The sequence below is a fragment of the Lepidochelys kempii genome, chromosome 5 (genome assembly GCF_965140265.1).
Source record: "Lepidochelys kempii isolate rLepKem1 chromosome 5, rLepKem1.hap2, whole genome shotgun sequence".
Classification (NCBI taxonomy): Eukaryota; Metazoa; Chordata; order Testudines; family Cheloniidae; genus Lepidochelys; species Lepidochelys kempii.
Window position 1 is genome coordinate 95,290,474 of NC_133260.1, and position 144,179 is coordinate 95,434,652.

At 40.9% G+C, this 144,179-nt stretch overlaps 2 protein-coding genes across 6 annotated transcripts; both read right to left on the reverse strand.

Annotated features, from left to right (window-relative positions):
• Positions 1 to 3,851: 3,851 nt before the first annotated feature.
• Positions 3,852 to 26,268, reverse strand: PSAT1 (phosphoserine aminotransferase 1). Of its 4 annotated transcripts, none has more exons than XM_073345096.1 (9): positions 26,108 to 26,263; positions 21,994 to 22,054; positions 20,438 to 20,507; positions 19,366 to 19,571; positions 17,881 to 18,053; positions 16,022 to 16,191; positions 11,578 to 11,706; positions 6,457 to 6,594; positions 3,852 to 5,738 (listed from the first exon to the last, which is right to left on the reverse strand). In XM_073345096.1, exons 1-9 carry the CDS (start codon positions 26,165 to 26,167, stop codon positions 5,633 to 5,635), a joined length of 1,113 nt encoding a protein of 370 aa, XP_073201197.1. In that variant the 5' UTR covers positions 26,168 to 26,263; the 3' UTR covers positions 3,852 to 5,632. The 4 variants fall into 4 exon arrangements, with proteins under 4 accessions (XP_073201197.1, XP_073201198.1, XP_073201196.1 ...); XM_073345095.1 differs by lacking the exon at positions 3,852 to 5,738 and adding an exon at positions 5,772 to 6,243 and having other exon boundaries at positions 26,108 to 26,268; XM_073345098.1 differs by lacking the exon at positions 3,852 to 5,738 and adding an exon at positions 6,277 to 6,367 and having other exon boundaries at positions 26,108 to 26,266.
• Positions 26,269 to 44,884: 18,616 nt separating this feature from the next.
• CEP78 (centrosomal protein 78) lies at positions 44,885 to 97,746 on the reverse strand. 2 transcript variants are annotated; one of them, XM_073345092.1, is made up of 17 exons: positions 97,584 to 97,746; positions 88,118 to 88,400; positions 87,345 to 87,520; positions 86,738 to 86,810; positions 85,984 to 86,087; positions 78,594 to 78,768; positions 76,435 to 76,548; positions 74,804 to 74,868; positions 71,938 to 72,043; positions 69,923 to 69,940; positions 69,075 to 69,207; positions 66,153 to 66,198; positions 61,641 to 61,790; positions 53,724 to 53,801; positions 51,174 to 51,340; positions 48,753 to 48,906; positions 44,885 to 47,336 (listed from the first exon to the last, which is right to left on the reverse strand). In XM_073345092.1, the coding sequence occupies exons 2-17, from the start codon at positions 88,368 to 88,370 to the stop codon at positions 46,815 to 46,817; spliced, it is 2,334 nt and encodes a 777-aa protein (XP_073201193.1). In that variant the 5' UTR covers positions 88,371 to 88,400; positions 97,584 to 97,746; the 3' UTR covers positions 44,885 to 46,814. The 2 variants fall into 2 exon arrangements, with proteins under 2 accessions (XP_073201193.1, XP_073201194.1); XM_073345093.1 differs by lacking the exon at positions 69,923 to 69,940.
• Between the last annotated feature and the right edge of the window lie 46,433 nt (positions 97,747 to 144,179).

Here is a 144,179-nt window from a genome sequence, read left to right on the forward strand (position 1 = left end):
AATTTGTTTCCCATGGACATTGTATGGCTTTAGTCCAGGTAGGTTGTAGCCCTCTCTATGAAACCCATATCCCACTACAGCTGAAACAGGAAGCAAGAACTGGGTGATTCTCAGGCAGATCTACATTTGAGTAAAAATAAAGCCATGCACTGGCCAAGCCAGTAACAGTTGTGCTAAACTTTGCTCAACTGGAAGCCATTCTTCCGATACATGGTATAATGCAAAGGTTATTAACAAAGGAATATTTCCTTCTGATGCCGTTGGCACAATATTCTAACAATAGTGCAGGATAAGTACCTTGAACAATATCAGAATTCCCCCCACACACACACAAAAAAAAAATCTTTATACACTGGAAGTCCTTGAAGGCTGTGCTTTGTCTGACATCCCATTCATTGGGAACTCACAGAGTTGTTGAAGGAAAAGCATTTAATTTGTAAGCATAACTGTATCAGCAGTAACTTTCATTGCATTCCATCCCATCAGTCATTAATACTGGGGAGTGGAATATACCAAATAGTTATTTCTCATGTACTTTCTCCAGCAGCCAGGCCACACATCTCTTTGCCCCCACATAGTGACTCCCTTGTGTAAGTGGCACAGAGGGGTTGTAGTGGCTACCCTTTAGGATTAGAAGTTCTGCATAGCCCCTTTGCTGTCCACAATTATTTCCTTGCTTCCCCAGGCTTCTGGGTCATGGGCAATGGGACTATTAGCAGATTTTGCTGTCTACGTAACAGTGGCTATACAGTAAATCTGAAGGGAGGACTAGGTTTAGTTTAGTGAGGTTTTTATAGAGATATCACTTCTCTGTACAGTATACAAAGTAGTCAACCAGGAAGCAAAATATCAAGCCAGAATAGGCTCCTAAATAACCCCTATATGGATTTTTTTAAACTCTTTTTGCTGCATCACAACTGTGGAAAATAGTTAATATATAACAGGTACTCTACAAGTGAGATATTGAGCTAGTCTGAAATGTATATTATAGAAGGACCCCAAGATGCAAAGATTGAGGGTAGACCTGAATTTTCTAAAAGTTCAGGATTGTTCTGAATTTGAATTTTGGTTTGTCCAAGTACAGAAGTAGCATCTGGCCTCAAAATTCACGAGTTTAAAATATTTTATTTTCAATACAAAAACAGTTCTCTCTCTTTCTCTCTCTCTCACACACACACAATGAACATTTATAAACTGACGTAAGCACTTCTAAAAAGCCCCTCAGTTTTAGTTATCTATTAATGACTTTCAGATTCAAAGGAAAAAGAAGAATCACATGCCAAAATATTTGTGACCAGATTTCTTAATTATATTTATAAATTACAATTTCTAATCATCCTAATGGCAATTTCTCCTACAATTTCAATCCATCTCACATAATTCTCTCCACTCCATTTTTTGTATGCAGTTAGTTCATTTACTGAAATGCCCAATTTTCTCTTTCCATGCACTGTGCACTCCTAGAAGATCCATTTTATTTTGTGGGATTTCAAATACTGTGCAGCTTTTGTTCTGTCAGATCAAATACACTTTTATTCCTTAGCTGCTTAAAAAAAAAAACCCACACACACACAAATGTTCACATGCTACCAGCTTTTCTATATATCTCCCTGCGTCTCTTTGATCAAACCCTTCCAACCATTCAGGAGTAATCCATGGGTAATTATAACTTCTTAGTTTCCTTAGCCTAAAAAGAGCCTATTTATTACAAACTGTCATGAATTCTGATTTAAAATTATCAAGAGCCCAATTACCAACAGAAATAAAAGATACCTCCTTCCAATTAAAGTGATTGATTTCATATAAAACCTAGTAACATTTCACTTTGTAATTATGCACATTCTTATCAAATGTGAAGAGGTTCACTCTGATTTTATTTTCCATTCAGAGAATGTACTACAACAAACATTAATCATATGCTGATATAATGCCAGACCTAATAACACTTTCACCATAATTTGACAATATCTAATCTCTCAAAGTACTCTGTCCATTTTTTATGGTTATTCCTGCTTTCCTCTGCTAACATTTACTCCAGGATAGGGGTGGAGGTATAAAATGGATTATTTGCTACATTCAGTTTAAGAATTGATCCCCATTACTTTTTTAAAAATCTTTTAAGAGTACCATCTGAAGAAGGAAAAATTAGGAGCAAATCTATCTTTAAGCCAGAAAAACAAGAACATTCAGTTTCAGCTGAAACACAGAACATGATCCTTCAAATCATTCACTAGGTGAATTGCCCCATTGACTGCCCCATTGACTCCAGTAGGGCTACTTGTGTGAGTATGGGTGTCATCATAACTACTACTTAATCCTTGTGTGTCTAGACTCAGAAAGACCACCATAACTATGCCCTGGAAAGGCCAAATGCCAAAGAGAGGGACAGCCCTCACAATACAGGCTGGCCCCAAGTTAATGACCTCAGATTTCATATGAGACAGACTGTGTAAGTAGAAAAGTGCTTTTCTTCGATGTTGCATTTTTAAAACTGTGGATTTAGTTATACACCCAACTTGTAAGGCATGGGAGGAGGCACAAAACCACCACAGCATGGCCCCTTTCTAGTCTAGACCTTTCTGAGACTGGCCAACATGCTCTCCATGTGATCTGTGGGTGGTCACCTGGTGTACAGCCTCCTCAGCTGGCTGCCTGTCCATGGCAAAAACAGTGACCTGTGATTTTTTCACTGAGGGAAAAAGAAGTCTAAAAGTAAATGTTTTTTAATCACAGCCTTTTCAAGTTCCAGCACAGCATAACTCACAAAAGATCACCAAAGATAATCACACAGGGGAAGGAGAACCTCAGACATAAGGAAGAGGCGGGGCAGGGGCAAAGAGTTCAGAAAAATTCCTAGACCTCCCTGGCCAGACTCAGACCCCATGGATCCCTTGCTTCTCTTCTCAACAGCTGAGAACACCCCACATCACTCTCTCACACACCACCTCAGAGAGCTGCAACTTACTGAAATGACATTTTAGTGTTGAAAATGCTGGTTTGTGGCAAGCGATAGGTGGAAGGGGAATTGTCAGGGCTTCCAGAAGCCCCTTCTTAAAATTCTGTCCCTCTGTCCCCCCAACTTAAAAGCAGGATTGAGATAATTTCCCTACCTCTGACCCTCACAACTCTCTACTACTGTTAAATTATCCCTGCCACTGATGATATCTAGGAGTATCATTTCAAAACAAAACCATCTTTTAGGAAAAGCAAATTTTTATCTTCCAGACTGCAACAAATGATAGCTAATAGTCTCTAATCCATCTATCCCTTCACAGGTGTTCTATCCCTAATAACTGCCACTTGGCCCCAGTCCCATCACCTATTATCAAAAAATCCTTCATCTGGCTGCCTTTTCAACTGACCTCCCCGATCTCCATGACTCCCTCCCGCTTGTATTGTCCTTGCTAAATTCTCTCCCATGAGTCAAGAGTCCTAGATAGCACTATGTGCTGAATGAATCTGGAGGGGAGCTAGAGGGACCTAATGGTGGGCAAATCCATCGGCAACAGCTCACCAAGGTGGGCTGCCTGCAGCAATATTAGTGTATTTTATGGCACAGGAGGAGGGTCTAGGATAGGAGAGAAGGGCTGCTGAGGTGGGGAGGGATGGAAAGTACATACTTATTGAAGTTCGTTCGTACGAGAGTGAAGATGATGCTGGGACTTTTGGAAAAGGAAGTCTGAAATAGAACTTGGTGAGTGGCATGGGCAAATGCTCCAGAATGGAAAGGTTCAAACTGTTCAATAAGCAGGATAGGAACTGAAATACTATCAAAGTCTATTTACTTCTTATTCCCTCACTAAGAAGAGGAAAAAAAAAAGTCTGAAAGCCCTCAAAAGAAAACAGATACATTGTTCGCTCTGTGTTCTAAGACTTTATTTTCTCCACAAATTAAACAAATAAGTTGGCAATGAGTTCTTAAAACAGCAGTCAAAAAACTACTACCTATCGATCAGAATTTAATTCATCGGTGATGTAACTCCATTGATTTCAGTGACATTACACAGGGATGAAGTGGTCCATCATTAAGATTATTAAAGCTTCAATACTGTTCTTGGCACTATATAAGAAGCAAAAGACATATTCTGGCCCCAAAGAGCTTACAGTCTGAACAAGACAGAAAAACCAAAACACAATTACATCAGGAGTCCCAGATAACAGCATTAACAGAATCATTTGTTCCTTTGTTGTTTCACCAAAAGGCAGCTGGCAGCATTTTTACTGGCATTGATTAGGACTGTGGGCTATGCAGAAGAAATGAGTTTCAAGGAAAAGTTGCATGTGCAAAGAAGGTCCCTGAAGCCTGGGCTAGGGAGGGAGTTTTAGCTGTCCAGGAAAGCATGGAATAAGGCATGTAGGTGAGTGGGGGAGGGGTACAAAGAGCACAGTGGGGTGGAGTTCTCTCTGGCAGAGTGAAGGAAGCAAGACAGGAGCCAAGACATACACCAGCTGGATTTGTTCAGAGCCTCACGTGTAAGATGAGAAGGCTGATGCGATGCAGAAGATGAAGGAAGCTAGTGAAGTGAAGCAACTAAGAGAAGGAGGAGATATGGTCCAAACAGCAAGCAAGGGAAACTATTTTAGCTGCTGTGATCTGGACTGCTAGGAAGCAAGATGGGATTGTGGTCAGTCAGTAAGGAGGAGGATGTATTAAACAGGTGTTCCATCGAGTAAAACTCGGGAATCCAGTTTAACAGAGGGTTAAATTAAAATGAGGGCAGTTTTTGTGGGGAGGGGAAAATACCCTACACTGGTTTAATATAAAATGCACACAGAAACAAACATCTTACACATTGATTTTACTACATACGAATATATGTCTTGTTACATCTATAAATGACAACACAAATAAAAGGCCTAACCACACAAACACTTACTACACTAACGCTTACTACTACATTGAAGTCAGTGGGACTCCTCAGGGTAATGAACCTCATGCTGGTGAGCAACTGTCTAAAGGCTAGGTCTGAAGTCAGGAAATGCCTACATCAGTTTCCCCAAGGACTATATAGAGGTGCATTTTTGGAATGTATTTGACATACCAACCAAGTATTCTCAATTACCATCAGTTCTAGCCTCATGTGCGTGTTCATAGTATTCATGAAATTCTGTTTACAGAACCAAGCACTACTGAAGTTTAATGAGAACAAGGCATTAGTTTGAAAAAAAAAAAAAATGATTTCTACAGTTACACATAAAAGAGTAAAAAAACATGAGTCCCCTCCCCCCCACAACTGAGACAGCTTATGATCACAATTATACCTGTGTAAATCCATAGTAACACATTGATTTCCATGGATTTGCAGCAGCGTAACTAAGATCAGAATCTGAGCTACAGTAGATTACAATACTATCCACTGTTAGATTGCCAATAAAGTTATCTGTTTTGCAAATTTAGGGACCAATTCTTTCAAGTAATGAGTGTCCTCAACTTAAATGGAAGCTGAGGGCACTCAAGATATTGTAGGACTGGGCCCTTCATCCTTATTTAGTTACCTACAATAGGTATATGAACTAAAACAAAATTCTTGTTTACTAAAGTTGTTGTGCATTTTATGCAGCATAACAATAACTGTCAACCCCTTTATGTTTTATTTCATAGATGTGCAGCATTGCACTAATTCATGCACATTCATGACTGATGCATCTGCATGAAGCTTCTCATGAACGTTGCAAGCTTCTGAACATCTTCTACTGTCACAGCATTATATAAAGAAGCACGGATTCCTCCCACAGATCTGAATTGAGAGCAAAAAATAGTTATTTTTGTACATATCAGTAAAAGTATCCTTACCATTAACTACACACAGCTATCTTCCCCTCAATATATGGGGATAATTCACATTCATGGTAATGAGAGGTAACATTCCACCTTTTGATATGTCCATGCAGCTTCCCTTGATGTCAACAGGAGCCAAGCATCTATTTTAGCTACTTATATGGCCTCCATTATCCTAATGTATTTAATCTCACAACACTCCTATGTTAATACAGAAGTGCTATTAACCCCATTTTACAGGTAGGGAATTAAGACACAGAAAGATTACATGAATTGCTCAAAGTCACACAGAAAAGTCTCTGGTGGTGCTGGAAATTGAATGCTGGCCACTCAAGTCCCAGGCTAACACCTTAATCTTCCTCTCCTGAGCATGTACCTCCAACACAGTAGTAGAATGCGTCCTCAAGAGCCAACTCCTTTGCCCAGCACACTGCCTGAATAACTGAGAAGAATTGCCACAGGACCTGGATGGTGAGAACAGGGAGGATGTTTTCCCTACCTTCCAAGCCCAAAGAAGCAGCAGCTCCTATTACAACTCAGGACTGCCAGTCCCAATACTCCCACTCAGATGATAGTACTGCTATAGTGCTGGGGGAGAATGGCAACCATTTTGTCTCGTTTTGCATAGGGACCTAAAAAAGTTATAACAAATGAATTCATCCCAGGCTCGTACTTACCGATGTCCTTTCAAAGAGATCATATTCAATTCCACAGCTTTATCAAGGAATTCCTTTTCCAGAGCTTCGTCACCCTTAATATTGCCAATACGGAATGGAACATTCATTCTGCTTCGGCTCTTTTTCTCCACAGGACATCTGAAAAATATTATTATTACAACATTTTGTCCTTAATCTAGGTTCTTTTTTAATCCATCTATGGAAGTTATAATGGATGTATTTGCCTGAGTAATCACGTTTGGTTAGCCACACAAGTCACTCACCCCTGTCATTTCAGCCAGAGGTCACTTGAATAATGATTTTATAATACATGATTCTTTTTTAAATAGTATGCTGCTGTGATAACAAATGAAGATTTGATCTTGCATTTCCTTGCACACACAAACTTTCACTGAGAAGTGCAAGCTGTGCCCATACAGGTTTTCAGTGCCAAAACATTGAACAAATCCTTTTTAAAGTAGAAATTCTGTTGTATTCTCCACTTCTTCTTATTGAATTCGGAGCTTGCCTTGCAGCTGCAGCCTTGTCAGCAAAGTGCAGAGCCCTCAGACAACCACCAGATCTAGTCAGAGGGCAGCTGTCAGTGATGTGTGACATTGCCCGTTTTTGGCCACAGCCGCATGTGGGATTCTTTCGTTGGCCCCTGGTGTGTAGACTGGCTGCACATTGACCCTACCCATTCAAAATCTGTTCAGAAGGGCCCACGAGTGGCAAGGAAAATCAAAACCAGGTCAGTTGAAATATAAGCGTTTGACATCAGCTGCAGACCATCCTCTATACCACATCAACATCACAGAGAAATCTAGGCAGGACAAGTAGGCCCATAACGGGTGCCTTGACAACAAGCACACACTTGGGTGGTCAAAGAAGTGTTAGGCTCGGGCTTCCCCTGAACTTTCTCAGCCATTCTGACTGTAGCATTCTCACAATGGTCATGTGGAGGAATGATGTTGCTTAACACAGGGAGCCACAGGACTGGTGAAGATCAAATCATCCCAATTATGATGCACGTGGTTGAGTGTAGTTGTGAGGCGAATGGAGCCAGACTCTAAGTGGGTGTCTAGACTACAAAACATGGTTATGGCTAGGTCAAGGTTAGCTAACACACTTGTTGTTAACCTTGGTCTAACTTCAAACTTCTTCCTCATCTACACACAGAGTGGCATCTTTTACCTTTATTTAGTTCACAGTTCACCCTAGGTTTGGTCTTGATCAGTTAAATCAAGATAAAAGGTGCTACCCTGCATCTAGACTAGAAGAAAAAGTTAATCGAGGTTAGCTATAATGTGTTAGCGAACCTCAACCTAATCTAAGCGCACCTCAACCTAAGCCACATTTCCTAACCCAGACACACCCTTGGTCTGGGATTTTCAAAAAAATAGGAGAGTTAGGTCATGTCTACACTTACCAGTAGATCGGCACTGCTGCGACCAATGCAGTGGTGTCAATTTAGCGTGTCTGGTGAAGACCCACTAAGTCGATGGCAGAGCACTTTCTCATCAACTACAGTCTCCAGCTCTCCAAGAAGATTAAGATAAGTCAGCAGGAGAGTGTCTCCCATTAACACAGCATGGTGTAGACACCGTGGTAAATCAACCTAAGCTACATCAACTTCAGTTACGTTATTCACATAACGGAAGTAGCATAACTTTGTTCAATTTACCACAGTAGTGTAGACAAGGCTTTAGCGAGAGACTTTCAAAAGAAGCCAAGTGATGTAGGAGCTTAAGTCCCATTGACTTTCAATGCTCCTATGTCATGTAAGTGATTTTGAAAATTCCATTTCCAGTTCTCACTGAAAGTCAATGGGATGTGTATATCTCCTTCCCTTAATCTCCTTTGAAAATCTTAGCCTAAGAACAGAACCACTTAGGTATTAGAAGGATAGATGTTTTGTAAGAAGGATAGATGACTTCGTCAAAAGTAAAGAGCAACCTTTCAACCTTAGGGCTTCCAGCAGCATAGTTCTTCCTGGTATGGAAGGAAGACATGGAGCTGCAAGTTTCCCTTCTACACAGCCACTATATGGATTCTGTCAGGTGTCACTTAGGAATGAAATAAAAATTACTTTCAAAATTAAACTGCTTTCAATATTGTTATCACTTTGTTTGGGTCAGAAAGGGAATCTTCTACGTTCTTCATGAAAGTGTGCACTGACTTGCTAGTTACTTTGCATTTGTCTTCATGCTGAAGGAATGATTGGTCACATGCCTCTGTATATGAATGTTGCTCATATGCTTCAGATATAAAATGGAAAATATGCATCATTTAAGATCTGAATCTGAAAACACTCTCACACTTGAGTAACTTGTTGCACCACTGGAACTTTTCCAAGATTGCATCCTTATCAAACAATGCAGGTTACTAGTATATATGTTAAAATAATAAAATCATTTGATTTAGTGGTTTCATAACATCATGTATGGAAGTACACATGCCTCAAGTGGCTTGCAGTATTGTGTTAAATATGGTAGGTTTGTCAAAGCATTGAAAGACTTGTCATACTCTGGTTTGTCAGTGAGGCATTCCAGGGCCTAGGAGGCATATCACAGCTGGACAGACAGCTTCTGGTAACCCTTTACTTTCAATCAAAGGCACAGTTCAAAATGTTGCTGCCTTAGCTGCAAATGTTGCAATACATAATAAGTTGCATACAACTCGGAAATGAGTGTAATTTGTGACTTCAGCTTTCAAACACAGCCTATTTACCCCCATTTCTGTGTTTTATTCCTTGCTCACAACTATAGCTAGGTCTACACTTCAAACTAGGAATGTAATTCCCAGCTCAAGGGTACATACCCGTATTAGCTCTGATCAAGCTAGCGCACTAAAAATAGAAGCGTAGCTTCAGCAACACAACCGGTGGGAGGGGCTAGCCATCATGAATATTTAGCCATCTGAGATCCTTGGTAGGTATTCAGACCAGCCAGCCTCTTCCGCACCACGGCTCCAATATCAAGCATGCTAGCTTGATCAGACAGCTAGCACAGGTTTGTCTCTCTGAGCTGGAAATTACTTCCCCAGCTCCAAATTTAGACATACCCTTTGTAGGCCAGCCTGCCATACATTTTGTGTGTCACAAAATGTTTCTCAGGGATTGAGCCTGTACTCACTGAAGACAAAGCGGGGGGAGGGAGACTCCGTTTTACTTCAGTGGAGCAGACTTAAACCTCAGTTACCATACTGCCAAAGGCTAAGGATTATGTCCACTAATGAAATGGATAGGCTGAAAGCATCAGATATTACAGAGAGGCTATATCCTTTCCATATGAAGGCTGCAACCAATTTTCATTGAAAATCCCACTCTGACTTTCTCCTATCAAAACTAACTTGGAAAACTGGTTAAATCTGAGAATCTCTAGTTTTATCCTGAAGGCAAAATATTTCTACAGAGTTTGAATAATATTCACCAGCCAGTTTGTTACTTATTAAACACCTACCCTGGTTTAAAATATCAGCTTTTGTCTAACATTGCTTTGGGTCCCTTCAGCTCATAAACAACTAGTAACCCTCCAAATCGGCCATATTGTTAAATTTCTTTGAAAACACTTGCAGGTGTATTTGATGAATGTAAGCAAGTTATTAATGATTTTTACACTGGTTTCTTTTAGGCCTGATCTTCATCCCATTAATTTGAATGGGAGTTTCTAGACATAGATTTCAGTAAAGGTAGGATTCAGCATTATGGGTGAGTATGAGCACGTCATTCACTGGTCCCTGGATGAAAGGACAGGGGAGAGTTTAGCACCATTTCTAGACTGTAAAAAGAGATGGTGTGAAGAGGAGATAGGGTGGGGAGAGCACATACTGCATCTTGTTAGAATGGTAAAGCCCATTTTGGCATGTGTATTTTGAATCAGCCAAAGTACTTCCAGGGACAGCGGTTATCTACACCAAATGTTGGCTACAGCACAGGGGTGGGCAAACTACAGCCCGTGGGCCAGATCCAGCCCATCAGGGCTTTGGATCCGGCCGGCAGGATTGACCCCCATGGTGCTGCAGGCCCCACACCACTCTCAGAGGCGGCCGGCACCACATCCCTGCAACCCGGAGGGGGGCAGCAGCAGACGACTCCGTGCATTGCCCTCGCCTCCAGGCACCGTGCCCCATAGCTCCCATTGGCCAGGAACAGGAACTGCGGCCAATGGGAACTTTGGGGGAAGTACCTGGATGCGCAGCAAGGGCAGCACTTGGAGACCTGTGCCCCCTCCTCCCCCACACAAGTGCTGGCCACTTCCCAGAGCAGCGCAGCTTGGGGCCAGGGCAAGCAGGCAGGCAGACATGGAGCCTGCCCTGGCCCCAGTACGTGCCGCTGCCACCCTGGAGCCTGAACCCCTCCTGCACCCCACCCCCCCAACTCCCTGCCGAAAGTCCCATGCCTATACCTTGCACTGCTCCGAGTCCCCATCACACCCCACACCCCTCCTGCACCCTAACCTCCTGCCCTGAACCCCCATCGCACCCCTCCTGCACTCCAACTCCCTGTCCTGAGCCCCCATCGCACCCCACACTCCTCCTGTACCCCAACCCCCTGCCCTGAGCCCCGTTGCAGTCCACACCCATCCTGCATCCCTGCCCTGAGCCATCTCCTGCACCCTGCACCCCTCCTCTACCCCAATCCCTTGCCTTGAGCCCATTCCTGCACACCTTCCCACACCCCGCACTCCCTCCTGTACCCCAGCCCCCTGCCACGGCCCTCCATACAATTTCAGGGCCCTCGGCCCAAAAAGTTTGCCCACCCCTGCTATAGCGTAACAGCTTCTGCCCATGCTTCCCTTAAGGTGCAGAGAGATGGACCGCTTTTTCCTAGGTACTGAATGTTATATTTAGAAGAGAGCTCTTAATAAACTTCCACAATTAAGCTGTACAGGCTAAGATTTAAATAACTTCCCATCCCAATGCAACAGATTCAGATTCATCGTTGGACACTGACCAGAGAAAAGGAGTTAATTAGCACAAGCATTACCTTTAATTCCCCTCCCACTGCCCATGATTTTAGCATTTGAAAAAAGTTTTTAGCAGCACTCAATGTTTTAGTTTCACCATTTTTTTTAAAATTTGTAAATATGAACACAATGTAACAAATATTAAAAAACAAGACAACAAGTTATTGCAACTTACACATAGACTCCACTGGATTGGTCAATAATGTCATAAATCATTTGTGATTTGACTGAACTCAGTTTATCCATAGCTGCAGCCCCACCATTGTTCTTTATCCATTCCAGGACCAAACTCATGATATAGATACTGAGCAAACAAAAGAAAACATTATGAAGTCATATTATTGAAAAAATGGGGGAAAAAAAAACTATAGTCAGGTTTCATTCTGAAAATCTCAACAATTAAGTGGAGATATATTATTGTTTTTAATAATTTACACATTTAGCATCTGGACCACATTCCCAATAACGACAACTTTAAAGCAGGTGAAATTTCTGAGCCTAACTGGAGTAACTGTTAACTTCATAAGTGACAAGTTTGCTGGATGTAACCTAGTCCCTAGTGGAGTTTCTCCATAAAAATAATTGGACCACCTATTGACAGATGCTGCAGTCTTACCAGGGCATGACTCCCATAGACTTCATTTGGGCATTTTGCCTCTGAGTTCTGCAGTCCTTACAGACTGTAACTGGCAATTTTAGTAAAGAAATCTCAGGGAGACCCAGGGCTGGAACAGCAGATGGTGTTATGGATCCAGTGCCACTACACTGAAAGCTCTGTGGATGATCTTGCATTGTACCTGCCTGCTTTATGCCAGAAATCTAGTCTTATTTTCGTGACCATTAAACATACATTCATGACCCCATTGTCATCTAAAAAGTTATTTTTCACATTAAACAATTATCCTTGTGGTAACAATAAATATTTTATATTTATTAATTCCAATTCAAATCCTAAGCACAGAGCTGGAAGCCTGTTGATTTCACATGGCTACAGATCAACTATTTCAAAGCCAGTTACCCAGTATTATGTAAAAATCTCCAAAGACTTTTGTCTTTGTGCTTTGGCTACATTACTCTGCTTGTTGAAGTTCAGACATTTCCCATGACTACACCACTTTACATAACAAACTGTTCACAAGTTTTCATGGCATATTTCCAACAAGTTTGCTTTTATTAATCCCTCCATTACAGTTTCAAAGGAAGTGCTTAGACAGCGTTACCCGACAAATCTCTCATATACAGATCTAGCAGGAGGTTGTTTTAACATCACTACCTTTAACTTCTCCTTGGATACTAAATCTTTAAACACTTCAGAAACACATTGTGGAAGGAGTGAAGTTATGGACCCCCTGTTATAAATTAACATAGCAGCTTATGGCTTTGAGGGCTCACTCCTGCAATCTTCATGACAGCAGAGTGTCATTTATCCCTATACATCACTTGAACTCTATTTTGAAGATTTAAGTGGTGCATAGCCTTTCCACTGGCCCTCTGCAAAGGGGTAAATTTTGCAAATAGCCCATACTTACTCAAGTCTCTGGGACTACTTAGGCAAGTAAGCTTTGGAGGTCTGGGCCTTAAGTGATGCTCTTAAACCAGTCAACAAGAGAAAATCCCCTACCCTTCTGCCATGCCAGTCAAAAGTATGGATTTGGAGAAGCTTTAAATATAAAATAAATCCTTGGAACTGAGAAATGAGATTTCTCCAGCAAATTTGCTATTAATTTTAGCAGAGGAGCTTAATGTCAAAAAGTCAAGACTCTAAGTGCCAATACGTTGAGACTATCAGCATCACGTTAATTTAATTCAATGTTCTGCTAAGTGGCTCATGCAAATTTGGTTAATATTTCCTGCCTATTTGCCAGCTAGCCCTGGAACAGAGTAGAGGGAGGCAGAAGGAAAGGAAAGAAACTTCGCCATTTCCTTACAGAACAGAACAGGCATCCTAAAACCAAGCCAAACAGATCTGTCTCCTGCCAAAATTTAGGTCAGAATTAAACACTGGATTCTGAAACATCCTCCAATGTGGGTCACTGGCATGAAGTAAAAGCTGGCCAAGTGCTGGGTGGGAAGAAGGAAGAGACTTTGGAGCATAACTTTATTTCCCACTCCAATTGATGTTATTAATAGATATGCAGTTATAGCTGAAAAGGCACTTTCATTAGAAACAAATCACCACCAATGACTGAAATTTCTCAGTATTCTTTTCAGCCCAGAAATGAATTTTTGTTTGCATCTCCAATGTGGAATCAACGCTATTGGAGTTCCAAGATATGGTGAGAGTTTTGTTTTTCAAATGGAAATACTTTTGCACTTGAAAAACCGTGAATGGTTTAGATTTAAAACATGGCATGTCCAAATACAGAGTATTCAACATAGAATGTGTACTTTGGTGAGCAGGAAAATAAGTGGTTACAAAATAATGGTTTTATCAGCCAGTAAAAACAGCCTACTGAGCATGCATGGCACTTTGTTACACAGTTACGTAAACAGGGAGAGCAAATATGTAGATACATGTACAAAGCCCTTTATATTGACAAGGTCAACCCCCCTCCTCTGCTGAACAACCTGTCCAACTTCTAAGAGGACTTCAGGAGGGACCCAGCAGGAGGCACCGTCTTTGGGCCCATTACCACCAGTTTCAAATGTGCATGCTCTATAGGGTGCAGTGCACTTTGGAGTACACAGCTCCAGACCCACAGAGTCTGAAATGAATGTACGGTCTTTAGATTTAGTGCTCCAATATAAATACAATATAAAAAGTCCTATTTCATTTCAGTACAGTGATTCACATTTAATCCATGCAAAATTCAGGAAATTAAAAGTTACAGTGCCCACATCACTAGTAACTTGACCCACTGCACATATATACTAAGTTAAGGCATTAAGGTAGACCCCAAATACAAGGATTATCATGCCTTAGGATATCTACGGAATGTTCAATATGGCCCAATCACAGGTTATGCTGGAAACTTAATGCTGAAATTCCTGACTTATGTGGAAAATACCAGCAATAAAACTGTATTAACGTAAGTTTTGCCCTGAAGGATTTTGACCTTAAAAAGCACAGTGTACTCTGCCAGAAAGCAGTATTCTGGGGTAAAGGGCATACACTTTTTTTAAAGTGAGTTTTGGATTAGAACAATGGGGTTTTTTGTTGTTTGTTTTTTTTAAATCACCTTTGTATTGCACAAACTGTACAGGAAATGCTTCCAATCCCACTGAAGTCAATATAAGTTTTACTGTAGATGAGGCAGGATTCGGCCTACATGTCTTTTGAATCTTCCACTAGCAAAGTCGGTTTTCACTGCTGTCAGCAGTTTAGCGTCACTATGCAGTAGCTGTGGAAGAGAAAGCTGTATTCTGTGCCTCATCTATACCCAAAATTGCCAGATACATTCCAATTCTATGATCTTGATTGCTGGTGATGATTATGAAGCAGAAAGAAGAGTTTTATTTTTGGATGCCAGGTTGACCTTGAGGTAATCCGTGCAAATTTAATATGAAAGGCTCTGACAGAGGATAAATACAAAGTCACCAAGATGCCAGTTTTGAAACTCTTGACTATAATCTCACTTTAACAGCTATTGCAGTAAATGGTGTCACAACAATAGAAAATGTATTAGGAAAAATAATTTAAAAGAATACGTTTCTGCCATCAACATTTTCCAGCAACGAAGATACAGACGGATTCAGTTGTGCAGGATGCACTTTGAAAGGAAGGCCCAAAGTTGTGTTTGCTGAAGGGATCCTCCACGCAGCTACCCTTCTTCCTCCACCCATATGCAGATAAGGGATCAGCCACCTCCACAGTACCATTCCCCACTCTCAGTCGCTACACGGGAAGGAGGTAGTGTAGGAATGGAAGGAGGTGCAATCTAGAGGTGGGATATGCATTGTCCCCTCCACCCTACAGGGGGGTTCACTGTTTGAGGTATTCCATGGGCAGGGAAAGGGGGCCCTGGATGTGCTGTGGAGACGGAAGATCTATGTGTAGATGGCTCTGGCCTTCAGTAAGTTGCTGGGGAGCTGCCTGCTCTAGGGTCTGAAATGTTGGCTGCTTTGGCAGGTGGAGGAAAAGTGGAATAAACCCTGGCCTTTTAGGGAAGGTTTTGTGGGAAACTCCATGCAAGGAACTTTGGGGAGTTTCCAATTCCACATGTAGGTTTTTTCCCCGTGGGGATGATTTGGGCCTTAGGTTTGTCTGCTGAAGGTGGGAGTTATATGAATCTGGACCAACTGACTAAAGCTAAAGACTAAGGACCAAATTCTCTCCTTGCATCAACTGAGGCATCACCGTTGAATTCGCTGGACCTACACTTACTTCAGTTTATGGTCAGCACAGAAATTTGGCCCTAAAACTGCTACCGCATGGAATCACCACTAAAAAGTACATACTGTATAATAACCTCTTTCAACTCCCTCCTTCAACCCTGATGTAAGCCCCATTCCTGTGACTTATAATAGTAGTTCCCTCACTCAAAGTCATAATGATTTGATTTACTGTACTTTATCCTCCAGCCTATTTGTGACTTGGTAGCAAACGTACATTCAGCTTCTGAAACCTTTCCTGACAACAGCAGCTGCCAGAGTAGTAGTTTGCTGGAGGAACAAGTTACCTGTAGCATGGAGGAGTATTATATAATGAGCCATTTCCGGCTTGTACTTTGTAGTCCAATACTATAGGGCATTCTTTGAGTGCAAACCCAAGCAAATCCTCACGCACTATTACCACAGTTACTCCAGCACAGCCAATGTTCTTCTGGGCACCAGCAAAAATGACACCAAACTTTAATAAAAAGAAAAGGATTTTCTTAGAAGCAATGACTTATTCAGGCATATTATATAGTTATAAGATCTGTCTCTTTATAAATATCAAGACATACACACTGTTTTCTGAATGGCTAAGAAAACATATCCCATTTTTTGAGGGGTGGGAGAGGATCAATTTTGATTTCAGGAGTTGCTTTGTTTATTTGTACTGTCAAAATTAAATATCTTCTTTCATCTGAGACAGTTCACCTCAAGAACCATCTCACTTTGTTTACCAAGGGTCCATCCAGTAGCCACAAATTATTCTCAGAGAAGCCTGTCTCCATCCGTTTGTACCCCAAAACAGTTTGCTTGAAAACAAATAGAAGCATTTTCAACAAACCCACACTGGTCCAGAACTGGCACCCTATAATCTCTAGCTACTCAAAGGGAAGTAAAGGAAAGGAGGCTCTATGAAACCCAAATAGGAGATAAACTATTTGACCTTCCTTTCCCCAGCACAAGTTTCTATTGAAAGTCAGGTGCCTATGTTTCACTACAAGTGAATAAGTACACAAATCAATAACATTTCATACTTCCATAGCGCCTTTCATGCACAAATATCAAAGCACTTTACACATACTGGTAAGTGTTATATCCCTGTTTCACAGATAGACAAACTGATGCACAGAGATTAAAGGACTTGACTATGGTAGAGGCTAAGATTTTTGTCATGGTTATTTTTAGTAAAAGTCACGGACAGGTCACGGGCAATCAACAAGAATTCATGGAAGCCGTGACTGGTCTATGACTTTTGCTGCTGCAGCTCCATGATCTCCCCTGCCACCATAGTGGCTGGGAGCTGTGGGGTTCCTCCTCCGCCCAGGCAGCTCGGAGCTGCAGGGGAGGGGCCCTCCGCCCAGGTCGCTGGGAGCTGCAGGGTGATCATATTTCCCAAAGAGAAAATGGGACACCCCCAGCCACTCGCCCAAGGCATCTCTCTTCCCCTCCCCCGTGTGAGGCTGTTGCCCATCCCTGGAACCGTGAGGAGGGTCCCCTCCGGAGTCTGTCACCTGTCACTGGAACCCTGCAAGAAGTCCCCCTCCCGCATCGCTGCTGCCGCCCGTCACTGGAACCTTGCCAGGGTCCTGCTGGCTGCCAGCTCCAGTCCCACAGTCCCTGGGGCTGAAGCAGAGAATGTCATGGAGGTCTCTGGAAGTCACGGAATCCATGACTTCCGTGACCTCTGTGACATAAACGTAGCCTTGACTATGGTCATACAGCTTGTCCATGGCAGAGTCAGGAGTAGAATCCAGAAATCCTGACACCTTGTCCCCTGCTGTAACCACCTGAAGGAAAAGCTAATACTCAAGAGCCACTTCAGCATCACTTAAGACAACACAACTATCTATCTTAGATGATTCTTAGTGTAAGGCCATGACAGTCTCTCTTTAAGTGTGGTGTACAGTGCTGAGCACGCACGCGGCACTCAGCATAATCTGACACGTCCAAGTCTCAGTGAAAAGGTAGCACATTAGAGACACAATATTCAGACTTGAGTGCCTACTTCCTTATAAAGAGACTTAAAAAAAAGAAAGGAGGCTTGTGCTCCAACAGCTTCAGTGGGAATGGAGAATGCCCAACACAGTCCATCCACTTTTTTGTCTAATCCAAGTTTGAAGAGGTTGGACTACACTTTGTAGAGCAAGCGTGTTTGATACTGTACCTTGGAAACATCTACTGGCCTGGACAAGAAATTTGAAGACATATCACAAACCAAGACTGCTCCTCTGACATCAGGTACAAAGTCAAACTCCACTCCATGAACAGTCTCATTAGCACAGTAATAGACATAAGAGGCATCCGCATTAAGATTCCAGCTGCTTGTGTCAGGAATTTCTGAGACAGATAATAAATAAATAATAATAATAGAAACAATGGTTACCGAAGATGGCTAGAATCAGCACTCTACTTTTACTGGTGTGCAACTTTACTTTGGCATTGAACTTTAAATTGCTATTGAGAGTGGTTTTATTACACTAGGTAACATAGGTTTTTACCAGCAACAAATCAAATTCACCTGTAGGCTAGGTACAAAAGAAAGCCTACTCCCCTAAGAATAAAGAAGAATGTACTCATCCCTAAAGACTAGTCTGCACCCACTGAAGTAAAAGGAAAAACTCCAATTAACTTTAATGGGTCCAAATAGAGTTCATAACACTATAGGCAAAAATTAGGAAATAACAGGATGATGTTAAAGCCACTAAGATATACCTTTTACAGTGTAGGTGGCATTTACACAAGACTGAACTGCATCTAGATCCAGCCAATTGATATGTCCATAGCTGCTAAGGCAAGGGGAAGGAGGGCACATAAATCAGTTCAGCATTTTGTCCAAGAAGTCTTATTAGACTGTCCCAGTGCAGTTCCCTTTGCTCAAGCTTCTTTTCCCAACCAGCCCACCTCCATCCTAGGGGCCTGTTCCTTTCCCAATTTAGCAGGCTGGCTCTCAAGGCCCACTTGCTTCTGGAAACCAGCTCCCTTTCCCAATGGTTTCAGAACACAGGGAATTGCTCGGGAAGGCTAGGGTTCCAGAAGCAGCCTTCTTATGCCAACTGCCTGAAGCGGGAATCCCCAGCACTTGCAGTGAGCAGTGCCCTTGTGAATGGGTTACACCTTTTAAAATCACTTCATCGGATAGCTCACGAAAGCTTATGCTCAAATACATTTGTTAGTCTCTAAGGTGCCACAAGTACTCCTTTTCTTTTTGCGAATACAGACTAACACAGCTGCTACTCTGAAACCTTTTAAAATGCTTTAGGTTATTCATCAAATCACACAACTTAAAGTTGCAAAAGACCTATCTGAGCATCCAGTCCATCTCCCTGTCAAGACAGGACTGTTCCCCACCATACAGTTTCTAGGATCTGCTCAGTCTAGTTTTAAAAGTCCTGAGTGATGGGGCTTCCCTTCCTTCCTCAAAGCAGAATGTCAAAGGTCTTTCACTCTCAGGAAGAACGTACAGATGTTGTTGGCAATTCAAGAAAGGTTGGGGGCCCAACTGTTTAACTAGTTCTATTCAGTAACCTGACAATCATTTCTGGAATGATTCACATGTGACAGACTTGTTCTGCTAGAGCAACTCGAAAAATCTTGTTAGATGTGACTACATGCAAGATCGTTGGTCATAGCAAGCTAAACATCAACTTACTTGTGTAACTTCCAAGTTTAGGATGAACAATGTTCACTTTGGCATACTTCTCTGCCTCCTTAGCTGCCTTTGCTGACCAAGCTCCAGTAACCACATAATCGGCACATCTTCCTTCTTTTAGTCCAATAAGGTTAAGTGGGACAGCACTGAATTGACCAGACCCACCCCCTTGGAGGAAAATGACTTTGTAGTTTTCTGGAATATTTCTGTGTAAAAGAAGGAAATTAGTTTTATATTTGAAACAAAACTATGCACAGGACTTAGTACACTCTTTGCTGCTACACTCACTGCAACGTCTTGTGAAAGTTATATCAGTTTTAGATAGGGTCATTTCAAAGACATTAAAGCAAAAAGTTAGCAGCTTGGTATTGGTTTGGTCTAGTCATGAGGAGTCATTTCACTGGTCAATACAAAACATTTTAAAATAGTCTCACAGAAAACCTTGCTTGTTTCTGACACTATCAATAAACAAAGCCCCTAGTACTAATTCTATTGTAGCATGTATAAACAATAAGTAAGATAGCATATACGTACAACAGAATTAACGTTCATGAATGGCTTTGTTTATTGTTGGTCTCACAGAAAATGTTTTTTCATTTCTTTTAAGATAGAATTTCAATGTCAAAAACAATCTGTTTGGAAAAAAGAATGGACTCTTGAAGGCAAGGATTTACAGACTGGACTATGGTTACGGTAGATGTATGCTAAAAATGTACAATTAATGAACTTAAAAGTGGAGTTTAACTTTGAGACCAAATTTTAAAAACTTGCATGTGCAAATGTGTCTAACAGGGTTGCTGTCCTTTATGAGGTCTATATCCATGATAGATTGGAGTTTTAAAAACATGCTATTTTGAGTTAATAAGATTTTATAAAAGCATATGAAAAGTTTCTTAACCTGATAAAATCACTTTGTTTTATCTGAGTATGCCAAAAAAATAGCAAACGGAAGATCAATTTCAGTCCCAAAAATATATATTTTATTATTGCTATAGTATCTGAAAAACAGGTGCTTTGATGAGAAGGGCTTTCACATTAATCATTGAGTTAGTTAAAAATACCCAAAACTTACAGCAATTCACGTAAGAGATTTTCAGATGTGTTTATAATTTTTGAGAAATCAGATGTCCTATGGCTCATTTCTATAGGGTGGGGGGAGAAAAAAAAAAAGATAGAATATGAAAGAAAACCATAGCACAAACTTGACTTTATAAAACAGCTGGATAAGCAGCAAAGCCTTCTGTAAGCCAGCCGTCCCCGATATAAACCACAATACTTAATATTTTAATAATACTTTGCTCACATATAGTTCCCAACTCAGCAAAGCACTTAATCACATTCGTAACTCCATCCCTAATTCAGCAAGCAGCCACTCCAAAACCCACTGAATTCAATGAGAGCCTTTCAACTGAATTCAATGAGCACTGGATCAGGCTCCAAGGCACTAATGCACATGTTTAAGTGCTTTGCTGAATCAGGGCATGGTGCCTTTCTGCTGAAGAACATGAACCACACTAAAAAGGTTGGTATGTATTATTCCCATTTTATAAAAATAAACTGAGACACAGATGTTAAGGCCCAATTATTCAAACACGGAAGCTTAGCTGAGTAAGGCGCCTGACTTTCAAAGGTGACATGCATCTGTAGCTCCAGTTAATTTTCATCCCACACATGGGTGCTCTACACCTCTGAAATTCAGAGCAATTTCTAAGATACCTAAACATGATGCTAACCATCTAAGTTTAAAATCTGGCACCAGTGATTTGCCTAATACCTCAAAGCAGACAGTGGCAGAATTTAGATTAAAACCCAGGTCTCCAGCCAGACTCCCATGCCATTGATCTAACTCCCTCCCTTTTATTTGTTTTCAGTAACAATCCAAGTACATTTTCCCTTTTACCATTTTAACATCCTCAGAATAGAGCTGCTCTGTAACCAAAGTGTAGTTTTTAAGGGACGACTTTGTTCCATAATCCCACTGAAGAGCTAAGAATCATTAATATTAATTCTCATGATCAGACCTGTACTCACTCTATTTGTAGAAGTTTATGACTTATTACAAAATAAGGGCCTGATCCTGTACAGCAGGACTGCTAAGTGCATTGCATAAACTGCTCTGTTTTTTTTTTGTTTTTTTTTTGGGGGGGGTGTGTGTACACAAGTTTGGGCTCTGAAAAATGAAACAGACATGCATATGGCACAAAAGACAGCAAACGGGAACCATATTTCCTTCTTAATGGTAAACATGGCTTCATATAAATTTGGAATGTTTCTACATTTCTTCTCCACTGACAAAATTAATGAAGATCCAGAAGCACTCCCTATGATTTGCTGTGTTCCTTGCCTCTGGGCCTCAGTGTAGGATCAATAAAATAAAATATAATATATCTCTGTTCACATGTCACTCCATAACCTTCTGGTGGATGATTAGTGTAGAGAGTAAAACAATGTGTAAACAGATCCTCAGGACTCAGAGACGCCTTCCAGAAGTTAAAGGGGGTAAGAAATTTTAAAAGGAAATGGGGCACTTGATTGAAATCTACAGCTCAAAATTTCTTATACTTATTTCATAATCCAGCTAAACTTCTAAACTCTGTAAAACACAGAATAATTTTTAAAAAGCCTTACCAAGTACACTAATACCAAGTCCTTTATAGTCCACCAATTCTTTCTGTGCTTCTAGCAACACCTACCCAAAAAAAAAAAAAAAAAATCAATTTGTCATCATTGTGTACCAGTGCTGAAGCATAAACATCCCAACTACTGCATATTGTGGCAATGTGACGTTTCTCAGTCCATTATAAAATTACTGAAATTTCAACTACAACTTCACCTTATCTACTAGCTAAGGGCTTCTCAGATGATGGGATAATCAAATCATGTGCCCACTGTGGGTATTCTGAGAGTTATGGCCTGAAGCAAACTTGTGAATTCTTTGTGGCTTACCTGGAGGCAACTTAAAGGGGTTTGATTTTCAGAGGACGGGTGCTCAGCACGTTCTGATAATCAGGTTTCTTTAAGGTATCTCAACTTGGGCACCCAAAAATAAAATAAATAAATAAATAAAATGATGTGCCCCCCCAAAAATTCACTGGTCACTTTTGAAAGTCTAGGCCTAAGTGACTTGATGCCCCAGCATGTCCTCTCCTGTTGCTATCATACACCAGTGAGCTGTACTCAGGGTCTAACCATTAAACCATGTTGCCCACAACTGGAATAATTCTTAGCTCACAAAATGAAAATAATATTCTCTCTGTCTCCCCCCAAAGGAAGTTAAAGGAGTGAAGAACCCAACAAAGAGCTCTCCTTGGCAAACATTATAAGCACACCATTTATGAATTTGCCAAGGAAACATATGCTCTGGAGAATTGCACAAATTAAGCGTGAAGCATGACCAGAAAGGGTTAAGCATCCCCAAGGATGAATGACTCAAATTCAACCCTTAAAGACATATGGGAAGAGAATGTTGGTGTTTTTGTGTATTTACATAGATATTGGTAGTGGTCAACAATGTAATCAACAGTCCCTGTCTATGCTGTATTCTGTTAATTCAGAGATCAAAAGAACATCTTAACATTTAAATGAACTGTAAACATAGGATGTCCACTATATTCATCTCTCTCTGAAATGTATAGCAAATCTGCAAATGGTGGAAAGACAGGTAATTGCCTTATGTTAATCTGTGTGAATAAGTACCAGGCAATGCTTAGGAAGTAAACCTACTTCAAAGTCAGTAGGTTTTGACTAATGTTACTGACTAATGTTTACTGCCTAATGTTTACCCAGACTGCCTGATGTTTACCCAGACTGTATGGTCAAGTGGATACTAGAACACTGTATAAAAGACCCCTGGGTCCTGATCCTGTCATCTCAGATCTGCTTAAGCTTCATGAGGGGAAGTTTGAGTCACAAGACTGAGATCCCAGTTAAGCTGGTACACCCAGAATACGATACTGGACTTTAATATAATCTATGGGCTAAACTCTAAAAGAACTCTTTGCAACTACCAAGCTCACCATCTCTGCTATCAATCTGAACCTCAAGAACTGAACTCATGTCTGTATGTATGTTGATCTTTTAACTATGCTCTCACTTTTATTTTTTAATAAATTTTAGTTTAGTTAATAAGAATTGGCTGTAAGCTCGTATTTGAGTACGGTCTGGAATATTCATTAACCTGGGAGGTAATGTGTCCGATCCTTTGGGGTTGGTAGAACCTTTTCTTTTTTATATGATGAAATAAGATTTTCAAAAATCCTCATCATTCTCAACTTGGGTATCTGGGTGGAGGACTGAGGCTGGGTTACTTTAAGGGAACTGTGTTGTTGGCTTCTGGGCAACCAGTGAGGTAATAAAGAAGCTGTTTTGTGCAAACTTGGTAAATCTAAGTATTTTGGGGATTGTCTGCCCCATTCTTTGCCGATCACCCTAATTGAGTGACCTCAGCTGGGTCCCTTGGGATCCTGGTCACACGAAGCAAATTGCCTTCCCAGTAAGAAATCTGCATGATCTGTTGTGAGTACCAAGTGGTCACCACCTGACTGATCTGGAAAGACAGTGTCACTTTTGACATCTGCAGACTGAACTTCAGACTAGTGGACAGCACATGCAGATTGGCTCAGGAAGGAAAAAAAAATAATCAAAAGACAAGCAAGATACAAAGATTTCTTAAGCATTGAATTAAAAACAGTGTTGTGTTAGTAACATTGTTTCAGGGGAATTTGTAATTAAAAGAGGTGAGGGAGAAGATTACTTTTCCAAAAGAATATGCTTCTTCCTCTCACACATTAACAATTCTTCTCTCCCTAGTCTTAAAACAAATCAGCAAAAGTCAACAACCTACTCCTGGCAATCCTTTGTTTCAATGGGAGTTTGGGGAATGCAAGGAAAGCAACATTAGACCCTACTAAAACTGAAGTGAAACAGTCCATTGCAAGAGTATTGTAATTTCCAAACAAGAGGGGCAAAAAACAAACAAATCGTAGAGCCTGATCCTGTCCTCCCTTGCTCACAAAAATAGTCCTTAATCACACGAGTAATCCCATATACATCACGCGACTACTAATATTTAGCAGCTAAACGGTTGCATTGGATTAGGATTAGACATTAGAGCAGCACCAATGAAAGAGTAGTTTCCTGTCCAAATGCTTTATGTTAGAAAAAACAAATTTGCAATATAACCTACAAAATATTTCCAGAAAATACATTAGATGTTGCTCCATGGACACCTGACTTTGAGAAAGGAGAGCAGCTACATAACAAGAATATTAGAACAAACCCAGGCACAGAACTCCTAAAAACAAAAAATGCTGACAGTACATAACCATGGTGTGGAAAATTGGAAGCTTTAAATTCAGCATGAGCCACTCCTCCACCCAGATGTAATTGGATAACTGATAGCTGCTGATGCAACTTTCCAAAGGATTGAGTGTATACTTTAGATATTATCATTTTTTCCTCATATAAAAGTGATTAAAGATTGCTCCTTCACTTCGCTCAAGCTTTATTTTGCTGTAGTTACACTAACGTATCTGCAAATACTTTTCTCCCATACTGAAAGTGGTATATCCAACAATTAATTACAAAAATCAGGCTTTGCAGTTAAGAGAACTAGATTACTTTGACCTTTGATTTCCCCCAGCACTGATGTGTTAATAGTTTGGATTTTTTTAAGCTTAATTTTTCCACAGTCTGCAGATCTGCAATGACAATAGCCAAATGGGAACCTGCCCTTTTCTCAAAACTGCCACAAAAAGATGACAGCAAGAATTACCTAACATGCCTATGAGTTATACCTGAAAGCAACGTGCTAAGTCTCTTGCCTTGGAACAAAATTAATTATAGATGACCAACACGCTTCAGGTTTAGCAGTCAAGGAGAGAGGACTAGTAGACACCCACTTGGGCTAACAGGAAAACAAGTCACCTGCAATGCAGGCATTGCTTTAACCGTAGGTACCGGGGGGCGAGCATCCTGAGAGGGGAGCTCTCTCTTAACCACCGTCGGAGCTTCAGGAGAAAGATTCCCGGTTTCAAATTGGAGTTTGACCCTGCCACAGACTCTGGTAACACTGATTCCCAGGGCAGGTCTCCGAGCCTGCATCTGTGGTACCCAGCTGACGATACTTTTAACGAGGGTGACCAGATGTCCCGATTTTATAGGGACAGTCTCGATTTTTGGGTCTCTCTCTTATATAGGTTCCTATTACCCCCCCCTCCTGATTTTTCACATTTGCTGTCTGGTCAGGTCACCCTACTTTTAACAGGGGAAGCAGCCAGAAAGCCAGCCAGCCGGTGCCAGAACACCCGCCGATTTAGCTGACTTCAGCAACACCCAGCCGCTGCTTTACGCATTTCAATCCTTACCCCTCCCTTTCCCCCCAGGGCACACCGCCTCCCCCCAGCCTGTGCGGAGCGATCGGCGGCGGGGCGGGCGGACAGGGGTCTGCCAGCCTGAATCACCCCCACCCCAGCTCCAGACGAGCGGAATTTATCCCCCCCCCCCCCGGGCTAAACGCCGCGGGTGCAACGCCGAGTCCTTCTCCGGTGCAAGCCCGAGCGCTCCCGCTGCAACAGCGTCTGGTTCCATTGCCGGGGAGCTGCTTTCCTCCCCCTGCCAAGCCCCCGCGCAAACTCCCGTTCCCAGAGCAACCCGGATCCCCGCGCTCCCAATGCAACCGGAATCCCCCCGCCCCGCGCCAGGCTGCGGCCATCGCCGCGGCCCCGGCCTCCCGGGTACTCACAGAGCGCGGCAGCTTAGCGGGTCCTGCGCCGAAGTTAACCACCTGCCTCGTAGCGTCCATGGCCGAAGGATGCCTCGTCCCGCCGCGCTGCTCCGGCCGCCTACGGACCCAGCTAGGGCACGGGGCAATAATCACACTCAGCGGCCTGGCTTCCTATTGGCCCCTGTCACATGGGTCTGTTTATACCCACGCTCTGATTGGCCGCCAGGCTGCGAGTCGCGCAGTCATTGGCCCAGTGGCCACGAGCCCGCAGCGTGATCGTTCCACCCCAGATGCGAGGTAGAGCAGAGATTGCGACATTTGGCCCCTGCAAACTGGAGGAGGCGAGGAAGGTGACTGGGACGATGGTCTGCGAGTCAGTGCTAGCCCTAACCATGCTCCCCCCGGTGGTCTCCTCCGACACCCCCTCGCCAGTAACGTGGAGGGAATGCATCCGAATGCAGGGCTACAGGAGGTATCTTAGATGAGACTTATGATTCTGACATGTAATTTCACAATTATCCTGTATGTATCCCATGCTGAACTTTGCCCATGGGCTGCCATTTCTTGATCCAAATATCCAATTACCAAGTTTTCAGGAAGCAAGACATTTTAACAACCACGTCTATAAATATTTTGATTAAAACATATCACCACATATTTTGTGTGAAAAAATTTCAGTTTCAGTAAAAGTAAATTCAGAAAATATTGATCAACTGTATTTAATGTGCAGCAGCAGTCAAAAAAGCAAACAGAACGTTGGGAATCATTAAGGGATAAATAAGACAGAAAAATATCGTATTGCCGCTATATAAATCCATGGTATTCCCACATCTTGAATACTGCATGCAGATGTGGTCTCCCCATCTCAAAAAAGATATATTGGAATTGGAAAAGGTTCAGAAAGGGGAAACAAAAATGATTAGGGGTATAGAACAGCTGCCATATGAGGAGAGATTAAAAAGTCTGGGATTTTTCAGCTTGGAAAAGAGACAACTAAGAGATGATATGATAGAAGTCTATAAAATCATGACTGGTGTGGAGAAAGTAAAAAAGGAAGTCTTATTTATTACTTCTTCTAGGACAAGAACTAGCCCTTCTCTCTCTCTAGAGGCTAGGGTCACAGTTTACTGAGCCATTTTCATCATAAACCAGCAAGGGAGGGGAGGAGAAGCAACCCTCCCTGGCACAGTCTCAGTTGTCTCCTAGTCTCAGTGATTAATCAGGGAAGGGAGGGTGGAGCCTGGGCCCACCCTCTACTCTGGGCTCCAGCCCAGGGACCCGAATAGTAGCAGCTATGGTAGCTGACTTTTTGGAAATAGGATGTGTACAATTCCCTTGGCCATTCTGCACAGCAGCCCCCATTCAATATCTCCTTCACCGTTACCTCAGGGCCTCCTTCCTTGCACCTGATATAGATTTGTACTGCTTAGTTCCTCCAACAGCATGGCTTCCTCCTACAGCTCCTGACACATGCGCTTCATTGACTAATTGGGAGGCTTTTAACTAGTTCCAGGCAGCCCTTGATTGGCTTCAGGTATCCCAATCAAGCTAGCTATCTCCACTGCTTTATAGGAGGATTTTAATTGGACCCAGATGTCTTGATTAACCTGGAGCAACTGCCATATGGTTACCATGGTACCAGGGATTTGTTTGGCCTGGGGCTAACATACCTGTTCCTTGTTACTTTACTGTAGCCATCTGGCCTTGCCCCTTCACACCTGTATAAAGCTTATACTGGGTAAACTTATAAATTGTTCGCCCTCTATAATACTGATAGAGAGATATGTACAGCTGTTTGCTCCCCGCCCCCAGGTATTAATATATACTCTGGGTTAATTAATAAGTAAAAAGTGATTTTATTAAATACAGAAAGTAGGATTTAAGTGGTTCCAAGTAGTAACACACAGAACAAAGTGAATTATCAAGCAAAATAAAATAAAACACACAAGTCTAAGTCTAGTACGGTAATAAAACTGAATACAGATAAAATCTCACCCTCGGAGATGTTTCAATAAGTTTCTTTCACAGACTAGATGCCTTCCTAGTCTGGGCACAATCCTTTCCCCGGTACAGCCCTTGTTCCAGCTCAGGTGGTAGCTAGGGGATTTCTCCTGATGGCCACCCCCTTTGTTCTGTTCCAACCACTTATATATCTTTTGCATAAGGCGGGAATTCTTTGTCCCTCTGGGTTTCCACCCCTCTTCTCAATGGAAAATCACCAAGTTAAAGATGGATTCCAGTTCAGGTGACATGGTCATATGTCACTGTAAGACTTTATTACCCACTTGCCAGTCCACAGGTATACAGGAAGACTTACAAGTAAAACAGAGCCATCTACAGGTAATTGTCCTGGTTAATGGAAGCCATTAAAATTCCAAACCACCATTAATGGCCCACACTTTGCATAACTACAATAGGACCTCAGAGTTATATTTCATATTTCTAGTTTCAGATACAAGAGTGATACATTTATACAAATAGGATGACCACACTCAGGAGATTAAACTTTGTAATGACACTTTACAAGAGCCCTTTTGCATGAAGCATATTCCAGTTACATTATATTCACACTCATTAGCATATTTTTATACAATCACATAGAATGCAATGCCGCACAATGCTTTTAAGTGACAACAATGAATTTTGTCAGATCATAGAATCATAGACTATCAGGATTTGAAGCGACCTCAGGAGGTCATCTCCTCCAACCCCCTGCTCAAAGCAGGACCAATCCCCAATTTTTGCCCCAGATCCCTAAATGGCCCCATCAAGGATTGAAATCACAACCCTGGGTTTAGCAGGCCAATGCTCAAACCACTGAGCTATCCCTCTCCCCCCAGATGGAGTGATGTGTAAAGCTACTGTTCCTTCATTTTGCCAGCAGGTGGAAAACTTTCCCTCACTGGTGTTGCACTCAAAATCAGAAAACCCTGCTATGCTCTGGCTGCCTCATTCCCTCCTTACAACCTAATATTATAGGGACCTCTTAAAATTTGATAAGTATGGAAAAAATTCCTATGAGCAATTGGGGCCAGACAAGTCTCTATTAATCTCATGCAATTTCCTGGTCATTTGAAATATGAGAGAGGAAAAACTGTGTGTGTAGAGAATACCAGAGGATGGACAGAGGGCACTGAGAAACTGGGAGGTTTACTTAAGAACTTGATACCAGCTGTGAAAAGCCCAAGGAATGGGTACAGTTGAAGGGTGTGAACATGCTGTCTTCTCAGGCACTTCTGAGTAGTTCCCAGGGATGTAGGGTAGTGACATTGAAGGAAGTTGTCCAAAAAGATTGTGTGGTTGGTAATAAATATGCTAGAGCAACTGACATAAATGAATGTCACTTTCAAATGTGTTTGCCTTTTCACCATTCAAGCTTTATTCTTTTTTCAATGTGCATTTCACTGAGCTTGGACACTGAAATTCAAGTGGTCTGATGAATGAAGTTTGCAGCCTGCAGAAAGTTTCACTTTCCGATTTTCATACCATAGCACTAGGCTGTCACGTTCGAGTTTCTATCAGTGAAGGGGAATGGTCTTCAACCCAAAAATTGAAAAGGAATTTTTTCATATTAATTTTTAAAAAGGAAAACATAAGCATGTCACTTCTTTTACATCTCCCTGCCCCATCACCTCAAGCACTTTCTTTAATCATAATCTAGAGTTTTGCCTAAATTATTTGGAAGTGTCATTTTAAAGGATGCACCATCACTTTAAAGGGACCCAGTCATCCCAGAGGCTCTGCACCCCAATCTCACATTCACTCCAGTGGGAAGTTCTCTGCGTGCATTTCCTGGCAAGTTGAAGCTTCAGGAGATAATATTTATATGAATGAGAGAGAAATTTTAAAATCTGAATCTTAACAAGAAAAGCTAAACTAAGAAAGCAATGGAAGTAAAGGCACATAGTCTTGCAGCATATTTGCATCAATCATTTGCCTGTTTTCTGGGAAAGGTTAGATGCAGACTCAGCTGGGTGAAATATTTGCTAGAATTTGATTAAATAATGTATATTTAAATTTTAGTGAAAATAGCAGGAAATTTTATTTGAATTTTTTCCTCTGTGTCAGCCAGGTTAACTTGAATGTGAAATAAGAGATTAGTTTAGCCCCTTTTCCTGTTTGCAAATAATCTACAAATAAATTCAGAAGATGCTAATGTGTTTATTTAAAATGATTTGACAAATGGTTTATACACATTCCACTCTGATTGCTCGGGACCTCCTCCCCACATCTTTTCCCAATGAGTATTTGCTATGCATAATTTGCTACTTGTTCTGTATGATCATTCACCTAAGTCAATGCTATTGTGTCTGTTCCCGGGGTGGTTGCCTTCAAATTCAAAACTGCTTTCAAGATGTCTGCATGAAGTTTTCTGGAGAAAATTATCTTTAAAATATGTATTTATATGAGTGTTTGTTATACTTTCTCATTACAGAGATGTTCTTTTCTAACAAAAACTCACATGTACAAATATTTCAAAAAATGTTTACAAATGGTCAAACATTTTTCATAAATGACTAATAAGTCTCAACTGTTTAGGCTGTAGCTGAAATATGTTGTTGGCAGCACTACTGTTGACTGACAACTCTTCAGAACTACTATCCACCTGCACAAAACTTGGTAGAGAGTTGGATCCTCCCAAGATCTGATGCAACCGGCACGTTTATTACTAGAATTTTAAATGTTGGATTTAGGTATTGTTGATGTTAGAACTGAAAGTTGAACACATTCTGTACACCAAACTGGTTGGAAACGTCTTTCTATATGTAACCATTCTGTTGAGTAGGACCTACAGCAGGTACTCACTGGGCTGAGGACAATGGGGGACACTTAAAACTATATAAATCTCCCCACTGTATTTTCCACTGAACGCATCCGATGAAGCGAGCTGTAGCTCACGAAAGCTTATGCTCAAATAACTTTGTTAGTCTCTAAGGCGCCACAAGTCCTCCTGTTCTTTTTACTTAAAACTATGTTCTGATGACAGCATCGTTATGCTAAATAGGGTACCTGAGTTGGGAAACCAGTTTGGCCAAGTTGGTGTTAAGGAGAATAGGGGTTAGGAGTGAAAGTTACTGAAGGTTGACAAAGAGTCAGATGACAAAAACAAAAGGTTCTAAAAAAAAATCACTAGGGGAAGACCCTTAGGACATGTGAGCAAGAGGGTGGAAGGGGGTGAACTGGCCAAGGTCAGATTAGCTGAGCTGGGGGAGAAGGCTCTGTTTTTGTGCATATAAGTGATGCATTGCAACAGAAGGATGTTGGATGACCCCAAGTGACCCTGATCCAGGCCCATAGAATGGCCTGGTGTGTTGAGGAAACTGAGGCAGGGAATTGTGTATAGGGTTTACAATTTTTGTTCCAATCTGTGTATTTTCTGTGTGATTAAGTAAATAGCAATAGTGTGTGTACTTCTGGGAGTACTTCTGGGAGAGGACATGTTTAAGCACATACTGAGCTTCAAAGACTTCGCAGTTGACATCTCGGACAAGCCCGCACTTGTAACACTGACAGTCCCTAGTTGTCAGCGGGCAGGATTGAACCTTGGACATTTGAATCTTAGTGTATGAACCTTGCCTGTATGAGCTGAAAGCCACATGCCTCTTAAGCCAAGGGTGTAGCAGAATCCTCAATCTCTAGATGGTTCAGGCACCAGCCCTAGCCTTGGGGCCATGAAAGTCAGTATATACAGCTTTCCTCTGGGTGTCTTCTGAGAGAAAGGACCCAGAATATCCACAGCTACATGCTGAAATGGAACCTCAATTATAGCAGCTGAAGGGGGGCCTTGACCTGTTCTTGGGCTTTCCCATCCTCTGGCACACCTCACAATACCAGACCTGGGTGGAAACGTCCTTGCCGATTCACTCCCAGTGGAATGACTTCCCCAAACGGTCTTTGGTCCTGCTCACCCCAGCATGGCCACTTTGGTGATTGTGGGCTAAGCACAAGAGCTTTTCTCTATACTTAGTTGGAACTACCAACTGTCTCGGAGGATGCCAGTCCTCCTTGTGCCCACCAGAAAGGGTCTCCTTGTGTAAGAGTCCTCCTTCTACAACAAACCTGGACCTATTAGAAGAGCTGAAAGGTGGTGGGTCACTCCGGGCCACCGTCCAAGCTCCCTTGAGGCTCTCATCCACTTCCTGCTCTGCCTGGAACTGCTCCCTTGATGCTGGAGACATTAGTTCCTCATTGGATTGTGGACTTGGTCTTGGTCCCATTGGAAGTGATGCAGGTGATAGGGGTGTCACCGTCGACTGTGAACTGCTCTCCGCTGGTGCAGTAGGTGGTATTACAGGCTCCGGTTGAACCTCTTGCACCGTTTTAGCTGCTGCTGCAGGTGCAGGCTCCGTGGCGCCCCTTGGTGCTGGCTCCCCTGACTCTGGTGAGGTTGTAAGCACGGGCTCTGGTGCTGACTGCTCCACCAGTTCCAATCCTTGGACTGGTTCCGGCTGGGTCCCAGGAACTGGATCTACAACTGCTGTCATAGAGTCTGGTCCGGGGTCTGGGTCTACCACCTCTGGCTGGGTCCCCGGGCCTGTGGTATCTGGGGACACAGACTGGGCCCTTATAGGATGCTCAGGAATTGAGTTAGGTGTGGAGGCCTGTTTAGCCTGGCTGCGGGTGACCATCCCCACCCTTTTCATTAGCCTCACATGGTTGCTAAGTCTTCTCCCAGCAGCATGGGAACAGGATAATTGTCATAGACTGCAAAAGTCCATATTCCTGACCAGCCCTTGTACTGGACAGGCAACTTGGCTGTAGGCACATTAAAAGACCTTAAAGGGTTGCACCATCACTTGAGCCTTTGGGTCAATGAATTTGGGGTCCACCAGGGATTTGTGGATAGCTGACACCTGTGCTCCAGTGTCTCTCCACGCAGTAATCTTCCTCCCACCTACACTCGCAGTTTCCTTTGGCTCTGGGGGTATTTGCGAGGCATCTGCGCCTGAAGACTCTCGGTGGGACCCTGGAGTGATGAGTTGCAGTTGGCTGGTGCTCTTGGGGCAGTTGGCCTTCACATGCCCCAGCTCATTACATTTAAAGCATCACCCAGCGGACTGTGGTCTGGGGCAAGGTGGGTGGTTGGAGAGTAGGGCGGTGGGATGAGAGGGCATCTGGGGGTCTCTCTGGCTGTGTGAAGGGCTCCTCCTTTCTATTTTGTTGCCACGAAGCAAGAAAAAAAAATAAAACTGCTTGTTGGACTCCCTGGTTTGTAGGCTGAACCCTTTGCATGCCTGTTCCCCCTCAGGAAAAGAAAAAGAAAAACCTCCCTAGCTTTGCAGACTGCCAAAAGGAAAAATGTGTCCTTTTAGAATCCTGAGGTCTGTACTTCTGTTTCAAAATGATCCCACTTCTCTGACACCATGTCAAGGTGGATTCCCCACTCTGGCAGTTTGAGTGCAGAAGGTGGGGGCCTGCAAGGACTCTAAAAGTTAATACTTGCCACTCCAGGCTTGTATTAATCTCCAAAGGTTACAGCTTTTCTCTGACCTTGGATTGGTAAATGCTGCCACCACCCAAGTGCAGAATCCCTTTGAGAGCCCAGGAAGGCACACTTGGGAATGCCTTACTGTGGGATACCCTCAAGCCCTTTCACTCCACCTCCAGGGATGAGCTGAAAAACGAAAAGGAAAAAAAAAAAAGAAATCAGCTGTTGCCACCAGCTAACTACAAAACATGTGCACAAACCACTTAAGACACAAAAATGCAATCCTGTTCTTAAAAAGGTAAATTTTATTTAAAAAAAAAACCATAAAGAAATAAGGAGAGAAAAACCTAATCACATCTGCCTAGACATTTCCTGATCTACTTACATATCTGGGGTTTTAAATGAGTAGTTTCTAGGTATGATACTGATGATTTTTCATACCTGGCCCCAAGCTTCTTACAGCATACCTGCTGCCCGGTCCGCCTTTCCAGCTGAGAGAGCAGACAAAGGGAGAGTTTTTCCTCAATTTTAAAAAGTTCTAGCCCAGTGTGCACTCACTTCCTTTTACCTATAAATCACAGTGAGACTTTTTAACCTTTTGCAGGTAAAGCAAGTAGAGAAGAGCTACTGAGAGGGACTTTATAGCTAACTGGCTGTCCATAAAAGGGAGGTACCTCCCCCGCTTCATTTATCACAATATCTTTATCAGATATTCTGTTATTGGTTCCAGTATTATGTATAACAGTTGTGAAATGTGTATACGAGCTTCAGATTCCAAATAAAGGAGACAAAAAGGCTTAAGAGACCGATATGTAAGTAGTTCAGTAATATGTGGCAAAAAGTCAATGTATTGATTTCAGACTTTTGTCATATCAAACATGAAAACTACAAACATGGAAAACATTAACAACCAGCAAGACTTTGAAGTAGACAGTCTGTATCCAAATCCAAAATGCATAATGAAATTGCACGCACATTCACGATATTAATAGTTTTATACACCCTCCCCACAAAAAAAATCCTTTGTTAACTTAAAGTTAAGGTTTCTAAACTGCATTTCTTAATCACTTTTTACTAAAAATTTTGGAAATCTCCAGTTTCCTTATACCCAGTGAAACAGATACAGCAGTTTCCTGCAATATCTTTAAGAGATCTTACTGAATTAAGTTTCAATAGCTCTGGAATCCATTGAACTATAAATGCAAAGTTTATGTGTTATTGTGGGATTGTATGAGAAGTGTTCATTTTAATCAATGAACCAGACAAGAATGAACTCACAAAGTTCAGTGGGTTTCGTAGCAAATACCTGGGAGGAGGGGAATGCAAATTCCCACAGTTGGATCCAACCTTTTGAAGCTATGCCCTGAGGAGAGCACCATTATATAACTGATTACATATTCATGGTCTCTGAAGATCCCAGACCCAGTTTATATAAAGGAAAGGCTAATCTATATATATGGGTTCTCGTTGTGAGCAAAAAGTGATTATGAACTTGTAATCACAGAAAAAAACCCTGTGTGGGGCTTGAAGGACTGACCACCTACCAGATCCATTCCTGGAATTGGGACTCTGGTAAGCTTATTAGCATCCATCATTTTATTATTTTTAATATATTTTCTCTGTGAGGCTTTCACCTTAAGAACAAAGTGCTTACCTAGAATTACCAGCAGGAGAGTGGGGTGGAGGGAGAGAAAACCTGGATTTGTGCTGGAAATAGCCCACCTTGATTATCATACACATTGTAAGGAGAGTGATCACTTTAGATAAGCTATTACCAGCAGGAGAGTGGGGTGGGGGAGAGAAAACCTTTTGTAGTGGTAAACACCCATTTTTTCATGCTTTGTGTGTATAAAAAGATCTTCTATACTTTCCACAATATGCATCCGATGAAGTGAGCTGTAGCTCACGAAAGCTTATGCTCAAATAAATTGGTTAGTCTCTGAGGTGCCACAAGTACTCCTTTTCTTTTTGCGAATACAGACTAACACGGCTGCTACTCTGAAACCTAGAATGGGTCGTGTGGTAACTTATAACTGTGAGCAGTTATGCTGTTTGTAGCTTTGGGAGAGAAAGCAAAATGGAGACACTGGCTGTTTGGGCCATCTAGCTTATTGGGGAACTCACAGTATAGTCAGGGAACTGTGCAACCTGGGCGGGGGGGGAACCCCAGTCAGGAGAGAGATGCAAGTCTCCACTGAGAGGTAATGGCTGAGGAACTGGGAGCCTAGATCGGGTGCCCTTACTGGACCATGAGGGGGAAATATAGGTGCAGTTGTCTTCAGCTGTGACACCCATGTCATACCTAATTCACTTAATTTACCTTTCAAACTCCTTTATACTCACCATCTCCTTTACAGTTCCAACATACAAGCCCAACAACACACACATCTAGTTTCTCACAATTATACTCAGCCACACAACCTTAGCTCTGGCCTCAGCAAGATTAAAATTCTGTATTGACTAACATATTTAAAGAGTTTAGAGTGCGCAATTAGTACAGAAAGATCAGAGTAACACATGCACATGTAAAAGGTGAGTATTATATACAGCAGGGGTTCTCAAACTGGGTGTTGTGACTCCTTTGGGGGTCATGAGGTTATTACATAGTGGGTCGCGAGCTGTCATCCTCCACCCCAAACTCTGCTTCACCTCCAGCATTTAAAATGGTGTTAAATATAAAAAAGTGTTTTAAATTTATAAGGGGGGGGTCGCACTCAGAGGCTTGTTGTGTGAAAGGGGTCACCTGTACAAAAGTTTGAGAACCACTGCTATACAGACTACAGATCATGTGGTGGATCATGGGGATCTGGCTCTTGCTGCCTTTAGGCAGTGAACACAAAGGTGTTTGTGGTTGTAAGGGATAAGGGAATAGGTAGGCTGGTCTAGCAGTCACAGCCGGGCTGGTGTCACCAACTCACAGATGGTCACAAGACAGTATTCAGTACACAGAACCACAGTAATCATGAGCTAGGATCCATAGGCGCCGACCCCATGGGTCCTACAGGGCTGGAGCACCCACAGGAAAAAAAAGTGGGTGCTCACCACCCACCAGCAGCACCCCCAATCAGCTCCTCACTCTCCCCCCCTCCCCTCCCAGTGCCTCCTGCCCACCGCAATCAGCTGTTCAGCAGTGCACAAGAGGCGCTGGGGGGGAGGAGGAGGAGGAGGAGGAAGAGCTGGGGCAGAAAGAGGTGGGGGAAGGCAGGGCATACTCAGGGGTGGGGTCTTGAGGGAAGGGGTGAAGTGGGGACGTGGTCTGGAGCAGAGAGGGGGTCAAGCCCACCCGGCAACTAAGAAAGATGGCGTCTCTGCTAGGATCAATGAGCAAAAGCCAGGATTAGAGTCAGGCCAGGGTCAGAGACCAGAGGTAGATACCAGGCTGGAATCAGGCAGTAAGAGTCAGGGTCAGAGACAGGAGAGCAAAGATAGCTGCCAGACTAGAATCAGAAGATAAGAGTCAGGCTGAGGCTTGGGTCAGAATTGGAGATCAACAAACAAGATGAGATCAGAAGTCTGCATAATTACTCAGACAATATCCTGGGACATCCTCTAGGGTTAAATAGTGAGCACAGGGAGCTGTCGCCCTGGACTCTTTCGGTGATATTTCCTGCAGCACCTAAACTCCACAGTGGTCGTTGGTTGTGACTCTGCATGACCATCCTAGTGCGAATGTAGGAACATGAGCTATTCCATTTTTGCAGACCCAGGTTCTAGTCCCACAGATCCTTACACTGAAGAGCCTATAAACAGTATTAGTGGCACTGGTAGTTACTACTTCAGTGTCAGAATTTAAGAGTACAGAAAGGTCGGATGACAATTATCACTGTGTTATAGTATGGCATTTCTTCATGAGTCAAACTTTGCCCTTTAATATAATGGTTCCTTAAATCTGTGTTACTGCTGTAAGGGCTAAGTCTGGGTTTTTGTTTTCATTTATCTCCTTGAGTTAGGGCCCAATCCTGCTACTGTTGACTTCCAAAAGAACAAGATTGAGTCTTTTCTGAGTCTCTAGTAATAAAAAATAGTTACAGGTAAAACCTGGTACTTTGTATGTCCTTGTGTAGAAATAAAATGATGAAGATGTGGACAAACAAAGGATTATGAGGGCTACTGCTTTATATGTACTAGAGTTGATGTAAGACTATTTCATCTTGACTAAAAATCCTTTAAAAACAGTGAACAAAGAAACATTTAGGTGTTTTAGTCCTAGTTAAAGGAAAAAGGCTTTCTCCCTTCTACAAAATATAAACCTTTGAAAGAGGTCAAGCTTGTAAGAATTTTTAGTCCATTTGGTTTTAATGATCTTTGACACAATGTACAAACTATTTTAAAAGAAGACACCAAAATACTTACTGTAAGATATAGGCTAGGGTATTTGTGCCACTAGGTTATAGATACACATATACACAATACCTTTGGTACCTCACAATGAGATCTTATAGTGCAGTTAAGTGAATCAAAAGCTTAGTTCCCCAGATCTAAATACCATTTTTAAATAGTAATTTTCTCCACCACTATACAGCTCTTAATATTAGACTCCAGAGTCTCAGTGAAGATGTATTTTACTGTGAAGCAATAATCTTTGCAATTAATGTTTTTGCTGCAGTAATACCAACATGAGGGGGAAGGGGGGAATCACACCCTTAATTGAACCATGAGATAAAGTAATAAACTAAAAGACACCTTGGGCCAGAACCAGCCTATCACATATGTGTACTTCCTAAGCTGATTGTTTAGGAGTTTCTCATCATATGGGAAAAGTGGCAGGAGAATTCCCTTAGCCTTTCAAGATACATAGCAAGTATTTTTATTTATTTATATTTTTTGGTAAAGAATTATAAAATGTATATAGAGGACATACTGTAACAAACTGTGTAATAGCACATTTAGCAACAGAACTTAGATATTGTAAGATTTGGAGGGAGGTTTTATACTATTTTGCCCAATGGGACAAAATGCTATTGGGAAGATTTAAAGTAAGGCCCTGTCTACGCTAGCAAGTTTCTGCACAGCTAAGCAGCTTTCTGTGCTGTAACTCCCAAGGTGTACACACTGCCAAGCCACTTAGCATGCAGAAACTGCGCAGTTGTAGTGCTTTAAAAAAACCACCCCAACGAGTGGCATACAGCTTTCTGCGCCAAGGCTACAGCCCTGCAGTGCCAGTGTAGACACCCTGCTGGATTACAAAGCTGCGACTGGCCTCTGGGAGGTGTCCCGCAATGCCTGTTCTCACCTCTCTTATCGGTTTGAACTCTACTGCCCTGCCCTCAGATGACCAACCGTCAGCCCCACCCCATAAATTCCTTTGGAATTTTGGAAGTCCCATTCCTGTTTGCTCGGTGATGCATGCAGTGGTCTCAGCGCATCTTTCCAGGTAGCCAGGCCTGCTCCATGCACCAGGCGATCCCCCGCTTGGAGCAATGCTGAGCTGCTGGACCTCATCAGCATTAGGGGAGAGGAGGCTGTCTAGTGCCAGCTGTACTCCAGCAGTAGGCATTATGATACCTACGGACAGATTTCACAGTGCATGACAGACAGAGGCCATGACCAGGACACCTTGCAGTGTAGGGTCAAAGTGGAGTAGCTGCGGAATGGCTATCACAAGGCGCGGGAGGCAAATTGCTGCTCCAGTACTGCACCCACGAGCTGCTGGTTCTACAAAGAGCTGGATGCGATACTCGGCGACAACCGCACCTCCACTGCGAAGGCCACTGTGGATACTTTGGTGGCTTGTGTGCCAGTCGAGAGTGGACCGAGGCAGGAGGAGGAAATCTTGGGGGGGGGGGGGGGGGAGGAGAGGGGGACCCAGAGGCAGAGGACGACTCAGAGGTTAGAGATGCATGCAGCCAGGAGCTCTTTTCTACCCCAGAGGCTAGCCAGTCACAGCAGTCAGATCTTGGCAGAGCGCAAACAGGAGAAGAGGCCCCTGGTAAGTGGATCTGATTTTGGCAATCGCTGAAGTGAGTTGTTGTGGGCAGGAGGGTTGCAGAAAGCAGGCTTGTCTCCCACCTCATGCCTACTCTGAGCAGCGGAACAGGCTGTTTATTGACTCCCTCACTTCATGGGAATCTCCTTCAGAGATCTCCAAGAAACTCTCGTGGAGATACTGGGCAATCCGCTGCCATAGGTTTTTCGACAGCTCCTTTGTTTCTTGCCTCATTAATTGTAACTTTCCTGCGCCACTGTGCTGTCACAGGGGGAGGGGGGCGCGGAAGGGCGGGGAGAGCATTGCTGCACACAGGCGAGCCGCATAGGGGCCAGGGCAGAAGCCGCAGTTTTGGAGAAGACCCTCCCTTGATTCCCTGCTCACCCTCAGCATCAAGATATCTTCCATAATGATCACATCCTGTGGAAAGTGTGGAGATAGGAATGATTATCAGGCCCCCTCTACAATGCTGGCTCTCCCCAAGAGCCACGTGCCCAGTGTACAGCAGGGTCCGGGAAGAGTGATTTACCCTGCCCCTGCAGCTACTCACCATTTTGGGGGTCTCGTGGCTCATGTGTGCTTGCCTGGGGTCAGCCAGTTAGTGACAGGTGAGAGTGTACTGGTGGGGTTTTAAATCACTGAATCAGCATTGTGTGTGTTGCAAATACTGCTTCTGTAAAATGTTGTGTTTAAACTTCACGGAGATGACCATGGGAGCCCACCCTCCCTCTTTGTTATCGGCGGCTGAATGGCTGCGCAGAATTAGAAAGCGGCCAAGAAGAACCAAGGAGGACTGTGTGTGTGATGTTATGATGCACTCCGCTGCCAAGAAACAGGAATGGAAGAGTGGTGGGACAGCGAGAAGAGGGACCGAAAGGGGAAATGCAGCACGCCAGAATGAAGACACAGATCGGCTCTTAAAGGTTAAGCAGACACGCTCCAGGAGATACTAGCTCTTCAAACCAAGCAGCTCCACGCCCACCCTCCCCAGCAGTCACTGTTGCAAAACTCTTTTCCATGTGCCTCCCAGAGACACTGCCAACACACTCTTATCAACCTCCTGGCTCCAGTCTATACACATGGCATTCCACTCCTCCCCCTCACAGTCCAGAACCGTGGACTCTCACTACCCCGTGCACTCAACACCCATCCCTCTGCAGTTTGGCCCTGCTAAAGTAAAGTACTCGCTTCACTGTAGTGCAAAGAAGGTTGGATATGATCCCTGGACATACACAAATCTTTAGCCATCCTGGGACCCCTCCTCCTCCTCAGCCCTTCCCTTCACCCTCACTGCTGCTGGTTTTTGTTGTTTGACTCACGCCTCCGGTTGTCTTTTATTAAAAGAATTGTGTTGGTTTGAAAGCAATCTTTATTCTATCAATTGAATGCAAAAAGAAGGCTGCAAAGCAACATACAATTATGTTAAATCTATATATTGCATCATGTGCACCAATCACCTCCTAGCATTACAAGCACTGCACTCCAGAGCATATCAACAAATATTAGTGGCTTTCAGCTCCAAATTGCTGCTTCAAGGCATCCCTGATCCTTATGGCCCCACGCCGTGCCCCTCTAATAGCTCTGGTCTCTGGCTGTTCAAACTCAGCCTCCAGGTGCTGAGCCTCTGCGGTCTAGCCCTGAGTGACGCTTTCACCCTTCCCAAATATTATGGAGCGTACAGCACGCGGCTATAAGCACAGGAATATTGTCATCAGCCAGGTCCAGCTTCCCACAGAGGCAGCACCAGCGGGCTTTCAAATGGCCAAAAGCACACTCAACAGTCATTCTGCATGTGCTCAGCCTGTTGTTGAACAGCTCCTTGCTGCGTTCAAGTTGCCCAGTATATGGCTTCATAAGCCACGGCATTAAGGAGTAGGCACGGTCTCCCAAGATCACAATGGGCATTTCGACTTCCCCTACGGTGATCTTCTGGTCCAGGAAGAAAGTCCCTGCTTGCAGCTTCCTGAACAGGCAAGCATTCCAAAAGATGCATGCGTCATACACCTTTCTGGACCAGCCTGTGTTAATGTCTGTGAAACACCCATGGTGATCAACAAGCACCTGGAGAACCACTGAGAAATACCTCTTGCAATTAAGGTACTCAGTGGCTAGGTGGTCTGGTGCCAGAATTGGAATATGCGTGCCACCTATTGACCCTCCGCAGTTAGGGAAGCCCATTTGTGCAAAGCCATCTATAATGTCATACACGTTGCCCAGAGTCACGGTCTTTCAGAGCAGGATGCGATTAATGGCCCTGCACACTTTTGTCAATACAAGTCCAACAGTCGACTTTCCCACTCCAAACTGGTTAACAACCACCAATTGATAGCAATCTGGAGTAGCCAGCTTCTACAGTGCAATCGCCACGTGCTTCTCCAACGGCAGGGAAGCTCTCATTCTTGTGTCCTTGCACCGCAGGGCTGGGGCAAGCTCATCACACAGACCCATGATTGGGGTTTTCCTCATGCAAAAGTCCTGCAGCCACTGCTTGTCATCCCAGATGTGCATCACGATGTAATCCCACCACTCAGTGCTTGTTCCCCAAGCCCAAAAGTGGTGTTCCACTGTGGTCAGCACCTCCAGGAATGCCACAAGTAATCTCGTGTCATAGCTACTAGGCATGGCGAGATCAATGTCTCACTCCTCTTGCCTTTGTAGTTTAAGGAATAACTCCACTGCCACTCATGATGTGTCGGTCAGAGAGAGCAGTATACAGGTCAACCGTTCGGGATCCATTCCTGCAGCCTGAAGAGGCAGGGTTTGCAGTATGGAAACCATTGAAAGATGGCGCCAAATGCGGACGGAAGCACACGGATTGCTGGGATGCAAAGCAATGCATTACGGGTCATTGGGACAGGACCCAGGATTCCCCGCAACCCTCCTCCGCCTTCCCACAAGTCTTAGCGGCAGAAGAGAAAGAGGTGCTCTGTGGGATAGCTGCCCAGAGTGCACCACTCCGAATACTGCTGCAAGTGCCACAAGTGTGAACACGATATTGCGCAGGCAACTGACAGTGTGAACATACAACAGTGGTTTCCCTTCAGCGCCCTCTGAGCGGTGCTGTAACTCTGCCAGTGGAGACATGCCCCAAGTCTTTCTCGCTAACTGTAGAGTCATGTTTCAGAGTAGCAGCCGTGTTAGTCTGTATTCGCAAAAAGAAAAGGAGTACCTGTGGCACCTTAGAGACTAATCAATTTATCTGTACTCCTTTTCTTTTTGTACAGTCATGTGCATGCAGATATTTCTACAAATCTGTTTCGTATTCTGTAAGATCATTGATCATGCTGATGTTTCTCAATGACGGAGAAAGAAAATCAGGATATGCAGTCAAATGCTTTTATCACATCAAGATTCGACTATTGCAATGCATTCTGAGGGCTTGCCTACACTTAAAATGCTGCATCTACACCACGATAGTGCTTCATTGAAGACACTATGCTGATGGGAGGGCTTCTTCAATACTCCACCTCCCCAAAAGGCAGTAGCTAGGTTACCAGCTACATTTAGATTTGGAAGCTGGCAGTGGTGCAAAAGCAGCCATCCACCAGATAAATGGGGTATGCTATAAAGAGCACGACACCTAAGACCTGTGAACTTTTGGATAGATTTAAAGGTGCCATCTTTGATCTATCAACCCCTTAACATGCTAGTACTAGCCTACCTAAGACCACCTCACCTCTTTATATACTGCTACAAGTGCAGTCTGTGGAAGAGCGGATTCTAAATTCCCATTGATATGAGAAGGGGCTTGTTGCCAAGATCACACTAAGGATATCAGGATGTCTGGAACATCCTCCTACTCCAATATAGCCTACACCTGCTGACTTTAAGATCATGGTGAAGGACCCATTTGTTTCAACTGGCCTTTGAGGAGAGTTTGGTCAGCATCTCAGTTCTCCCTACATACTAGGTGGTATTGGTATTTAGACCTGTTCCAATGGAGCAAGCTGTTTGTTTTTGTATTTTGAATCGGCAAGGTGTGCAGATAGTTTATACAAAAGTGTTTTATTGCTCTGAATTGAAAGAAAAATAATAAATGTAACCGAGACACAGCTAGTACCACATCCTGTTACCTGATGCGCATTTTGTCCCAGGTACTCTCTGTATGCCAAAAGTTGTGGCATCTCTTAGAAGCAAGCATGTAGCTTTTCTTTACCTAGTTACCACGTCTCTCATACCACTATCTGGTGTATGCCAGAGAAACAGGACAACGTTCTCTTCAATGACGTATGAGTTTTTCTTCAATAAATCAACTACCACAGGTCACTTTTGATTAACTGAAGTAGACACATCAGTATGAAATTATTAGATAATATTTTCAAATAGTTAATTTTCTGTACACAAGTATTACTCAGGGTCTAAACAATCTGATAAAATTATAGTTTTGTCATATACTGCTTATTACCTGCTACAAAGCATGTTTAAGAACCTGCTGTCACTCAAAGACCTCTGTCTCCCTCTAACCATAACCTTGTGCATGACCTTTTCTTAGGGAAATGTGACTGCTTAGAGAAGCCAGCTATAGCCCAATTCTTCTGTAAAGGTTTTAATCCATAGATCAAGGACCAGCTGCTTTCTTCACACTATAGTCTTGTTGAAATTTCATTATTTATCCTGTGTTGATACAGTCACTTGCCCCTGTCAACAACAGGTAAAGGTATTTGCTTGAGAGCCCTGGTGATCTAGCAGATTAGACTAACTTGTGGTGCTAAACCTTGTTCTGTGACCTTTTCCATAACCTCTGATAATCAGTCAGTGAAATCAACCTACTGCATAATTAAATGACAACTGTAAAAGTGCTATTTAAATGTGCAATAATAAGCAAAGTTAGTGACAAAGTGGAAATAGATTTTAGTACCTCCTTTCTCCCAGCCCTGTGCATAATTCACTAATCCCTATGGTTTTGGGGGACTAAAAGCATCACTTCCAACTCTTCAAGAGTGAATTCTTTTAAAAATATGAACAGCGGAGCTATCAGATGCATGCACATTGTTCAAAAAGAAAAAACGTTCAATTTTCCACAGAAAAATTACCAACTTTTGAAAATAATTGCTTGTTTTATAATCTTGAAAAAAGCCACACTTCAATTCATATGTTGCCTCGATCTCTCTTCATTACAGACATTATTCCTTTTTGTCAATAACTGAATACAGAGTAATTAAAAGTAATACTTTGGACACTTCACTTCTTTCAGTTAGCAGCCGTCTTGGTTCGCTCATATTCTCTCTTTAGGAGGACATATTACAGATGGTTCTGGTTATAAAGCAGTTACTGTTCATTATGTGTACAAGAGGTCCCCTGAAGGTGGAATAGCTAGATGATCTCAGAGGAGTCCATTCTAATATTCACAAGCCCATACTTTTTCCACTAGAAACCTCATGACAAAAGAACAAGAATGTTTTATTCTTTACAAACTTTATTTTAAAAATATTTACATTTATGTTTCTATTTAAAGTATTCTTCTGGATTCATCTCCTACAAATTGATCAAGAATATTAGGCAGAAATAATTCAAGAGGAAAGTCCAGAGAGAGAGAGGGAGAGAGAGAGAGATCAAGTAGACTTTTTTCAGTCCATTCAGTATCTGCAGAAGTTTATTTAAAATTTAAATAAATAAAATAAAAAAGTGTTCATTTCAATATTATGCAGTTGACTTAAGCCTAGAACAAAATCATGAATTAGTAATTTTGTTTTATATGTTTCATACTCAGAGAAGGTACAGAGAAATTAGAAAGTATAAGGTTAATTGCTACAGATAGTTTAAAACTAAAAAATGTTAAGGAAACCATTGCTTCAACAACATGCTACATATTTTTCATTAACTAGAAAGCTAGATATCATCCACAAGATACATAATGGGTTTTTCACTGAAAAATATGGCATTTTCCTGGCTTACAGAGCAGTATCTTATTTCTAGCCATTAGGAGAACAAGCTCATGATTTCTGCTGTGAAAGGAAAAAGTTTCATCCAGACTGCCATATTCATTCAATATTTTTCCATTTGTGTGGGATAAAACATTTTCCACTCGAAGCAGTTCCCCATATGATACGGTTGAACAATTTTGCTGGAAAACAGGTTCAATTTTGTTGGTCTTTTAAATTCAAGGAACTTCAGTCTCTAGGGATGCCAATCTTTCATAATCACTGACATTTCATATTTCTTCATTAAAATGGACTGCCCGAACCAGAGTGCCTCAATGCTGTTCTGGAAGGTCCGCTAGGGAAAGGAGGTAGTTCTATGTTCCTCAGTATTTTTGTTACTCTCAGCAGCACCAAAATCTGATTTTTCAGGCTCTATGTTCGTTCTGTCATTGGCATCACTGCTAAGATTACCAATAAGAGGACAAATTAGATACAATATGAATTTTTGTGATAAGGGCACTTGTCCACTAAGAACTGGACCAACACAATTAATTCATTTAAAAAGACCATTTAACAGCCATTTGATAGTAATGACTTCACTAGCTAGTCTTGAACCAGCAAGCAGGAAATGATCCCAATACTAAACCTCTTAGCCATTTCTATGAAGCCAAATCAAATTGGTTTCACTATTTCAGAATTACCATCATCTCAGAAACTAAATTTCAAGTGGGACATGCTAGTGATTGAATGCAATCAATAACTGTCTCAATACAAAAACAGAATCTCCATACCTAATATAGGCTGATTAAATAGAGATACACTCCACTGTCTGAAAACAACAAAAATGCTTGAAATTTTCAATTGAGCCAGTAAGAGTTATGGCTTACATTATATAATAAAAAAAGATGAAAACAAAATCACTCAAATAAAATTACTGTAATTTCAATTCACGTGTTACTGTCAAAGATATACAAAACCACTATTGTCTATGACTATGAAACAAGAACATACTTTAATAAACAATGTTGACTAGCAAGGGATTTAGACTCACCCTTGATTTTCCCAATAATAATGGGAGCTATGCATAAACAATTAAGGGAGCATATACCCTATTGTCTTCAGCACTAATGGATATGTAATTACAAATAAACAATGGTTTTAAATATGATCAACTGAAAATGCAAATCATAATTAGTACTGTCTCATTTTATTTGTTTAAAACTTTATTATTTAATAAATCTATATTAATTTGTACTGCACAGCAAATCAAACACCCCTCTGCATCACATCAGAGCCTTTCTAAACTCTGACAACATTGAAGGGTACCATTCTGAGGATGTATCATTTGGTTTTGCTAAAAACTGTGTAATGAGAAAAGATTATGGTTATATGAAACAGTAAAGAGTGTGGAAAGTTTTCAAAGCATACATTTCTCTCAAAAAAAAAAACTATGGACATTTTTTCTTCTACACATGTGGAAAACAATCTGAACTTTCTTTTTTGACTCATTTACATGCTTTTCATGGAATGGATACTTTCCTGTATTTCAGAATCAAATCCTTCTGTGTCATTTCTAGAACGATCTGCTGTTTGGAGTTTACTTTGATTTCCTCGGGCTGCAACATTTGCCATTCCAGTTTCATTTGTTCTGTAGATGTGTTTTTGTGAGGAAAGGTTTTGGCTGTCTTCACTAGAAGTGGCACTGAATTTTTTGCTACCCTTACTTTTCAGATTTACATTGGAATCAGAGAATGAACGCTGACTAATAGCCGATTGCTTCGAAGAATGTCCTTTTGTCTGTTCACTTAATTTGACACTCTTCTCAGAGGATGATGACCTGCTATTTTTGGATGTTTCCTCTTCCTTTCTTTGATTATCCATTTGAGCTTCAGTTTCTCCCCATAAGTCTTGCTGCTGTTGAACAGTGACCTGAAATTCTTGTATTTCTCTGGGAATGGCACAAGTATTATTCACAAGAACCTGAGAATGGATGAGGCCAGGAAGAGAAAGTTTGATGTCTCCACCAACATTCTGAAGCAAAAGATTCAAAATAAAATCAAATTTCTTAATGAAGCCAGGAAGCCACTAATTTAATTTACTGTACTTTTACACAGTCATCTTTGTAAAATACATGCGTAATGAAATTGGATGAGGGTATATTTTTAGAATATCCTTTACTTTTTACAGAAAGTTCAGTTTAGGAAGGGGTGGGGAGGGGAAGAGAAATAACGAGGCCTTCCTATAATGGGTTAAGTTTCAAAAAAGATTCAAACCAGATTTAAAATCAATTGGAGACAGCGTAAACAAGGCTCCAGAGGCCAGAACCACAACTAAATCAGCAACAAAAACAGTTTTAGCAACAAGATCCTCATCTACAGTAACACTCCAACTAGTTTTAAAGCTCGTTCAGCTTAACTAATATTGAAACTGATTTGATTTAGTCAGAGTGTAGACCAGTCCTCATAATTCCACAGTGTCCTGCAGCTGGTAGCATGCTTGTAAACCATTTAGAGTACTTTTAATGTGGATGTGAAGCATGTTACAAGCATGTTACAGGGTTACAATGATATTGTAGCATAGCAAATTTTCCTGGGGTAGACCAGGTTTTGGATACCCACTCATTTTTTAACCTGGCAGTTAAGATCCTCTGGAACACTCAAGCTGACAGCCCCCAGATCTGCACATCTTTAGAATGGGTGTTCTTACTTAAGGGCTCAACTCTGGAATTCACTTCCCCTTAGTCCAACAGACTCAAAAAAGTTTGTTAACTTTCAGAACATGCTGCTAAGCTTTATCTTGTCAGCACCATATTACAAATTTATACTCTCCTGCTGCTTAGGATTAATGGCAGGTTTAACATTTAATATAAGCGCCCCGCCCATCAGGGCAAGAAATGTGAACTTTATACTAATGAAAGGGGAAATTCCCAACTTTTCCATGGAACACGCAGCACTTGTTTCTAACATCAGATTTTAAAGTTGTAACACCTATATATAAAACTAATTTAGGTAATTTGTAGACATTTCTAAATTGTATTCAAAGTAATTCTCTTCCCTTTCCAAAGCTTCTACAGCAGGAATCATGCTAGCTAAGAAAACCTGACTTTTAAGTATAAGAAATACAAAAAATACACCATTTAAAATGATTTTCTGTAAAGAGTGACACATCCAGAAAGGTGTGGTACTTGTACTGGTTTGGGATAACCTGCATTACTAATGGATGGTTTTCACACTTCAGTAGTATGTCATACATTTATATTCACACAGATTTTAGACACACACACACTTCTGCACATGCCCCCTCTACACGATATAGGAGATTCTGAGGATCTAAGAAATGTTCATGTGTCCTTTACCAATGTATGAATATCACATACAGTGGGGTAATAACCAGGAAATAAAGTATACTACCACAATTATTCTTCAGATTTTTCTCCCCGACACTTACTTTGCTATTCTGTGTTTGTTCCTGTCTTTCTTCCTCATAGGATTTCTCTTTTTGTATAATAGCAGGTTTGCTGACAGTAGAATTCATTTGGGGATGGCCCAACAAACCAAAATCAGATTGGTCTATCCCAGCTATTGTAGCAAGTTGCCCAAGTCTGTTAAAAAAAATGTATGTAAAATGTGATCTTTCCAGAATGAGCAGTAGTTACCTGTACCAGAGGAAGAAAGAGAGCTGTTGCAAAATAAATATTTGTTTGAATTTTCCCTTTTAATTTTAGGCTTTTCTAAAGCCTGGGGAGTCCAAGGATAATTAAAAATTATGGCTACTGTAAGCTACAGGAGTTGCCTTCCTGCTTTTGCACTACAACTAAGACACCTTCAACTGGGAAGCTAAGAAGCAGTAGAGATGGAAGGGTTGCTGGGAAAGGAAGAGTAGATGCTTGTATCTTATGCGTTACCTTTTCTGCCCAGTACTACCAGAAAGGCAGATTGTGATATTATTCATTGTTAATAAAACTAAATTTCCCTATTAATCCCGATTCCCAGTGAAATCAATGGGGCTATATATGCAGTCAGATAATATTCAATGTGAGCAAGAAAATCACAGTTTGGCCTAGAGAGAAGAAAACCTTACAGTTTTTGTCAAGCAGATCAACTGACAGGATTACAACACACATCTTGTGGTTCTAGAATACAAAATAGTGACCTGAGAGGAAAAAATTCAAATGACCAACAAAAATCCCTGTTAACATTGACTAAGTATACAAGACAGGATAAAAATTAATTTAAAAACATGAACACAGTCATTCTTGAACATTTTTTTCTAAGGAAAATTTTTTATTTCAAAGGTCTTTCTGACTTAAGAAGTCTCATTCCCAAAGAACTCATACTAAGAATAATTCACTTGTCTCATATTAATCCTACTCTTAAATGACAGAAACGACACACACATCAAAAGGAACATGCAATACAAGTACACACACGAAAACAATAGTGAGGAAAAAAAGTACCATTAATTTAACTTATTCACTACTATCCCTTCCAAAGTGTTTACAAGCTGATCCACCACTCCTGCACTGATGGAAAGCAGCAAGTAGTAGGAAATTTCCCTCATCAATGGGGAGTACAAAAATTTCCAACTAAGACTGACCCCATGAAGTACATCCCTCGGCCTACACAGCTTCCCACAGCCCCCATTGGCCTGGAATGGCAAACTGTGGCCAGTGGGAGCTGCGATCGGCCAAACCTGTGGATGCTGCAGGTAAACAAACCATCCCGGCCCACAAGAGGATTTCCCTGAGGGGCCGCGTGCCAAAAGTTGCCAATCCCTGGTCTAGGGGCTCTATGGACAGTCCCTTCTTAACTGGAGAGTTCACGTCTGAAGTGATATCCGCACAGGAAGAAAAAAGTTCTTCCATCTTTCTCCAAGTGCAATGTGTTCATGAGGTAGTAGACATATTTTTTGGAGTAGAAGCCGTTTGGAAAGCTACCTCTATCACTGCTGAATCAGGGACTGTGTGATAGAAAGAGCTGTGTGAGTGGAACTTACAAAAGCCGTATTTGCTCATAAGACATGAGAGAATGATCGAAAGCCACTAATTAGTCAACTTTTAATCATCTGGCCTACAAAATTCATTGGAGATTTTTGGATTGAGATTTTCCTGTGTTTATTTCTTCATCTCAGACAAGACCACTAAAGAGCCAATCTTAAGGTCCAAAAATATAACTTGTTCATTTAATTCTGCCATAGCTTTTGTGTGGCCACGCTTTTCTTTTTTGATTTAGACCTGTAAGTGTATACCTTTTAAGGGTGGAGAGGAAAGCCTCCAGGCCATGCTCTCCATTCTAGGGTTGTCATGGCAAAGTCATACTGTATTTTCTGAGACAAGAAAAAAGCCAATGGGGGAGAGGAACTGTTCTTGGAAAGATAGTAGAAGGTTCAACAAAACAAACTCAGACTGCCGCCTCTAATCAGAGTCTGAGACCAGAGGTCCCATGTGCAGTCGGAGAGGGAACTCCCCTCTCAGCACTTGGATTTCTGAGAGCCATATTTCCAGAGCTGCTGGGAATCGGAGGTGACTCCAGTAAAGAATGCTTGGTAAGAAGGAGAAGAAACTTCCTTCTCTTAAGAAAAAGAAAAAGAGGAGGGAGTTGGAGATCCTAAAAGTCTATCCTAGAGACAAGTAAGTAAACTTGATTTGGTTTAGCTTGGGTGAAATGAGGAAAAAAAATTGGAGAGGGGGAAGTTTATTTTCTATTTATTCCCAATAGTGCATGCCTCCCCTCCAGGTGTTTAGGTGACCCATAAGATCCTCCTAGATACCTGAAGGGTAGGCAGGCCCTATCAGGAGGAAGAGGGGGCAGGAAGAGGAGGAAGATTTAATAGGAAAAGGTAAAATACTCAGATATTACAATAACCTACCCAGCATCTTTAAGAAGGTCTAAAAAAGCATGAAACTTTTGGAAAGAGGTCTCAATGCTGCCCAGAACACCTTCATCTTCCAGAATCATGTTGGTTACTGACTGTGCATGAAGAACCTCAGACAGAGAGAAGTTTAGATTCCTTAACCGGGCATTTTCAACTTCCAGCTACAAAAAAGGGTGAGAAAAAAATAAGTATCACTTAATGTTATCACTGAGGATGATATAAACCTTGAAAAAGGATGTAAGGCATTTCAAACTGTGCTCTTTTAGGTGAAAAAAGTGTTCCGTGAAAATCTTTAAACAACCAAGTGTAATCATTATCCACAAAGAGGCACCTCTTAGCAAAGGTTAGTACTCTCTTTATATTTAGTGTTACAAGTGTCTAAAGCAGATCTCAGATTGGGCGAGTACAGTGGCACCTTTCGCCAGCTGCCTTTTTGTGACCCAGAATGTTCGCTTTCATTGAAGAAAAAAAGCAAGTCTGCAGTGTAGCACTGTCCTCCTGTATTTGGAATAGCTTTGAAAGCTGTGAACTGCCCCCCATACTTCTTAGTAAGGTCTTACTTCAGATGCAGATGATTAGAATGTCAACTCTAAGGCTATGTCTACACTAGGGACCTTACAAGAAGCACAGCTGTACTGATGCAGCTGCACGACAGTAAGATCTCTCATGTAGCCACTCTACGCCAACAGGAGAGAACTCTACCCTCAACATAATTAAACCATCCCCAAAGAGCAGTGGTAGCTATGTCAGCGGGAGAAGCTCTCCTAACAACATAGCACTGTGCACGCTACCATTTATGCTGACGAAACTATGTCACTCGAGGGGTGTTTTATTCACACCCCTAAGTGACATAAGCTTTGCCAATGTAATTGGTAGTGTAGACATGGCCTAAATATTTCATTGTTCATGAAAGCATGCAAATAAGGAGAGGGGTTTACAGATCTGCACAATCTACTGCGGGTGGTGTTTGAAAGAGTACCATGACTTATCTTTTTTCTCCCCAAACAAGGAACTTAGCAGAGTAGAGCATCTGATCCCCATTAAGGGAGAGCCAAGCCAAAAAAGCCCAGCAAGACATCTAAGTGCCCCACCAATGGGAAGCCAAGCCCTAGGAGCTCAACAGTGCCCACAGATATTATTCCAAACCTACTGTGGGACAGCCAAGCTCAAGCTGTCCAATGACACCTAGAGTGTACACACAATTATATTTTGGACATCTGCATCTTGTACTGGGAGTGATGCCTCATGGCAACTCACATGGATTGAGCTTGGAAGAGTACTGCCACATTTAAACCCCAACATTTAACACCAATCTAAACTCTATATAAGAACCCAAATCCACTCATGTATTCTGTTTCTTTGAAGCTGAGTTTTGTTTAAAGGAATCCTATTTACTTGTTACTCTCTAGCCAAGATACTCTTACTAGTAACTCCACAGAGAAATAGTTAATTGATTGCCTATTATAAATCACAAGCAAAGACTGTTCACTTTTTGCTAAGAGTGATTAATCGAAGTGGCCTGGATGCTAGATACTGAAAGCACACTGAAACAGCAGCTGGGCTAAAACTGGAGTTCAAGACTCTGAAATAGGACCAGCAGTAAGAGACCAAGAGGGCAAACACACATGACTAAATACAAATGTCACCATTTCTCTCAAGCTGGTAAATGACACACATTACTTTGACCTTAGTTATTCACACCTTTTCTTATCTGGGACCACAGCAATGCAATATACCTGGGCATGAAGCCTGCAGTATTTAGGAAACTAACTAGTACAGAATGCTGCAGTGTGTCTCTCAGCAATACAGGCTACTGTGAAGACATCAATCCTGTCCTCTGTTCCACATTGGCTTCCCACAGAATACAAAAAATTGAGTTCAAGGTGTTTGTCCCCATCTTCAAGGTGCTCCAGGATATCTAAAAGATCACCTAAAGCTCCATGATAAAGACCATGCTCAACAATTATGCTCCTATGCCACAATGGAGCTCATTATAATAAGGGTGAAGCTCATGTGTATGGAAGATATAACATCCTCAGAAGCCAATCCAAGTCTGTGGAATGAACTCCCTCAGGAGCTAAAGACCATCATAAACCTCACCACCTTCAATGAAAAGTGAAATATGCATTTCTTTGACCTTGCCTTCTCTAGCATATAGCAGCATGTATATTAAACAACATTCTACCAAAAAAGTCACTCCCTTGTATGCACTTCTCCTCCTGCAGAGATGGTGAGAGAACAAACATGTGATGGACGTTAGTCACGTCACTTAGTACACAACTGGAAAGTGTTTAGATATACCAGGCTCATCAATGTACAAAGAGCCTCTATAGAAAATAATGGAACTCATCATTTTTAAGCAATTCAAACCCAGATTTTTTTAAAAATTAGTTCACATAATTTGGCTTGACCATTATATAATATATTAATGCACACCTAATTGTCATTGATAGTTACTCCAAACTAAACATTTAGGTAATACAACGTATGCAGCTATAAAAGCAAATGTGAACTGATATTTAATATTAAACAAACAATAACTACCTCCATTATCCGTTCATCGGCCTTTACTCTTGCCCTTCTTTCTTCCTTTAATTTTAAAAGACATTCTTCCAGCTCTGTCTGTCAGAAAGTAGAATATTATCTTTAAAGTATCAGACACACCTAAATACTCTATAAATATATTTGTGTTCTCACTGGATGTACACTTTCATTATGGATATGATATAGTTGACTGCAAGAACATCATTTTTGGTTTACTAATATGTAATTTTGAGGCAGTGGGGAGATTTGATGGTGAACAAAGGAGAGGGAAGTACTTTTTGTTTTTTAATAAAATGACATTAGATTAAAATAAAAAAGTTTAAATGCGAATAAAATGTTTACTTTAAAACTTTAAATGTTATTGCCAACATTTTTCAATAGTTTTGTGTCTCCAACTTTAAATGCAGGGATCGTTTCTGTTTTTCTTTTTGTCTGTCTTGTTTTAAAAATAAATAAGTCTAGCTGGTCAAATCTCAGAGTGGGGTTAGAAAAAGTAAAATGCATTTTTACTTGATAGCTACATTTATGCTTTTGGTAGGTATTTATCATCCAGGATTATGAATGTTTACAGGAATATGAAGATTTCAAAGTTATAGGTGTTACCCTCCAATACTAGATCTCCCCTCAACTGGTTACTTGATTGGATTAAAGAGGTTCTTTATTTTAATACTTTTATTTTTCAGGACCCCAAGCCCTCTGTTAGGGTTAATAAACCATATTTATTATTAATATTATTATAAGGCAAGAAAATAAAGATCTCAATCAAAATTAAAGAATTCAGATAAAAGAAAGCAAGACTAAACTGGAATATGACATTTTGGATTATACTCCTGTTTAAAACCATGCTCCAAGACCACCAGTGTAGGAGAGATTCTTGAATACTGATCAGTGAAGATGGAAATCTGCACAGGCTAAAAGGAAAGTAGAGCAGAGTTACAGCAAAGATGTATACGACGAGGGCTGGAGAAGCTATTGGCTGCCTCTCCTGAAGTGACAGGTCACACATGGAGCTTATTCTGTCAGGACTGGCCAACACTGCTATTAGAAGCACTTAGAAACAGATATTCTTCCATCCATTATCCCATTTAAGGTACTATAACTAATGTGGTCTTGTGGCACCAAAGAAAAAAAAAAAAAAAACCAACAGTTACTTGTCCTTATAACTGTGATTCTCCCACATGATTACATGCATGGATCCAAAATGTAGGTATTGTGCACAGCCTCTGAACTTTTTGGATAGTAATGTCTTTTGGTGCTACATTTACCACCATTCAAGTTCACATTAGTGAACAGATACCCAACTGGCATTCAGTTCCTTCCTCTAATATCAATCATCTATTGTAAGACGCCAAAATAGTGGGTAAAAAAAATAGTGGGTAAGAAGGGAAGTTAGTGCACATGGATGCAATCAAATTCCCATCAGTGTCCAAGACAGAAGGAATATTAAAAACGATACTCCTGTGGAACCTTAAAAAAAAGGTCAGCTCTTTTAGGAGGTGGGAGGAATGGATCTAGGGGTAAGCAAGAGGTCTATTGCAAGTTCTAGAACACACTTAGTTAAAAAAAGGTGCTGACGGAATTACCCCATAACAAGTTACAAACAACTCCAAGTCCAGGACTTCAGCTAGGCTTCTCAAGAGTTTCTGGAAAGTCTTGCAATCCTGGGTTAGGGAGGCTGGTGGTTCAAGTGACAGGATCATTCACAGACTAAAAATATGAGAATGGGCCTTCTACAGCCTCATCTTCCTCCAGGTATTCAGAGCCAGAGGCGAGTTTATGCAAGGACAGCTATTGATATGTAGAAAGCCTCACAGAAACTTATCTTAGAGACATATCTAGCTGGATACAGACTTCTTCCTTCACAAGTGCTAAAGGTACTTATCTATGGCAGAGTTTGTGCCATCACAAAGGGGACTTGGTCTTCACTATCACAAATCAAGAAAAAGGGGGATTTGTGGGGCGGGGGGAGAATTCAGAGATGCTCAGGAAAACATTCCAATAATGCCAAAACTGATTTCTTTTTGCCAGTGTGTAACTGTACATTAAAAATACCCTAAGAGCATAAAAAAACCCTCAAAGATTTTTCTGAGGGAACAGACAGCAGATGTTACTGCATTCCTGCTTCTTGCCTACATCAGAAGAAATTGCATAACAGTTGGGGCTGCATCTCCTTCTGCATTGTCTGATGGGTAAGTGAGGACAACAACAAGATATGCAGATTGTGTGCAACAGAGACACTAGTATTCAGAAAGTTCCATATTTGCATGCTGAGGTGCATACATCACCTCATCCTGGAATCCAGGCCGGCTATGTTTGAAGAACAACTTTGGAGTCAGCCATAGATTTTATGGATCTGACCAATTCTCAAAGCGCTCTTTGCAACATCATTTAAGTTTTTCTCTAACGTTACCAAGCAATTCTCTTGTTTTTAGGGATTTAAAATAGCAATATACTTTTGCACTGGGAACAAACTTGGTTCAGCATTCAAAAGGTGGCAAAAGTTTATTTATTTTAATGTTTGCTGTTTTGGCTAAGTCACTACATTTCTTCCCAGGGCAAAAGTTTATAGCACAGTTAAACCCTTGAAAATAGAGGCTTGTAAAAATAAATAAAAATAAAATAAAATAAAAGGATAAACTTTCAAATAGTACTGCAAACAGCCCTACAGTAATTCTTTAGGTCTAACAATTTCATTTGCATAGGCGCTGACTCTGAGGCTGGAGCTACAGATGCTAACTTTCCAATGTGCTGTGGGGTGGTCACTGCTCAACCCTCTGCTCTGCCCCAGGTCCTGCCACCACTCCACCCCTTCCCCCAAGCCTGCCATGCCCTCGCTCCTCTCCCCTCCCCACCAGAGCCCCTGTACACTGCGAAACAGCCGATTGCGGCAGGTGGGAGGCGTGGGGAGGGAGGGGGAGGCGCTGATTGGTGGGGCTGCAAGTAGGACGGAGGCACTGGGAGCTGGAGTGGGGTAACGGATGTGGGGTTGCTGACATATTACTGTGCTCTTTGGCAATGTTCATTGGTAAATTCTGGCTCCTTCTCAGAATCAGGTTGGCCACCCCTCTATTACATTATGTAATTCTTTAACTAGGCTCTGCCAGTTTAATATACCACATGTAACAGACTTCTTAATTATCATTATTACATACTTGCCCATCAAAAGTAAATTAGGTCTTATACATTTGCCCAATAATGCAAATACTACTGGCACACTGCTTACTACTATTAACAGTTCCAAAAAATCAACTTCAGTAGGATTTACTGAAGGTGGTAGGCACTACCACTGAGAGTAAGTGTTTGCAGGATCAGACCCTTAATTAGGAACTTGCAAATAAATGTCTGCACTGTAGAGAGGAAAAAATAGTTTCTGGTGAATCTCCTCCTAAGTATTATTAAAGCCAAAATGTCTAGTGTAGTTGACGTAATTGCACCCATTTGTCATGTTAAAACAGGTGCATGTGCCAGGTTTGTTATGCAGCCTTGGTACTCACTTTTGAAATGTGTCCTTTAGTTAGTTTACCCTCTTCTGCAATCCTTATGCAGAAAATCGTTTACTGAAATTTGTCAAGGGGAGTTATATCTCCAGACAGTTTCTGACTTGCGTAAAGTGAAGCACAGAGAGAAGACTGTCACAAGAGCCTTACAGAATTCCATGGATACTACAGGGATAGGTTTAAGGAGGAAACAAAATCGGTCCTTAACTCCTTTGCAGTTATGGTTTCACATTAGATCGCTAATACTAGATAAATTACCGGACAGATTAGCCTTTAAAAACTAAAAGAAAAAAAACAGGCTAACCCTTTTCACATATTATATAAACACCTGCAGTGCTTCTGTAAAGTTAGAGATTGCACTACGTGGAGGGTGAAGTCCACCATTTAAATCACTACTTACAACTGTATAATCCTTAGAGCTTTCCACTCTGCATAAGAGCCAGTTCAAGCACTTCTGATTCCCTCTAGTGGAGGGAAGGAGTATATCAGTTCCTATTTTTATTTAGTTTTGAAAAACATTGGCGTTTTCATTTAAAATTTCAGAATCGCTTTATCTTGTTTTAAAAATGAACTACACTATTATTATATTGACTATAAGAATTAAAGAGACTGTAAGTTGCCATTATGGCAAGAAGCATAGGACAAAAGGAAGCAATGAATTTAAACGCCACATTATGTCATCCTTTTCACATTCAATAGTACTCTGACTCTTGAATAGTCGCATTGAAATAAACCAACTACCCACTGCACCAGGAACTACTTACTCAATGTGACAGGTATCAGAATCTGGCCCGCAGTTAATAGGAAGGGCAGGACACTGTGAAGGCATTTTTCAGATATGTTTCAAAATGCACTGAATTTGTTCACTCTCCAAGAAAAGCTTAGTTCTAAATATAAAAAAATACCTACTCCCCATATCCTCCATCCCCTTCCCAGGCTAGGATTTTTCAAGTAAGACATGTAGTAGGTTCTCCCTTTGCAAGAGAACCTATATTGAAGTACAGTCAGTCATTCTGCTGTCTCCTCCATGTCCCAATAGTTCTCTATGTTCAGAAAGAGCATAGATCTGCCACTAAGCTAAATAAGTTAATATTTTATTTATTTTGATTACATAAAAAACAATCTATGTCCTTGGATAAATCTTTAAGAACCTAATCAGTACAATCAGATACAATGAGCGATAGCTCAAATGGAGTGATCTGAAGCTAAAACGACTGCAAGTGTGGGGTTTAAAATTATGTTAACTTGGTGGCAAGGTATCTTTTGCAAACTAGATTCTCAACAGCTAGCATTTCAGTGTCTAGTTATTCTACCTGAGGGGGAGTGTTTTATAGTAATACGACTATATTACCATATCAGTATTACTGAACCATTAAAACAAACCCCTTATTTTCCTTTTCTTCCACACATCATTATAACACACTCTGTATGAAGATGTTTGTAGCAGCTGTCAGGGAGTCTTGCTGTCACTCTTCATTTTGCTATAGATAGCAAGCAAAGGAATCGGGAAGAACAACGAGGAAATGAAAAAGATGTTACTGTAAAGCTCGACTGCAAATGGAGCTTTAAAGTAACTCTAATTTCAATTTACTTTTAAAAACATTTTTGTACAAGGTACATTAAAGTATTTTATTTAAAAAAAAAACTATGTTAAAAATACATTTACTCCCTCTATGAATTTTTAAGGAAACAGAAATAACCACCTCATTATTGCTCTTATAGATTCGTACATCAGGAAACATTTTACAGATACATTAGAAGCAAGAGGAAGACAGAGGACAAGGCAGGCTCATTCCTCAAATGAGAAGGGAAAGACAGTACCAGAAAACACAGCAATGGCTGAAGTGTTAAATGCCATTTTTGTTTCATTTTCACCAAAAAGGTTAGCAGTGATCAGACAACTAACAGTGAGTACCAGTGTAAATGGGGTAGGATCTGAAGCTAAATTAGGGGAAAAAACAAATTAAGAATTACTTAAAGTGTCTTCAAGTCAGTAGGATCTGACAAAATACATCCTAGAATACTTAAGAACTGGCTGAAGAGATCGCTAATCCATGAGTGATTATCTGTGAGAACTCGTGAAGGACAGGAGAGATCCCAGAAGACTCAAAAAATGCGATATAGTATCTATCTATAGAAAGGGGGCACTAAGGAAAACCCAGGGAGTTATAGACCAGTCAGCTTAACTTCGGTATCCCAAAGATAACAGAGCAAAAAAATCAAACAATGAATTTGTAAGCATCTAGAAGGTAATAAAGTGATAAGTAACAGACAACATGGATTTGTCATGAACAAATCACATCAACCCAATCTAATATCCTTCTTTGACAGGGTGGGCAAAAGCAATAGATGTAATACATCTAGACTTTAGTAAGGCTTTTGATACCGTCTCACATGACTTTCTCATAAACAAACTAGGGAAATACAGCCTAGATCAGGGGCGGGCAAACTTTTTGGCCTGAGGGCCGCATCAGGTTTCTGAAATTGTATGAAGGGCCAGTTAGGGAAGGCTGTGTCTCCCCAAACAGCTAGGCATGGCCCGACCCCCATCTGACCCCCCTCCCCCCCCCCCGCTTCTCGTCCCCTGAGACTCCTTCCCCATCCAACCCCAACTCTTCCCTGTCCCCTGACGGCCCCCCTCCAGGACCCCTGCCCCACCCCACCCCCCACAACTCCCTGTCCCCTGACAGCCCCCGGAACTCCCGCCCCTGATTGCCCCCCGTTGCCCCATCCAACTGCTCTTCTCATTCCTGACTGCTTCCCCCCCCCAGGACCCCTGCCCCATCCAACCACCCTGTTCCCTGCCCTCTGACCATCCTGCCCCCTATCCACACCCCAGACCCGACCACCACCCTGAACTCTCCTGCCCTCTATCCAACCCCCCTACTCCCTGCCCCCTTACCGCGCTGCCTGGAACACTGGTGACTGGCGGTGCTACAGCCACGCCGCCAGAGCGCCAGGACAGGCAGCCGCGCAGCTGGAGCCAGCCACGCCACCACGCAAGACAGAGCGCCCGGTCAGGCTGCGGCTCTGCAGCTGGGCTGCCCGAGAGGAGCTCGCCACCCAGAGCATTGCGCTAGCAGCGCAGTGACCTGAGGCTGCGGGGGAGAGGGAACAGCAGGGCCAGGGGATAGTCGATCGGGCCAGGCAGGAGGCTCCCGCAGGCCGGATGTGGCCTGCGGGCCACAGTTTGCCCACCTCTGGCCTAGACAAACCTATGATAAGGCAGATGTGCAACTGGTTGGAAAAATGTACTCCGAGAGTAATCAATGATTCACAGTCAGTCAATCTGGAAAGGTATGTCAGGTGGGGTCCTGCAGGGATCTGTCCTGCATCCCGTTCTCTTCAATGTCTTCATAAATTATTTGGATAATGGCATAGAAAGTACACTTATAAAGTTTACAGACGATACCAAGCTGGGAGGGATTGCAGGCACTTTGGAGGACAAGATTAAAATTTAAAATGATCTTGACAAACTAGAAATATGGTCTGAATTAGATAAAAGAAAAGGAGTACTTGTGGCACCTTAAAGACTAACCAATTTATTTGAGCATGAGCTTTCGTGAGCTACAGCTCACTTCATCGGATGCTGTAGCTCACGAAAGCTCATGCTCAAATAAATTGGTTAGTCTCTAAGGTGCCACAAGTACTCCTTTTCTTTTTGCGAATACAGACTAACACGGCTGTTACTCTGAAACCTGAATTAGATAGGATGCAATTTGATATGGACAAATACAAAGCATTCCACTTCAGAAGGAATAATTAATTAATTGCAAAAACACAAAATGGGAAATGATTGCTTAGGAAGGAGTACTGCAGAAAACAATTTGGAGCTTACAGTGGCTCACAAACTAAATATGCGTAATACTGTCGCAAAAAAATAAAATCAAAACATCATTCTAGCATATTTAGCATGAAAAAAGTCAGCAAGACACGAAAAGTAGTTCTTCCACTCTACTCAGCACTGATAAGGTACTGTGTCCAGTACTGGGCACCACACTTCCAGAAAGAAATGGACAAACTGAAGGAAGTCCAGAGGAGAGCAACAAAAATTATTAGAGGTCTAGAAGACATGACCCCTTAGGAAACCCTGAAAAAACTGGGTTTGTTTAGTCTGGAAAAGAGAAGACTGACGCAGGACAGAATAACAGTCTTCAAGCATGTAAAAGGTTGTTGTAAAGAGAAGGGTGACAAACTGTTCTCCTTAACCACTGAGGACAGGAACTGTGCTTAAAATACCCTGTTGAATGGAGGCATATACGCCATATGTTATAACAGAAGAACGCAAATATTCAGAGTTCCCTTTCAGTGATTATTTACCCATTTAAACCTAATTCTAAAACCCCATTTTTCTGGAAAAATAGAAGCTCTATGCACTCATCTTTTGAAAACTCTGAAGAACTAAATTATTTCTTCTTACCCTTAATTGTTGATATCGTCTTACATTAGTTTTAACTGGGGATTTTGTCAAATCAGAATCATGCATAATGTCCTCTAAAGCCCCTTCTGTTTCTTCAGTTTCAGATGTAGAAGCACTTTCCACTGTCACTTTCACAGGAATGCCTGTCTGCTTATATGAAATAAGTGAACATACGAGCATTATTAAACAATGCTTAACAAGGAAATAAGTCATACAATATTAGTGAACACTTCCGATTAGAAGCTGTCATCCACCAAGTTCTTTCTTCTGAATTAGTTGCAACATGTTCATTTTAAATAGTTCCACACAATCTAGAAATAAGTGTGCATGTGGAAGGAGAATGATAAATCCTTTGAAAAGAAATTTCTATGCCAAAATGGGGCAGAGTATCACCTGTCAGATGCTTTTACTTTATTTGTAGCCTCTCTTTACACTCAACTTGAAACATTTTATTCAACCAGGAAGGGTATTTTTTAAGCACCAGAAACTATTAAAATATTAATTGTTTCATTATCATAACAATGGGCACAGAGGTAAATGTTGTGCCTGGATGGTAAATTTTTGTTACAATTATGACAGGGTTCTTCATGTTTGTATGTAAGCATGATCTCCACAGAACATACAGTGCAGTGGTTCTGAGTGACAACACATTTAGCCTCACTGCCTCAGGAAAATCAAAAACAACAGTTTGACAGTTGTTATTTTGAAACACTGCAGTGTCAGTAGTGTGTAAGACACTTAATAGTACAAATAAAAACATGGGGAAGGATTCTCCCCTCAGTCCCTGAATTCTGCTGTAACAGTGCATAGGGGCCATAAAAGCCCCTTAGCAGACGAAGGGAGAATTCCCCCTACACAGGTAATACATAAGATAAATCCTAACCACTGTCTTACCCAGAGATCTCCTAAGTTCTGTTATGACAGATGGGAACCTGACTGCCTGCAGGCAGGAGAGGCAGTTATAGCGCACAGTGCTTCAGTAATTCTGCACAGCTCTGGGTTGCAAAGATGCTCAGAGGTACCCAGGCAAGGTCATAACTTAGAGCAGCTCCCTGAAATACTAAAGTTATGCTGGAAGCTAGTTTAATTCCTGATCAGCTCAGATTCCAGTTGAGACGTTATTCCATTGAAAAAGTGACGTTATTCCATTAAAATCACACCTAAATATGAGAATGGCAAATTTTGCTGTAACTGTCAGGGCTCTTTGCCCCCTACAGACAATTTTTTTAAAATTACCATCAATAAGATAATCATGCTTTCAGTAACAGATGTAATGACGTCAACCTCAAAGCAAAAAGAAAAGGAGGACTTGTGGCACCTTAGAGACTAACCAATTTATTTGAGCATAAGCTTTTGTGAGCTACAGCTCACTTCATCGGATACATACTGTGGAAAGCGTAGAACTTTTTATATACACACAAAGCATGAAAAAAATACCTCCTCCCACCCCACTCTCCTGCTGGTAATAGCTTATCTAAAGTGATCACTCTCCTTACAATGTGTATGATAATCAAGGTGGGCCATTTCCAGCACAAATCCAGGGTTTAACAAGAACGTCTGAGATCGGGGGGGGGGGGGGGGGGGGGACGCCGGTAGGAAAAAACAAGGGGAAGTAGGTTACCTTGCATAATGACTTAGCCATTCCCAGTCTCTATTCAAGCCTAAGTTAATTGTATCCAATTTGCAAATGAATTCCAATTCAACAGTTTCTCGCTGGAGTCTGGATTTGAAGTTTTTTTTGTTGTAATATCGCATCTTTCATGTCTGTAATCGCGTGACCAGAGAGATTGAAGTGTTCTCCGACTGGTTTATGAATGTTAAAATTCTTGACATCTGATTTGTGTCCATTTATTCTTTTACGTAGAGACTGGCCAGTTTGACCAATGTACATGGCAGAGGGGCATTGCTGGCACATATCACATTGGTGGATGTGCAGGTGAACGAGCCTCTGATAGTGTGGCTGATGTTATTAGGCCCTGTGATGGTGTCCCCTGAATAGATATGTGGGCACAGTTGGCAACGGGCTTTGTTGCAAGCTTCCTGAGGAAACTACAATCCATCGGTGATCTTCCTGATAACACCATCCTGGCCACTATGGATGTAGATGCCCTCTACACCAACATTCCACACAAAGGTGAACTACAAGCCGTCAAGAACACTATCCCCGACAATGTCACGGCTAACCTGGTGGCTGAACTTTGTGACTTTGTCCTTACCCATAACTATTTTACATTTGGGGACAATGTACACCTTCAGATCAGCGGCACTGCTATGGGTACCCGCATGGCCCCACAGTATGCCAACATTTTTATGTCTGACTTAGAACAACGCTTCCTCAGCTCTCGTCCCCTAACGCCCCTACTCTCCTTGCCCTATATTGATGACATCTTCATCATCTGGACCCATGGAAAAGAAGCCCTTGAGGAATTCCACCATGATTTCAACAATTTCCATCCCACCATCAACCTCAGCCTGGTCCATTCCACACAAGAGATCCACTTCCTGGACACTACGGTGCTAATAAGCAATGGTCACATAAACACCACCCTATACCGGAAACCTACTGACCGCTATTCCTACCTACATGCCTCCAGCTTTCACTCTGACCACACCACACGATCCATCATCTATAGCCAAGCTCTGCGATACAACCGCATTTGCTCCAACCCCTCAGACAGAGACAAACACCTACAAGATCTCTATCAAGCATTCTTACAACTACAATACCCACCTGCGAAAGTGAAGAAACAGATTGATAGAGCCAGAAGAGTTCCCAGAAGTCACCTACTACAGGACAGGCCTAACAAAGAAAATAACAGAACGCCACTAGCCGTCACCTTCAGCCCCCAACTAAAACCCCTCCAACGTATTATTAAGGATCTACAACCTATCCTGAAGGATGACTCAACACTCTCACAAATCTTGGGAGACAGGCCAGTCCTTGCCTACAGACAGCCCCCCAACCTGAAGCAAATACTCACCAGCAACCACATACCACACAACAGAACCACTAACTCAGGAACCTATCCTTGCAACAAAGCCCGTTGCCAACTGTGCCCACATATCTATTCAGGGGACACCATCACAGGGCCTAATAACATCAGCCACACTATCAGAGGCTCGTTCACCTGCACATCCACCAATGTGATATGTGCCATCATGTGCCAGCAATGCCCCTCTGCCATGTACATTGGTCAAACTGGCCAGTCTCTACGTAAAAGAATAAATGGACACAAATCAGATGTCAAGAATTATAACATTCATAAACCAGCCAGAGAACACTTCAATCTCTCTGGTCACGCGATTACAGACATGAAAGTTGCGATATTACAACAAAAAAACTTCAAATCCAGACTCCAGCGAGAAACTGTTGAATTGGAATTCATTTGCAAATTGGATACAATTAACTTAGGCTTGAATAGAGACTGGGAATGGCTAAGTCATTATGCAAGGTAACCTATTTCCCCTTGTTTTTTCCTACCTGCCCCCCCCCCCCATCTCAGACGTTCTTGTTAAACCCTGGATTTGTGCTGGAAATGGCCCACCTTGATTATCATACACATTGTAAGGAGAGTGATCACTTTAGATAAGCTATTACCAGCAGGAGAGTGGGGTGGGAGGAGGTATTTTTTCATGCTTTGTGTGTACACTTTCCACAGTATGCATCCGATGAAGTGAGCTGTAGCTCAAGAAAGCTTATGCTCAAATAAATTGGTTAGTCTCTAAGGTGCCACAAGTACTCCTTTTCTTTTTGCGAATACAGACTAACACAGCTGTTACTCTGAAACCTCAAAGCAGGTGATTGGTGCTAGTGATTTCATTAGTATTCTTCCCTCAATATCTTCTATAAAACAATTAACCAAACTCAAAATATTTCGATTTAAGCTAAATTTTAAAAAAACAAAAAACAACTGAGGCCTGTCTACATGAGAACACTGTACTGATTTAGTGAAATCAATGTAATCCTCTCATGTGGACATTTATTTCAGTTTAAGTCAGTATGGAATTAGTCTTCACAAAGGCTTGAGGGGGGATAAGATATGCTGTAGTATGGAGTTTTCGAACCACAAACATCCTTAATAATAAAAAATGCAAAGCCATGCCATCTTAATTATCTTCTTCTTAGTTATGTTGGAGTCTTACAAGTATAGATTTGCTTAATTTAAAAAAGAAACTCAGAAAATAGTATTAAAACCACTTATTTGGCAATTTAAAAAAAAAAACCTGACACAAAGGAAGAAAATAAAACCTCAAGTATTGCTTAAAAAAAAAAATTCTTCCCAAATGTTCCCCAAAGTGTGACCATGAAGTGTTTTCACACACACAGTTTCCATGCTTCCAGGAACCATTTAAGCCATAAAAAACACACTCCACTTCTGTTTTGTCAGCAAAAACAAGTGGTTTTATACTGGAAGCTCTCTGGGTACAAAGGATTTTTTTTTATTTGTTCAGCATATTATCTACAGTACTGCAACATGCGCCTACCTAGTGATATGTAGCTGATAATCATACCTGAAACTTCAGTGGTAACTCCTGGGTACCATCCACTGGGAATCCCCTACAACGATATGTTTAAATCAGGGTGGGTTTTTTGAGAAAAATATTGTAATTTTGTCAACACTGCAATTTCAAGGTATAATTTTGATTAAAGGTCTTGATCCTACAAATACACATTGCTAAGATATTCAAAAGAAATAATAGTTAAAACACGGTATAAAAATACTTTACAGGATTCTTTGAACAAACTCATTAAAATATCGTTCTGTACAACAAAGTAGCTCTACTTTCTAATCAAGATTTAGGCCACGCTTTCAAAAGTAGGTGGCTAAAGTTAAGCTCCTAAGTCCATATTTAGAAACCTAAATAAGCAGCCTAATGTGGCACCATTGCAGCTGCCTTTGGAGTTTATAAGATATGTTGGGTGCTTGACAGTTTTGAAAATCAGGTCTCATTTAAATGATTAAATATGTATTCAGGAACATAACTTTAGGTTTCCAGTTCTACATATCTTGGCCTCTAATTTTATAAATTATTTGTAACTACATGTACAGTTTCATTGTACGTTTCCTTGGCCAAACCTGCTCATGCAGGAACTACGTAAAAATGGCATTGTGGATTCCAATGTCTCAATGCTTGCAAGATCAAAATTATTGCTTAAAAGAGCTATTTTCACTTGTAAACTAAAAGTTAGACCTGCACCTAGGCTCATAATGGTAAGCTGCAGCCTTTCCTTCTTGTGCATCACCACCAGCAAGAAAGGCTGTAGCAAACCAGATTTTTCCTTCGGTTACACCTCTGCATTCCTAGTGCCTTCAAAATTATGCTCTCAGTATTTTTAAGTCCTTATAAAGCCCTCCTAGTGCCCTGGTATCTGAGCACCTTAATAAAAACCAAACAACCAACCAACCCAGAAATAGCAACAATTACTCTTTTTTCCTTCCCAATCTCTAGCAGAAATATCCTGATTATAATATTTTGAAGGGGGACTATGTTTGTGGATGTGCAAAAAAACTTGAGGGAAAGTAAGTCAAAGAAATAAGTTTTGTATTTAATTCTGAAAGTGGTAAGGTCTATGGTCTGTCTTATTCCTCACAGGAGAGAGTGCCTCAAACTAGATCCAGCTTCTGTGAAAGTTCTGTCCCCTGCATTCACAGGCCTCCACCAAACAACTATAAACCAGTGAAATAATTTCACCAACAAACTCAGAAGAAAAAGAAACAACAATATTAATGTCTCTTTAAATATTTGGGAAGCACTCAAAGATTATGGTGATGGGAGCCATGTCAACTGACAATTTCATTGTGCTAGAGGAATACAGATACCTTGGGAGGTCATGGTCAGAAATGAGGTGGTATCACAGGTAGGTAGGGCCAATCCCATTGAGGGATTTTAGTATCATGAGAGAAACCCTGAACTGTATTCTATATTCAATGGGGAGCTAATGCAGAAAGCAGAGTCCAAAACTTATGTGTTTACAGCAACCACTGCTATTATGTTTGTACCAGCTGGAGTTTTTCAATGTTTGTGGCTTCACTCTTAGACACTTAGCTGCAAAAGAAGTCATGAATGCAGAGATCACTGTGGCCTGGTCTGTGCCCTCTGAAACACTTGTGCAGACCAACTGTCTTCACTAGGTTAGCTCAGGTGTAACCAAAGCTGTTTGTAGTATGTTGCACAATAGGCCTAAAAACTAGGCAGCAAGGCATCCCTCATGCTGATTGATGTAGCCAAGCCACATTAAATTATGCAGCATCATTCATGAGCATCCAACTAAATTTTCAAGTTATGATTAAGTTAACACACCAAAATGAATATGCTAGGGTAGTGGAAGTTAACATTTATTCTGCTATTGTTTGGAGTCAGTTTTGTCACCCAAGGTGGGGTGGGGGAGGAGGAGGGTCAGGTAACTCCTGTAAGGCTTAGGAGCTATGCATGGCCATTACCTCCTCCTGCTAGCCTCTTCTAACCTGAGAAGAGCTTTGGCCCATTTCACTGCTTGTGTCCCCAACTCTATCATTCCTCTAACCACAAACAACACAGTCTCCCATTCTGAGGAGCTGCTCAATTCCGCTAATGTAGAGTGGATTACAAACTTCTGCATACCTTACCCTGCCTGGATGATGAGGTTCAACAAAGATCCTCCATCACCCAGATCCAGTGGTCAATTTCTTGCGCCTTTACTGCTGTCTCAATTGTGGAAGATTTCCCACTCTTTCTTTTTAAAGGTTACAGAAAGTGAGCAGATGTGGGAAATTCAATTAACTCCACATTAGGTGAAAAACACAGCAAATAAAAAGACAGACAGGTAAATAAGCCAGGTAGGAAAGTAGTAAAGAAAGTGGCTGTTGTTTTGTGAATCTGTGTGGCAAAAGCAGACTGATGGAGAAACATGACAAAAAGATAAATTATATGTTTATTTGTATGGTTGCATAAACTGATTGGAACTTAGTAAACAATTATCTTGATGATGTACAAGAAGGAATAAGTACCCTGCTTAGCCTCTCCCAGTTGTGTTAGCACAGCAGAGCTAAAAGGAGTAACAAGCATTAAAAAGTGTTGTCACTAATGCTAGGTGATATGACTCAACAAAAGGAATTGATCAGCTGAATTAGAGGGGAGGGATAGCTCAGTGGTTTGAGCATTGGCCTGCTAAACCCAGGGTTGTGAGCTCAATCCTTGAGGGGGCCATTTAGGGATCTGGGGCAAAAATAAGGGATGGTACTTGGTCCTGCTGTGAAGGCAGGGGACTGGACTCAATGATCTTTCGAGGTCCCTTCCAGTTCTAGGAGATACTATAACTCCATATTTAAAAAAAGAAAAGTTTCCCACCCGTGCTTACAGTATGACCTTTGTAAACCACATCCACTTATTCTACCATAATCCAAGATAGAATCTGCATGTTGTATTTTCTTCCTCATGCTTTCAATACTTCACCTGCACCTCTTTGCACGCGCTGCAGTACGCCAAGGTAGGAAACCATATGCACCTGGTGGTAATGGTTTTGGTGAATAGCTATCTTTATCAGATGGACTCTTTCCAGGGTGTGTGGACTTTTTAGATGCTAATCCTGTATCGTAAAGCAGGAATACGGAGAGAAGAGAGAGTTTATTACAGTTACAACATGGAGAGATAGCTAGAGTTAAGGTTGCTTTGACATTTCCATTTTAAGGATCCTCTTTCAGCTGCTCATAACTTTCTCAAACATACACCTTTCCAGCTGAAATTTTTCAGGGCGAGTTTCTGACTAAGAATGAATTTTTCGTTTATGAATGCTTGAGTGAAAATAGTTCAGGTATTCTTCAGTACCAAGAGAGTGAGAATATATCCTTATATCCATTAGCCCAGAGGCTGATTTAGCTTACAGTATGGACTGCACCACATTCCTGACTGTATAGCTAAGTGCCCACCCCACCTTTGGTCTTGCATCAGTTAGAACCAGCAACACTCGAAGTGCTCATGAAGTTTATATCATTTACCTCAGTGAAATGTCTGAAAATGGAAATACATTATTTTACTTTGAGTTATATTTCTCTGGAGGACATTCCATAATCCTGCTAATCTGGTGGGAGTGTAAAAAGACATGATTGATGTTGATGGGATTTCAAATTCCTGGTCACAGTTTAGCAAGTAACTAGGATTAAGGACGGGTTAAAAAAAAACAAAAAAAAACAAAAAAAAACACTTAGCAGCAGCAGGAATTTGTCTCCCCATCCTCACAACCGCCTCAATTTCAAGCCCTTTGAAATCTACCGATTCTGCACAGCTTGACTTATTATGCTTACCTCTGTGTCTCCAAATCACTGAAGCAAAGGATTAAAACAAGAGAAACAGCCAAAGAAATGCAATTAAATAGGATTTTAGTAACCTTTTAAAAAAATATTTAGACTATCATGTGTTGCATTCATTAGCTCATGTTTAAGAGATATATATTCAAAATAAGAACATTTTGACTAATTTATTCAAATTAGCAGGTTTACTTGCAGTAAAGAAGCGACACGACTGCCATTCACACATAGAGCCAGATTCATCCTATCTTATGCTGGCAGTGGAGAGTCTGCTATGGAAAGCCTGAGACATGAAAAAATAGACAACCATCTGCTGCCAAGCCTCCAAGAGCCATAGCAGTTCAAAGAGTGCATAAAGTATGGCAAAGTCATCCTAGGAGGGAAGGAAAGGGTCTTGCTGATACAGCACACATCATTCAGATGTGCTTATTTTGCTTTTCTACTGACTGTGTGTTAATTGATGTGAAATGGGATCAGCAGAAGTAGGAATTCTCATTCAGCAATGAGAAAATCTGGAGAACTTTTGTATTTTAGGGAACACATAGAACATTGGGCAAATTTTAGCTATTCTAAAACACATTTTCAGGGTTGGGGTTTTTGGGTTTTTTGAAGTGTTTATTCTACTTCGTTTTAGATTGGAATTCAGTTGTTGAATCCTAATCTTCAAATTTTCACCTGATTTTCCATAAAGTGTTCTTGTCTGGCCATGTGGGATCACTGCTTATGCTGCTCCCAAATTATTGGATCTTTTGCTTTTGTATCTTTGATCGCTTCTAAGTTCATTCTGCATGAACCTAAGTACACAGTCTATTGAAAATATTGCTACCTCTCAAACAGAAAAGGAACTCCCAAAGAATGTTACTAATTCTACCAAGCACCAGGAAAAAGGGGAAGAAAAAAATAAGGCCTGGTCTAGACACAGTTTTTGTACCAATAAAAATATTTTGATTAGGGTGTCAAATTTTATGGAAATAATTATACCAATAGAACCCCACATATGGGCACAATTATACTGGTAGAACAGTGCTTCCTGTAAAGGAAGAGAAATAAATTATACTGATAAAAAAACCTTTATACAGTTATAACTGTATTCACACTGGGGGGCTTGTACTACTTTGAGTATACCAGCAAAGTTAAAGCAATACAAACTTTTGTGTTTAGACAAACCCTAAATGCAGTCTGGTCTCTTTTATGCCCCAACAGGAAGGAAGCAGTGAAATTTGACGAGAGGGGCTGAAACTATTCAATTCAGTTTTTCCAAACTAGAAGAGGGGAAACTCTACAGCTGAGAAAAAAGAAAAGAAGGACTTGTGGCACCTTAGAGACTTTCGTGAGCGACAGCTCACTTCATCGGATGCATTCAGTTCCACTGAATGCATCCGATGAAGTGAGCTGTCGCTCACAAAAGCTTATGCTCAAATAAATTTGTTAGTCTCTAAGGTGGCACAGGTCTTCCTTTCCTTTTTGCGGATACAGACTAACACGGCTGCTACTCTGAAACCTGTCTACAGCTGAGGTTTTCCTACCTCTGTTCTAATAGGGAAAGTACTATTAGCTATGTCTAATGTCATCAACATAAAAAGGTATCCCAGTTAATGACTAGAGTGATGATCAACATAAGAACAGAACAAGAGATCAGCAGCTAGTATTTTTAATCTGTGGGATGGCTAGGGGCTAATTGTTGGTTTAAGAATGTAGTTTCAATGGTTATTTCATAACCAAAAGCACTACAACTAATTTTCCTCCCACCTGCTATTCTTCACAAAAAAATTCTCTTTATTTTTCCTCTCACTATTGAGATCAACTACTTGTATAGTAAAATCATCATACAGAGATGAAGTGTTTGTATGAAGTAAATGAAAACTGTGTTATTACAATTTGTATTTGCCATCCTCTTGGGACCAATTTCACTGCCTTCTTTCTAGACAGATGGGGTCATGTAGAAAGCAAGAACTGACAAGCTTAGAAATAACTTTTGATTTCTTTCAAAGAGAAAGGGAAGGCAGTATTACCAATACGAATAGTAGCTTTTCCTTTCCGACCACTTCCTAGGACAATAGTTCTTTTTTTTGATTTAGGTTTGAGAATATCCTTTGAAGGAGATGTCAGCCACTTGTACTAGAACATTAAATAAAAACAAAAACACAAAACCCCCAAAATGTTAACTTCATTTTAGTAACTGATATTTCCGGAGGTACTGGCTTTGGAGTTTCATAGCTAATATGCTAAAGATTACTTTTCTATATTGAATATTTTATTTAATAAACTTCACTTATGTAGCCTTGTTAACAAATTTGAGTTTTCAATAAACAGGAATGAGTTAAAAATCTTCAAGATTTTTAGAGGGTGTGATCACTTCTTATAAGAAAATAATGTCCAACTTAATTGGATATAAACATCATACTATCTGCAGGCAAATGTTCCCAGAACACCTCTGAAGCACCCCCATCCAACTTTTCTTCCTCTGTGCAATAGTTCTCCTTTTATAGTAAGAAAAACAGAACATGCCCTGTAAAAAGGAAAAAACTGGTACTTGCTTTCCATGCTCCCCTACAGAGCTGACTCGTTGGAATGTCTGGCTCAAGCCAAACTTCTCCAGAGTAATAAAGACTTTCTAGTAAGATATTATAGTACAAATAAAATACAGCTTTTTTTAAAACAGCATCAAGTTTTTTGTTTTTTGTTTTTTTGTTTGTTTTTTCAGTGCTTGCAGTGATAGGGCATGCCAATAGGGCACACCTGCCACAAGAATTCACACTAAAATTGAAGTGTATTGAGATCAAAGGAAATGCGGTGCTTTGAATTTACTGTTTTCCTTCAAGGTGACATCATGCTTTTTTGACAATTCTCAAAAAGGACTGGGTCTGACCAGTATTTTTCTAGCTTTATATTCCAAGTATCTATTCCAGTGTTTTGTTTGCTTTTTGAAGTATATGCCTCCTTGTAATGGCACATGGAAGACACTGGCTCCAAAAAGCTTGGCATCAATACAACAGCATTTGTCACATCAGAAAATCCTACACCCCCAACGCATGAAATTATTAAGAGCATTCTGGTAGGATTTTATGATTCTCTCTATTAGTGTGGTGATGATCAGAAAAGAATGTTAATGTAAAAGCAGCTTTATCTTTCTCAGCTGATCTGCCTTCCTTGTATTCAGAGTCAGATTTACATACTTTATGGACAAAAAAGTTTTTACTACTTTTTACAGCAGAGCCAACAATTATGGGAAAGTTAACTGGATTCTAATCTGGCTCATAAGACAACAGAAAAAGATTCTGCAAGTGAAGCTTAATAAATTAACCACAAAATATAAGCAAGAGTGAACATAGCTGGACTTTCAGAGTCCAGGTTGAATTTGCAGGTCTGACAGTTGGGCTAATTGCCATTTACAGTTGTTCTTCGAGAGTCACGTCTGCATTTTCACACTTGTATTCACATTTGTGGGATACACTCTCTCTGGCATTGAGATGTGGAACTGCTTTGAAAAGCTGTGTCCTTTGGGAGATGCTTCATATAAGGGTGTGCAATCCCCAACTGTCTCAGTTCCTTCTCCCTAACCGCAGAGACCTGATGTTATATAGAACTATGAGACAGAAGAGAAGGTAGGCAGAGAGAGCAAATACACAGACGTAATTCTTGAAGAACAACAGTCACTGATAAGTAATCTCCCTTTCTTCTTCAAGGTCTTGTGAGTCTTCCCACTTGTGGGAGACTAACATATAGTGAGGTCCACCAGCAGGACAGTGAGCTAGGAGTTTAGTTAAATATGGATTGTAGCGTAAGTCTCCTAAACTAAGCACTGGAGCACAATGTTAAATCCCATTATAAGTTAAATCCAAGATAAGCACAATGCTGCTGTGCTTATCTTCATTAAGGGAACTTGCCTAATGCAATTATGCTACATTGGCTCTCATGGAGTATGTATTTTATAGTAGAGTGTACTGGTTTCCCACGTGAGATGTAATAATGTTTCATACATCTCCTAATCCAGTGAGAGCCTCTAGTTCCCTCACATCTCCCCAAATGCTACAAATAACTTATTGGGGATTTTATAAAAGGTTTGGTATTTTCCAAGTAAGAGCAGAACACCCTATTTACACTTGCGGTCAGGAGACAAGATTCCCATAGGTGGGAATGGGGTCTGGAGAAGAACACAGGGAGAGAAATACATTGTGCTAGGTACCAATCTGAGAGCACCTTAGGCATGAAGCTGGGATGGGGTCTCATAATGACTTTGACCTGGTGTACCACAGTACAAGATGGTGTGGCCATCAAAGCGGAGGACTGTTCCAAAGGGTACTAGTGAGGTAAAAAGATCTTCAATAACTGTACACAGGGGGCACAATGGACATGTGCAATCACTCAAAGAAGAATTTAATTCACGGATTTAAAAAAAAACTATCATATATTTTAGGTTAGGTGTTATTTTCCTAACCTAGGGAATTAGGAACACAAAGAACAGCTTTACTGAGACATTAAGGTTGACCAATTAAAGACCACTAAACATCAGAGCTTACAGAAGACACAGAACTTCCAACAGCATTTTTAACTTGATTATGTTGTACATTTGCACGGTTTTCTATTTCTATTTTTTTTGTTAAGTAACTAATTCCTGTTTTATTAGTTTATATTTTGTGTATTTTACAACATACAGGATGTTCAAAGTGGCATAGTTAATGCTGCTGCTGGTGCTTTAACTTTTGCATTTTCTAAACTTTGGTGATTTTAACTGCAACCTGAACATTGTTTTTATTTAATATTAAATAAAAACAGTTATACTAATCTGTACAGAATCACGTGGTGTCATAATATCATGGTTTGTTTTAAATCCAAATATAGATAAACAGAAGTCATTCCAGAATGCCTGAAACATACCTCTGAACTGGCACCGTTTCCATTCATGAGAACTCTTTCAATAAGTTTTTTCATCAAAGTGTGATCTAGAGTGAAACAAACTCATTTAATTAATTTCTATATTAGATTATTTTATAAAAAATATTCAAAAATTAATCACGATTAATTGCGTTGTTAAATAATAGAATACCATTTATTTAAACATTTTTGAATGTTTTCTACATTTTCAAGCATACTGATTTCAATTACAACACAGAATACAAAGTGTACAGTGCTCACTTCATATTTATTTTTGATTACAAGTATTTGCACTGAAAGAAAACCAAAAGAAATCGTATCAGAGGGGTAGCCATATTAGTCTGTATCCACAAAAGCAACAAGGAGTCCGGTGGCACCTTAAAAACTAACAGATTTATTTGGGCATAAGCTTTTGTGGGTAAAAAGTCCACTTCTTCAGATGCATGGAGTGAAAATTACAGATGCAGTGTAGTGGGGTGGACACCCACTTGGGCCCAGAAGGGTTTAAAGATAGCCTTGGGAGAGGGCTGGGACAGGGGAAGAGCTGGGCTGATTGGCAGAGCAGCCGCAGCTGGGGGCCACGTCCCAGACAGATCCAGTGGCCCTTGTGAGGGACCTGGCTGCAGGGACCTAAGCAAAGTATCTAGATTGGAGCAGGGCTGGGGAAGGGCCTGAGGCGCTGGGGAGCTCCAGCCTTGAAAGCCCCAGGCTGCGGCCTAGCATTTGGTCCAACAGGAACTGGGGTTGCAGGGGACAGCCCAAGGTTACACAGAGGCAGCAGGTCCAAACCCAACCTTGCCTGTGATGAGTGATACTGCAGTCTGAACCCAGGGCGTGGGGGCTATCTGGTGACTGGCAGGAGCCTACGAATGAGGCGAGGTAGGGATAGTGGGTGGGGGGTTCCCCTGCGAGGGGGAGACCCAGAACTGTGGGGTACTGCCAGGGCGCAGCACCCAGTGAAAGGGGCACTGGGGTCCTGGGAGGGTCACAGAAGCCAGCAGCAAGGCGAGACACCAGCCTGAAGAGGGTGCTCCAGAGGCTGGAACTTCCTTAAGACGACCAGCAGGAGGCGCCGCCGGGGCCCAGTTACATGCAGGCATAAATATACTGACACACTCCCTTTTCTTCATGCGTCAGTATACTTATGCCTGCATCTGTAATTTTCACTCCATGCAAAAGAAATAGTATTTTTCAATTCACCTAATACAAGTACTGTAGTGCAATATTTTTTTTGTTTATCATTTTTACAGTGCAAATATTTGTAATAAAAAATATACACTTTGATTTCAATTACAACACAGAATAAAATATATATGAAAATGTAGAAAAAAATCCAAAAGATTAAATTCCAATTGTTATTCTATTGTTTAATAGTGCAATTAAAACTCTGATTAATCACAGTTTTAACATTTTTGAGTTAATCGCATAAGTTAACTGCGATTAATTGACAGCCCTAATCACAGAAATAAAGCGAGATAAAACAAGTCAACATCTCCCTTTATTTAAAATGTACTTGGCAAATATTCAGTAAAATTTGGTTTAATTTTTCTGAAAGTGCTACATTTTTTTAAAAAGGTATAAATGAAATATCTTTGTTTTTTAATCAGAATGGAAGGACAGATAAAAGTACGTACCAATTAATGGATTTTTTCTTACATCCAATATCACTAGAGTTGTATTACTTTGAAAAGCATCTAACAATGATTTTGCCCCATCATTGGAAATTCCACACTGCTGCATGTCCAGTGCTGAAATGTTTAAAAAACGTTAAACATTACTCAGTTGCATCACATAAAACGAATAATTCACATAATTAATCTATCCATAATGAAAACATCCACATGCATGCACCTAAGAGTCTTGCGAGTAACCAAAATAAATACATAAATAAATAGTATTCTGAACTCTACCCAAGGGAGAGCTAAGGTAATATTTTAAATGCAGGATGGAGATTAACATTTAAGTCATTATCAGATATCAAAGTTTCAAGATACAGCTGCTGGCAGTGTTCCCTCTAATTTTTCCCACCCATGTGTGGAATGAATTTTGTTATGTGCACCAGTATGGAGGTGATGTGCACCAATATGGAGGTGATGTATGACACATCACCACCATATTGGTGCACATAACAAAATTCATGTGGTGGGGGGCTCAGGGCGGGCTCTGGGGTGGTGCCAGGGATGAGGCATTTGGGGTGCAGGCTGCCCTGGGGCTGCGACCGGGAGAGAGGACTCCCCTGCACAGCAGCACTTGGGCTGGGCGGGAGGGGAGCCTCTCCCCACTGTGGCAGTTCCAGGGCTGGGGCCATGGGATAGGTGCCTCTCCCACAGCCGCGGCAGGTCCGGACCAGGCTGGGTTGAGGCTGGGGAAGTGGCGCGTCTCCCCCAGCTGCAGCAGATCCGTGGCCGAGGGAGAGGCATCTCTCCCGGCCACTGCCCTGAGCACCTGTATGGCATTTAAAAGGCTGCTGCACAGCTTAAAGGACACTTAGGCTGCTGGACAAACATGAAAGAAAATAAATATTTGTGAATAGAAAGAGGATTGTTCTTTTAAAAGTTTTTAAAATACTGAAATATCAGCAGAATTTAAAGGTTTATGTTTAAATCCAGAATACTCTTGACTAGAATGGTCTCTTTTGCACTAAATGATAGCAGTTGGACAATATTTCTGAACAACATTTACATTAAATTAAAAATCCCTACCGCATCATCGCATACACTCAGTTATCTTTATGATTGGTTTTGAAAATTGCTAACTTGAACAGCAGTGAAGCAAGGTCTAATATGCAAGGCAATATTAAATGTAATGGTGCTCAACACCAATCAACAACTGCTGGGAGACAATAAATAAATTCAATAACTTAGGTTTTAAATACTGGCTTCAGTATTTCACGGGGGGGGTGGGGGGGGAACACGACACATCACTATGCAGATAATTGTATTATCCAATACTTTTAAACTTGCTGTAGCTTTGCCGTATCTTGCAATATTCTTTCATGTTGTACAGCCACAGTATTTTCCCAGATGTGGTCCACAGTCAAACATACTGAAAAGGTAAAATAAAGTTCTACAACTAATAAATTACTCCAGATTACAGAGCTGTAAGAAAGCCAAGATATCTGGAATTCTATAGCCACCTTAGGGTTTATGTACAGTAGATGAAGACCCTTATAAGAGTGCCACCAAAATTTGTTCAGGAGTTTCACAAAATTACAGTTAGCAAAATTAGAATTAAATACCAAGTAGTGTCTAATCACCATGAAAACATTATTTCTTCTTCTATAAAACCTCTCCACACATTAGCTCCTAGATTTATATTTTGTAAGCGTTATCCCCAGCTTGTAAATACTGAAACTTAGAAAATATTACCTATACATTTATTACAGATGCAAATCAGCTACTGTTAAGACAATTTCTAATGTGCCAATGTGCATCTCGTTTTGGTTGGGAAAGTCCTCTTTTTAAGCCCTGTCCCAGGGGTCTCAATTGTTTTGGTATAACTGGGAATTTGTCCCATTTGCTCTTGCCACCTGATCATCAGTTGTCAAAAGCAAATGGGACAAATGCCCAGTTTTCCCCAAAAAATGGGACATGTAGGAACGTTCAGGGTGCGGGGTGGGGTGGGGGGGGGGGGGGAGGAAGGGGGAGGGAAGAAGAGAGCAGCAATGCCAGCCCCCCGCACAGCAGGGCTTGGGTGAGCAGTGACGCTCACCCAAACCCCTCCTGGTCTTCCGTTTTACCTTTGGGAAATATGGTCACCCTACTTAGAAGCAAAGAACAATATTTTACCATACCTTTCAGCCACAGGTCCTCTCCAAGACATTCTGCAAAGGCTCTAGCACCTCGATCACCAACAAGTGTATTGCAGTTGAGAGTGATACGCCTCAAACCTGTCATGCAGTCAAAATCAGGTCTCCTGTAGCGTAGGCTTTCAGCCCAAGCTTCACCGTGTCTTTTCATTGCCTGATGCTTTGAAAACAGAACAAGTTAACATTAGTGGTGAGGTGAAGCCATCAACACTGATGCAAAGAAGATTAATTAAAATAATGATTAATTTACAATTACTATTATTAAAATGAAATAAAACCCAACTATGTTACTGAATTTAAGAAAAATACACACAATCATGCTCTTACACATTATGCCTATGATATGCTTATTAAGTCACATGCTTATTACTGATAATTTCATGAAGTAAAATATAAACCAGGTTCAGAGAATTCCTTCAGCATCTCCCTCCCTGCTTTTTATCAAGCTGAGATATACGATAGCCTCTTTGACACTTGTGTCTTTACTAACAGACACTCATTAAAATGTTTTTCTTATTATTATTTTCACAAAGACCAATATTTTAGTTTAAACACACCTTATAGTTCTACCATATTCTCTTCTATTATTGAAAAAATATTTACATAATTTTAATCATTGAGCTTGTTATGCATGAAATGTTCACTGTGAGCCTTGAATTGCAAACTTGATTTGCTCATTAATCCAAGAAATATAGGGCTGGAAGGGACCTCAAAAGATCATCTACCTCACCCTCCCTAGCAGAAAGATTGACTACCTAGACCATCCCTGAGAGATGTTTGTCTAACCTGTCCTTAAAAACCACCAATGACAGGGATTCCACAGCTCCAAAGTAACCAGTTCCAGAGCTTAACATTCCTTATAGTTAGAAAGTTATTCTTAATATCCAACCTAAATCTCCCTTGCAGAAAATGAGACTGATTACTTCTTTTCCAACCCTCACTGAACATGGAGAACAACTGATCATCGTCCTCTTTATAACAACCTTTCACATATTTGAAGACCATTACCTGGTACCCTCTCAGTCTTACCTTCTCAATACTAAACATGGCCAATTATTTAAATCTTTTCTCATAGGTCATGTTTTCTAAACCTCTTATGTTTCTTGATCTCCTCTGGACTTTCTTCAATTGGTCCACATCCTTCTTAAAGCATAATGCCCAAAAATGGATGCAGTTCTTCAGGCGAGGTGTCACCAGTGCCAAATGTCATTCTTGTGGATGACATTCCTGTTTAAAGAAAAGGAGTACTTGTGGCACCTTAGAAACTAAAAGTACTCCTTTTCTTTTTGCGGATACAGACTAACATGGCTGCTACTCTGATTCCTGTTTAAATATCCCTGAATGACACTTGCATTTTTTTGCAACAGAATCATATCGTTGACTAATATCCAAATTGTAATCCTCTATAACCCCAGTCTTTTTTCTGCATTACAACTGCCTAGCCAGTTTTTCCCCGTTTTATATTTGTGCATTTGATTTTGCCTTCCTAAGTGCAGTACCTTACATCAGTCTGAATTTCATCTTGCTGATTTTACACCAATTCTCCAATTTATCAAGATCATTTTGAATTTTAATCCTGCTCACCGAAGCACTTGCAACCTCCCCCAGCTTGGTATCATCTGCAAATTTTATGAGCGTTACTCTCCACTCCATCATCCAAGTCATTAATGAAAATACATTACAAACAAAAACACGGGCCAGATCCCTGCAGGACCCCATTTGGTATGTCCTCCTACTTTGACTGAAAAATCACTGGTAACTGCTCTTTGAGAAAGGTATGTTAATATGTATACAAAAGACCTAATGCAAAAATTGCAAAAGCAAGAAAGAGATAAGCCATCTAGCAAGTTTATAGCCTCTTCTTCTCCTAGAGACACAGATTTCCCAAACATACCCACCATATACCACTCAGCATTGCTGGGTAGACAGGGAACAGTGTCATTCATCATGTCCTACTATTGTTTTTAAACCAAAATTTATAGTACAAAGGAAAACAACAATTAAGCCTCAGAACTGGCATTCTAGAACTTTTAAAAGATAAGCACTGATGTTTTTCCATCAGTAAAAGGATACCAGCCCCACAACTATCTTTATGAATAAATACTTTTTAATAAAGAGTTCTTCCTGGGAAGCAATAACTCAGAGACTTAACGGTCACGGTGGATAATCAAATGAACACAAACTTCCAGTTCAATGCTGTGGCCAAAGGGCTAATATGATCCTTGGATGCATAAACAGGTGGATCTCAAGTAGGAATACAGAAATTATATTACTTCTGTATTTGGGACTGGTGAGAGTACTGCTGGAATACTGCATCCAATTCTGATGTTCATAATTTAAGAAGGATGTGACATATTGGAGAAGGTTCAAAAAGCCACAAGAATTATTAAAGTACTGGAAAACATGTTTCAGAATGACTTAGCTTCTTGAGTCTATTATTTAGCTCAACAAAGAGAAAATTAAGGGATGACTTGATCAGAGTTTTTACGTACCTACATGGGATACAGGTGCTTGATAATTGGATCTTTAATCTAGCAAACAAAGGCAGAACAAGATCCAATAACTGCAGACTGAAGCTAGACAAACCAAACTGGAAATAAGGCACATAGTTTTAAGTGTAATTAATCCTTGAAAAAACGTACCAAGGTTTATGGAGGAGTCTTCACCATTGGCATTTATTTATTTATTATTTTAACACAGCTAATAAATATATCAGATGAGAAAGAAAAGATAGATATCTAACTTGGAATTGAGAGACATTATCAGATTATACAATAAGATAGGTAATACAAGTAAAATCAAACTATTCTCCAGAATCACTTCTTTAGAAAGGGGGAAAGAACACAAAGAAGGAAAAATGGTATTTAAAGTGGAGAGGACCAAAGAAAAGCTTGAAAGGTAAGTTAAAAAGAATAAGAGAAAAATGATAAAATAGAGAGGAAAGGGCAGTGGAGTGGGGGGATACAAGAGATGGAAGGGATAGTCTCAGAAGATGAGTGGGACCTAGGGTCTTGGAGGGCACTGCAGACAAGGTTACCCACTGGGGAATTAAATTAATTATTCCAATACTTCAACAAATGCAGAACACATATCTATACATTCATTTTGGTTGTTAATATTGCTAAACATTATTTATTGCACTGCCGGCAGGTTAACCAAGTCAGAGTACCAATCTTTGGTAGCTGGGCACCTTTGGAACTTCTACCATTGTAGAATTAGATATTTGGCTACGATCCGAGCTCTACCCGGTCAAAGTTTTTTCAAAGGATTTCAGTTTCTGAAACAGATTGCATAGGTGAGGCATGAAGGAATATTTTTAATTATGTGGTTTATGCTCAAAATCTCTTTTTAATCCTATCAGGCCAAAGAATAGGTCTATGGGCAGTACATTTTTCAAGTTATCCCAAATTAAAGACAATGATATTTAAATTTAGAAGCAACCAGACACCAGGCTTTCTGAGCAGCAAAACTGTGACTGATTTCTCCCTAAAGAAAGGGTAGAAGTTTAAGTTTAGGACTGATTCTGGTGGTAGTGGGATGACAATTCCCTCCTACATGTACAACTGGGGCTGGAGAAGATGGGAATGAATATGAGAACTGAAAGGTGGGTAAGGAACTGATTAAAGGGAAGACTAAAGGGGGTCATGCTGAAAGATGAACTGTCAGGAAGGCGTGTAATTATTAGTGGAATTCCTCAGGGATCATTCATGGGACCACTTTTATTTAATATTTTCATTAATGACCTTGGCACAAAAAGTGGTGTGCTAATAAAATATGCATATAAACACACCAGTTGGGAAGTATTGCTGGTATGGAGGAGGACTGGAATATTACATAAGAAGATTTGGACGACTTTGAAAACAGGAGTAATAGAAATGGGATGAAAACTAATAGTACAGACACTGCCCGACTTGCGTAACTCAAATTTTGCATAAGTCGGAAACGTATACCAGACCATTACGCCAAAAAAACCCAAAAAACATCCACCCCACAACCTCCTATTTCTAGCTCACACAAATCCGCACCTACAGAAAAAGTTCTGTAAGTCGGGTCTTGCATAACCTGGGAGCATTTATACTAAGTGCAAAGTTATGCACTTAGGGACTAATAACAAGACTTATCAATTGGAAGTGACAGAGGAGGAGAAAAAGCTGGGCGTACTGGTCAATTATAGGATGACTACGAGCTGCCAAAGCAATGTGGCCATGAAAGAGGCAAATGCAATCCTACAATGTATCAAGTGAGGTATTTCCAGTGAAGTTATGGAAGTGTATTACTACTATACAAGGCACGGGTGACACCTCCTCTAGAATACTGTGTGCTATTCTGATCTCCCGTGTTTAAGAAAAATAAATTCAAACTGGTCCATAGAAGGGCTACTAGGAGGATCAGAGGAATGGAGAAAAAGGAGCTTGGCTTGTTTAGCCTAACTCAGTGGTTCTCAAACTTTTGTACTGGTGACCCCTTTCACATAGCAAGCCTCTGAGTGCGACCCCCCTTATAAATTAAAAACACTTTTAAATATATTTAACACCATTATAAATGCTGGAGGTAAAGCGGGGTTTGGGGTGGAGGCTGACAGCTCATGACACCCCACCCCATGTAATAACCTTGCAACCCCGAAGGGTCCCGACCCCCCAGTTTGAGAACCCCTGGCCTAACCAAACGAAGGCAAAGGGGAGATATGATTATCCCTCTGATCTATTTATAGAGAGCAAACACCAGGGAGGGAGAGAAGTTATTTAAGTTAAGGGCCAATACTGGCACAAGAATAAATGGATATAAACAGGCCATCAACAAGTTTAGGCTTAAAATTAGACAAAGGTTTCTAACCATCAAAAGAGTAAAGTTCCAAGAAGAATAATGGGGACAAAATCCTAACTGACTTCAAGACTGAGCTTAATAAATTTATGGAGGAGATGGTATGATGAGGTTGCCTACAGAGTCAGATGGCCCAGCTGCAATTTCTATTAACAAATATCTCCAACAGTCAGAGATGGATCACCAGATGGGGAGGGTTCTGAGTTATTACAGAGAACTCTTTCCCAGGTGTCTGGCTGGTGGGTCTCACCCACATGCTCAGGGACTAACTAATCACTGTATTTGGAGTTGGGAAGGATTTTTTTCCCCATATCAGATAGGCAGAGATCCTTAGGATTTTTCATTTTCCTCTGCAGCCTGGGGGCCCGGGTCACTTGCTGGTTTGAATGAGAGTAAATGATGGATTCTCTGTAACATGAAGTCTTTACATAAAGATTTGATGACTTCAGTAACTCAGCCAGAAGTTATAGACTTATTACAGGAATGGGTGGGTGAGATTCTGTGGCCGGCAATGTGCAGGAGGTCAGATTAGATGATCACGATGGTCCCTTCTGGCCTTAAAGTGTATGACAGCCTGGGTGTCGAGGAGAGGGACACACCATTGTGTTGCCTTACTCATGATTCAGGATACATAGTTGAGTAGACCAAAGGCAGTTGCATTTTTTCCAAAGAATATTCTGGGCTTGTTGCCCATACCCCACAAGGAGTTCTTAAAAGCGTTATTAATTTTGAAAAGAAACAGAGCAAGGAGCTAAGAACAAGTAGAAGTCACAAGAGAACATTTGTTTTTAATATTTTAACTCTGCCTGAATAGAAGGAGGGCCTGACATCTATGTAAATCCAAAACCATCTGTGTGATAAAAGAATTGAAATCAATTTTGACTATTTTTCTTAGGTCTCTGGAAAAGAGGACTCCTAACTACCTGATTTCCGCCTGCTGCCAATGAAAACTATAATCTGAGAGGGAAAGTTGAGCACCCCTGAGAGATACTGAGAGTCACCAACCTATGCCAATTTATTTTCTACCCTGAAATTTTCCTGAACAATTTAGCAGTTTGTAATATTGGGGATGGTCTGAAGAGGGTTGGAAGTGAATAAAATGTATAATCAGCATGCTGGCATATTTTCATCTCTTGGGAACCCTAGGCACTATAACTTGTATTTGACCCCAAAGCCAAATCAAACAGGGGGGAGGAGAGGGGACATCCCTGTCTTGTACCAAGGAGGAGAGAGGATATAATTGGTTACAACACGGGAGCTAGGATTGGAGTACAAAAGTCTAATCCAGGAAATGAAAGAGGGACCAAATCCAAATTTTTGTAGGCTGAGGAACAAAGACTTTTTCTACGTGTGACAGAACAGTTCTGAAGGGTTTTAATAGAAGGACAGCACGGAGAAGCTGACGAGTGTTGTCTGACCCACGTCTCTTTTGTAAAAATCCTGTGTAAGCAGCGTTACATTCCTCATTATTTTTTTTAGTCATCCAGGTAGAATTTTAGACAAGTAATGCCAGAGTTCATTAAGGGTATTGGGCAATAGCTAGCACATTCTTGGGCATCTTTGCCTGGCTTAAAGCTTGACGGAAACTAGGGATTCATTCACTAAAGAAGGAAAAGAGTCTTTAACAAAAGCCTCAGTGTATACTTCAGACAGTCTGGGAGCCAGGCGGTCTTTGATTTGGGCCTAAATTTCAGCTAGAAAGCCATCTAGACAATATTTTTAATTATGCAGCTCTAATTTAAGCATATCTGTTTTTCCTTTCATGGCTTAACAGTTTCTAAATGATCAAATACAGCCCATAAGGCCTACAGTCCGGATCCAAGCCCACTGAACTCAGTAGAAAGACTTTCATTTTCTTCCATGGGCATTGGATCAGGCCCTCAATTCTTGGGATAGAAGAGGAGGTTGCATTGCCAAGAGTACAATAGTTTTCCTTGAACTACTGATGTGCATAAGCTTAGCTTGTTTCTTTATCAACAAAAAGAAGACAGCAGCTAAACCGTAGTGCAAACAATTAAAATTAGAATGACTATTTGTTCTCTCATAGGCCCTAATTCTGGGCGGTATAAAAGCATATATGTAACTTTAAGCATGCGAATAGTCCCATTGACTTCACTGTTTGAAGTTATGCGCATGCTTAAGTACTTTGTTTAACTGGGTCTCAAGTCACCTAATCAAACTGGGATATGTAGAACTAGGATTACATTAAGACTCCAATAACATAGCTCAGCACATTAAACATTCATATGGCATGAACTATTTCTCATCATATAACCCTCTATTATTTTCAGGGATGTAATCAAAAATAGCCACATATGCACATCTTGCTAGCAGCAGTTCTCTCGCTGAAGAGATATCATCTTAAGAGAAATATTGGGAACCCAGTGTGACACTAGCAGTGAATTACACTAGAGCTTTTCCTATAGTATCAGGACGTATTAATATTAAAGTACATAAATAAATTGTGTTCACATACTAGACTCAGCTATGAATCACAACGTATATACATTACATGAATCCATTTAAATATTTGCCTTTACAAAAGGTAGATTACCTTTAAGACATTGGCCAAGTGTTCTGCTCCCCGCCAGGTCAAACTACATCCTGTAAAATTTATAGATTTGATGTTGGCTGAGTTCCTCACACTTTGACAGATTGCTGAAGTTAAAAAGATAAAAAAAAAAAAAAACACAGTCAGATCATTAAAATGAATAATACTTATGTTCCTTACAGTAGTGTTATAAAGGCATAATTAGCATTCGGAAAGAACCAAGATCCTTGAATGAAGAACTACTGTAGAAGAGCAAAGTATATTAATTATTTTAAATAAAAATATTTTAACTGTTCCATAACCTTTTGCATACAAACATGAAATATTGTTAAAATAGGTATATTTCAGACATGCTTTATATTTCATGTTAAAGCAGTTTAGATATTTCACTTGATATCAGTGTTAGCTAATGTATTTCATGACTTGTAAAGATTTACAAAAGGAACTTTTCAACCTAAGAGTTTATTTGCTTGCAGCATACCAGTAGGGTACTACTTTATTTCAGTGTGAAGAATACTCAAAACCAAACACCAAAAAAAAAAAAAAAGATAGATAGTCACAGCAATGACAAGTCTTGCACTTTACATGCAAAATTTCACAATGTTCAAAGTGAACATGATTGTTCCATCCGTATTTTAATTTATATTGATTATAACAGAAAACAATGAGATTTTTTTTTTAAAAAAGGTATTTTAAAAGCACCACCACAAAAGACACAGATCACATTAGGCTATTCCTTTTCAATTTCAAAACTTACTTTCCAATCCTCCATCTCCAATTGGACAATGTGCTAATGACAAGCTCTCCAAAGATGACGTCTTGGCCAACCCCTTCAAAATAAAAATCACTGAAAACATTTTTTTAAAATTGTTATTCAAGCATTTTAATAGCACATATCTGAAGAAAAAGTAGTGGTCCTCACTCCCACTATGGCTCCTTTATGCATGTAAAAGGGCCAGAATTGTGCAAAGGGGCCCTAAAAGCCTTATTTGTGACTGAGGGAGGAGTCTCCTAGTGCAGAAACTGCGGAAGATAGCTGTAAATCTGCCTTCTAAGCACTCCCTCTTAAACTCCAGTGAAGGGGGGAGGCCAGGGTAGTGCTGGGAGGACATGTGAGGGTGGGGACTGCAACATGCCAGACAACATGAAGAGGCTGCAGTAACTTTGAGAGGTCCCCAGATCTGTCTAAGTTACACTAGGGGCCTCTCCAACCCTGAGAATAATCAAGGGCAAAAAGAAGCTTAAATCTACCATAGCTCCACCTACATCTGTGGTGAACCTTTAAGAAGTGCAAAATAGAATCTCACCCAATATCTTTATTGCTAAGGGTATACATTGGGTTTTTTATGTATTTGAAGTCTTACCTTTGTTAAAAATATTAGATCTCGCTCTCTTAGAAGCAATCCCTCAAGTTCCAAATTTTTTAGAGCATTTGACACATTCAGACAACCTCTGATGGCTTTACATAATTGAGTAGTCATGTCTTTTGATCTAATTGCTGGAATTCGTCTTCTAAAGTAGGTTTTATATCTTTCAGCCCCTAATAAACAACAAAAGTGAATCACTGGTAAAATCCAGGTCCCACTAAATCAGTGGGATTTTTGCCATTGAGGTAAGTGGGCCAGAATTTCTCCCTATTTCTTTGTTTTATGATTGTGATATCTGAAGAATTATTCCTTTTTTCCCCCCATACACACACTGATGCTATATTGGATCAGAACTGTTGTTCATTTAATCCAGTATCCTATCACCCACAGAAGCCAAAACCCAGAAGGGCGGGAACCTTAACAGACATAAATAAACTGGCCATAGGGAACGTTTTTCCTATCCCCAAGAAGTAATGCCTGAAACTTCGTTTTTATACCTCTTGGATTTATCATCACCACCACCTAGTGGACCATTAAAAGGAAAGGAGAGAGCTCCACTAAGTGTCTCCAGCTGATGTTATTCACACCACACAATCCTATGTTGTGATAGACCAATCTTGTGCTGAAAGTTGAGTTATTGTGCTTTAACTAAGAGGACATGATAGTAAACCATTTAAAAAAACAAAAACAAAACCACCTCCTCCCAGCTTTCCTGTAATGAATTCCCATCTAAACAGATATAATTACAATCTCAAGTGGTCATTACAAACCTGATTCTCCAAGACCCTGTTGATGAAAGCTTCTTATTACAACAGAAGTCAAAGTCTTATTATGCCTGATAGCATTCAGAAGTGGTGCCCAGTCAGGAGCCTTGAGGCGATCTGCATTTAGCTCAAGAATGCCCTGATTCACATTAGCTTTCACAGTTTTTAGTGGGACAGAGCCTTGAACGGCACAAAGAAATTCATAGTGAGAGTAAAAATCCAAGGTGCTCTGTCTCCTTATTTTGACCGAGTCAATCATTTCTATTCATGTGCTGAATTTCTCTCTAAACTGAGGGAGAAAGAAAAAAAATAAAAGACAGACTGATTCCACTGAACAATAGATTTAATGTTACTTGCTTTCAGTATTAACATATGGGCACACAATATTAAAAAAGCCAGAATAAAGCTTACATTTGAACAATTCACTAAATTCACACCTACACAAAGACAGTATCATTATGTTTAAAGTACTATACCCAGCTGAATGAGATGGAAGGAAAGAAAGACCCTTACATTGATTCCTTCACAGACGTAGTCAACGTGCTAACTACTATAAAGCTAATCTTTCAAGACTCCATGTTCCCACATGCTGGGTGCTTCTTGTCAAATGCTCAATGCCTTAAGCTGGTGCTGACTTAGATCCTGATCCAGCAATGAGATACATACAGCAATGAGATCCTTGCTCCTAGGACTTCTCACATCTTCCAAATTAAGCACATGCTCAAATGCTTTGCTGGACAGGAATCTAATCTACTACTATGGGATAGTCCAACTACAGAAAATAATCAAAACCAGAACTTGTCAGCTGCAACCACTGAGAAGCTGCTTCACTGACTGCAGGCAGACCACCAGAAATTGAGTTTTCTTATTCTAAAAGAACTGGAGTAATCATCTCACTGTTATCCTGTGCTTCCTCTATGCATCAGGGTCTCTCATCTTAGAATGAGAAGAGCTTACAATCTAAGTATTTATGTTATGTGTTGGTATAGCACCTAGCACAATGGGGCCTTAATCCATGGTTAGGGTCTCCAGGCTCGACCATAACAGGGTGGATAAAAATCAAGGATTTAAAAAAAAAAAAAAAAAAAACCACACACCTGGATTCTTTTAATAATTTAAATCGGATTTTTTGATCGAAGGTTTTTTCCTCAAAAAGCATATCTAAAGATGGTTTTAATTAAGATACATTAGAGCTCAAAGATATCTCATCATGGAATTGGGATTATAAATTCTAATTCTATAGTATGAGACAATATATTCATGTCATGTTTAAGAAAAGTTTTGTAAATGAGTTCCAGTAGTTCATGGATTAGGGACCCAATCTCATGGGGTTCCACAGGCTTCTGTAGAGATTATTTAATCTTTCTATCTACCCAATGGGACTCAGTGCTCAGTCTAGAAAATACCATCACAGATGCTTAGTTTTGCAGTTCTCAAACTGTGGCATTGTGTCTCCAGAGGTAACATGCTTGTTAACAGCAAAAATGTTTTAAAATAAATAGATATATAGAGGTGAGAAATAACAGACCTCAACCCTACTGTCCCTCTGAAAATGTGTGTACACCGAGTCAATCCCTTATCTCTCTCTAAAAGTGCAAAGTTTCAAAAAGCTCAATGAATAGAAGATTGTTGGGGGCAGAATAGATCTGGACAAGGAGAAGAAGTCTGGAGATAAATGTGAGAAGGGAGGGGCAGGCAGTAGAAACAAAAGTGAAACTGTTTGAGCAGCATATTCCAGAAGTCTTGAGGTCTTTCTGAGCGTAGCCATCATTGATTTGAGATCTACTATACCATTCTCTCACTGGAAGGGAAAACCTATAATGGCAGCAGGCCGTAAAAGAGACCCAGTTTGGGAATATTTTAATGAAGTTCCTCTACCTGTGGGTAAGACAGACATGTGCAAAATGCAAACAGTGCAACAAAGAAATGCAAGGCCTGGCTGCCCAAATGAAACAACATCATGAGAAGTGCTCCTTCTCAGGAGGAAGCTGCATTGAAGATGATAAAAGGAACATGTCTGAACATACAGGATCTTCAGGTTGGTAAACCTTTTTATTTCATACTTCTTTCTTAAAGAATTCTTGTCTTCCTTCTGGACTATTCTTGAATTCTCACGTTGGAGGAAAAATATAGTTGTTACTCTATGGTACTATCATTTTAGATGCAGTTGTGACAAAAAACAAACAACTGAAATAGGAAGATCTTCTTTTTACAATTTCACCTTTAAAGTAGTACTGAGTGTCAGTGAAGAATACTAAATGAGCAGTATGGTAATAATTAAATAACTGCATTGACTTATTTTATTTAGGAGAATCCATCCTCAACATACAGGATCCTGAAGACTATCCACCCTCACGATCACCATCATTGTCTATAGTTTCAGTCACATAGCCACAGAATATCACCTGTAGCGAAAAGAAAAAAAAAAAATTTATCATCCAGAAACAACCATGGATAAATTTGTGATAAGAACCAGCAGATTACAAAAAGATGTAATTGATGAAAAAATTGTCCGGTTTGTTTATGCAACAAACTCTCCTTTCCATATGATTGAGCGCCCACACTTCATTAACATAGTTCAGTCATTAAGACCAGGATACAGTCCACCCAACAGAGCAGATGCTGCATGCAAATTGCTGAAAAAAGTATATGAAAGAGAAATTGAGCAGTGTACAAAAGGTCTAAGAGTGAAATTGTTAACCTGAGTCTTGATGGGTGGAGCAATGTCCACAATGATCCTGTTGTATGTGCTTGTGTGACAAAAGAAGAAGGGAATGTCTTCCTTACAGAAATAATTGATACATCAGGAAATACACACACAGCAGAATACTTACAAGAATTAGCAGTAAAAGCTATAACCAACTGTGAAAAAAAAATTCAAATGTCTAGTACGCAGCTTGGTCACAGACACTGCTGCAAATGTATCCAAGATGAGAAGAAATGTAGATGAGTCCCAAGCTTATAACATACGGTTGCAGTGCTCATTTGATGCATCTTCTAGCCAAAGACTTCAGTGTTGCAGAAATAAAGGCTAATGTTGAAACTGCAAAATACTTCCGTAACAACTACTTTACAGCAGCTGCTCTGAAAAAAGTGGGAGGAACCAAGCTAACTGTCCCACAAGACATACAATGGAACTCAGTAGTGAACTGTTATGAGCACTATATCAAGAACTGGCCTAATCTGATGACAGTTGGTGAACAAAATCGTGAAAAAATAGATGGCACTGTCACAGCCAGAGTTCTCAACATTGGGCTTAAGAGAAATGTTGAACACATGCTGAGTAGCCTGAAGCCTATTTCTGTAGCCTTGAATAAAATGATGGGAAATAGCTGTTTTATTGCTGATGCTGTTGAAATTTGGAAGGAACCGAGTGAGATCTTAAAAAGAGAAATATGCAATGTCAGAGTTAAATTACAAGCATTAAAAAAAAAGGAAGGGGACAAGTACTATCTCCAACTCATTTTCTTGCAAATATTCTCAATACTCAGTACCAGGGTCAAACCTTAACTGCTGAAGAAGAGGAGTTGGCTACGACATGGACTTCCAGCAATCTTCCCTCCATAATGCCATCTATAATAAACTTCAGAGCTAAGGGTGGACCATTCAAGAAATAGGTTTGCTGATGATGTTTTAAAGAAAGTCACACCAATGAACTGGTGGAAGTCATTTAAGCACTTGGATTCAGAGACTGTTGAATTGATAATCTCACTTTTAACAGCAGTAGCTTCTTCTACTGGTGTAGAAAGAATATTTTCTTCCTTTGAACTAATTCATTCCAAATTGAGAAATTGTTTGGGAACTGAAAAAGCAGGAAAGCTTGTTTTTCTTTTCCAGATTATGAACAGACAGTAAAATGAAGGTGAAAATGACTGAGTTAGCTGCAGAAGCCAACCAATATTTGAAATTTCTCATGTTTACCTGGCTGACATAGTTGATTTAATTTTGTTGTTGTTTTTTTAAATATTTCATTTAACTACTTTAGTTAAAAACAATTTTAACAAAAACAAACCTGATTTTAAAAAACTTGAATGTTTAACTAAATTAAAAAATTCATATGCTTGTTTTGTTAAAATATTATATGTTTGTTGTTGAAGAAAAAAAATCCAGAATACATAATGTTGTCGTTTTAATTAAATAAAACAATGTAAATGTCTGTCTGGTAATGTTCTCCTCCTAATACAGCATGGCAAGAAAATCCTCCAAATATTAATGATTAACCTATTGAATTGGAAATATTTATGAAGTCATTGGGAGATGAACTATCTGCTTCAATTACCTTTGGTAAATGAAATAACCAAACAATCATTCATTTTCTGATATAGCTGTAAAACTAAACCAGAAAAGTTTCCAAAATAAATCACTTTAAAAATATATAGTGTGTAAATAAAAATGAAACCTACATCTATCTCTGAGTTGTGAAGAATATGTATTAACGTTATAACAACCAACAAGAATGCATCTTTATGTAGAAATCCATGACTAAATCGAGTCTTCCCTGACTAGTGATTTAAATAATTAATTAAATCAATTTGATTTAAATCAAACCCACCCTGTACCATAATACAAATAATGAGAACAACAAAATGTTCTGGGACCACCCTGAGATTGTAGATGCTCAGAGGGTCAAAGATTTTAAGAAAGTTATGGGAATTTTATTCATGAATCAAAACTGAGCCTTGAAATACACTACAAACTTATGTCAGTATAATTAGGTCACTACACTGAGCAACATAGTAATACTGATCTAACTCCCAATGTAGACAGTGCTATGTTGACAGGAAGGCTTCTCCTATCGACATAGCTACTGTCTCTCGGGGAGGTGGAGAACCTACACTGAGAGAAGAAACTCTCCCAATGGTGTAGGCAGAGTCTTCACTAAGCACTTCAGTGACTATGCTGCTCCGGCGCTATAAGTGTAAACAAGCCCTAAGTATCCTGTACTGATAGTACCTACAGAAATAATTTGAAAAAGTGTTTGGAAATAGAAAAGTTGACTAGACAATTTTTGTATTGCATTGATATACTTTGCATATATTACATCTCCATCAAGGCGTGAAACTTCTATTTTTCCTAAAAGCTCCTCCTGAACTAGAAATTGTTACCAACCATTGCATGAGATTAGGCAAATACTGATGTTAGTATGTGACAAGAAGTTGATGGTTACATACAGACAGAATACGAACACACTAATCTGACCTTAAACAAACAAACACCTATGCTTCCATAACCAAGAATGCCCAACTCCAACATCTTGCCACTCCTGCTTTAAACCAGTCTTCAACATAACAAAATATTAATACAGGATTTGAGTGAAATAAGCATGACAGTCATTCAGCCTTGACTAGAAGTAAGACTGTTACTAATTTTATCCACTAGTTTAGCTCTATAAGCAGGTCAGGTCTGCTTTTATTCCTCCTGTGTCCTAAAATGAAAGCTTACGCTCAAATAAATTGGTTAATCTCTAAGGTGCCACAAGTACTCCTTTTCTTTTTGCGAATACACACTAACACGGCTGCTACTCTGAAACCTGTTACGTGTTCAAAAAAATCCTTGCAAATTAAACACGTTTCTAAGAAACCAATAAATATGTACTTCCAAATACTGGCCAAAAATAAACTGGCCAAGTCATCTTTCATAAAATACCATGTACCATCTTATACTACTCGTCAAGATTATTTGTATAAATAAGCACTTTCTACACAATTCACACGTAAACTATCTTGGCTATTCCAAGTGTCAACCACTTCCTCCACTTTTAGATGCAATAATCAGATTAAAAAAAAAAAAACTATTAGCCATATAAAAGTTACACTAACTCACTGCATCTCTCAGACAACCACTTTTGCATATTTCTTGCAAGTAAGAGTCAGGAGTAAGCACAGTCTTCCATCTATTTATTTGTAGGGCATAAGATTCAGGAAGACTTCAAAGATAGGGCACCGTATTTCCACATCTGTTTTACTGACAGCTCAGACACAACCTAATTAAGCACCTTTAGTGAAAACTACAGCTTTATTATGCTTCTTTTGGAAAAACTTACTAGGAAGGATTTGAATTGCCTCTTATGACAATTATAACTGACACCAACAAGAGGGAACATGGTCTAATTTTGCTTCCCTTTCCTCACAGATTGGGCATTAATTCTGTAGACAATATAACACAAGATAAGTATATATGTATGATAAGTGTATCAGGAATGTATTGCCTTGCAGGTTAAAGACATGACTGAAAAGGACGGTAAAGTAGACAGTGGGCTATGATGTATTAAACCTCCCAGGACAAGCAGTTTTCTATTATGTATCATAGAATCATAGAATATCAGGGTTGGAAGGGACCTCAGGAGGTCATCTAATCCAACACCCTGCTCAAAGCAGGACCAATCCCCAACTAAATCATCCCAGACAGGGCTTTCTCAAGCCTGACCTTAAAAACCTCAAAGGAAGGAGATTCCATCACCTCCCTAGGTAACACATTCCAATGTTTCACCACCCTCCTAGTGGAAAAAGGTTTTCCTGATATCCAACCTAAACCTCCCCCACTACAACTTGAGACCATTACTCCTTGTTCTGTCATCTGCCACCACAGAGAACAGTCTAGATCCATCCTCTTTGGAACCCCCTTTCACGTAGTTGAAAGCAGCTATCAAATCCCCCCTCATTCTTCTCTTCTGCAGACTAAACAATCCCCATTCCCCCAGCCTCTCCTCATAAGTCATGTGTTCCAGTCCCCTAATCATTTTTGTTGCCCTCCGCTGGACGCGTTCCAATTTGTCCACATCCTTCATGTAGTGTGGGGCCCAAAACTGGACACAGTACTCCAGATGAGGCCTCACCAATGTCGAATAGAGGGGAACAATCACGTCCCTCGATCTGCTGGCAATGCCCCTACTTATACAGCCCAAAATGTTGTTAGCCTTCTTGGCAACAAGGGCACACTGTTGACTCATATCCAGCTTCTCATCCACTGTAACCCCTAGGTCCTTTTCTGCAGAACTGCTGCCTAGCCGTTCAGTCCCTAGTCTGTAGCGGTGCATGGGATTCTTCTGTCCTAAGTGCAGAACTCTACACTTGTCCTTGTTGAAGCTCATCAGATTTCTCTTGGCCCAATCCTCTAATTGTCTAGGTCCCTCTGTATCCTACCCCTACCCTCCAGCATATCTACCACTCCTCCCAGTGTAGTGTCAATTTCCTTTGGTTTTTTTCATAGCTTTTCCCCGGAGGGGCATGAAAGGGCTTGAGGTACCCCACAGGAAGGAATTCCCAAGTGCTCCTTTATGGGTTCTCAAAAGGTGGAGGGTGGGTGTTTGCACTTGGGTGGTGGCAACATCTACTCATCCAAGGCCAGAAAGAAGCTGTGACCTTGGGAGTTTAATACCAGCCTGGACTGGCCAGTATAATTTTTTAAAATCCTTGCAGGCCCCCAACTTCTGCGCTCAAAGTGCCTGAGTGGGGAATAAGCCTGGACAGGGACTATTGCTTTAGAACACTGAGGATTCACTACTCCCCTCTTGGCTACTGTCACTTGATCATAGGTTTGGCTTAGTGTCTGATTATCTCTCTCTTCTCTTATGAAATCCTCCTCTCTGGTTAGGAGCTTTACGTTCAATGGATATGGGTTGTCATTCCTTGGGGAAAGTGTAGGACTCCTCTTCTGGTGAGAGCTTCCTGCCTCAGGGCCCTCTGTTTCACGCTGTCCTACCCTATCTGACTGGTGCCTTATCTACCCCAAACTCAGGGCATTGTTAGGTAAGGTCACATGGGAAGCAAGTGTAAGGGGGAAAAAGAGTTCAATAGGAGTTGGCAGTTTAATAGAGACATTATTAAGGGCACAAGAGCAAGCTACCCCACTGCATAGGAAAGATAGGAAGCATGGCAAGAGACCACCCTGGTTTAACCAGAAGATCTTCAATTATCTGAAACTCAAGACGACCCTAAAAAAGTGGAAACTACATCAATTACAATGGATGAATATAAACAAATGACACAGGTATGTAGGGACAAAATTAGAAAGGTAAAGATACAAAACAAGATTAAACTAGCTAGACACATAAAGGGTAACAAGAAAACATTCTACAAATACAGTAGAACAGAGAGGAAGATCAATGGGGGGTGGGGAGGGAAAACAGTAACAGAAAATGTGGTAATGGCAGAAGTGTTAAATGACTTTTTATTTTCAGTTTTCACCAAAAAGATTAGTAATGAATGGACATCTAACATGCCAGTGAAAATGAGGTAACATCAGAGTCTAAAATAGGGAAAGAGCAAGGTAAAAATTACTTAGACAAGTTAGATGTCTTCAAGTCACCAGGGCCTGATGAAATTCAGCCTAGAATACTTCCTAGAATACAGCCTAGAATGTACTTCCAATACATATTTTATCAAAGACAACCTTAACATCCTTATCATGGATTTCTTTCTGCCACCAGCCCTTACCACCCAGCATTATCATAGGGCTTGATTTTCACACGTGCTAAACCTCACAACTCCATCAGTAGTCAATAGATGTATGGGTACCCAGGACCTCTGAAAAATGTTCATAAATTATATATGCAAAATGCACTCAAAAGCTAGCATTCCTGCTGTTCAACAAATGTTTGTCTTTTTCCTTGCTGTTAAAAAGATCCTGAAAATACTGGATAGTGTGTTGAGTTTTGTATCATAAGCAAGTAATTTATGTAATAAGATCCAATCACAGAAAACGATTCATGTCCTACACGTTCAGTGAACTGTTCCAAGTAAATCATTTCTTAACGCAGTGTAGCCTGAATCCGTACCGTTACGGGCAAAGCCCCAAACCCGACTGCGTGTGGAATAGGATCAGGAAGCGACTGACCTCTGCCTAGGCTGACCCCATACAGACACCAGCTTTTCTCTTGTTCTGATCTCACAATACGCCCCTCTCGAGAGCTATATAAACCTTCACTTCCGAGTTACCGGATTTACTAGCGCCAGCCAGTAACGGAAACGGACTGGGAGCCTTTATTCCAGAGTCAAATAAGTCACTCCAACCCAACAGCGCGCGCAACCTACAAGTTCAAAATCAGTCGCAAATATGCCCAACAGGCAGAGACCCCCTGAGGACACACAAACGGGCCACGCTTTGCGAGGCCGGACATGCGTGCGCTCCCCCGCCCCCAATAAGCGTGGCCGTGGCCACGGCGACCCCCCCCCCCCCCCAGCTCACAGATTTCTACCACCCCTCCTCTTGGCGCGCTCGCCCCTACTTTCCCCCGGGAGGCCCGTGCCCAGCCCACCCGCGTGCCCCTGCCCTCCGGCCCCATCGACTCTTCTGTACCGCACGCTCTGCCTCTCCCCGCGCAGCCCGCCACCTCCAGCGCACACCCAGCCAGCCGGACTCACCGACCCCGCCACCCACCCCCTTTGTAGCGATCCGCCAGCGGCGAGCGCGTGGGCAGGTTTCCTTGGTTTCCCAACCGCCCCTTAACACGCGACTCCTGGTGCGCGCTCACCCATTGGTTGCTACCACGGTTCAAAATGGCCGCGCCCAACAAGCGGCCTCTGCAGTCAGCCGCTCGCGCGCCGTTACTCGGCAATGCGGCCAGCCGCTCCTGGGCTGAACTTCCCAATCCAAGGGCAGGATCAAAACGTGCCGCGCGCCAGCTTCCGGCTCCGCTTCCGTCCGCAGGCGGGATTTCACCGAGTCCACGCTCACCCCCGCTAAGCTACGCCCCCAAGCTACGCCCCCCCCCCCCCCGCGCATGTACTGGTCTCCGTATCCACGAACTGAATTCTCCCCCTTCCCCATCCGCCCTTGTCACCCAGCTACACCTCAGCCCCTGGGCCCCAGCCAACGGTCCGAGGCCTACCAGGCCGCCCATTGCCAGACACTGTGCACTTCCCGCCCCCGCCGCCTTAGACACCCCGATGCCACCTTCCTGCAAGGCCCACCTTCACAGCAGACCCAGCACCTAGTGCAGGTAAGGGCGGTATCCACAGCAGAAACCTTAGCTTCTTGGCTCCTTTTCCCGTTTACATGAGGTTGGAGGTGCCCACCATTCTTGGCCACTCCTTGGGGTCCAGGGCATGGGTTTGTAGGTGTTGGGATCCCAGTCCTTTTCTCTTCAAAGGTCTCCTCATTATAGCCTTGGTCTTCCACACTGTTTCTTGGTGTCTTCTATCTCTTATGCTTTCTTTCCTGGTCACTATCCCATTCTTATCAGGTGTCCAGCCCACCTCAACCATATGCTTTCAGTGGGCGTCCCAAGACCATCTTCCCCCTAATTTTTTCCATGGACACTCAATCTACCTTCCGCTTGCCTACCATTCCCCTCAGTGTGTTATTTTCTACTACTTGTATCTTCTTTTTCTCTGCCATCTCCCTGAGACCCCACTATTTCCAAACCTTAGAGCAGGCTGGGACAGACACACACAGCATACAGTTTTCCTTTGTTTGTTACTTACTTGCCAGTTCCACAGTACTCCTGCCCCCTTTTTCACTGTTGCCCATGTACATTGGGTTCTTCTTTTAATTTCTTCAAATCTCTGTCTGATGGTACTAAGTGTATTTCCCATGTACACAAATGCTTTCCTCTGCTTGAACTTGTCTCCTGAAACTTCAATCAACAGCTCTTTTTCTACCTTCCTATTTGCATAACTTCAGATTTCTTTGTGTTTACCTTCAAATCACAGTCTTCAAACATACACCCACTCTGATACCATATTTGCCAGTTCCTCTTTGCTGTTAACCAAAAGGGGCCAGATCATCAACATACATTAGTTTTCTTTGCATCTCCATAGGCTTGGTTATCCTACTTAACTCCATAACTAATATGAAGGTAAGTGGAGTCAGCATGCTCTTGTCTCAATCCTGCCACCACATCAAAATTCTGTGAAATTACAGGTACTGTTACTACGCTTAATTCAACACCTCTATCTCCACTTCTTGAAGTCCCCTACCCATTGATCTCAATACTCCAAATACCAGCTGCCACAAAACTAAGTCATTTGCTTTCTTCACACTCAATATATGCTATGTAAGTTATGCCTTCCATTTATAATTCTTTCAGACTTCTTATTGCAAATACTGTGTCTATAGTATTCCTTCCCTTCCTAAAGCCGTGTTGCTCCTCTCTTTTATTTTCCTCCACCTTGCCCCTCAGTCTTCCCTCCAGAACTTTCTCAAGGACTTTTGGAGATGCACTTAACAGGGTGATGCTCCAATCATTTGCATCACCCTTATCCTTCCAAAGAGGCACAATCAGTCACGTTCTCCAGTTGTCATTCTTGCTTGATCCCGCAAACACACAGCAATCTATGAAACCACTTTACTTCAGTATCTCCAACTGCGTTGATCATATCAACTGTTATTTCATCTTCACCAGCTGCTTTGGCATTCTTCATCTTATTTAGTGCTTCTTCTATCTCCCTCACAGATATCAATACGTTTTCAGGGTTCCTCATAATTGCTTACAGTTCTTGCACTCACAACCCTCTCTTCTCATTTAACAACCTTTGAAAATATTTTTTCCATACTTTTACCACCTCTTTAGGGTTAGTCACCATACAGTTCCCATCCTTCACACAAGATCTTTTCATATTTTATGTCAGTGTTCCTCTTTTTTTGTCAACCCAAAAACCAATTTCCTGTAACTGTCTTCCTCCAGCTTTCTGTATAAATTCTCTTCACCCTCCATTCTACATGTTACAGGATCTACTGGAGTCAATTCAATAAGAGTTTATGGACATGACAAGTAATGGCTCAAGCAGATTGAAACAGGAGGGAAAGCGTTTGTTGCACCAGCCAAGGAGAAGGGGCAGTTGTTGAGGAGCTGCTGCTTATCCAAGCCAAGGAGAGGTGGAGAGAGCGTTCCCACACCCCATGACTGTAACGCCTGATAAAACTGTACAAGTGTTGCCAAAGTGAAAAAGTCATTTTTTTTATTCCAGATAGTCGAGGAGTATAAGAAATAAAGGTCACAAGTAAAGTGTCTCATGCTTCTCTTTGATACACTTTAATTGTGCAGCTCACACACATCCAATTTGAGGGCAGGCACATCTTAGGAGATATGCACACGCCTCCCCATAGGAAAACCCTTACTACAGATATAGCCCTATGAAGACAGGTATTTTTCTTTAAGTCTGTAGCAGGTAGCTACGGAGGAGCGGTTGCGTGAAGGCTCTAGACAGAAACTGCAATGAAGAAGGAACAAAATATTTCTTGTACAGTATTAGAAGAAAATACCGTTATCACATAACTTCATACACACTGTATATTAATCCCTGCATTAATCCCTGTTTAGTGAGAAATCTTGAAAATATATAGCCTTGCACTAAGGTTAGATTTTTGCAATTAACTCATGGATAGAGAAGCCTGCCTCTTGTGAAAACAATTACTATACATTTATGACTGAGTTAAATAAGATGTGTGCAGTGCTTTTTATAGATTCCATCAACCTATGATGTAGTGCATTGAGCAAGCTTGTGAGATCTGATGAGAGAGCTTAGTGTCCCTTGGAAGACAGTGTCATTGATAGAAGAGCTCTGTACTGGAATGGAAAACAGTGTTTGAGTCAATGCTTTACTATTTCAATGGTAAGTACTATTTCAAAAAGGCTGCATCCTGTCATCACTGCTCTTCAGCATTCATTGGTTGACGGATAAGCTTCAGGAGGCAACTGTTGGTCTCATGGAGCTGAATGCCATTTTGCTTTGCAACCTGAGTATATCGGTGACTTTGTCTTGTTGTTTCAGTTTGGTGAACTGCTTTAGCTGATAGCCAGGCAGGTAGGCAAGAAGCAGTGGGCACTGGACTATATTAAACCAGACAAAACTGCATCCCTAGCCATTACTATCTCCATGCTCCAACTTCAGATTACAACCAGCTCAGTATTAACCTGTCTAGATGGGATATCAAGCAGCTGACAACAGTCATATACTTGAGAAACATCATAGCACTGAAGGATGTTCAAAAGATGTGGGTGCTTGCATAGCAGCCACCACTGATATGTTCTGTGCCCTTCAGCAGTTACTGTGGAGACATTGTAACATCAAGCTGATTATGAAGCTGTGGAGGTAGTTATGCTAACTCTGTTGTATGGTAGTGAAACCTGGGAAGGCTGAAGAGTGGCAGATTGACTTTTCAGTTCTCGTCACCTTTGTCAGCTGCTCCATTCTGAGTAACAGGACAGGCTCATTAATGCTCATATTCAAGCCAAACCCAGCAACCACCTCCATCAGTACTGGTTCAATTTTGGCAGCTTTCTTGGTATTGACGTATTAGAATGGAAGACTAACAAATTACATAGCATGTTTACTAAGGAATGCCACTACCTGGCTGGCCACTACATGGTCTCCGAAGCTTTGGTGACAAGATCACCAATGATGGACATAGACTGAACATCAGTGGTTCTCGAACTGTGGGTCAGGACCCCAAAGTGGATCATGACCCCATTTTAATGGGGTCACCAGGGCCAGTATTAGCCTTGCTGGGACTTGGGGTTGAAGCCCGAGCTCCACCCCCACCCAGGGCAGCGGGGCTCAGGCTGCTGCCTCCTCTCCCCTCACTCGGGGCAGTGAGGCTCAAGCTGCAGCCCCTTCTGTTTCCAACCATGGCTCAGCACTATTGCTTAAAAAATGCACTTGTATTCATAGATCATGTATTAACTTTTTTGTCAGAAGGGGATCACGGTGCAATGAAGTTTGAGAACCCCTGAGTTTAAGGACATAGCCAGAAATTTTTATTCAGGTGGTGCCTGATGTAAGCAGGCCACATCCCTTTGGTATTTGTCTTGATGATGATGTAATAAGTGCAATTGCTTATTTTACAAGTTATGTTTGTTGCCTTGCCTAGGGATCCAAGGATCAAACTCTAAAGCCAGATCTCATCTAAAGTTAAATGAGCTAAAGCCCCTAGAACATTTGTAGAATACTTTGTTTCCACACAGATTTAATAATATTGGACATCAAAATCTTCATCTTTCATCAGAAGATGATCTATGAATACAAGTGCAATCTCAGGCTCCACCCCTCTTCCCACTCTGCCTCGTCCAGTCCAGTTCCACCCCCATCCCCACTCCTCCTCCTCCTCCCCACGCAGTGCCTCCTGCATGCTGTGTAACAGCTGATTGCGGCAGGCAGGAGGCACTGATAGGGAGCAGGAGGAGTTGAACAGCGGGGCCGTCAGTGGGTGAGAGGTACTGGGGGGGGGGATGGAGGGGAGCTGGCTGCCAGGGGGTGCTAAGCATCCACTAATTTTTTTCCCGTTGGTGCTCCAGCCGTGAGTTGGCACCTATGTTCCAGAGACATTAATTAGATCTGTACCATTTTTTAAGCAATAGTGCTTGGCCAAATAACTTTTAACCAAAAAGAACCATTATACATCTTCACTCATATGCTAAATGCTTTTTTAAAAAAAATATTTTTCATTGTTTCCCTAATCACTTTTGTATTTCTTTAAATTCCCCCTCTGTTCTGCATTAGTTTCCTTTCTTTGATATTCTCTTACCTGTATCAGAAGTCCCAAGAGGGTGGCTATTTGTATATATAAGATCATTGTGACAGGACATTTCCTATAATATCCTCAAGAGACTTTATTTTGTGTTAAATTTATGTATTATTGTGGACTGAGATTATATGTAATCTTACTGGGGCGAGATGTGAGGCTTGGGAGTTTAAATAAGACTACATTGAAAGTGTTTCAGACAAGTATAGACTTTCGGCACAATAAGTATTAAGTGGAATTCCTGAGGAGTCCCTAGGGGAGAGGTAAATACAAATTCCTCAACTCCAGTTATGCCAAAATCTGGCCTTTTGAAGATATGCCTGAGGAGAGAGTCATTGATTGCTGATCACCTATTGTAGAAGGCAAACATCCAAAGCTTGAAAGAAACATAGAATACTAGGGTTGGAAGGGACCTCAGGAGGTCATCTAGTCCAACCCCCTGCTCAATCCCTAATTTTTGCCCCAGATCCCTAAATGGCCCCCTCAAGGATTGAACTCACAACCCTGGTTTAGCAGGCCAATGCTCAAACCACTGAGCGATGCCTGCCCCCAACAGCCAGTCTGCCCAGTCGAGGGGTTTTCTTCTGGATCTAAGCAGGATGAACTGGTAGCCAGGGGGAAAAACTAGTTATAGGTTTTGAAGGACTAAATCCAACAACAGCTCTAGGTTGAAATTGGGGGTGACCTCTAGTAAGCTTTCTAGCGTGCACAGGGATTCTTCTGTTGTTTAATATGTTTTCTCTATAATGCTTAGAAGAAGCTCTGTGGTAACTAATAAATGTGGCCAATACACTGGTCAGAGCCTTCTGAGAAAAAGCAATGTGCAGCCACTGAGCTTTTTAGGCCATCTGGCTTTCTGGGGATATCATAATGTAATTCCAGGTTGCTGTGTAGCCTTAAAACCAGTGGTCAGGAGGGGGTGAGATGCAGGTCTCTGCTCAAGAGAGGTGATGGCTGGGAGCCAAAAGTCTTTAAGTGGGTGCCCTCGAGGGACCACGGAATGGGAATGCAGTTGCAGTTACCCAGAAACGGTGACAACTATTACTAGTTTTATACTTACGTCTACCAATCAAAGACATGGGATGATGCAGGTCTTTTCAAATCGCTGTATCCCCCATGTGACTGCTGAAGAATTGTTATGCATTTCCTATTTTCCTGAACTTGTATTTAAACATTGGCTTAACACTTGATAAGATGTTTGAGAAGAAACATCTCGGATACCATATATGAAAAATAGGAAGAGTAAGATTGGTTTGAGAATCCATAGGAGATAATGTCTTAGTGAATACAACTGCTATATCTTGGATGGCTTCCAGCCAGGCATTTTGATGTCAAATTCCCGTCAACTGTAGTGAACTGGGATTTGCAGAGGAATTCTGAATCTCAGAAACATTGCCATTGACATGTAAATGAAATGAAAAGCTATTATTTGGTTTTATACTTGATGCTTTATATATTCTATTATCTGTCGAGAATAAGATTGAAGGGTTAGGCTGAGGACAGCTCATAGAGCAGAATCAAAGATGATCAGAATGTAAATATAGCCCTCATTATCTTACAATATGGCAAAATTTTTCTCTAAATTATTCACCAGTGACAGCCTGTAGCTACCCACACATCCTAATAAATCTAGCCAAACATTCTGTAATGCAGCTGTAACTAGAGAGGGATTTGCCTTTTCAGTAAATACAATATATGAGACACTAGCTTTAAGGGTGACAATCACTCTATCACTAAGGGTGTAATGGGCTTCACTGGGGGGGGGGGTGGGCAGCAGGTCTAGTGGTCAGGACATGGTCAGCAGTTTCCCAGAATCTTTGAATGGCCTTGCTGGGCAAATCTGAGTTAGAGTACATCCATCCCTCAGATGAAAAGGGAGTGTAAGAGGACCCGGCCTTCACTCTCCATCAGGCCAGCCAGGGCCCAAGAGGGAAGGGGTGAGAAGAGTCTCCAAGCTCTCTAGCTGATACCCCAAATCACCCCCCATCCCAGCCACTTCCCACTTCCTCATGTTCTCTCTTCAGTTTGGAGCAAGGTCACAGCAATCTGCTTCCCTTCCAGCAGGGCCTTGCTCACGCACTCTTCATAATTCAGATAGTCAGTTGGGGCTTCCCAGCTTACTTTTCAGTATCCTTTTGTTCCCTCTTGTCAGGTGTGGGGGTAGGTAGAAAAAGAGTCTGGCCCCTGGCCTCCCAGTCAGGTCTTACCCACAGTCCAGGCCCTCACCCTGTGAATCCCTCTGCCCCAGAAGCTACAAACTCACTTGCTTCCTTTCTGTGGACAGCCTCCCTTTCACACTCCCCCTGTATGTTAGTCTCCTTTTAAGCAGGGTCTCTATTTGAAGCATGTTCTGCAGCAGATGAGTGGTGGGGCCTTCTTGGCCAAATACTATTCCAACATGTAGCTAGAGTAGCGTAATATAGGTCAGCTTACCCCGGTAGTGAAGACAAGGCCAAAGATTGGCTGAGTGATAAGTAACGATGAGGACAAGGCAGCGTCCATCTCCCCAGTAGTGAAGACAAGCCCTTAGTGTGGGGTCTGTAAACCCCATCACCAAGGGCCTGCACAAAGTCCTCCACACTAAGCACTCTCTCTATAAAAAACTGTAGTTTGATTCATTAAAAAATATTGTTTTATTCATTTACATTCAATTGTATTTTATTTACTTCAAAAAAAGTTTACATTTTTGCAGTCTTTTTGAGCCAAATCCTGGTCCCTGTGGCACAGACTAACCAAACATCTGTGTGGTGGAGAGATTATGAGGAGAGATTAAAAAGACTCGGACTTTTCAGCTTGGAAAAGAAACAGCTAAGGGGGGATATGATACAGGTTGATAAAATCATGAATGGTGTGGAGAAAATGAATAAAGGAGCATTAATTTACTCCTTCAAAAAGCATGAGAATCAGGGGTCACCCAATTAAATGAATAGGCAGAAGATTTAAAACAAACAAAAGGAAATACTTCTTCACACAATGCACAGTCAGCCTGTGGAACACATTGCCCAGGGATGTTGTGAAGGCCAAAACTATAACCAGGTACAAAAAAGAATTAGATAAATTCATGGAGGATAGGTCCATCTGTAGCTGTTAGCCAAGATGGTCTGGGATGCAACCCCATGCTCTGGTTGGCCTTAGCCTCTGACTGCTGGGAGTGGATGACAGGGGATGGATTACTTGATGATTGCCTCCTCTGTTTGTTCCCTCTGAAGAACCTGGCATTGGCCACTGTCAGAAGACAGGATCCTGGCCTAGATGGACCATTGGTCTGACTACGTATGGCCGTTCTGATGTTCTTACGTTCATGAAGGGTGCAGTAGTATAAGTGATCCACTGTGTGTGCCCTAAGTGCAGGCTTTAGCCAGTGGATCTGTGTGTAATGATGAATCCACTGACCGTGCCCCTTCTGTGATCTTTTTTCTGTGAATACCCAGAGCTGTTGTTCATTGCATACAGGGCCTGTGCAGTACCATTTTATGGCCTCTCCATGCAGTGGAACTACAGAATTCTAAGAAGTCAATAACAAAATATTGCTGATTTTAGTAAAGATAACAAGATACTTTGAATCACATCTACAGTAAAGAAACAGTACGGTCAAGACTTAGAACATTTCAGACTGAAAAAGTTATATTACACTGGGGTTCACACACACAAAATGGAGACTATACACAAGAAGCTGAATGTTTACAGAGACAACTAAGGGGGCTAATAAAAGTAATCTAGACATTCTATCCCAAAGGAATAGTTGTCACCTATCTCTAATATAATGTAACTTTTGCATCTTATACCAATTTTTTCCCTTTATTTCTTCTCTTTCTTCATTGGCTAGATACTAGAGGCAGGGCTGCATTTCCAGTTAGGCACAGTAGGCACATGCCTAGGGGCACCTGACCTCTCTAAAACTGTGTGCAACATGAAGGTTAGCTGTAGGCCAGGGGGGTGCTGAAGATGCTGTGCCTAGGGGCACGTAAGGTATAAATCCAGCCTTGACTGGAGGCTAACATAAGGAACTCTCTTTTAGCTTCTAATAACTTCTCAATTAATGTAAGTAGTATTTAGCTATTTTAGTAAAGCCTGTTAGTGTCAATGAAGGGTTTTGGAAAATACTGATTTTATAGTACTCTGGTCTTGTATAGCTGTCCTGACCTCATTCTCTGAGAGTTATGAAAGCAGTTATGTTAAATTTGGCTTATCAGAGCATTAAAAAATAAAAATTCTATATGTGAAGCTTCCCACTACCCATGAGAGTGTGGTCAGAGAGTTTTATGGCAGATTAATCTATTCTTCCACAGGAGCTAGAGTGAGTTTTTACATGCGTATTTTAGGAGACTTAAACATTTCTACTGGTGTATTGTGCCTCATTATTCTCCCATATCATACAGTGTCATTTAACTACATTGTTTGCTAGTGTTTTATAATTATTTAAAATAAAAATGAGATCCAAAATTTGTATGGTTTTGTGTATCCTCTTTGACTATTTTTCTTATTTTGGGGTAAAGTGTCTAAAGCATTATAACTGGCTATCATCATTACTTACTTTTACAGAGTTAACTTACACTACTGTATTCTGATGATGAGTCAGTGAGATGCCAATACATACATGTTTCTTCTCCAAGAAGACAATTCCTGAGTCTACTTTAACAGGCCCATCTCTGTGTGCCACTCTGGCAAATTGTGTCTTCTCCCCAAGCCATCATTTTGCTGAATTAGTTGTACTAATGTTTGTTTTAAATTGTGACAGGGTCAGGCCAGATGGCTACAAGAGAGTGGTCGAAGGTAGATACATTAGTTCCAGGTTAAGCAGGTCCCTTTTCCCTGGGTAAGATAACAGGGACTATTCCAGAACACTAAGGAACTTTTTAGAACTAATTAAGGCAAGCAGACTAATCAGGACACCTGTACCAATTGGGAAGCTGCTAGAATTAATTAAGGCTAATCAGGACACCTCGTTTAAAAAGGCTGTCACTCCAGTTAGTGAGGTGTGTGGGCAAGGAGCTGGGAGTGAGAGGATATGCTGCTGAAGGACTGAGGAGTACAAGTGTTAACAGACATTAGGAGGAAGGTCCTGTGGTGAGGACAAAGAAGCTGTTGGGAGGAGACCAAGGGGAAGTAGCCCAGGGAGTTGTAGCTGTTGCGCAGCTGTTCCAGAAGGCACTCTAGACAGCTGCAGTCAACAGGGCCCTGGGCTGGAACCCAGGGTAGAGTGTGGGCCTGGTTTCCCACCCAAACCTCCCAACTCCTGATCCAACACAGGAGGTTCCACCAGAGGGGAAGGTCTCTGAGCTGGTCCCCGACCCACATGATGGATCAACAGAAACTGCGGGGATTGTTCTTACTCTTTTTTTCCCCATGCTGGCCAGTGATGAGGTTATCTGAGAGAACAGCAGATTTGAGCCACAAAAGTGGCCAAACTGAGGGCTATTGTGACTCTCTGAGGCGAGTAAAATCCACCAATAAGCGCAGGATCAACCAAGGTAGAGGAGGAACTTTGTCACAAAATGTTTTTTCAAACATCTTTCTAGGCCATATGCTCTGATGTCTATTTTTAATTTACACTGATTCTGATTTTAAACACAAAATCAAATGTATTTCAAAGAGTGCAAGCACTTTGCAAGTTTAACGCTACAGCCAGTGCAAGACTTTCCAGAGGAGGAGGGAGGGCACAAATGAAGATGGGTCTGTGTCTGAGGGAGTCCACTCTGGCCACCGTCAAAGGGTCATGTAGCAACTAATCTCTCCTTGCTGCATGAGGCATGATGTGTCCTGGAGCAGTCTCCAGGTTTGATGTGCCTGTACCTTGTCCCTTACTGCATGCTGTGCCTTAAAGGAACAATTTAGCTCAGAGGTTCTCAAACTTCATTGCACTACGACCCCCTTCTGACAACACAGATTACTCCACAATCCCAGGAGAGGGACTGAAGTCTGAGCCCATCCGAGCCCCACTGCCCCAGGTGGGGGGACCAAAGCCCGAGCGTCACCACTCTGGGCAGGGGGGCTAAAGCTGAAGCTCAAGGCCTTCAGCCCCAGGAAGGAGGCCTGCAACCTGAGTCCCGTCACCTAGGGCTGAAACTCTTAGGCTTTGGCTTTGGCCCTGGGCAGTGGGGCTTGGGCTTCACAGTTTGAGAGCCTCTGATTTACCTCATAGTTTGGCTTTTCTTTTAGATTTCTTTACTACTATACTTACCTTGCCTTTTAAAGTCTGCTTCCAAAAGTCAATTGCTAGCTATTTCTCTCCTGTGTTCTGCAGAAAGCCAGCTGGCGTTGAATGCTAATGGCAAAGGAACAAAAACAAAATTTTCAATGCTATTTGAAAATGTTCTAGGAGCTGCTTCTGAAGCTGTTCTTTATAGCTTTTGTCCCGCAGCCTGAGAGGATGCTTTGAGGCTGTTGCTAGATGGCAATGTTCCTTAAGTAAAGAGATACTGTTACGAATTATACCTGATAGGACACGCACACAAATGCTGCGAATTATACCTGATAGGACACGCACAGTTCGAATCTAGGCTGAGGCACGTGAACAAAGTCCACAACTGCAGAGTTCTCAAAAAACACTAAGTTTATTACGCTCGAGCGTGGTGCCCCCCTGCTAGTCAGGAGGGGACCTCAAATGCAGGTTATACAGAGATTATATACCTTTTAGCAAAGCATGTTGCCCTCGTGCATCAGAAACCTTAGCCAATAGACAAACCCTCTCCTTATCTACCACCTATCCCTGCTAAGTACATCCCTCGTGCTAAACCATTACTTCAACTACATAACATGGTCCTAAAGCAATGCACCAGTAGCCTTTCTTATCAGGATGGGAGGCTCACATCAAGGCCAGGAGGCAGGGAGTTAGGAACAGACAAAGAACAGAAACCGGGAGTCGAGACAGGCTGCAAGGGGGGGGGGGTTTCACAGGAATGCAGTATCTAAGTAACACTCCTCCTGGTGCATGATGTGCTTGTTTTTAGACAATGGTGGTCCCCAAACCAAAATGGAGTCACATATGCTAACTTTTCCTTAACAGATACTCATAGTGACTGAAACGCTTTTTTTTTTTTTTTAAAGCAGAACGGAAATAGTGATTTAACCATGTCATCATTAGGTGGCTTTATCATAGTTTTCTTGGATGCTCACACTATGACAATCACACAGGATTGATTATAATGCTATAACAAAAAATGGCACTGACATGCTCAAAATATGTGAAACAAATCCCCAAATCTCTGTAAAAAAAAGAAAAAAAAAGGGCAATCCAAAAATGTGAACTGACTTACTCAAGTTGAAAAACAAAAACTGGCTTGTGAATTTTATCACTAATTTATTTTGACTGATTCAAAGATATAGGGAATTTGGTATAAGTCAGGAGTCTGTTTCAATTATAAGGTGGAGCAGGAAAAAAGGCATTAAAGCCTGGAGTGGGAATAGGAGACTGTGACAAGTCTGCCTCTGAAAGTTAATGGTGCCTAGGGGTCAGTCCATTCATGTGGCATGGCCCTTTATGATCTTGAAAAGTCTGATATACACACAAAGACTTAAGAGATACTGAGAGAGAAAGTGGTTCTGGGAATAAGTGGGTTTTGGGAGAAAATCCTGTTTCTTTAAGGACCCAACAATGGCAGCCTTGACCTGGCCTCTGTCTAAGGTGCCCTGGATTCTATTCACAGCTCTGCCACTGTCTACGGCAAGGCCTTGGGCAAGTCATTTCACTTTGTTGTGCCTCTGTTTCCCCTCCTACACTGTTTCTGGCATGTCTGTTTAAAGGGCCGGAATTGTTTCTTATTATGTTTGTATAACACAATGGAATCCCAGTCTCAGGGTTTTAAGCACTACTATAATACAAATAATAAGTAATAATAACACCCCAAAGTTCTTACAGTCTAAATCAGGGATCGGCAACCTTTGGCACGCAGCCCACCAGGGTAAGCCCCCTGGTGGGCCAGGCCGGTTTGTTTACCTGCCACGTCCACAGGTTCGACCCCGATTGTGGCTCCCACTGGCCGCGGTTTGCCACTCCAGGCCGATGGGGGCTGTGGGAAGCGTTGCGGGGCAAGGGATGTGCTGGCCGCCGCTTCCCACAGCCCCCATCGGCCTGGAGCAGCAAACCATGGCCAGCAGACGCAGCAGGTAAACAAATCCGCCCGGCCCGCCATGGGGCTTACACTGGCGGGCCATGTGCCAAAGGTTGCCGATGCCTGGTCTAAATCAGTGTGATGTCAATAAAAATCTCTGGGCAAAGGAAGAAGGGAGAATAAGAATCTCATGCAATTGCTGTAGACTACTATATGCATTTTAAAGGTTATCTTTCTTTTTAAAAAATTTTCTTTGGTGTTTATAAACAATTTTTTTTTTTTTTTAATTTTTGGGGTCTCGCTGAAGCAGTCAATTTAAGTGCCTCAAGCCTCTTGGGTGCAGAAACCACACTATCTCCTGCTTGATATTTCGTGGATCAGCATTAGTTTCAATGTGTTAGGAATTCTCAGTTCAAAGCTGAGTGCAAAGCAGAAGTTATTTAACAGAACTGGGAACTTTTTTAGTCTTGTCTGTCACTGGCATCCTCTCTTTTATCTCAAAAGCTGCTTTCTGGAACAGCTTTTTTGTATCTCTCGCTCTCATTGACAGACCCATATCAGATTTCTACTAAAAACATACCTTTTCTCCTTTGTCTATACATCTTAATATCTCTTTTCCTGTACTGTTCTTTTTTTATTTTGATTTTAAAGCTGTGTTATTTAACAGTGTGGAGCTTGTAGGGATCCAGTTATTAGAAAAAATGTTGTACAAATAAAAAGGTTGTACGTAAATGTGACTCAGATTAAATTTAAAAAGCTATTATAATTCTAAAAAGATTTGATATGAGGAAACACCACATTGAAAACTGAAATAGAAAAATCACAGGACAGAAGTTAGGGATGAAATAAATCTAAAGTATAGTAAGTGCTGCTGAGGAAGTGTGAACAAAAATAGTACTCTAATTTACAATGGTTCTGTTATTTCCAACAGAGTTGAAATGAGGATGATTATTAGTCAGATCTGATTTATAATACAATAAATGTTTTTGAAAATGATCTGTGTATATTCCAGCAATGCCCCTCTGCCACGTACATTGGCCAAACCGGACAGTCTCTATTCAAAAGAATAAATGGACACAAATCAGACATCAGGAACGGCAACATACAAAAGCAAGTAGGAGAACACTTCAATCTCCCTGGACATTCAATAACAGACTTAAAAGTGGCAATTCTTCAACAAAAAAATCTTCAAAAACAGACTCCGACAAGAAACTGCAGAACTGGAATTAATTTGCAAACTGGACACCATCAAATTAGGCCTGAATAAAGACTGCGAGTGGATGGGTCACTACAAACACTAATTTCCCCATACAAATTTCCCTCTACTGTTACTCACACCGTCTTATCGACTGTTTGAAATAGGCCACCCTGATTATATTGGCCTCATTACCACTACAAAAGGGATTTTTCCTCCTTTGGTATTCTTCTGTTGAGAATAGCCCACTTCCACTTTAATTGAATTGTCTCCTTAGCACTAACACCACCACTTGGTAAGGCAACTCCCATCTTTTCATGTACTGTGTATATATACCTGACTATTGTACTTTCCACTCCATGCATCTGATGAAGTGGGTTTTAGCCCACAAAAACTTATGCCCAAATAAATGTGTTAGTCTCTAAGGTGCCACAAGTACTCCTTGTTGTTTTTGTGTATAGGCTGTTGCTCTAAATCAGTGGAAACACTACAAATATGCTCACAGTGTGACCTAAACATGTGAAAAGCATGTTTTATGGATGTTTTCATAAGCATGATTCTGTTACATGTTGTCATAAAGGGAAGGGTAAACCCCTTTAAAATCCATCCTGGCCAGAGGAAAAATCCTCTCACCTGTAAAGGGTTAAGAAGCTAAAGGTAACCTCGCTGGCACCTGACCAAAATGACCAATGAGGAGACAAGATACTTTCAAAAGCTGGGAGGAGGGAGAAAAACAAAGGGTCTGTGTCTGTCGGTATGCTGCTTTTGCCAGGGACAGAACAGGAATGGAGTCTTAGACCTTTTAGTAAGTAATCTAGCTTGGTATGTGTTAGATTATGATTTCTTTAAATGGCTGAGAAAAGAGCTGTGCTGAATAGAATGACTATTCCTGTCTGTAAAAAGAAAAGGAGTACTTGTGGCACCTTAGAGACTAACCAATTTATTAGAGCATAAGCTTTCGTGAGCTACAGCTCACTTCATCAGATGCATATCGTGGAAACTGCAGCAGACTTTATATATACACAGAGAATATGAACCAATACCTCCTCCCACCCCACTGTCCTGCTGGTAATAGCTTATCTAAAGTGATCATCACCAATACCTCCTCCCACCCCACTGTCCTGCTGGTAATAGCTTATCTAAAGTGATCATCAGGTGGGCCATTTCCAGCACAAATCCAGGTTTTCTCACCCTCCACCCCCCCACACAAATTCACTCTCCTGCTGGTGATAGCCCATCCAAAGTGACAACTCTTTACACAATGTGCATGACAATCAAGTTGGGCTATTTCCTGCACAAATCCAGGTTTTCTCACATCCCCCCCACCCCCATACACACACAAACTCACTCTCCTGCTGGTAATAGCTCATCCAAACTGACCACTCTTCAAGTTTAAATCCAAGTTAAACCAGAACATCGGGGGGGGGGGGGGGTAGGAAAAAACAAGAGGAAACAGGCTACCTTGCATAATGACTTAGCCACTCCAAGTCTCTATTTAAGCCTAAATTAATAGTATCCAATTTGCAAATGAATTCCAATTCAGCAGTTTCTCGCTGGAGTCTGGATTTGAAGTTTTTTTGTTTTAAGATAGCGACCTTCATGTCTGTGATTGCGTGACCAGAGAGATTGAAGTGTTCTCCGACTGGTTTATGAATGTTATAATTCTTGACATCTGATTTGTGTCCATTTATTCTTGTGGGGGGGGGGTGGAGGGTGAGAAAACCTGGATTTGTGCTGGAAATGGCCCAGCTGATGATCACTTTAGATAAGCTATTACCAGCAGGACAGTGGGGTGGGAGGAGGTATTGGTTCATATTCTCTGTGTATATATAAAGCTTGCTGCAGTTTCCACGATATGCATCTGATGAAGTGAGCTGTAGCTCACGAAAGCTTATGCTCTAATAAATTGGTTAGTCTCTAAGGTGCCACAAGTACTCCTTTTCTATTTGCGAATACAGACTAACACGGCTGTTACTCTGATTCCTGTCTGTGTGTCTTTTTTGTAACTTAAGGTTTTGCCTAGAGGGATTCTCTATGTTTTGAATCTAATTACCCTGTAAGGTATCTACCATCCTGATTTTACAGAGGTGATTCCTTTACTTCTATTAAAAGTCTTCTTGTAAGAAAACTGAATGCTTTTTCATTGTTCTAAGATCCAAGGATTTGGGTCTGTGGTCACCTATGCAAATTGGTGAGGATTTTTACCAAACCTTCCCCAGGAAGGGGGGTGCAAAGGTTGGGAGGATTTTTGGGGGAAAGACGTGTCCAAACTACATTTTTCCAGTAAACCCAGATAAAGTTTGGTGGTGGCAGTGGAAATCCAAGAGTAAAATAATTTTGTACCTTGGAGAAGTTTTAACCTAAGCTGGTAAAAGTAAGCTTAGGAGGTTTTCATGCAGGTCCTCACATCTGTACCCTAGAGTTCAGAGTGGGGAAGGAACCTTGACACGTGGTTATAGCATTCTATCATATGGTTTCATCCACACAGGCAAGATCAAACCATCTAACAATAGTTTCCTGCATGGTCAATGCTACTATGTAGTAGATAGGCCCTTAATCCCATCCCTTGCAGAATTTGAGAGTCAAAGCTCTGGCCTATACCAAGGAAATGTTCTGAAAAAATCCCACTGGTTAGAAACACTGGGAAACAGTATAGACAAAGGAGAAGCAGCCAGAACCATTTTAACCACCTTTTCAGCAAGTTCAATTACAGTTGTGGTAAAAATGGTTCTGATCCTCATATCCTTTTTTTACAATGGGATAGAACTGGCTTAAATGTAAAAAATGTGGTGTGTCCACACTAGTCATGCTGTCTCTCAATCTGAACCACTGCAGTTTTGTCTTGTATCCACAACAGCACTGTCTTGTATCCACACCAGCACCGTTTTAAACAGTATCAGTCACTATACCCTTTGAGTATTTATCCCACAGTGCCTGGCACCGTTCCCAGAAACAGTGGGAGAATTTGAAAGACTGCCAGTATACTTTGGGATGGCAGTGGGAGGGCTCTTTGATGATTTGTGCTATTAAACCAATGACCTCGGTCCACACTGTTACTAAAAAGAAACAGAATGTTATACTCCTATTACATGAGGATGATGACCTACTTTCTAAGTCTTTTAGTAATTAAAGAGGATGTTAAACAGCAGCTACTAGCAATAAACATTTTTAAATCGGCAGGGCCAGATACCTTGCATTCAAGAATCCCAAAAGAGCTGGTTGAGGAGATCTCTGGCCTGCTGATCTTAACTTCCATTAAATCTTGGAATACCAGGAAAATTCCAGAAATATTAATATGCCAATATTCAAAGAGGACAAGCAGGATGACAAGGGTAATTACAGGCCAGTTAGTTTGACCTTGATCCCTGACAAAATAATGGAAAAGCGGTTATGGGATTCAGTCAATAAAGAATTAAATGATGGGAATATAATTAATGCCAGTCAACATGATTTTAAGGAAAATAGGATTGGTCAAATAACCCTGATTTCATTTTTTATGAGATAAGTTTGGTTGATAAAGATAATTGCATAGGAATAACAGAATTTTCTAAGGCATTTAATTTAATATCCTATTATATTTCGGTCTTAAAAAATAGCACTATGCAATATCAATAAACCACTCATTAGATGGATTCAGCTAACGGACAGATCCAAAAAAATAGTGGTCAATGGGCAATTGTCATCAAATGGGGGTGTTTCAAGTGGGATGGGTAATAGGCCCAATGCTATTCAACAATTTCATCAATGATCTGATCACTTTCAGGAAAATTTGTGTATGACAAAAAGATTGGTGAGGTGGTGAATAATGATGAGGATAAGGCACTCATACAGCGTGATCTGGATTGCTTGTTAAAATGTGTCTGTTCAAACAAAATGTGTTTTAATACAGTCAAATGCAAAGTTGTACACCTATGAACAAAGAATGCAGACCACACCTACAGAATGGGGTACTATAGACTAGAAAGCAGCGACTGAAAAGGATATAGCGGTCATAATGGACAAGAAACTCAAGATGAGATCCCAGTTCGATGCTGTGGCAAAAAGGGCTAATGCAATCCTTGGCTGTATAAACAGGGGAGTAATGAGCAGGAGTAGGCAGGTGGTTTTTACCTCTGTATATGGCACTGATGAGACAGCTACCAGTTTTGATGTCCACATTTTAAAAACAACGTTGAAAAATTGGGGAATGCAGAAAAGAGCCACAAACATTATTCCAGGCCTGGAGAAAAGGCCTTATGGTGAGAGATTTAAAGAGCTCAATCTGTTAAGTTTATCAAAAAGAAAACAGGTTTCAGAGTAACAGCTGTGTTAGTCTGTATTCGCAAAAAGAAAAAGAGTACTTGTGGCACCTTAGAGACTAACCAATTTATTTGAGCATGAGCTTTCGTGAGCTACAGCTCACTTCATCGGATGCATGCCGTGGAAGTACGGCATGCATCCGATGAAGTGAGCTGTAGCTCACGAAAGCTCATGCTCAATTAAATTGGTTAGTCTCTAAGGTGCCACAAGTACTCCTTTTCTTTTTAAAAAGAAAACAGAAACACTGCATTATGGTCCTTATTTTGTTATATATTTTCCTTCTTTCTCACTAGTATTAATTTCCCCATATTTTCCATTATAACTTATAGCACATGTGAGCCAGTTTGTTTACTGAAAGGATTTCAGTAAAACACACATTTGATTTGATTTCTTAATTTTCAACTGCAGTAATAACCAATGTGCAAAATATTCTCATGGTGCAATTCCTCCAAGTGAGATCTCCAGTATGGAATAAAAGACATTTAGCTCAATTATGAGGCATACTACAACATTGGTCATGTCCAATTAGCGGGTTAAAAAGATGAATACTTCCGATCCTTGTTACAATTCATGGGAATCAAATTAAGTGTTATAATATTAATGAAAGAGATGAGGTAAGTGAAATCTTTTATTGAACCAGTGTCTGTTGATGGAAGGGACAAGCATACAAGCTATGCCAAGCTTCAATGAATTCACACAGAAGAATGATAAAAGACAAAACCACCGTATCACCTGTGGGTGAACACTTTTCACAAAGTGATCACTCTGTGTCTGACCTCACAGTCCTCATCCTCAAAGGAAACCTGCACAACACTTTCAAAAGGCAAGCTTGGGAGCTTAAATTCATATCTCTGCTAGACAGTAAAAACCATGGACTCAATAGAGACACTGCTTTTATGTCTCATTCAACAATTTGTAACACACCCTACTGCTGGCTAACCCTTAATTGCCCACTTCATTTTAAGTGATCTCCTTCAGCATGTGTGAACTCCTCATGCTTAACAATCTGTCCCAACTTGTGTTTAACTCACACATTCTGTCAGGTTACCTTCCCCAGACCTGACGAAGAGCTCTGTGAAGCTCAAAAGCTTATCCCTTCCACCATCTGAAGATGTTCCAATAAAAGATATTACGTCACCTACCTTGATTATCTCAAACCCTGGGACCAGCATGGCTACAACAACACTACAAACATAATATTGGTGAGTAAGATTTCTATTATCGTCTGATGACATTGCAGTTGGATATCAGCACATTAGGAACTTGTATGCAGACGTACTCTATGCTAAAGGCAACATCCTTATTAGAGACTTGTATATTAGTTATACATGTTTATGAAGAGCTGCGTTTCTTTGGATTAGCTCTTTAATTTATCACATATATAGCACATTATTACTATACCAGATGTGTTTCTTCTCTTGGGCTTTCACCACCACTGGTGAAATTATTTCTGACATTTCATCCAGTGTATTATAACTTATTTGCTACCAGCAACAGCCCTTTCAGGCTTTAAAAAGAAAGGTTAGTCTGCTTCAGAATCTTTATAGTTCCCCTTGTCTCACTGTCTCTTTGAATTCAAGGCTGATTAATTGAATTAACTGTTACACTAACTTATAGTCAGATTTATTTTTTTGAAGAGACAGTGCTATAATGTAGCCAAATGTCCACTAGGGACGAGGATGAGCCAACCATATTCATTTTATTTTGTGACCTAAAGCAAAATGTGAACTTATATCTTGTTGAGAGGAGAAGGCTGGTATATTTATATTTGCAATGCCTGGCTCCATACAAAACCTCTCTTTTAGGAGCAACATGCATGGCAAAAACATGAAAATTACAGCTTCTTGTTAAAAAATGTAATGGTTAGACTGTTATGAAATTTCTTAATAACAAATAGTTTCAAAGCCTGTTTTAGTTCATGTTCTATATGAAAATCTAACTCTTCTTAAGAGATAAGCCAAAGTGCTATTTTTTTTTAAATTATTGTGTAGATTTCTTTAAAAACCTCTTTTTTTTCCCCCCTAGAAATGCACATGATCAACAAGATATGGATCTGGGTTTTTAGCCCTGCCAAGTTCAGGGGTGTTCAAAGATGGGTGCTTAGTTCGCTCTATTCTAGAGATATGGCCAACTGAGAAAACTGGATTATGATCCAGTTTGGCAACAGCCTTTCCGCACCTACTAACTCCCCAACCCCACATCCCAAAAAGTTCCAGTATTTTGGTTTGATTTGTGTCAGATTTTCTTTTTAGCATTTTATTCACAAACAATACTTTCAGGGCCCATGAAAGCACCTCCTATTGATCAGTCAAATCCTGTGAAAGGGAAAGAACTAGGGTGTTTATTGGATTCTTCTCTTTCATGAAAAGTTGTTTTCTCTTTCCCTTCATATGCTCCTAGATCATGAACTTCTTTTAGACTGTTTTTTCTTAAGTAAGATGTCCTTAACTCCATAGTCAAGTAAATTGTTCTCTTAAAGGTGACCTATTAAGAGTAAAAAAATGGAGTTTGTGTCCTTTTCTTTGTTTCTTTGTCACCTTTAAAGAATGTTATTTTTAATCCCAATACACAAGAGAAGTATAATAGCAGTTAATAGTAATGGTTTATCATTAATATTTGTCCCAGAATCTTTCTAACGCATCATCTGCACCACACATCTAGGAAGAAATTTTCCTAATTTACACTGAATAAATGTTTGCACATCTTTCAAAATAAACAAGCCCTAGGCACCAACAAACACGGAAAGTCACTCAACCTTACAAACATCTAGGCAAATATCAGGATAGGCAGGCACTTAATGTAGCAGAAGAAAAGGAAAAAGACAGTTATTTTGACTTCCTAAAAGTTGTTATAAGTGTGAAAGGAGAGGAAAAGAGAGAGCTCTAGGGGCAGGTTTTAATTTAGGAACATAAGGGGTCAGATCAATGGTTCGTTTAGCTCAGTATCCTGTCATCTGACAGTAGCAAATGCCAGGTGTTTCGGTGGGAATGAATAGAATAGACAATCATTGAGTGATCCATCCCTTGTGGTCTATTCCCAGCTTCTGGCAATCAGAGGCTAGGGACACTCAGAGCATGGGGTTGCATCTCAGACCATCTTAGCTAATAGCCATTGATGGACCTATCCTCCACGAACTTATCTAGTTCTTTTTTTAAGCCAGTTATTGTTTTGGCCTTCACAACATCCCCAGCAATGAGTTCCACAGGTTTACTGTATGTTTTGTGAAGAAGTACTTCCTTTTGTTTGTTTTAAACCTACTGCCTATTAAATTCATTAGGTGATCTGTGGTTCTTGTGTTATGTGAAGGAGTAAGTAACACTTCCTTATTCACTTTTTCCACATCATTCATAATTTAATAGACCTCAGTCATATCCCCTCTTAGTTACCTCTTTTCCAAGCTGAAAAGTCCCAGTCTTTTTAATCTCTTTTCATACGGAAGCTGTTCCATACCCTTAATCATTTTTGTTGCCCTTCTCTATACCTTTTCCACTTCTAATATATCTTTTTTGAGCTGAAGTGACCAGAACTGTATGCAGTATTCCAGGCTTGGGTGTCCCATGGATTTATATGGTGGCATTATGGTATTTTCTGTCTTATTATCTATCACTTTCCTAATGATTCCTAACATTCTGTTAGCTTTTTTTGGCTGATGCTGTACATTAAGCAGGTGTTCTCAGAGAACTATCCACGATACTCCAAGATCTGAGTGGTAACAGCTAATTTAAACCCCATCATTTTATATGTGTACTTGGGGTTATGTTTTCCCATGTGCATTACTTTGCATTTATCAACATTGAATTTCATCTGCCATTTTGTTGCCCAATCACCCAATTTTGTGAGATCCCTTTGTAACTTTTTGCAGTCTGCTTTGGACTTAACAACTTTGATTAATTTTTTATCATCTGCATATTTTACCACCTCACTGTTTACCATTTTTTCCAGATCATTTATGAATATGCTGAACAGCACTGGTCCCAGTACAGATCCCTGGGGAACACCATTATTTACCTCTATTCTGAAAACTAATCATTTATTCCTACCCTTTGTTTTCTGTCTTTTTACTAGTTACTGATCCATGAGAGGACCTTCCCTCTTACCCCATGACTGCTTACTTTGCTTAAGAGGCATGGGTGAGAAACCTTATCAAAGGCTTTCTGAAAGTCCAAATACACAATAGCCACTGGATCACCCTTGTCCACATTCATTGTGACCCCTCAAAAAATTCTAGTAGACTTGTGAGGCATGATTTCCTTTTAGAAAAACCATGTTGACTCTTCCCCAACAAATCATGTTCATTTATATGTCTGATAATTCTGTTCTTTACTATAGTTTCAACCAATTTGCCCAGTACTGAAGTGAGGCTTACTGGCCTGTAGTTGCCAGGGTCACCTCTGGAGCCTTTTAAAAAATTTTATGTCACATTAGCTATCCTCCCTTCATCTAGTACAGAAGCTGATTTAAATGATAGGTTACATACCACAATTACTAGCTCTGCAATTTCACATTTGAGCTTCTTTAGAACTCTTGGGTGAATACCATCCGATCCTTATTATTGTTTAATTTTATCAATTTGTTCCCAAACCTCCCCTACTGACAACTAAGCCTGGGACAGTTCCTCAGACTTGTCACCTAAAAAGAATGACTCAGGTGTGGGAATCTCCCTCACATCCTCTGCAGTGAAGACTGATGCAAAGAATTCATTCAGCTTCTTTGCAATGGCTGTATCTTGATTGCTCCTTCAGCACCTCAGTCGTCCAGTGGCCCACTGATTTTTTTGGCAGGCTTCCTGCGTTTGATGTACTTTAAAAAATTACTGTTAGTTTTGAATCTTTAGCTAGTTGTTCTTCATATTCTTTTTTGGTCTGCATAATTATACTTCACTTGCTAGAGTTTAGGCTCCTTTCTATTTTCCTCAGTAGGATTTAACTTCCAGTTTTTAAAAGATGCCTTTTTGCCTCTAACCATTTCTCTTACTTTGATGTTTAGCCATAGTGGTACTTTTGCGGTCCTCTTACTATGTTTTTTAATTAGGGGTATACATTTCATTTGAACCTCTATTATGGTGTTTTTAAAAAGTTTCCATGCAGCTTGCAGGCATTTCACTTTTGTGACTATACCTTTCAATTTCCATTTAACTAGCTTCCTCATTTTTGTATAGTTCCCTTTTCTGAAGTCAAATGCTACTGTGGTGAGCTTCTTTGGTGTTTCCCACCCTCCAAGGATGTTAAATTTAATTATACTATGGTTGCTGTTACCAAACGTTTCAGCTATATTCTTGGACTAGATCTTGTGCTTCACTTACGACTAAATCTAACTATTGTACAAAAGATTTTGTGTTCTTGACAGCCAGCTTCAGTATGTTAATATAACAACATGGACTTGGCTGACTTCTCTAAGACCCAGGACATACATCAATCTAGCTATGGAAGAAAACTACATTCCTGAGTTTTGCACTTGTGTAAACTAATATTACAAGAGTACAGGCTGCAATGACAGGAGAGGCTGATAGGATCATTCCCAAATGTGTTATTTAAAGAGCACTGATGAAGTCCTGTTTGCCAGTACTGTACTGTATTGGCCACTGAAGGTTGAAATCTTCAGAGCACAAAATTTGTGAGAATGCATTACAGCCCATTGCTCCTTTTAGTTTTCTAAGAAAAAGATCTTCCAGAAAAACTGGAGTTTTTTGGTAGTGTTTGTGCAATATAAATCACCAAACTTTCAGATCTCTATTTTACTAGAGAGGTAAAATAACAGCACTGTGCAGAGTAAGAGGAGGACATAGCATAACAGGAGTATATTATGGATAAAGAAAGTGATAAGTTTGAAGAAAAGACAGAAATATTAAACCAGCTATATTAGAGGAATGGCAGCAGCCTATGAGTAATGGAATATCTCTTGGATAAAGTAAAGTCAGAATTGACTTTTTTATCTTGCTATTTAGACAGACTTACGATACTTTTAATGTACAGTCCATTTTTTTATTTATTTGTTTATTTATTAAACACCACAGGAATACTTACCTGCCTTTCAGGGGTATTGTGAAACTCAGTTAATTGTTTGCAAAGTGCTTAGAGAACCTAAGATGTAAAAGGTGCTTGTGATGACTATGTGTTTTCTGTTGTGTACTGTCATTTTGATGTTTGCATTCTGTTATTTTTGGGAGGTGAGGAAACTTTCATTTGGAACTAGGAGAATAGAATTAAGGTTTATCCACAACCCTAAGAGATTGGCCTGAGTGAAGAGAAAGAATGCAATATTTAAATGAAGTGAAATGTTAACTAGATCTTTCGTCATTTCAAAGCTGAATCTGCTGAAGAGCTGCGAAGTTTGCAATGCACAAAAAAGGGGGAGAACCACTTGCCTAACACCATAAATCAATGTGTGTTGTGCTCTGAAAAGTGGCTATATGAAAATGGACCTTTCATACTCAATAATCTTCATAGAATTAGCTACTTATTTTGGTGACAAACAAGTTGCATGACTTCTATATTGCCAACACTAAGCATTCAAAAAAACTGAGATTGAAAAAAATGAAAAATGTTGTTCTTTTGCCTCCTGGTTTTAAGCCTTTAGTGTACACTCAGGTCATGATTTCAGGCTGTTCTAAGCAATAATGAGTATGATATTGGGGACTGAGCCTTTAAGGGCTGAGATTCCCAAACAGAAGAGTCTGGCCAGGGTGCTCTGAAGCTCTTATTATGCACAGCCAGTTGGAACCAGACACCGAATAAATCAGATCTCTTGCAAGCACCTAAAGAGCTGAGTGATCACTGAATATCAAAATGATAGTCTTAGCTTTATTTTCTAGCTTTCACATATTAACTTGGCTTGAGGAGCTGGGGCTTTAAGAAAACACTATATATTACAAGACTTGTGCTAAAGTCATGCAAGTTGGCAACACTGACTTTTTACTTCTACTAGCATATCAGAGCATAAGGAATTTGAGCTGGATTCCATTCTTCCACACATTTAATTAAGTTCCACTTGCAGAGCCATATGAGGCTGGATAGACGGTATATTTAAGGGAAAAACTTGGCCTCTAAAATCTTTATTAATGATGACATGCAAGCTAGAAAGAACCTAACTTGACTTTCAAATAAACAAGCTTAACTTTCAAGATCTACAGGACTGGCAGTTATAAAAATATCTTATTAGTTGTAAATTGAGAAAATTTGTTCTTTAAATCCATGAGAAACAATAAATGTGAAACCCCACAGTGGCATTAGTACAGCTTCTTTTCTGAGTAGAACCACATTTTGCCATTTTTACCATCGGCTTCCTCAGTTGGAGAGGAGTCAAAAACCTTTGAATCCTGGATATGGAACAGGGCATATAATGGGGAATGCCACCTCTGTGGCATGCTTCATCCTTGCCCTCAACCACATGGAAGTCCCTCTGTGGAGCTCAGCAGGAAGGAATCCACAGAGTGGAGGCAGGAAGATCTTTTGTGTATTACAGCACTAGTCTTCTTCCTTTTAGGTTTTCCTTTTCTCCTTATTATCCTTCCTCTATGAAGGATGTACTTGCTTTTAACTCCAAGCCTACTATGAGCGTTGGATATTACCTGCTGGCTGCACAGCTCCATTTAATTCTAATATGCTTTAAAGTGCCTCAGCACAAAACATGTAGAATTCCGAGTGCTCTGGTCAAGCATTTTTGTGAGATCAGGGTATTGAGGAAAGATTTTAACACAATAATTGTTCATGAACTTAGGGAGGATTGAAATAGTTCAGAAACTGAAAATTAGTGATCACTAATTCAGACAGATACAGCATGTTCAATGTAACTCAAATTCAAAATTGAACACAAAATAAATAAGGGAGGTTTGGTTAGGTGTAATAAGAAACACACACAACTCAATGAGGAAGTCTGCCACACTACAGATTATGTATTTTTACTCAAGTTCAAAGTCAAATAGCCAGAGCCAATTAGAAAACAGGGACTTCCGTGATAAACTGCAGCCTTGGCATGGCTGGAGGCATTTTGGAATGCGCTCCTTCAGAGAGAATTGTTTTGGTAAGGCTATTTGGTTAAAAAAGTAATAATAATAATTGACGAAACTGCTAAAGTCAAGAACATTTGCACAAAGCAATAGAGAGTCACAGTAACACTTTCCTGCCTCAGAAAAGTACAGTCTGGCAGGCAGCCAGTGTTAGGCTGTCTGTCTGAAAAATGTTAAAGGACAAACTACAGCAGTACAGTCAGTGTGTGTGGGAGGAGGAAGGGTGGAATGAGAAAGTAGGAGTATGGGAGCACTAAAATGTGTTGTACTACTCTGAGATTTATTTGTTGGGGGGAACCAGAGACATTTCCTCCTCAGATATCCTTTTCTCCTTTTTGTTTAACAAAAGTTTGTATTTATATTATTGAGCACTGACAAAGTGCTTGGGACTGTGCAAACACAGAGAAACATACAGTTTTCAGCGCCAAGGAGCTCACAATCTAAATACATATAGTGCAGACATTGTCTGTGGTGCAGGCTGAGGGCACAATTTTATTGTGGCAGGGAATTTTGGGCATTTTTTATTACTATTTGTATTATGTTAGCACATAGAAAACCCAATTAGGACAGGGGTTCTTTCATGCTAGGTGCTGTGCAAACATGTAAGAAAATATGGTCCCTGCTTAAAAGGTAACAATCTAAACAAGACAAGTGTAATTTAAAAGATGAGGTACAGAGAAAAACATATGTACACTGATGAGAGGTAATGTTAAGTATATATCTTTTTCATGTCTTGAAGTGCAAAGGGTGTCTTGATAAAAATTAAGTAACAAATTACAGATATAAATAAAATAAGGCACTATGCCCCAAGGTAGCCTATTTGGCGCATATTGTAGGTGAAATTGATACCTTCAGGAGTAATGTTCCTAGAGCTTATTTACAGCAATGTGTAAAAAAAATCATATTATAGCTGTCTCTAAACAGACTAGACCAAGCCAAAAAGCCTCAACAGACATACATCACTATGATGGAGAAAGACAAAGAAAAAAACAGTCCCTCCTTTCACATCTACAATCCATAAAATAACAAAGCAAACTCAAAATTTAAAATGAATGTAGTATATGATGTAAATAACAGTAACTGTCTTAGCCACGTGTAAAAATGATCTTGCCAATGAGAGAAGAACAGATGCCATGGAAGTTAGTTATCATAAGTGATGGCAAAGGTATATTAGAACATTGAATACATCACCTAGCAAGTGCAGAATACAGTCTCTAAGTAGAGAACGTACTGCATCAAAAATTAAATAGAAGCAAAATTAAAAAAAATAAAAAGTAATAAATGTTATAAAAATCAAGATACAGAGACTGGGAGATTAAATAAGGAGACAGTGTACAATCTTGACAGCACTAGCCAGAGAGGTGGACAGTGCAGAAATGGGAGTATGGGAAAAGAAGAGTGCCCAAATGACCACTCCAGTGGCATATATCTCTTTAAAAATGTTTACCCAAACTATGAATTAAGAGGAATGGACTCATCCACTGCCATGACTGAAAATCCACTTAAAGACCATCCATTATCCCCCTGCTTCAATTTTACTCTGAGCCGTTCAGCAAATGCTGATGAAATTTAGGAAAAGACAAAGTTATTTGTAGCCATGGTTGCTCAACATGATGTAAATCTTGTGCTCATTTTAGGCTGTATTTTATTTGTGTGTTTTCTTGCTCAACTTGTTTTCATTTGGGTTCACTATGTCCGCTATTTAAAAGATTTGAATTTCGATTTTGTGGAGGCTCCACAGCTTTCACCCATAGAACCTAGCATTGCTGGGTGACTTTTATAATAGTAATTATGTGGGTGGTGGGAATGGTTCAAGGGTTTTTTTTTAATTTATTTTTGGCCTGTTATTTTGTATGTTCTGTGGCATTATGAGATCTCCCTAGGTTCTATGGCTCACATGGATTGATTTTTATGTGCTGCTACCATGGTTGGCAAGCCTTTCTTTTTAAAAAAATTCCTTTCTGCACAATGAGTAAAATAATGCATATCGTGAGGCCCAAGTTCAGCAAAGCATTTAAAAATATTTTAAGTCCATCTCTATTCAATAAAGTAATAAAGCACAAACTTAAATTCAAAAGGGGAGGTTCTAATAATACATTGAACACAAAAGAGAAATCCACTGACAGTTAGGGTTATAGAGCTATTCTTGCTGTCTCCACATCTTGAGACAACACTTGGGTATCAACACTCCACTCAAAATTTTCAGTCGGAGTACTCGCTCTCTTGCTCTTCTTTTTTTTTTTTTTTTTTTTATAAAAATGTCCGTCCAAAACTCATTTGGCTGGTGCTTCTTCAGGTTTTCATATAAGGCACTGTGAGTTTATCTGGGTAATCAGGCCTAACCTAAGAGGAGGATGGCATTTCTTGACATGATGTCTCATTTTGCTTTTTAAAATAGCTTGCTGGGTTTGTTTGTTTGTTTGTTTGTTTGTTTGTTTGTTTGTTTTTGGCATTTCAACTCTCATTTTCTCAGTATAGATATCTTCAGGATGTTTCATTAACAATTAGAGCCCAGAGACTGAAATGCTCCAACATCTAGAAATAGCTGAAATGTTAAGAAGGTTGTGTTCTTAGACTTTCATACTTGGACCCACAGTCCTTATACATTTAAGCCACAATTTATCAAAGCACTTGAGCACATGGGTTAAGAATGAGGGACATATCTGTATTAATTTTATGAATGTTTATATATATTTATATCTATAGCTATATATATCTTGTGGACTTGGTGGTTATTGTGGTGTGGCTGGTTCTGTGGAACTTTTAGGATTAATTCCAGCTGGAGCTCTGCCCAGGAACTTGGCAATGTTAATTTAATTGCCTGGTGCTCAAATGGACAGTACAGTGATTTCAGTGCTTGAAGACTCTCCAACCCCTTCTGGAAAAATCCATAAATCAGTCTAACCATGTTCAGAAGCTCTGCTCAAAATCTTGGCAGGTCTTTGGGCAGGAACTTTTGATCAAAAAACTTTTAAATAAGTTTTTGTCACATGAGGCAGACACACATGGACTTGGGGGGATCAGATGGCCGGAGGCAGAAGGTGAAGGAGTGTAGCCTGTCTTGCCCAGCTCCTGTGCTGGGAGGAGCCTGTGAGAAATGGGACTTACCTCAACTTGCAAGGAAAGGCTACAGTTTAGGTAAGATAATATGCACATAGATCTTTTGTTGTTTTAACTTTTTCTCTCCGTTATGTTCCTATGGACAAATATATAATATTTGTTTTGAAGAAGCTTTTCTGAGTCATTGCAATTTCTGGTCACAAGCCCACAAGAGAAGACTATAGCAGGAGCCTAAGCCAATTGGACCTGCTGTGGTAATATGGTTGGCAAACTGGGGGTGCTTTGCCTGCTGAGCCAGTCTAAAAGTGGAGTGAGTCATGGGATTCCACTCTGAGAGAAGTGCAAGTGTAGGCCTATCATTGGGAAGGATGTCCACAGAGACACTGCTGACAGAGAGGTCAAAATACAGCTCCTGAGCAACCATAACAACATGTTTAACTTTAATCATATAAGTAGTCCCATTGCAATTAGGGTGAATGCTCACATAAGTGCTTTGAATTGGAGCCGTAAGCTTCACTGGACATACACACTGTATTGGCCAACTGCTTAACTGCAGCTAGGTACTATGATAGTTTGTTAGCCTTAAAAACCTAGTTAAATAAAATAATAATAATGATTAGCTCTGATATAGCACTTCTCATCCATAAAAGTCAATGTGCCAATTAATTATTATTATTATTATTTATTTTTAGAGATAGGTAAATATCATTATTGCCATTGAACAGATGGGGAAACGGAGACACAGAGCCACGAAATGTCTCACCCAAGTTCACACTGCAGGTCAGGACCTATCATATAGCAGACTCAGTAAAATATTATTATTAGTTAGTTGGTTGGTTGTATTGCAGGAGGGCCAAGAGGTTACCAACCAAAGATCAGAGCCACTTTTGTGCTAAATACTGTGCACCTAATTAAAGCCCATGTCTCTCTCCCCCTATCCAGTGCCTTACCCCCTGCTAATGCATTCCAATGAGGAATTCATATATCTTGGGCCAAGTAGACAATAATATAAGCAGCTTGGAATCTTGAAAAAAATATAATGTGTTCAGAAGAGAGGGAAGACATAGAATAAATTATATAATGATCAGATCATAGCAGAGGCTCTTGATTTTCAACAAAGCTTTGCTTAAAACAGGAATAAGCAAAGTAAAGAATGGCAGTTTGTTACTGTATCAAGTAATAAAACAATTTTGATACTGTAGTCATGACACACATTTATATATTAACATTTAAAAGCAAATATTTTTGTCTTGTAGTTCATTATTGATATTTAAAGACTTGGCAGCTAGGATTTATAAACTGAGAGCAAAGTCCAATCAGTATCTATGTGAGGGCAAGGCACATTCCCTCTTATGGTTTGCCTTAATATAGGATAGCAGTTAATTGCTCAGCTTATAGTTTTAGAGACGTGTACAAGTTCTGAACATTTCTTAGTTTTCTGAATATTAAATTGTTCACGCCAACACTGATAATGGAGAAACTATTATTAGTTGATCAACTCAGCCTCTGAGCTCCCTCTCTACCATTCTGAATTGTATATCTAAAAAAAGCCCCTAGAGACACTTAATAAAAATGGCCAGCATAGAGAACATCACATGGAATCTGTTGAGCATGCTCACTGTGTTTGGAGACCACTACTCCAAGGGAGAGAGCTCCTTGAGCCTGCCCGGTAAAATAGTTGCTGGACAGCTGCAGAGAAACTCAAAGAAAACAAGAAGTAGAAGTTAAATGTTGACTAAGGGCATGATGCTCTAAATCAGATGCACAAAGGTGCAGAACTTGGCCTTTAGCAAGATAAGATGCTAACTGGGGACATTCCTTTACTGGTAAAGAGGTAATGATCCATTTATAATCATATGTGTTAACTTGTGCATCGTTAGAGTATGATAATGAAGTTTTCTCAGACCTTAGTCTAGATCCAAGCTACAGTTAGTAGATACTCTCATACAATAGTTAAAGATCTGTATAGAAACACTTTGGCCATGAAGAGGGAGAGAGAAATGTATCCTTTGATATTATAAACAATTTTTTTAAATACAGATATTAACACACGGGTGGTATTTGTATTACAGTAGCACCAAGGGATTCCAGTTAAGAATTAGTACTCCAGTGTACTAGATACTGTGCAGATACACAGCAAAAAAGACAGCCCTTGCCCCAGAGAACTGATAACCTAGGTACCCAATCCTGCATTATGATCCACATGAGTACAGCAGCCTCATGGGTAAGGGGTTGATGGAAGACAAAATAAGAGTGCATCAAGCAAATTATAATAATAAATAGAAGTCTATAACTCTGTGATATAAAGTCATAACAAAAAATTGAGGTCCCAGTTCACTACCTATCTAACTATTGTCAGCTGCTAACGTTTTATAGACACTCTAGTAAAGGTGAGCCTCAAGGACGGATTTAAAGGAAGACAAGGGTTTGTAGATATTGGCAGAGAGTGTTTCCCATTCAAAAGGGGTAGCATAGGAAAAAGCACAATGTTTCTGAGGGAGGGAGAAGCTGACTGATGGATGGTGAAGGCTGGGTAATCCTTTGTAAAGTGCTTTGAGATCTACTGATGAAAAGCACTATGTTAGAGCTGGGTATTATTATAATCTCTGTGAACTTCTGAGATTTCCAACAGGTTAGTGTTTCATGACTGTTAAAAACTTAGGCCTGATCCTGCAGTGTGGCTCTACATGATGTCTGCCCACATGATATACCTGCACCAATGACAATAAAGCCATTACCAGTGATGGTAATCACACATACTGACTAGCAGGCCTGAACTCCAGAAATCTTGTTATAAACAATTCCAGCAACTATGCTATTAAAAGTATAGATTCTATGGAATAAATTCGTACTCAGACTAAACATAAAGGGTGGGCCTTTTACTCCCAGGAAAACTGCTGGATTGATTGAGACTTCCACCAGAGGATCAAATTTATTTATTGTAATGATAAAGCAAATGATCTCCCGATCACAGTAGATACAATGTCAACAGGAATATCTTGGCTTCATTAAAAATTACTATTAAGTTTGCTATTCCATTGTGTCTTACAACTGTAGTGGTCTCAAATGAGTGGTGGTATTGTATGTACTGCAAGAGTAGACAAAATGGAGTGAGTTACATACAGTATACTATGTTCTTTGCATGCTTGAGATAATTATTTTTTCTGGACAGAAGTAAAAGCAACAGTTTAACAATGTCACATTAGTGTGTGTAATTCAGTAAATATATAGAATATGGTTTTGCTTATTTAAGTCAATTGCAAGATAAAAACATAACACAGCTGACACAGTCAGCTCCATTGCTGCATCTATTATTTCAGGGGTGGCCAACCTGAGCCTGAGAAGGAGCCAGAATTTACCAATGTACATTGCCAAAGAGCCATTGCCAATGTACATTGTCAGCAGCTTCTCACCCCCCTGCTCCCAGCTCCTCCCACCCACCAGCAGCCCTGTCAATCAGCGCCTCTCACTTCCTCCCCACACCTCCCGATCAGCTGTTCATGGCGTGCAGGAGGCTCTGGGGAGCGGTGGGAAAAGTGAGGGCATGGCAGGCTCAGGGGAGAGGGCGAGGAGGGGTGGAGCTGGGGCAGAGCCTGTGGCAGAGCCAGGGGTTGAGCAGTGAGCACCCCCCAGCACATTGGAAAGTTGGCGCCTGTAACTCTAGCCCTGGAGTCGGTGCCTATACGAGGAGCCACATATTAACTTCTGAAGAGCTGCAAGTGGCTCCGGAGCCGCAGGCTGGCCACCCCTGTATTTGCTTCCTCACCCATGTGTAATCATTGTTTGAACAGCAAAAATATCACTGGGGGGGGAGGAGGAATGACATGAATAATGGGGAATTTAATTGAACAAAGAAAACTGAATAGAAAAAAGTGATAACATTTAAAAGTACACAGAAGATGTAGTACTTCTATGCTTTTCCTTTTAAAGATTCTAATTTGTAGTGAAATTCACCATATTTGTTAAATTGACAAGAGTCTCCATTTCTCAGTGTTTGCATGGTTCTTGACATGCTGCATAGACTACCATTAAATTAAGCAGAGGATGATGCATAAACCACTGAATTAAAATTACTGGTATGCATGTTAGGACTGATTTAGGTCAAGTTTTACTTGTGCATTGACCTTGCATGCACTGGTTCATTTTAAACCATTAAAAATGTATATTTTATTCAAGAACATTGTGTTTTTTTTCACTTATTTGACTTACACTATTGTAGGCATTTGTAACAGAGATGTTGCCACTTGTGTGCAGGGGAAATGGAGTATGACGTTTATTAAAAGCACTTACTTCACTCAGATACAGCATGTCTTGTACTGTTTCCAGGTACCAAAAGTCAATACAAATTATGTGTAACACCTTTCTGAATTAAGTCCTCAAATGTGAACATTAGAGGACAGATGAGATGGATTTAGATTTCCAGGCAGCTTAAAGTTCTTTTTCCATGAAAAATATTGCTTCTCCTTCAAGTATGTCAGTGTGAGTCCCTCATGCACTGCTCATGCACAAGAACTTATTATTTTTGAATAGCAATGTCCATTGGGGCCACACATCTGCCCTGGCCCCCTTGTATGAGGGCATAAAGGGTGGAGCAGCTGTGACCTACCTTCAGTTCCCTTTTACTGCCGATGGCAGTGAGACAGAACCTGGTAAGCATCCAGCCTGCTATTCTTCCTTGAGCTTCTTGCTAGTTATTCTGGTGAAGAAATCCTTCATTTCTGTTAGTTCTTTTATTCTTTAAAAAAAAAAAACATGGAAAAGGGTAACTTTTTTCAATCCTCTCTCCAACAAAGACCCAAATATCGATTGGGGAGCTTACTTAGACCACCTGCACATCTCAAGAGCCTGGTCCCCAACCACCATGGGATTATGTGTGAATATCCTGGAGCTCGCAGCCATCAGACTAGCCTTCATGGTGTTCCTACTTGTCATCCAAGACTCAGTAGTGCAGATTTTCACCATGACAGCTGTGCATTACATAAACAAGCAAAGAGAAGCTCGCTCCTCACCCCTTTGTGTGTAGGTCATTGACTTTTCTAACTGGTGTCAGGGGAATGGGGTGGCACTGGCCTTTCATCTACCAGGAGCCAACAACATTTTAGCAGACTTCCTAAGCAGATAATCAGTGACCAGTCATAAATGGTCCTTGCATAGCTCTTCAGAGAAGACATTTTATCAGTGGAGTACCCTACAATAGACTTGCTTATCACCAAGAACAATGCAAAATGTCAACTTTTTCTCTCCAAGGGGGCCTGAGTCCAGGGTCATTACCAGATGCCTTCCTCCTGCACTAGAAAGGCAAACAGCAAGTCTTTTTCTACCAATTCCTCTGATACCCAGCATGATTTTCAAACTCAAGGGGCAAAATCATGATGATTCTGGTAGCTCTGTACTGACTCAGGTAGTTCTGGCTGACAGATATACTTGAAATGCCCATTCAACCTCTGATCCAGCTCCCAGAGTGACAGGATTTGATCTTGCAGAATCATGGTCAGATACTCCATGAAGACTCAGGGCATGGCTACACTTGCAGATATAGAGCGCTTTGAGTTAAACCAGCCTTCATAGAGCGCAGTAGGGAAAGCGCTGCAGGCTGTCCACACTGAAGCTTCAAGCACACTGGCGTGGCCACATTTGAAGCACTTGCAGCAGCATTGGGAGCGGTGCATTATGGGCAACTATCCCAGCATGCAAATGGCTGCAATGTGCTTTTCAAATGGGGGGGGGGGGTCGGATGGAGTGTGACAGGAAGTGTGTTGTGTGTATGTGGGGGGGGAGAGTGGGTTTTGCGGGGGCTGAGAGCATGTCAGCAAGCTGTTTTGTAAATTCAGACAGCAGCAGTCCCTCCTTCCCCCCGTGCCTCTCTCACACACAGCATTCCACACTAATGGTTGCTTTGTCTCAGAGCAGATATTCAGCCGGCTGTCAGAAACGGAGCTTTCAAAGGGCATTTCCACATTCCTATAGCCGATTCCAAACAATGACAAAGTGGCCACTTGACTTAAGGGGATTATGGGATGTTTCCAGAGGTTGATCAGAACACAGTAAAGCAACACCTCATTCACACTGGCACCGCTGCACTCCAGCGAGGGCGCAGCAAACGTTATTCCACTCACCGAGGTGGAGTACCAGCAGCACTATAGCCACAGAGTCCGAGCACTCTACGTCCCTTGCCAGTGTGGACGGGCAGTGAGCTCATGCATCCAGGGCTCCTTTATTGTGCTGTAACTCGCAAGTGTAGCCAAGCCCTTATAAGTCACTGAACTTGACAGCATGGATAGCTGGCTGAGCATCACAGACTACTCCTGGCAGGTCCAGAAAATCCTGATACAAAGCAAAAAGACATCTACTGGAAGAACATACAAATCCAGGTGGAAGAGGGTCTTGATATGAGCAGCCCTAAATGGCTTAGGTTCAGCCCGGTCCTTAATAGCAAAGATCCTCTACCTACTGCAACTCAAGCAAGTGGATCTCTCACTCAGGCCTATTGGAGTATACATCTCACTGTGATTCCTGCTTGTGCAGTTGTGTCATAAATATAAAGGGAAGAGTAAACACCTTTGAAATCCCTCTTGGCCAGAGGAAAAACCCTTTCACCTGTAAAGGATTAAGAAGCTAGGATAACCTCACTGGTACCTGACCAAAATGACCAATGAGGAGACAAGATATTTTCAAAGCTGGAGGGATGGGAGAAACAAAGACTCTGTCTGTGTGTTGCTTTTGCTGGGAACAGAAAAGGAATGGAGTCTTAGAACTTAGTAAGTAATCTAGCTAGATATGTGTTAGATTCTGTTTTGTTTAAATGGCTGATAAAATAGCTGTGCTGAATGGAATGTATACTCCTGTTTTTTGTCTTTTTGTAACTTAAGATTTTGCCTAGAGGGATTCTCTATGTTTTGAATCTGATTACCCTGTAAGGTATTTACCATCCTGATTTTACAGAGATGATTCTTTTATTTTTTTTCTTCAATTAAAATTCTTCTTTTAAGAACTTGATTGCTTTTTCATTGTTCTTAAGATCCAAGGGTTTGGGTCTGTGTTCACCTATGCAAATTGGTGAGGATTTTTTATCAAGCCTTCCCCAGGAAAGGGGTTTAGAGAGGATTTTGGAGGGGAAAGACGTTTCCAAGTGGGCTCTTTCCCGGTTATATATCTGTTAGACGCTTGGTGGTGGCAGCAATAAAGTACAAGGGCAAAAGGTAAAATAGTTTGTACCTTGGGGAAGTTTTAACCTAAGCTGGTAAAAATAAGCTTACAGGGTTTTCATGCAGGTCCCCACATCTGTACCCTAGAGTTCAGAGTGGGGAAGGAACCTTGACAAGTTGTTTGGTCTTTTCTTACCTCACTTAATGAAGTTTTTCTTAAAGAGCTGCTACATACTTACCCACCATTCAGAGAACTCATTCCTACCTGGGACCTCAAGATAGTCCTCTTGAGCTTCCCTTTGTGATCCTCTCAGAATGCTCCTTACACCACATCACTCTGAAAATAATCTTCCTAGGGGCTATCACTTCACTCAGAGGTGAGTGAGCTTCAGGTACTCGTGGCTGAGCCTCCCTATACAAGATTCCATAGACAAGTTGGAGCTGAGACTTCATCTGAATTTCATCCCCAGAGTGGCTTCAGAATTTCACCTGAACCAATCCATCAATGTATCTGTAGTCTTCTCAATACTACATTGTGCTGGGAGAAATTACACACAGTAGGTATATCCAGGATTCTGATTTATTACATTAAGAAGATTAAACCCTTTTATTCCCATGCCTCCATCTTTCTGGCTATAGGTTTGCCATTTGAATGCCCTGGTATCTCCTTACAAAGACTATTTAAATACATCATACAGTGAATCTCTGTTACCAGTTGGCTGCTGTACCTCTCCCACTGAACATGAAGGTTCCCTCCATCAAAGCTCAAGTGATGCTTTCCATCTGCTTCAGACACCTGTCAATATCAGATTGGTAAAGCAGTGACATTGTGTGACCCATTGACCTATGTCACACACAGGGCCTTGAACTTAGCAGCTAGATCAGATGCGAAGTTTGGGAGAATACTACAATCACTGTTCAACTCATGCAGCTGAAATTCCTCATTCTTACCATCCTGAGGGGATAATGCTTGCCAGCCATCTATATTGGGATCCACACTGACACATACTCAATGAGAACAGTTACTTACCCTACAGTAACTGTGGTTCTTCAAGATGCTGTCAGTGTGGATCCCATTATGTTCCCTCCTTCTGCCGTTTTTTTGGAATTCTCAACTTCCATGGGCCTTGTCATAAATATAAAGGGAAGGGTAAACCGCTTTGAAATCCCTCCTGGCCAGGGGAAAGCTCCTCTCACCTGTAAAGGGTTAAGAAGCTAAAGGTAACCTCGCTGGCACCTGACCAAAATGACCAATGAGGAGACAAGATACTTTCAAAAGCTGGGAGGAGGGAGAGAAACAAAGGGTCTGGGTCTGTCAGTAGTCGTCTTGGCTGGGGATAGACCAGGAATGGAGTCTTAGAACTTTTAGTAAGTAATCTAGCTAGGTATGTGTTAGATTATGATTTCTTTAAATGGCTGAGAAAAGAATTGTGCTGAATAGAATAACTATTTCTGTCTATGTATCTTTTTTGTAACTTAAGGTTTTGCCTAGAGGGGTTCTCTATGTTTTTGAATCTAATTACCCTGCAAGATATCTACCATCCTGATTTTACAGGGGGGATTTCTTTATTTCTATTTACTTCTATTTTTTATTAAAAGTCTTCTTGTAAAAAACTGAATGCTTTTTCATTGTTCTCAGATCCAAGGGTTTGGGTCTGTGGTCACCTATGCAAATTGGTGAGGCTTTTTATCCAACATTTCCCAGGAAAGGGGGGGTGCAAGTGTTGGGAGGATTGTTCATTGTTCTTAAGATCCAAGGGTCTGGGTCTGTAGTCACCTAGGCAAATTGGTGAGGCTTTTTATCAAACCTTGTCCAGGAAGTGGGGTGCAAGGTTTTGGGAAGTATTTTGGGGGGAAGGACGCGTCCAAACAGCTCTTCCCCAGTAACCAGTATTAGTTTGGTGGTGGTAGCGGCCAGTCCAAGGACAACGGGTGGAATATGTTGTACCTTGGGGAAGTTTTGACCTAAGCTGGTAAAGATAAGCTTAGGAGGTTTTTCATGCAGGTCCCCACATCTGTACCCTAGAGTTCAGAGTGGGGGAGGAACCTTGACAGGCCTCAAATAATAAAGGAATTGAGGGAGGATTATGGCTGCTCTGCCCCTTGTACAGTTGCACAGAAGCACAAGCACAGACCCAACTGCAAATGTGTTCATACACATGAGATGCATACACACCTAATGTGGGACGCACACTGACTTTGTCTTGAAGAATAAGGACATAAGAAACATAAGAACAGCCATACTGGGTCAGACCAAAGGTCCATGTAGCCCAGTATCCGGTCTTCCGACGGTGGCCAATGCCAGGTGCCCCAGGGGGAATGAATAGAACAGGTAATCAAGAGGTCCATCCCCTGTCGCCCATTCCCAGCTTCTGGCAAACAGAGGTTAGGGACACCATCCCTGCCCATCCTGGCTAGTAGCCATTGATGGACCTATCCTCCATGAACTTATCTAGTTTCTTTTTTTGAACCCTGTTATAGTCTTGGCCTTAAATAACAGTGCATTGTGCAAGAATCTATACTAGAAGTCAAATTCTGGCCTTTGATATATGCATGGGGCTTCCCTTGGCATCAATGAGGGCTTAAATTCAGCCAGAGCTGTCTGGAGCAGAGTTCCAGTAAATATTTTCAACCCCCCTGAAGTTTTCATAGCACAGGGGTGGGGGAGAACCTCTGGGAAATACTCTGAGAATTTAAGTCCTAGTAGGAGCTGTGTGTTGGCATTCAAGAGCAGAAATTAGCCCTAAGTAAATGTGAACTTAACCCTTACTGAAAAACCTGGCAGTGAAATTGATTTTTTTTTTGTACGTGCGGCAAGAAAAGATGCAGCTACATTGATGTAATATCTTCTGTATGCCAGGCCGATAGATAACCAAGTTGGGAATCTGAGTCCGTTCCTTCCTAGGCCTTCTACAGCGGTGATGCAGCCACCCAACATCCCTTACCCTGAGCTGAACTGAATAGCTCAATCTAATCCGTAGGATTTCCATCCACAACATCTTCACACAGAACAATATCATTAGCACTAGGCAGTCAACTCCCTCCCAACATCTGTATCACATGCTAATGAACCCTGAAGTGAAAAGTATGTCTCACACCTTGTAAATTGTGGCACAACAACTTTATAATGTGCCCTCCATTAAATGCAATTCATTAAGATTAGTAAAAATTCATCTGGCTCTCAAGAGACCCAATAGTAAATCATTGACAACATTTTCTTTATATTTGCTTTTACGTGGCTTCCCCACTTTCTGTAATGGAGGATAGAGTTGTGGTCACATTTTAGCTGCTGAAGTTGGGCATTTAATCCCCACTTGGTAACAAATTAAGTATTTTTAAAAAAACTTTACTAACTTCTGTAAGTTAAATTCTGTAGCATTTTGGTCACACTAGTGCTATTAAGTTAAAAGGTGAGGGGGAAAGCCAAGCCAAACAAATCTTAGACTAATGGTTGGTGGAACATTAGCATGCCCCTTGTGGTCTATCGCCAAAGAATACATAAGCTGAATAGGCTTCAGCTGACCTGTATTTCTGCAAACGTTCACATAAATATTGTGATTTTTTTTAAATCATAGGGCATATTTGTGTAAACAAACACTACTCACATTGAGTTTCTATTATTGGGCATATGCAGGTCAAAACTTCTGTCATAGCAGCTGTCAAGTTTCCTTCCCCACTCTGAACTCTAGGGTACAGATGAGTGAAAACCTGCATGAAAACCTCCTAAGCTTACTTTTACCAGCTTAGGTTAAAACTTCCCCAAGGTACAAATTAATTTTACCCTTTGCCCTTGGATTTCCACTGCCACCACCAAACTTTATCTGGGTTTACTGGGAACGTAGTTTGGACATGTCTTTCCCCCCAGAATCCTCCCAACCCTTTCACCCCCCTTCCTGGGGAAGGTTTGGTAAAAATCCTCACCAATTTGCATAGGTGACCACAGACCCAAACCCTTGGATCTTAGAACAATGAAAAAGCATTCAGTTTTCTTACAAGAAGACTTTTAATAGAAGTAAAGGAATCACCTCTGTAAAATCAGGATGGTAGATACCTTACAGGCTAATTAGATTCAAAACATAGAGAATCCCTCTAGGCAAAACCTTAAGTTACAAAAAAGACACACAGACAGGAATAGTCATTCTATTCAGCACAGCTCTTTTGCCAGCCATTTAAAGAAATCATAATCTAACACATACCTAGCTAGATTACGTACTAAAAGGTCTAAGACTCCATTCCTGTTCTGTCCCTGGCAAAAGCAGCATACAGACAGACACAGACCCTTTGTTTTTCTCCCTCCTCCCAGCTTTTGAAAGTATCTTGTCTCCTCATTGGTCATTTTGGTCAGGTGCCAGCGAGGTTACCTTTAGCTTCTTAACCCTTTACAGGTGAGAGGATTTTTCCTCTGGCCAGGATGGATTTTAAAGGGGTTTACCCTTCCCTTTATATTTATGACAGCACCAGAGAACCACATTCCTCAGGGCACACAAGAGTTTCTCTAATGTCACATTAGCATACAAATATCTACAAAAGAGGATTAGTTTGTAGTATACAAATTATACATGTACAGTACAAATTATATATGTATATTATGATTTCTGGTGCTGCTGTATAGGTATGTTCCTCTCTCATGCTTTATAGTTATGTTGTATTTCACCCCATCAGTATAACATTAAGGTCCATCTCCCTGTGCCCCTCTCCAAAATGAGAAATTTTTACACTAACTTATTCTGGAATTGTTTAGCTGTGTGATACTGATATTGAGTTTCATTATTAAAAGTGAGTAAGATTTTACTCATTTTACAATGTCGCTTGATGGCAGAAAAAAATGACAAGCATTTGATGGTGGTTTGCATTCTTGTAGTGCTTAGGAGCCCCAGTCATAGACCAGGGACCCCACTGTACTGGACATTGTACAAACCCAAAACCAAAAGATGGTCCTTGCCCCTTCAGTGGCTTTTTAAAAAAAACTTTATAACCGTACTCATGCTCATGTATTGTATATTCTGTATATTAAAAATAGGACTCTGCCAATTACTTTAAAAATACTTTTACTTCATGGTTAGTAAGAGCTTATTAGAAGCTGAAAAATAACATTTCTTGACCAAATTTTTCCTGTATTTGGCAAACATTTCACATTGGTTCTTGAAATTCTGGAATCAATGTGCAATTGTTTGTTTTCTTCTCTGGACGTTGACGGGTACCACCCAGAACCTGATTATTTGGTTCTGCCTTCTAACTCCATTTTCTCCTCTAAGTATTTTATATAGATTTCTAAGAATCAGATTTTTGCTTAGATACATCTGATAGCCTTAGTTAAGATTTTGTTTAAGGAGATTGTCTTTTCACCAGTCACAACGTTGTTATTTTGTAGGTGTTCCCCAGAAGATTTTGAGTACATATGTCCATTATTGGTATATTTCCATTAAGAGGAAGCCAGTGATTTTCTTTTTCCTTTTTAAGGTCTTCCTCCATACCTATCTTGAAATCATGGAGGTCAGAGTCAGTCTTCTGATGTGCCTTAAGTTGTCATTTGGGAGTCATTTCTTAACTCACACAATAGCCATAAATACTTTAAAAAGACCACAAAGAAAAATTAATCAGACCAGAATTTTTCCCCCTCATACCCCTCCCCTTTGAATGCTAGATATATATTTGTATTTGTATTTTATAGTCCAAGATTCATAGAAGTCAGGGTTTGGTACCTTGCATAGAATTTTTCCAAAATATATTACTAAGCCAGGAGACTTGTATAAAGTACAGGATCAGGTACCCAGATTTCACATTTCAACTTGGAGCAAATTTGTGTTTTGAGCTATAGACCCATGGCATAACAATTCTAGCATGCCACTAGACTAAAAGCATTTACTGTATTTCTATTGGGATTCAATGCAAAAGTATCATATTGACTTGAGGTTTTACATATTGTACCAATTATGGAAATCCTGTGGATATAGCTGCATATTTTCTTAGCTGTGAATTTGCAGTTTGATTCACATGCAATTTGTTCTTACTCAGAATTTTCTGCATGTATTTATTTGCTCTTTGTTTTATTGCTTGCATAATTGTGGGGAAAGGATTTCCTTTTAAGATTACGCAGTGAGCAAATAAATGGGAGACAGTTGGTATTAGATTGCATTGTTACTTTGTATCTTTTGCTAATGTCAGAATCTCCTAGTTACCTCTAATTTGTGGTGCTGAATGATACCTGAGACTGTACAGTACATGTACCACATGTTATGTTTCTGGCACTGCATTTATAGTGTCAAATTACTTTTTACTTTGCTATTGAATGATTTAAGCAGTACAGTATACAAATTATATATGTATATTATGATTTCTGGTGCTGCTGTATAGGTATTTTCCTCTTTCATGCTTGATAGTTATGTTGTATTTTTATGTGCTGTATTTGTACAGCACCTAGCACCATAGGTCCTTGATTGTAATTGAAACTCCTTACTCTCATAACAATACAAATGTTAATGTTTATACCCAAAGTAAGCAACAGTAAAGCAATCCTGATATGGAACTTTGATTTCATTGTTTTATTTATTTAAAGCCTTGCAGAATTATTCTAAGGAAATAAGTTCTTACATTGTATTATCTTACAACCTAACCTTTGATATGTGGATCTGATTGTGTCAAGTTTGGTTTTGAATTATTGCATTATAAAATTCTGGCTGGTAAGATGGTGATCCCTAACTGTTATAGTGCCATATATTGGAAAACAAACAAGAATAGGCTTGGTTGAAATATTCTTAGGAAACGGAAAGAAATTATGAAGAATAACTTCTCGTTACACAAAAGGATGATCTAGAATCCATATTCCAGAACTGACATGATTCAAACACTAGTTCCCCTCACTGTCACACCAGAAGAACAGATAAAGATAGTCTAAGCATTTATGTTAAGGGCTGGAGGACCAAACATTTAGCGGACAAAACAGAAGGATCCATAACAGAACCATAGAAATGAAGGGCTAGAAGGGACCTCAAGGTGTCATCTAGTCGTGTCCTGGCACCACCCCCCCCCGACACACACACACACACACACACACACACAGTGAGACAGGACTAGGGATGTCTTGACTATCCTGGACAGGTGTTCGTCTAACCTATTTTTTAAAACTTTCAAGGATGGGAATTCCACAAACTCCCAAGGTAACTAGTTTCAGTGTTTAACTGTCCTTATAGTTACAAAGCATTTTCTATTATCCAACCTAAATCTCCCTTGTTGCAAACAAAGCCAATTACTTCTTGTCTTACCCTTGCTAAACGTGGACGGTGGAGAACAACTGATCACCAGTTGTGACAGATATCAAGGTACCCAGGATTGTGAGTCATCTTGTTACCCGTTGCCTCCACCCTGAGGGAGTCCTGCTTCTGATAACTGGGTGTTAGGCAGGTGGTGTGAGGGAGCCATTCAGCCACTCAAACACTCCCCCCTGGGCTATGCCAGCCTTGTCTCTGCCTTGCAGGTTAATAAGAGGTGCACCCAAAACCTTCTGAAGTGTTCTCCTGTGATATCCAGCCCTTGACACTGACTACTGACAATAATCCCAGGTCCTCTGCCCCCAAAGGAGCAGTGTAACCCAGTATACCAGTTTTACCTAAAGTCACTTCTGCTGTATTATCACACACAGCACTTATAATGAAACAAAAGAAGGTTTATTTGACAGAATGGAGATTCCACTAGAAACAAGAGTGTTTTGTAACCATTGGTTTTCATCAATCATAAAACACATACTATGGGCTACACTTAATAGGAAAGGTAACTATCTAATAAAGTAGGTTTTCCCCTAAATTCAGTCTGCTGCAGAGCTGGCTGGCTTCACAGGAAGCAGGATCCAATCTTTCATGAAAAGCACTCCTGCTCAGATGTCTCCTCAGTGAATGGATACAGAGTCTCTCCCCACTTTGTCATAGACTCATAGGACTGGAAGGGACCTTGAGAGGTCATCTAGTCCAGGCCCCTGCACTCAAGGCAGGACTACAGAATAACTAGACCATTCCTGACAGGTGTTTGTCTAACCTGTTCTTAAAAACCTCCAGTGATGGAAATTCCACAGCCTCCCTAAAAACCAGTTTGTCATTGACCGGATGATCCCCTATCTTTTTATAATGGTGTTTGTTTGTTTGTTTGTTTGTTTTTTTCCCCCTTCACATAATTTTGATGGTTGGCAGTTTCTTTGGTGGTCTTCCATTGACTGGTCAGTGATGGGGCAATGGTAAACAACCAAGTCTTGCATCACCTTCACCCGCTGATCAGGGATGGGAGGCAACTCCTTTCTGCATGAATGGGCCATCACCAAGTAGTATCATTCCCTGGTGACTCCATAAGGTCATAAACTTTGATATAGTTAGATCATTTCTTAAATCTTACCTGTACACACACCATGCCATGATTATGAACATTGATAACTTACAAGCTTTCAATATGGAGCTTACCTGTTGCCTTTTATGGACAAATACCCTGTAAGCAATGTATTTGTAGTGAGTTGGTCAAGCTGAGATGAGTTGTTTGCAAAGGACAGGGGGCCCCACTTGGTAATGGGCCTATGTGTCTGCTAAAAACCAATAATCGGTGCATAATTGTCACCCCTGTGGTGTCAACCTTTGTCCTGAAACTGTCCCTGGTAGTGTGCTCCATGTAGCACTGCTCAGATAAGTGATGTAGCACTTAATGTGCTGGTCCCTAAGGCTCTTCTAGCCCCTGGGGGTGGGGTGTCTAAAGAGTATAGTGCACTAAGTGATTACAAGGACAGACCCACTCCTCACCAAAACTGCCTTCCAGCTGCCACAGAACCTTTCCCTTCTAGCACCAACTTATTACAACTGCCATCCCCTCCCAGAGCCCCGATCTCCTGCCTATGTAACCTAGTCCTCATCAACTGCCTCCTGCCACAGAACCGTCACATCTTATCAAACTCTATCCCTCTTGAGCCAGTGGAAAGGAGTTGCAGATTCACCCTTAGCAGAGTCATCACCCTGTTCTCTGCTTGGCCTATTATTGCTCACAGGTGATTTCAACTACCTAATATTAAACAGGTTATATGCGGCATCAGGACACAGTTTGGAGAAGTCATTTCTTGCCACTATTAAGGGTGGCTTATTGGAGTAGCTACTTTTGGAGTGCACTAAATGAGATGCTATCCTTGGCTTCAATCCTTAGGAAATGGTTCAAGAAGTAACTGTAGCTGAACCACTAAGTGCTTCTCTTCACAGACATCTAGTTTGCAGAAAGCTGGGGTAAATCCATCGTACCGTGTCTGTGTTGCTGCACATTAACAGTTTGAAATAAGACTAGATCAAAGTACACTAACAAAGAGGTTGCACATAGACCGAGCATGGCTGGCTAGTGCAGGGTAGATTCACACCCAGCTTGCCCTGAACTAAATGTTTGTATAGACAAGCCCTAAGTAATAGTGACCAATAATATAATAAAGTTCTATATTCTTAGCAGAGAGACTGAATCAAAAACTAATATTTCAACACCAGAAGCTAAAGGGTATGTCTACACTCCATTGTAAACCAGCACATGTGGGACCCACACCAGTGCACTCAGTGTTTCTAAGCCCATTCTTGAGCTTCCATGTGGCATTGTAAACCCTCAATTGACAATTGCTGTATCTGGATGTCTCAGCCATGCTGATGCTTTCATACCCAGCTTCTGGGTGCATATTCCAGGTTCTTAGATCCCTCACCAGCTGCAGCTGTTCTAGGCCTTTGCTCAGACTATATTGTGGGAAAACTTGTCTGTCCATCCTGAGACACTTGAACAGAAGTTCTTAGCCTACAACCACAGTCAGCCAGCCCATTTCTGGGCCCACACACTCCCAGCAACCAGAGCAACT

Coding starts and splice junctions, on each gene's coding strand:
- PSAT1 (XM_073345095.1), bottom strand. CDS start 26,167: ATGGACGCTACGAGGCAGGTGGTTAACTTCGGCGCAGGACCCGCTAAG. Junction 16,192..17,880: donor GGCCAGTAGATGTTTCCAAG/GTACAGTATCAA, acceptor TTTTTATTAAAG/TTTGGTGTCATTTTTGCTGG. Junction 6,244..6,456: donor ATCTCTTTGAAAGGACATCG/GTAAGTACGAGC, acceptor CTCACCATCCAG/GTCCTGTGGCAATTCTTCTC.
- CEP78 (XM_073345092.1), bottom strand. CDS start 88,370: ATGATTGACTCGGTCAAAATAAGGAGACAGAGCACCTTGGATTTTTAC. Junction 87,521..88,117: donor ACAGGGTCTTGGAGAATCAG/GTTTGTAATGAC, acceptor GTTGTTTATTAG/GGGCTGAAAGATATAAAACC. Junction 53,802..61,640: donor GACGATATCAACAATTAAGG/GTAAGAAGAAAT, acceptor ACTTTCTGACAG/ACAGAGCTGGAAGAATGTCT.